This window comes from Kogia breviceps, chromosome 3, assembly GCF_026419965.1.
Source record: "Kogia breviceps isolate mKogBre1 chromosome 3, mKogBre1 haplotype 1, whole genome shotgun sequence".
Taxonomy (NCBI): Eukaryota; Metazoa; Chordata; class Mammalia; order Artiodactyla; family Physeteridae; genus Kogia; species Kogia breviceps.
Genome location: NC_081312.1, coordinates 154,356,299 through 154,500,477, shown reverse-complemented (window position 1 = coordinate 154,500,477; position 144,179 = coordinate 154,356,299). Strand labels below are relative to the sequence as shown.

The window sequence follows — 144,179 nt, the reverse complement described above, 5'->3', positions numbered from 1 at the left end:
ATCCGTCCGCATATACAGAGACTGCTGGAATTAGGAATCCTGGTGAGATGCCAATCAGCATGGAACACACCTCTCCTGCCTGTTAAGAAGCCAGGGACTAATGATTACAGGCCAGTACAGGATCTACGAGAGGTAAACAAGCAGGTAACAGACTTACACCCCACTGTGCCAAATCCTTATAACCTCTTGAGTACTCTCCCACCTCAACATACTTGGTACACTGTCTTGGATCTTAAGGATGCTTTCTTTTGTTTGAGACTTTCCTCCCTCAGCCAGCCCTACTTTGCTTTCGAATGGAAGGACCCTGCCTCAGGAATGGCAGGCCAGCTGACTTGGACACGCCTGCCTCAAGGATTTAAAAATTCTCCTACCATCTTCGATGAAGCGCTGCATCAGGACCTGGCATCGTACAGAGAATCTAACCCCCAGGTAACTCTGCTTCAATATGTTGATGATATTCTTTTAGCTGCGGAAACCCGAGAGGACTGCATCAAGGGGACTGAAAGACTGCTGACGGAACTTGAAACATTGGGATACCGGCCATCAGCGAAGAAAGCCCAAATCTGTCAGCGACAGGTCAGTTACCTGGGGTATTTGCTAAAAGGAGGACAGAGATGGCTCTCAGAAAGCAGAAAAGACACTGTGGCCCGAATACCTGCCCCTAAGAGTCCCAAACAGGTTAGAGAATTCTTGGGAACGGCTGGATTCTGCAGGCTATGGATTCCGGGGTTTGCTGAACTGGCAGCCCCTCTGTACCCCCTAACCAAGAGCGGCACCCCATTCACATGGGGTGACAAGGAACAACGGGCTTTTGACCAAATTAAGAGAGCCTTGCTATCAGCCCCGGCCCTAGGGCTACCCGATGTAACTAAACCTTTTCATCTATATGTGGCAGAAAACAAAGGTATTGCAAAGGGAATACTGACTCAAAAGCTGGGCCCTTGGAATCGCCCTGTTGCATACCTATCAAAGAAATTAGACCCTGTGGCAGCTGGCTGGCCTGCCTATCTGAAAATAATTGCTGCCGTGGCCACACTGGTAAAAGATGCAGATAAACTGACTTTGGGACAAAATCTGACAATAACTGCACCTCATGCACTAGAAAGTGTAATTCGCCAACCGCCTGATAGATGGCTCACCAACGCCAGAATGACACATTATCAGACTCTGCTCCTGAATTCGGACCGCATTAAATTTACTTCAGCCACCGGGCTGAACCCTGCTACACTGTTACCGGACCCTGACATAGAAGGCACCACCATCATTCATGACTGTCAAGAGGTGCTAGCGGCAGCGCACAGAACCAGACCAGACCTGACAGACCAGCCCCTCCCGGACGCTACCCTTACCTGGTTTACGGATGGGAGCAGCTTCCTAGAAGAAGGTAAGCGACGGGCGGGGGCTACAGTGGTAGACGGGAAAGAAATTATATGGGCTGCCGCAGGGAACCTCCGCTCAGCGGGCTGAACTAATAGCCATGACTAAAGCTTTGGAGTTGGCTGAAAATAAAAAGGTTAACATCTATACGGACAGTAGGTATGCCTTCGCTACCGCTCATGTCCATGGGGCCATCTATCAACAGAGAGGGTTACTAACTTCGGCGGGAAAAGAAATTAAGAATAAAGAAGAAATAGTAGCCCTACTGGCAGCCCTGATGCTCCCAACAAAAGTTAGCATCATCCATTGTCCCGGACACCAAAGAGGGAATTCACCAATAATAACTGGCAATAATATGGCTGATCGAATGGCACGAGAAGTAGCTCTGGGGGAAATCATCCTAGAATTAACAGGCTCAGAAACACCAAAGGGTAAAGAGGTAACACCCCCAGCCATAACTAAAGAAACTTTGTCCCCCCAGCAAGCCAAATCTATGCTACAGCAAATTCATAGATGGACTCATTTGAGAACTAAGAAAATGGTATCTCTGATGCAGAAAACAGGATATGATGTCCCGGGACTAACTAAATTAGCCGAGCACATTGCTCGGGAATGTATTCCATGCCAGCAGGTGAACACAAACAAAGGAAATGTGGCCAGCGGTAAGAGGCTCCGAGGAGACCGACCTGGAGCTTACTGGGAAGTCGACTTCACTGAAATCCGTCCAGGAAGATAAGGTAACAGATATCTCTTAGTTTTTATAGATACTTTCTCAGGATGGATAGAAGCCTTCCCCACCAAAAAGGAGACAGCGAATGTGGTAGCCAAGAAGATATTAGAAGAAATTTTCCCCAGGTTTGGAGCTCCTAAGGTAATAGGATCTGATAATGGACCCGCCTTCGTCGCCCAGGTAAGTCAGGGTATGGCCAAATACCTGGGGACTGATTGGAAATTACATTGTGCCTATAGACCCCAAAGTTCAGGACAGGTAGAAAGGATGAATAGGACTCTAAAAGAGACCTTGACTAAATTGTCCATAGAGACTGGCGGTACTGATTGGACGGTGCTCCTTCCCCTGGCCCTGTTTCGGGCCAGAAACACTCCTTCTCGCTATCACCTCACTCCTTTCGAAATTCTGTACGGGGCACCTCCCCCTCTGCTCACACTGGGGGAAGGTATCAGCCCCGACTGTCAAAATAACACTGATTTATATGCCAGGCTGTTGGGGCTCCAGCTGGTTCAGAAGGAAGTGTGGTCTCAGTTGGCAGAGGCATACCGGCCGGGGACCCCTGCAGAAGCCCATCCCTTCCAAGTCGGAGACTCTGTGTACGTCCGCCGGCATCGGACCCAGACGCTGGAACCCCGCTGGAAGGGCCCCTACATCGTACTGCTCACCACTCCAACTGCAGTCAAGGTAGACGGCATAACGGCCTGGATCCACGCCTCGCACGTTAAGGCGGCCCCAACATCCACCGGAGGCTTGACCCCATTCCCAACTTCAGCAACACCAGAATGGAAAGTCCAGAAAACCAGCAACCCGCTCAAGCTCAAGCTCCTGCGATCATCCGGCTCATAATCCTGACTCTGCTGCCTCAGCTAATCGTGAGTGACTTTAGCCCTCACATGCCCCAGCGGCTGACCTGGCAAGTCATCTCCCAGACTGGAGATGTGATCTGGTCGGTTAGTCACACCGCACCCCCTTGGACTTGGTGGCCTGATCTGTTTCCTGATGTATGTAAGTTGGCAATTGGGATGTCAGCATGGGGCATGTCTGATCATTATGACCTAGCTAACACCCCACATGATAACTCGGATAAAAATTTCCTCAAATTTGGGCCGGAACCTGTGACTCTTACCCTGGCTGTGCTTTTAGGGTTGGGAATGGCGGCTGGAATAGGGACAGGTGCAACAGCCCTTATCCAGCAACCTCACTATTATGATAGCCTGAGACAGGCTGTGGATGTTGAACTCCGGGCATTAGAAAGCTCTATAACTCAGTTAAAGGAGTCACTTACTTCACTCTCTGAGGTAGTGATGCAAAACCGGAGGGGATTAGATCTACTATTTCTTAAAGAAGGAGGACTCTGTGCCACATTAAAAGAGGAATGTTGTTTTTATATTGATCATTCTGGGGCTATCACCGAAACTATGGACAGGCTTAGGGAGCGCCTGGACAAAAGGCAACAAGAAAGGGAAAATCAAAAAGGATGGTTCCAATCATGGTTTGACAAATCACCCTGGCTTACTACTTTAATTTCCACCTTGTTAGGACCCCTCATTATTTTGTTGCTGCTCTTAACTTTTGGACCATGCATTTTAAATCGCTTGATAGCCTTTATCAGACAACGTGTCAGTGCAGTACAAGTGTTAATGCTAAGACAACAATATCAAAGCTTGCAGAGAGAGACTGAAATTTCATGATTGAAATTAGTTGCAAAAAGAAAAGGGGGGAATGTAGGGCCTTAACTATGCTTACACCCCTACTTCCCTATCGATACTTTTGAGCTTTAAGCTTTTTCGCTGGCAATAAGATAATGGAATGTCCCCGCCCTGGGCAGAAACCGCTCTGAGCAAACAAGTATGGCGGGGGATGAAACCTCAGCAAACCAGTATGGCGGGTGATAAGAATGATTAAGCCAGAGTTTAAAGGTCGCCCTAGCCAACCATAACTCACGTGACTCAACCCCCACTCCGGTAAATGTAAAGTAGGCATCCAACAGCTAACCAATCAAGGAACTAGAGCCAAGACCCCCACTCCGGTAAATGCAAAGCAGGCATCCAACAGCTAACCAATCAAGGAACTAGAGCCAAGTCCCCACTCCGGTCCAGGAACAAACAAACCAATGAGAAAAAAACCCTTGATATATCCACACTTTGCATAATGAAAACTATAAAATGTATGTAATTCCGCTTGGGGGGGGTTCCTCTTCGGCCTCCTGCGTGAGGACAAGGAACCCCGGTGCACCGGCTCCTAATAAACCTCTTGCGTGTTGCAGCAACTCTCGACTCTTGGCGGTTCTTGGGCGAGCTGGGACCCCTCAGAGACCGTTCAGGTCTAACAAGCGCAAGCAGTTTATTTGGTGTGATTCTATTTGAGATGATGTGAAACAAGGAGGAGAAGAAAGTCAGTAAAAGGCGCTTTATTAAGCACTTATCGTTGGGGGCACCTGGGACTCCATCCCACTGAGGAACCTGAAAGACAGCCTCATTCCCCCACCTGGGAGGTGGCCACGTGGGGAGATTTCTTCTTCACCTCCCCTCTGCTGTCTGGAGAGCGGCCCCCGAGGGCATCAGCCTCCTGACTTTTCTGCCTGCGGCAGGGAGTGGGCTGAGGGCAAGCCTGCAGGTGCAGAGGCCGCGGTGCTTGCAGCCGGAAGCCACGGGGGAGGGGGGGGAGGGGCAGGGCACGGAGGGTCCCTCCCACCAAGGGAGAGGGAAGGTCAAGGACGAGGCTAGTTGGGCATTGACGGAGTGGTTGTTCCTCTTCTCTCTCTCTTCTTTTTCGTTCTCACTCTCTCTACCCCTTTCACTGTGAGTTGCCCACCCTCTCTGCCTCTCTCCTGCTCTCTCCTGTGGTCCTCTCCCTCTCCCTCTCTCTGTCATGTCTCTTACTCTCTCCTTTTCCATTTGTACCTGCCTCTCCTCTCTGTTTTCCTTATGTAGCCCTGAACAAGGAAGAGATGGAATCATAAAGGAACTTCATTCTATCTCCCAAGGAAGGGCCCTTCCTCCTGTTCTATGGGACTAGGTAGTTCCTCCCGGTCCCCTGGATGAACAAGTCCCCTCAGTGGTGAAGTGTCCTTTAACTACTTTAGGTTGCTAAACACTTAAACATGGACTGCGGTTAGCAATTAAAACGTCATTTTCCCGTGTAATAATCAAATTCTGGACTTGATGGAAAATTGAGCGTTCCTTCCTCCTCCACCTCGGCCCCCTGCTGGCAGGAGGTTCCCTGGGTGGGTCTTCTCCCCCATCTTACCCGCTGCACTTTCTGACCCTTTGGGGGTTGGAGCTTGGGGGAAGAAAAAGAGATCAGGACATCAGGAAAGTTCTTTGCTGACAGGTAGCGCTGGGAGACCCAGCTTCTGCATTCTCCCAAGGTGCTGCTGAGTCCTCTGGGCATATCTCCCACTCCTGGGATCTTATCTAGAGTTTCCTGTGGAAGACAAATGCTCTTCTTCCTTGTTGCTTGCTCTCGGCCCCTGGGCATCCCCCTATGTTTCTGGGTTCTTCCTCCGGAGGTCTGTTTACTCTTCCAGGACACCTTCTGGACGGAACCTAAGATGCCCACATTCAATCTCTCTTATGTGATTCACATCTAGCTTACAGGAACAGTCATGGATTCTTGGAGTCCCAGCAAATTCTAGGTGTGCAGATCCATCCCAGGGCAACCACCTGTTTAGTCACCGGAACAGCATCCCTTGATCTCCTGGGCAGAGGTGGTCCCTTTGCCTTCCCGGCTCCACGACAGGCCAGCTCCCTGGGAAGCCTCACTCTCCCTGTCCGTGGCCCCTGCAGGGATCTGGTGGGGATGCACCACCGGGCCGCTCACTTCGGTGCCCCTAACCGGCACGGCAGAGCCTGGCATTCAGCTAGTGTGGAGTTGGTGTTTGTGAAGTGGCTGAGCGAGTCCTTCGGCTTTGGGTTGGGCGGGGGGCTCTGGGTGTGCTGGCTGGGCAGGCTCCTGGCACAAGCGCCTTCGAGGAGTCTCTTACTGAGGCTGGTGTTCAAGGTCAGATCCAGCTCCCATCTGCTCTGTGACGTTAGATGCTGTCTTTAGCAGAGAGGGGGAGCCTTAAGGGCTGGACCAGGAGACCCGAGTCTGGAACAACGGGAATGCCCATGACAGCTTTGCCTCCTTTTGGCTTGCTTTGTACCAGATGAGCCATTGAGAGAGCCGGAAGAGCTGAAGGAGAGAATGAAGGCTCAGACAGTCTTTTGCTTCGGTGCTTTGTACAGCACCCTCAGGAACGGGGACGGCTGGCTTCTCTCAGTACTGCTGTTCATCTTTCACTTGACACAGCGTTGGTATTGACACCCTTGTGCAAATTCTGCTTCTCAGAAAGCGGAGGTTTCCTCCTGTCATGGCCTCTTTGCCCCCTCACTGTCTCCAAGTCTTCTCAGTCCCCTGAGCCTTCTCGCACCTGTTTCTATCGTTTTCCAAGAAAGTTGATTTTCAAGGAAAAACCTTTGGCTAGAAGTTGTTGGTTCAATAGAGTCCAGCACTGTGACTTCTATTGCTTCCCCCTTTGCAGGGAGCAAGGTGGTAAAGAGAAGATTCTTTTTTTTTTTTGCGGTACGCAGGCCTCTCACTGTTGTGGCCTCTCCCGTTGCGGAGCACAGGCTCCGGACGCGCAGGCCCAGCGGCCATGGCTCACGGGCCCAGCTGCTCCGTGGCATGTGGGATCTTCCCGGACCGGGGCACGATCCCGTGACCCTTGCATCGGCAGGCGGACTCTCAACCACTGCGCCACCAGGGAAGCCCGAAGAGAAGATTCTTAAAATGAAGTGTGGTAGGAACCTGACTGATACCAATATGTTTAAAAAACATCGGGGCAATTTCCACAAAGGGATATTATATACTGGGTCGAACCTATTTTTTTACAGGCAACCATGGCTCAAAATTGGTAATTTTCTATAGCTCAATCTAATATTTTGGTGCAAATATGAGTTGGACATCATGGACTCTTGTCATACTTCAGAGACGAAGGTGTTGTTAAACTTGATCGAGCCACGTAACTTTTCTGGATCTCAGTTTCTTTGTCTCTTTGATGTTGATACTGAAATAAACTATTGATTCCAAAAAAAAAAAAAAAAGATAGGGGCAAAACAGCTGTTTCAATCAAATGCTTCATTATGAGGTGTGTTCATTTTACTCATTCATTCATTCATCAAGCCCCTGGTTGTGGCCCAGGTGTTGGGGTTAGATATTCCTTGGCTGGCCCAATCCTAAAAAAAGGTTTCATATAGTCATCGCCACGTGTCTGCACGCCACGCATGAAAAGAGAGCTTTTGGTCCGCATCCTCTCTTGCGGACTCCTTCATTCCATGTCCCTGCTCGCACCTTGCTTCACACCCTCAGGCCATTGCCTGCGTGGCTGGCTCTGTTGCTCTTCTCGTCTCTTCTCCGTGCCTGCCTTTACTCTTGGTTCCTAGCCACAAAGAACCTTCTCAACCTTCCTTTCTTCTTGCCCCTCCCCGGGGTCTCCCAGGACTCATCACTTCTGGTACTTGAGGCTGAAGAGTTCAGTTTTGTGAAACAAAGAAGTAAATGTGACAGGGTTGGGACATGACTTCACAGTGCAATTTGAATGTGCAAAACAAAGGACTCTTTTTTTTTTTAACAAATAAAACTTTTCCTTTAAAAATATTTCATTACTTATAAAATGCAGCAGAGGTAGTAGTGGTATATGAGTAACAATATTACTTACAAAGTGCAAAAAATATTTTTGGTGCCGTACTTTTATATAATACAATAAATAATAAGGCTTTTTCAGTGTGGTATCTTGATTAAGCATGATTTTGTGTCTTTCTTTTATGCAAATTCATTTAAAAAGTCATTAAAATGTATACCTTTAGCAATTTTGTTTTATTTAACTTTATATTTTATATTGGAGTATAGTTGATTAACAATGTTGTGATGGAACAAAGGACTCTTATACTCTGCATGATTTTCTTCACAAAGCCCTACCTTTGGGTAAGGGGATGATGGGAAGGGACCTCATTAGATCTAGGGCAACCCTGGGATCTTATTCCAGTGCAATAACTCAAACAGACCCTTTAGGTAAAATTTTTGATCTCTTAAGTTTGTCATCATTGTCTTTCTCTACCCCTACATGGCATGTGGGGTGTGCAGAGGGCTTACCAGGTGTGCATGGCAGCAGGCGAGAAGGCAGGTCCTCCAGTCCACGGTCTGTCCTGTTGGATCCTCACTGAGCTCTGCCCTGGGACACCTGGACTGGTAACTGTTGAGGGGTGACCAGTTCCCTCCCCTGGTATTTGTGGACCCTGATGATAGGAGTCTGTGGTTGGAATGATTAGTGATCAGGCCTCTCCTTTGGCCTGGTCAGGACTTCTTGGTCTTTCCTGGTTGGCCTAGCATCACCTCAGTTCTCAGTGCACTGTGGCTGTCTTTTTTTTTTTTTTTTTTTTTTTTAACACTTTTAATTTTATATTGGAGTATAGCCGGTTAACAATGTTGTGATAGTTTCAGGTGCACAGCAAAGCGACTCAGCCGTACGTATACATGTGTCCATTCTTCCCCAGGCTCCCTTCCCATCCAGGCTGCCACATCACATTGAGCAGAGTTCTCTGTGCTATATAGTAGGTCCTTGTTGGTCATCTATGTTAAATATAGCAGTGTGTACATGTCAATCCCAGACTCCCTATCTCTTTTCCCACCCTTTCCCTCCGGTAACCATAAGTTCATTCTCTAAGCATCACCTCAGCATCACCTGAGTTCTCAGTGTGCTGTGGCTGTCTTGATGCCTTCAGGTATGGGCTGCTTTGTCCCTGCAGCAGGGACCTGTCTGGTAAGCTCTCCAGCAAAACCCTCAGCTAACTTCTATGTATCCTTTTTGACAAATTGGAACTTCTCGGTCACGTGCACAGCACAAGGGAATGGGAAGCAGCTCGTTAGTGCTAAACTTAAGGGCCTCCCTCCCTAGTCCCACCGTATCTCAAGTTCAGTTTGATGTGATTTCCCTCCAGGTCGTTTGGGTTGTAATTACCTGAGAGGTGAGTCCAGCTTGAATTGGGCAAAAGTATATTCCTCAACTTCCCTAAGTCATCAGGATCAAGGTATCAAGAAGGGATGTATCCCCTCTCCCTTCTTTTACCAATCTCTCCTCCTGTCCGTTATCCTTCAGGACAGAGGTGAGGCTCCAGTTTCTCTACTTCCTCTGTATCGTACCTGCTCCCTCTTGGTCAGCATCTAGACCACAGTCTCCCTCAGAGGCCAGAGGAATTTTCTCTCTATTATGGAAAAAACGAAGAAATTTTGTAACCAGACCTGCTTCCTGATAATCTGGGGGGAATGGGGATGAAAAACCTATTGGGAAGTCCTTTTCTTGCAACAAATCTAGCTTATAGAACCACTGTGTGACTGGAGATCCCCAAATCCCATGTGATGCATCAGAAGCTGAATCAGTAGCTTTGCTTTCCTGCTTTACAGGTCCCTATGTGTTTGCCTTTCCTTCCATCTCCAAGCACAGGTGTGTGCCTTAGGCTGTCTAGGAAAAGCACGGAAACAAATATGAAAGAGAAAAGCCCATTAGTACATTTAAAACATTACTACCATATCTAAATGCTACCATTAAATACATAGGACTGTGGGAGAACAGAAGAGGGAAGGACTCTAGGATGCTTTATGGGATTAGAAAGACTTCCCAAAGGAAAGGCTAACTCAGGAGAAGGAAGGGCCTGTACACTAGTGCATCATCTTGAAAGAGATTCTTCTTCTTTTTTTTTTTTTTTTTTGCTCACCTACTGCAGTGGAAGTGTGGAGTCTTAACCACTGGACCTCCAGGGAAGTCCCTAATCATTTCACACTTGACATTGTCTGACTTTGTGTATTTTTGCCTAAACAGTGTATGTGAAATATTACATCCCCGATTATGCATGGGAATGAGCAACTTTTCAAAAACACACAGGCCATTTGTACGTTCTTTCATGTGAAATGTCTGTGTGTGACTCTGGCCCACTTTTCTGATAGGGTACTCTCTTTTTCAGGTGATTATATATTCTTTTTTTTTTTTTTTTTGCGATACGCGGGCCTCTCACTGTTGTGGCCTCTCCCGTTGCGGAGCACAGGCTCCGGACACGCAGGCTCAGCGGCCATGGCTCACGGGCCCAGCCGCTCCGCGGCATGTGGGATCCTCCCAGACCGGGGCACGAACCCACGTCCCCTGCATCGGCAAGCGGACTCTCAACCACTGCGCCACCAGGCAAACCCCTGAAAGAGATTCTTGAAAGACCTATACAGAGAATGCAGATTTCAAATGATCAAGTCAGGTGAACTGTTAAGAACTGTTACCTCCCAAGCAACCGAATTGCCTGTTGATTTAAGTATTTGTAGTTTTCTTCTGATTACAAAGTAATAAATACTCATTGTGGAAAACTGAGGAAAATAAAATAAGTATCCCTGATTTTTAGTGTGTTCCCTTAACATATATTTTGTATGTCATAGATATGCTGCCAGACTCATCTCAGTCTTTATGTGAGCAAGCAAGTGATGTGTTAAACCACTGAATTTGGGGGTTAATTTATGACCATAATATACCCTAGCTTATTCTGACTTATTTAGAAATTGATAGTAGAAGTAAGGTGCTGCAGTAACAAAAACCTATAATACCTGGCATCGATATATTGGTTAGGTAACCAGCAGTGAGGAAACAGGCGTGGAGGAGACCACCAGCCCCTCTCATGCAGTGGTGAAATATTTGACTAGTCTCCTGTTATTCCTTGGAAGGCACATGTGGTTCCTAATGAACTTGTAGCTCCAGGAAAAGTGATTGGAACATAGAATGTTGGTAGTTGTGTTGGCTGTTACTGTCTCTGTTTAACAAGGTATTACAAGGCAGAGATGTACACAGAAAAGAATCAACTCGTTTCCAAGAGTAATAAGAGGGAATGGAGCAAGGTCAGAAACGAAGGTTGGAAAAATTAACTGCCTCTAGATGACACAGTCAGAAATGGGATTCAGAAAGACTTCTGAGTGGCCAAAGGCAAATTTAGATTAAGGGTGTGGTACCCAATGTGGTGTCCAGTTGGAATCAGGGCAGAAATCAGATTAAAGGTGTGGGTCTGACACCTATTATGAAAATTTCGCTCTGGTTATTATGTCTCAGAGTAAATAGAAGAAGGATGTGAACTTCACACTTGCTGCTGTAGGTTGCCTTAAGGCAGCCACTGTTGTATGGAGTGAAAGGGGCTTGAGGATGTGAAATAAAGAAATAAAGCAGATCTAGGAACCAAGTCTTGAAAAAACAATGGGTGTGGTTCCTGGAAGATGAAACTGGAAACTGACTACTGAGTTTGAGAGTCATACTGCCAAAAAGAGAAACCCTAGCCTTAAAAATCCTGTGATTGTCTGAGACCTTTAACCCTTAAGCCACCCTGAAGCTCCAGCCAGCTCCAGCCATCTGAGAAAGCTATGCAGCCCCCAAGGAGGACATACTTTCCAAAGTCTACTTTAGATGTGGCCAAGGAGGCAATGGAAAATGAAGAATTTTCCAAAAGGGGTCCTTCAAGAGCAGTAAATAATTGCAGTGCCCTCCTGAGCGCAGAATAGAGGGCTAGTCAGGGCTTCCATCCTCAGGCTGGAAGTCTTCTCAATGGCTGTCCAGTAGGATTTCAGAATGTCTGTGGGCCAATGAGTACTGGGTTCCTCCCATTTTTCTCCTCTTTGAATGCGAATGCTAAGGCAATTGAATGCTAGGTGTGTAGAGGGCAGCTAAATTGACTTTTTAAATCAGCATTTGGCAAATGTTACTGGTGAGATCCAACCTGCTGCTTGATTTTGTAAATAAAATGCGATTGGAACACAGCCATGCCCATTCATTTACAGATGTCAGTGACCGCTTTTGGGCTACAACGGCAGAGTTGAAGACTTGCAACAGAGACCTTATGGCCCACAAGCCTAACATATTTACTCTCTGGCCCTTAAGAAAAAGTTTGCTGACCCCTGCTCTAGAAGGATGCTTCTCTGGACCGAGGGCAGCCACATCTGGCTCGATACAAGGACCACTGTGCATCTGCTGGAGATTCTGATCTTTTGAGCTGGGGGCTGTGACTCAATGGGTCTGTGGGTCATCGTCCATGGATTGGGAGTGTTTTCTTGTGGGGGAAGGAGGGAGAAAAAGGATATTGGTGACCAGACTGTAGCTGAGACACTGAATGCTCACTGAATATCCTTGTGCTTTTTCTAGCTGCCTGCTGGTTGGGCATGGTCAGAGGGTAAGTTCTAGGCAATAGATCATGAATTAAAATGACGTGTCACATCTGGCCTGAGGCATTGAAAAGCCCACGTGAAACAGGAGGGAAGGGGGCAGGGCACAACCTTTAAAAAAAATGGCATAGCCATAGTACATGACGAAACTAGTGAGAACCAACTAGGTCCAAGAAGTTGGAAGATTTGACTTCCAGTGGACCTTGAGCCTCATTATATGCTCATTGTAATATATTAGCATAAGTGACATACCCACCAGCGCCATGACAATTCTGAGGCCAACAATACAAGGCCAAAAAGTGGGTGGTGGCCCAATTCCTGGGAATCCCTGCCTCTTCCCCCCAATAATTGGAATAATCCTCCCACTCATTGGCCTACGAAATTACCCAGCCCATAAAAATTAACCACGCTGTATTTTGAAGCCTCTTGCCTTTTGCCTCTTGCCTTCCAAAATGGCCCACCCTCTGTCTGTGGAGTGTTTCTCTCTAAATAAATCTGATTCTCACCTATCGCTTCGTCTCCGAATTCCTTCACGATGAGGAAAGAACCTTGAAATCACTAGGAACCCATGTATAAATCTTTATGCCCTCTTTTAAAAAAATTTTTAATTTTTTTAACATCTTTATTGGAGTATAATTGCTTTACAATGGTGTGTTATTTTCTGCTGTATAACAAGGTGAATCAGCTATATGTATACATATATCCCCATATCTCCTCCCTCTTGCATCTCCCTCCCACCCTCCCTATCCCACCCCCTAGGTGGTCACAAAGCACCGAGGTGATCTCCCTATGCTATTCGGTTGCTTCCCACTATCTGTTTTACATTTAGTAGTGTATATATATGTCAATGCTACTCTCTCACTTCGTCCCAGCTTCCCCTTACCCCCTCCCCGTATCCTCAAGTCCATTCTCTATGGTTGTGTCTTTATTCCTGTCCTGCCCCTAGATTCACCAGAACCATTTTTTTTAGATTCCATATATATGTCTCTGTCAGCATACGGTATTTGTTTTTCTCTTTCTGACTTACTTCGTTCTGTATATAACTCAGCAATCCCACTCCTGGGCATACACCTTGAGAAAACTATAATTCAAAAAGAATCATGTACCACAATGTTCATTGCAGCTTTATTTACAATAGCCAGGATATGGAAGCAACCTGAGTGTCCATCGACGGATGAATGGATAAAGAGGTGGCACATCTGTGCCCTCTGGTCCTCTGTTCTGGAACTCTGCACACATCATGTTGAGATGGTGGAGATGAAGGAGACAGCCAGGGTCCCCCCCCGAGTCACAACTTGGAAAGTACTACCTGGAGAGGGGCCTGAGTTGCATCAGATTTTGTGTTGATGAGAAATAAACTTCCGCTGGAGTTAAGATACTGAGAGTTGAGGACTGATTTTGCTATTGCAGCTGAAACTGCTATTCTTTAAAAAAATTTCTTTTTAATGAGGTACAGTTGAAGTACAACATTAGTTTCAGGTGCACAACATAAGGATTAAGTATTTGCATATATTGTGAAACGATCACCACAATAAGTCTAGTTAACATCCAACATCAGACATAGTTACAGAATTGTTTTTCTTGTGTTGAGAACTTTTTTTTTTTTTTTTTTTTCCGGTACGCGGGCCTCTCACCGCTGTGGCCTCTCCCGTTGCGGAGCACAGGCTCCGGACGCACAGGTTCAGCGGCTGTGGCTCACGGGCCCAGCCGCTCCGCGGCATGTGGGATCTTCCCGGACCGGGGCACGAACCCGTGTCCCCTGCATCGGCAGGCGGACTCTCAACCACTGCACCACCAGGGAAGCCCTGTTGAGAACTTTTGAAATCTAGTCTTCGTAACTTTCAAATGTGCAATACAGTGTTATTAACCTTAACCACCACGCTGTACACTACATCCCCATGACTTATTTATAACTAGAATTTATACCTCTTTTCTCCCTTCACTCATTTGCTCCTCCTCCCTGCACTGCCCTGGCTGCCCACCTCTAGCAACCACTAATCTGTTCTCTGTAACTACGAGCTTGGGGGTTCTTTTGTGTTGTTGCTGTTTTTTCAGATTCTGCATATAAGTGAAATCATACACTATTTGTCTTTCTCTGTCTGACTTATTTCACTTAGTATAATGCTCTCAAGGACCATCCATGTTGTTACAGATGGCAAGATTTCATTCTTTTTCATGGCTGAATAATATTCCAGTGTGTGTGTGTGTGTGTGTGTGTCTGTGTGTGTGTGTGTCTGTGTGTCTGTGTGTCTGTGTGTGTATCTCAATGAAATGAACTACATATGTGTGTATAATATATATAAAAACATAGCATTTTCTTTTCTTTATCCATTCATCCATTGATGGGCACTTAGGTTGTTTCCATATCTTGGCTATTGTGAATAATGCTGCAGTGAACATAGGGGTGCATATATCTTTTCAGCTCAGTGTTTAGTGTTTCTGTTTTCTTTGGGTAAATACCCAGGAGTGGAATTGCTGGATCATATGGTAGTTCTATTTTTGATTTTTTGAGGAATCTCCATACTGTTTTCTACAGTGGCTGTACCAATTTACATTCTCACACACAGTGCACAAGTGTTCCCTTTTCTCCATATTCTCACCAACACTTGTTGCTTCTTGCCTTGTTGATACTAGCCATGCTAACAGGTGTGAGGTGATATCCTGTTGTGGTTTTGATTTGCATTTCCCTGACGATTAGTGATGTTGAACACCTTTTCATATACTGAAACTGCTATTCTGTCTGATATAATATACATCACACCTATGTAATATTGATAATTTAAATAAAATTGAGTTGATGTTTGTATTTATCATTCAATTATACAATTTTATATTTATATAATTAATAGATTTCCATACTATGTAAAATAATCTTTGAAACATGACTTTTAATAACTTCCTAATATTTCATTGTATTATTTCATTGCTAATGCACAATGCTTAGGAAAGTATGGTGAGAAAGACAAGTTGCTGCGTTGCGTGTAAAGGCGTAACTTCGTGCAATCTTTCTGAAATGCAATTTAACAACATGTTTATCTCCTGTGATCCATTAATTCTGTATCTGGAAACTTATCAGGAAATAATAAGAGAGGTGGACGAAAACGGATAAACAAAGATTTTTGTTTTAGCTCTATAATATCAAAGTTGGAAATGACCTAAACATTCAACAGTAACCAAAGAGTTACATAAATGACAGTGCCTCTCCAGGCGTTGCCTGTTTGTTGATGTGGCTTGTTTAGCATCAGATGCTTTCAGCTTGAGACACGACATAGATCTGATCTAATAACTGGCAGGTTGGATGCCGCTGCCTTTCACACTGTACCTATTCATTCCCTGCCGACTGCCTTGGATCAGGGACGGGGCTGGCCAAGGCTTGTCTCCTTTTCATTTCTTTGGCAACTCATGACTTCTGGCTGCAAAGATTCTTCAGATGGTCTCCTGGACATCAAACAGCGACAGCCCAACATTTGGTTACATAAAGTGCAAATGAATCATGAACACGTGGATTATATTTCCGTTCAAAGACACAGGGATTTCAATTTATGGGAAATGGACTGTGGGCTGCACAGATTAGCACTAGGTTTGGGAAATTGGTCAGATCCCTGACCAGATACTCAGTTTAGTTATGTCCATCTGTTCCCCCCACCAACTCCCCTCCTTAGCACCCTAGAAAGGACAGCTGTTTCATTCCAGGGGATGCTAAAGCTAGTCTTTCCTCCAAGAAAGATGGGAGGCCAGCTTAATTTGCCAAAGGTTCCTGAAGTTTATTTCTTTTGTCCCAAAGCCAGCGAAGACTAAACAAAATACAAAATGGACCCTCCTTTCCCCTTGACTTCTGTGTTGGAACTTTCTTAATTTTTATCTCTCTTTAGTTTCTTCTCGGCCTTGATGTTGCATGTCTCTTCCACTGCTGATCTCTTAAATGTTGGAATTTCCCAAGGCTTCCTCCTGAGCTCATTGTTCTTATTGTATTTTCCACCGTTATTTTAAACCTGAATCCTTGGCTTTGACTACTTTCTCTACACCTATGGTGCTGGGATTTCTATCCCCAGCCCAGATCTCTCTCCTGACCCCTGATTCCTGCATCCATAATACCCACCAGGAATCTCTACTCTCTGTAGCCAACAGATATCCAAATTGCACTCATCCTTTTCCGCCTCATTCCAGCCATTCTCCCTGTATTCACTATTTTAGTAACCGGAAGGGCTATTCAGTCACCAATGCTGCGATATGATTAGTGCAGAAAACTTTGAATCCTCACTGTATGTCAGCCACTGAGTTAGATAAGGGGACACAAAGATGATTAAGACCTAGTTCTTGCCCTCAACGTACTCATAACCTCGTGGGGTAGGTGGACGTATAAATGAATACTTATAGGACACTGGAAAGCACAGAGTTAGAAATATTCAGAGGCTCTTCCACAGCATGAGAAAGGGGAACCATCACATTGATGCCTGAGCTGAGAATCAAAGGAGGAGTTAGGCGAAGTCGGAGAAGGGGAGAAACAGCACGGTGGGAGCAGACAACGAGAGCAGTTTCAGTACCGTTGGAGTTTGGAGTCTGATGCAGGTAAGGGCTTGGCTGAGGTTGCAGAGGTGCACAGGGGCCAGATAATGGAGGTCTTACATCTCTTGTTCATAGGTTTGGATTTTATCAGCTAGTTTATGTGGAATCTCAGAGGAGTGTTTTTTTTTTTTTAATCTTTTTATTTTACATTGGAGTGTAGTTGATTAACAATGTTTCAGGTGTACAACAAAGTGATTCAGTTATACATACACATGTATCTATTCTTTTTCAAATTCTTTTCCCAATTAGGTTGTTAACAGAATTTTGAGCAGAGTGCCCTGTGCTATACAGGAGGTCTTGTTGGTTATCTGTTTTATATATAGCAGTGTGTACCTGTCAATTCCAAACTCCCTATCTATCCCACCCCCGCACCCTTGCCCCCTGGTAACCATAAGTTCATTCTCAGAGGAGCGTTAAGTAGAGAGTATAACAGTTTGATTTCCGCGACTGTGGGAGAGTATGAATTTGAGGAGAGTAAGACAGAGGAAGGTGGAGAAGTTGAGATGCTAGAATTATCCTGGCTACGTGTATGAGAGTCCAATCCAGGGAGCGTTTGAGAGATGTTTGGAATGTACACTGGCCGGACTTGAATAGAGAGTAGAGATAAAGAAAAGGAGTCAGGGATGGCTTGTGGATCTGGCTTGGGCGATGGGGAATCTGCTAATGGTGCCAGGAGAGAAAACACAGACGGTTTCACAAACATTCTCCATAGGCTGGATCATAATTCCTGAACCTCTCCTGTTTCATGTCTCCGTACCACGGTGCGTGCCGGATCCGCTGGTGCAGACGGTCTCAGCATCCTGACTCATCTGAACTCACCTGATGAGAGTCAGCTCATTGGTCCAGAGCCTCTCCAACCTGGCTCTGCGTGGTCTGTGCCCTATTCTGTGGCCCCACGTCTCCCAGGACTAGGCTTTATCCCCGAACCCACCCCACGGCAGTGTACCTGTCTCGGTCCCTGCCATGACTCTCCATCAGACAGCCCCTGAGGACGGCAGCTTGGCACCCATCCAGTGGCTGCTTGCCGGATGCTGACTGCATCTTGGGGAGATATGAAAGCCGCTCTTTCTGCTTATCAGGCTAAAACTCAACGCATCAGCAAGATGAAAACAGTATAGAGGGCATCTGAGCTTTGATTTTATGACTGTTGCTCTGGCGTGGGCTCAGGGAGGTTTGCAACATGGTGGTGACGATCTGATGATGTGACCCGGGGCTGTAGCTACTTCTTTGGGCCCTACCTGCCTATTCGGTGAATAGGAAGTTTCACCTGTGCAAGTGGCTGGCCGACCCTTTGGAGGCAGAGTCCACTGACCATGGGGTGTGGGCTCAGGCCGTTCAGAGCCCCACGTGGGAGGAAGGAGAAGGGCTGGTGGAAGCGAGGAGCACAGCTATATTAACACTACGGCAACAAGAGACCACAGAGAGGGGAGCCCAGATATGGGCCCTTCCCCTGGCTCCTTAGCTGCAAATGGAATCCTCGCAGAGGACGAGCACAGCAAATGCTTAAGGGGTTGGGGACACAGGGTGGGGTAGTCAGGCTAGAGCAGTGGAAGGAAGAGGAGAGGGGACAGTTGGCCCTAGTGGAGCAGTGTGCTGTGTCCACCGCGGGCAGCGCAGGCTTGGAGACAACCACCGAGAGGCAGGGGGACTGATGGCCTCCCTGGTAGTTCTCCTGACTGTGTGGCCAGTGTAGGGGGAAGGTGGTATGAAGTGGCCTGAGTTGGAAGGGCACCTTAGAGGGACTGAGACTGCCTTTGAGGTGACGTTTTTTATTTTTTTATTTTTTATTTTATTTTTTTTGCGGTACGCGGGCCTCTCACTGTTGTGGCCTCTCCCGTTGCAGAGCACAGGATCCGGACGCGCAGGCTCAGCGGCCATGGCTCACGGGCCCAGCCGCTCCGCGGCACGTGGGATCTTCCCGGACCGGGGCACGAACCCGTGTCCCCTGCATCGGCAGGCGGACTCTCAACCACTGCGCCACCAGGGAAGCCCGAGGTGACGCTTAATGCCACCTCCTCCATGAAGTCTAGTCTAGAATGTTATTATCACTGGGGCTCCTGTCCCCCCTTGAGCTCACTCCAGACCCTTAAGCCAGTCCAGTCTGCCCCCCCCCCCACTGTGTCCTCAGCTCCCAATGTCCTCCCACTCTGCCCTTTGGACACTGGCCTGGGGTCTGGTCTTGGCAACTTGGCTCTTGGGCTTCGCTTGAAAATAAGCTCCAGCCTTTGGTGCCAACTCTCTGTACTTCAGACTGCCTTGGAGGGGACCCCTGGCCTTGGGTGGAGGCTGGGGCTCTTTTGGGTTGGAGTCCATCCAAGCACATCCAGCTCCCCCCGCCCCCCGGAGAGGTGGGATTCAGACAGTGGTCCTTTGTCTCCCTGGCTTAGCACTCTGTCAGCCTTCATCTCAGCATCCCCACTGAGCCACGGCCTCCCCCGGGTCTCCCCAGCTGGACCACTGAGTAATTTCTCCACTGCAAGACTCAACTCGCTCGACCTTCCAAACGGTGGGCTTATTACCTATCTACCCCCTCAAGGGAGAGCAAAGATATGACACCTCTGGGCTTACCATGGGGCTTTCATGTTGGTTCTGGTTCCCAAGTCATTCCTATGTCCCCCTCCTCCCCACTCACTGGGTCCCCTATTGCTTCCTGCGTCCCTGCCTGGGCTGGTACTGGAGTGACTATCCTTCTTGCTCCCTGTGCTACAGCAGACCACCTGGCCGAAGCTCACGGGTCAGTCAGCCAGCCAGAGAGTGGCTGCTAGTATCTGTGGATAACTTGTTAATTTCTTCCCTACCTTCTTGTCTAGGTTGGAGGAGATAATCAAGCTCCGATGAAGCATTCTGCAATGTGATGCTGACCACGCCTGCCTTAAGGACCTACTGTACAGCACAGGCAACTCTGCTCAATATTACGTTAACAACCTCAATGGGAAAAGAATTTGAAAAAGAATAGATACATGTATACATATAACTGAATCCCTTTGTTGTACACCTGAAACTAACACAACATTGTTAATCAACTATACTCCAATATAAAATAAGAAAAGAAAATATAATATAAAATAAAATATGAAATATTTTTATTTTATTATATAAATAATAAAATATAAATATTATATTTATATAATAATTTATATAAATATAATATTTATATAAATTATAGAAATATAATTATTTATATTTATATAAATATAATTTATATATTATAAATGATAAAATATAAAATAAAATATATAAAAATATAAAAGAAAAAAAGAAAAAGAGCTTTAACAAACAGAAAAGGGAAAAAAAAAGAGGTCACCAATGTAACGTGACTAGTACAGTGCCTGACACAGAGTGAAGACTCAGGAAGTGGTCACCGTCATCATCACCACCATCACCTTCCTCACCATCATCATCTCTGTCATCACCACCATCCTCCTCCTCCTCCTCGTTGTTCATTACAATTACTTGCATATAATCTCTCCATTTCCCACTGTCCAGGCCCAGTCTAGGTGATCATACCGTCATATGGAACTCAATCAGGGCAGCTGGCAGCCAGTGTCTTGAAGTGAAGGGTCTGCTCCCAGAGCAGAGTAAGAATGCTTTATACCCAGAGAGAGAGAGAGAGAGAAGACAAGCTGTAGCCCAGGGAGTGAAGCCAGGGGCCCTGAAGCTTGGGGGTCACTGAGTTCAGTCCATCCATGGTCAGTCTTGAGTTGGGGAGGGACTACAAAGAAAGAGCAGGATGGAAACCACAGGGAGCAGAGCTTGTGGGGAGGGAGACAGCAGGAGCAGGTGGAGGGTGGAGGGTGGCCTCATGAATGCTGGTGCCCGCTGAGAAGATGATGATGTCCTAACAAGAGGTGGCTTGGGTCAGACCTGTGAGCATGGAAGAGGGTGTTGCTGAGAGCAGGCATATGAGTCACCTGTGCTGGTACCCCCGCAGCCTGGTGTCTGGATCAGCACAGGTGCCTTGGAAATCCTGGCTGCCTTGAACTGACTACCTGATGCCAGGTATCATTGTGAGTTTCTTCCCTGTGGCCTGTGCTTGTTTTGCAGTTGCTCTTGGGGACTCATATAGAGTCAACTTAATATTTGTGGAATTTTGTGTATCGGCTGTGGGTAAACATTGATACATATGTATGTGTGCGTGTGTATATGTAACACACACACACACACACGCACACACACACACACACTGCAAAACCTTTGTAACAAGATAGGAAAAGTCTTCCAGAATAAAGCCTTTATACCTCTGGGTCTGCAGCAAATATTTTATGATAAATTAAAAATATAAGACGAGATAAGATATTTACAGATGTGTTTTCACAAGGACCAAGTGTGTGAAAGATTGCCAAAGCAAGTTCTATCCATCTCCGTGATTGCTGGGATGTCTCCCTGCTTGGGGAACTCCTGTGGACAAAGGAGGCTGACCAGGGCATCAATGGGCTTCTCTAGATCATCTTAGTGTGAAGCAGACTGGTCACTAAGGGGTGGTTGAATGGGATTCTGGGGGCAGAGGAGTGGTGGGAATGGGTGGCTTGAGGACTCTCACATTTCTGTGATCCTCTGTCCTTGAGTCAGTCCTTTCTGCTCTAGGTCTCAGTATCTCCACGTGTGTGATGGGGGGGGTTTCTTCAGGACTGCTGTTTTCCAGATGTGCTCATCAGAGCTCTAGCGGGCTGCTGCAGAGCAGTAAAGGGGGATGCTGGGGGCCAGGATCACCCTGCCTTCAACCAGAACAACTGATGTTGCTCTGATCTGTTTTATCTACTGATGTTCCATGTAAGATGTTTGAAAAAAGGGATCTGGTCTTCCTAAAATGTGGATTAGCTCATCCTCAAGCCCTTCCACCTCCGACTTTCATGGTTCCACGACTATCCCAGCCAAGGCTTGGAGTGGGTACTAAAGATCACTGCCTTCCCATCTGGGGACATGAGGGATTGGTCCTTTTCACTGATGCAGTTATCTATTTAGTTCTTGACTGAGAAACTGTAGTAGGTGTATTTCTTTAAAAAAATATTTTATTGAAGTATAGGTGATTTGCAATGTTGTGTTAATTTCTGCTGTACAGCAAAGCGATTCAGTTATACATATATATGTATTCTTCTTTATGTTCTTTTCCATTATGGTTTATCACAGGATATTGAATATAGTTCCCTGTGCTATGCAGTAGGACCTTGTTTTTTATCCATCCTATATATATTAGTTTGCATCTGCTAATCTCAAACTCCCAATCCTTCCCTCTCCCATCCCATCTCCCTCTTGGTAACCACAAGTCTGTTCTCTGTGTCTGTGAGTCTGTTTGTTTCTCGTAGATGTGTTCATTTGCCTTGTGTTTTAGATTCCACATATAAGTGATATCATATGGTATTTTGTCTTTCTCTTTCTGACTTGCTTCAGTTAGTATGATAAACTCTAGGTCCATCCATGTTGCTGCAGATAGCATGATTTCATTCTTCTCTATGGCTGAGTAATATTCCATTGTATATGTATATACCACATCTTCTTTATCCATGTAGTAGGCACATTTCGGACCTTTACATGAGAATACCGGGCACCTCACCTCCATTGTTTCTTAGTTCTGTGCAAGCCTCTCAACTTCTCTGAGCACCCACTTCCACCTCTGTAAAAGGTGGGGGAGCAATGAGGATTAAAGGATGCTATATGCGATAGGGTAGTTCTTTCTAATCTGAGAATGAGTGTGGACTGGCATGGTTAGGGGTTTAATAGTTAAGCAGGCTCTGTGGTTTCCAGCTCTGTTACAGGTGACCTGAAGGAATTTCAGCACTTTTTTCCTGAAATTTTTGATCACCCAATCTCCCAGTTTAGTCTGTATGTTTGCTCTTCTTTGAATGTTGTAGGAGGTTCAGTTTGCCCTTAAAATGAATGTTTAAAAATTATAAAGCATTGTAAATATCAGAAATTGTCACAATAAGTCATCTTTATAATTTTCTGAGTACAAAAGTAAAATTTAAAGGCAGTAAATGTTTTAAAGTGAATGGGTTGTTTGAAGAAGAAAATTGATTTTTAGGTGCATTTACCATCCACAGGGAGAAAGGCATTTGGATTAATGATTACACATGAGATTGAAAAACAGTTTACTGGCTTTCACTGAGCCACCCCAAGCTCCCTTGGGGTCACTGTCATGCAGGCTGTCACATGTCCCTCCATGCAGTGTGGCAGCCTCATCTGTGGGCACGTGTGGAGACAGTGCTGACCTCATCTGAGGATAGAACAGGCCACTTGCTGCTCTGGCCCTGGTGGAGAATGAAGAGGCAAAGCCTTAGAGGTTTGTGACCTTGGGGTGATGCAGGCAGACAATGGCTCAGCTCGTCCTTCGGTGTGAAATGTGACTTGACAATATCAGCAGGGAACCCAGATGCCCTGGCAAAGGCGAACAGGAGGATGGGGGCTGTGGAAGTTGGTCCCTGGGCTGCTGCAGACCACGAATCCATTACGTAATAGGGCTTGGGGGAGCTGGACTTGGTTTGGGCTGTTCCCCTTTGGGAAGGGGCCCACGCTGGAACCTGGTGGCGGCAGTAGCGTGTGGCTTGGAAGAATGGAACAGGGACAGGCCACGGGCCAGTCTTCCTAAATTTGATGGCATATACGGTCAAGGGGAGGCTCCAGGTCCAGCAGGGAGTGGACAGGCCTGCCAACAGAAGCAAGAGGAAGGCTTGACAGACCTGACAAATGCATGGGGTCTGGGAAGGCTCAGGGCTCATCCAGGCATAGCAGATCCTGCATCCACAGCAGTGAGTATCCCCGTGGGCTCACCAGCCCAGCTCTCTGAGCCTCCAACAACCTGGCTGCCTGGTCAGAATTGGCTCAGGATGGGATAGGGTTCACTTTGTAACTGGAGGTGTCTTTCTCTATAACCCTGAGGGGCTGGGGACCCAAGAACCAGACAGGGAAGGCGACTCTAGCCTCTGAAGTAAGCATGATCCAGAGGGCTTATTGAAAGTGTGTGTTGTGGTGGAGGTAGAGGGCAAAGGGCAAAGGCCTAAGGTCCTTGTACAGGGTCACTGCAGGTGGAGGCAGAGGCAGAGACCAAGAGGAGGACAGAGAGCTGGAACGTGGGGGTGAGGTGCCATCTATCCCCAGGTGATTTGACCAGTAGGCGATCGGACCCCCCCATTCTTTGGTGCAGACCCTGGGCAACAAAAAGATATCCTCTCAGTCACCTTATGCGGGGAAGGATACCAAGGACAAGGCTTTATTTGTGGGAAGAGGCCTCCACGAATGTGAGACCCCTCCATTATATTCCCTTATACTTTGTGGTTATATCTGAGATTGTGCCATTTGACCCCCTCTTCATTCACTTGGGTTGGGGGTATCTTCTGAGAATAAAGAGCTGTAAATATATATATATATATATATATATATATATATATATATATATATATATATATACACACACACATATATATATATGTATATATATATATATGTTCCTTTTGGAAAAATAAATTAGAAAAGAAATGAAAAGCACTCATAATTGTTCTCACTAGCCAGAGATAACCTCTATTTACATCTTGGCGTCTACTAATAGACTATTTTCAGACAAAACTCATGTATAAACATGCAGTCTTCCTTATTTCTCTGTTGTTGAACTTAACCCTTAACCCCCCATGTCTGTGGATGATTGATTTTGCCAATCCAAAGTAAATTTATTCATTCCTGGTTTACTCCTGATTTGACTCAGGTCTCCTCTGGGTACCTACTCATCCAGTTGAGGGTCTCCCTGCCTGGTTTCTAGGTGATATGGTGGTGCTGGGGAAGGTGCACAGTCCTTGGTCCCCTCGCTGAGACATTTACGGTAGAGGGAACCGGCCAGCCACTCCTTTGTCCAAGAGGTTCCATCCCCGCCATGTTGGCTGCCGAGGTCTCTGTTTCTCTCATCACAGAGGTCACCATGCTTCCTCCACACCCAACTGTCCAGAGCTCCTGGGTCAGCTGGGGCATTCAGGCATTCTGGGTACCTCTTCAAGGCACAGGGAACTTTCAGCTACACTCTCTCCTATCCAACCCTCCACCCTCCCATGGGAGACTCAGGGGATTGTCCCAGGATTTTGGTCTAACTCTCCCAGGTGGACATTTCCACTCCGAATTGGCTCAGGACACTCGAAGGAGGCTCTTTCCTCCCAGTATTTCAGGTAGAAAGTGGGACACAGGTCTCTGTGCTAGGTCTTGTCCCCAGTGTGTTCTACCTGTGTGTCTCAGTGCCAACCAGGAAGGGGCAGAAGTGAGGGGCTCCTTCTCAGGCCCCAACCTGCAGTCTTTGAAACTCATCCTCTCTTCAGTTGGGCAGACTTTTATCTTCTTTTAAATAAGAAAATAGCTTCTCTTATATCTTCACACATTTTCCCCAAATCTGTGGGTTTATGGTATGAATTTTGTGCTTTGTATCCTCCAGGCTTTGCTCTTTGTAATAAAAGCCAAGCTTCTGGCACTGAAGAAACAAACAAAATAAAAACAAATCCAAATGTGTTAGCGTCCTATTGCTGCTGTAAACAATCACCACAAAATTAAGAGCTTAAAACAATACAAGGTATCTTATGTAGTTCTGGAGGTCAAAAGTCCAAAATGGGTCTCCCTGGGCTAAAATCAAAAGTGTTGGCAGACTTAACATTCCTTTCTGGAGACTGGAGGGAAGAATCCTTTCCCTTGCCTTTTCTAGCTTCTGGAGGCCGCCTACATCCTTGGCTTGTAGCCCCCTTCTCCATCATCAAAGACAGCAGTGTAGCTTCTTCAAGACTCTCTCTAACTCTGACCTCCTCCTCTGCCTCCCTCTCCTACTTTTAAGGACACTTGTGATTTTATTGGGCCCACCTGGACAATCCGGGATAATCCCTTTATTTTAAACTCATCTGATTAGTAACCTTAATTCCATCTGCAACCTTAATTCCCCCTTGCATGTAACATAACAAGTTCACAGGTCCATGAGAACGGCATGTGGACACCTTTGGAGGGACAATTATTCTGCTTACCAGTCAAATAATAACTCCTTTGTCAAAGGCTTAATTCATATGATCAAAAGCTATGACTTTCAAAAGTATAGTTTTTGTTATTGATTTAACAAAGTCTACTTAGGAGTTCCAAAGCCAATGACTTGACTTAAAAAACAATTTTTAAAAAAAATTTTAAAATGTTTCTATCTTCCCATAGGTGATAAAGATTGGAAGCTATTGCTGTTCATTGACCTGTGGGGATAACATAATGGATATTGGAAAGCTCAATGGATGTTGGGAATCTCGTGAGGAAAAAAGAAATCCCTCAATTTTAGGTCTCCAAATTTAATCTTGTTTCATGTATATGGATCATACTACACAACCTGTGTTTGTAACCTGATTTCATTCACTTGAAAATGTAAAGCAGATCTCTTTCTATGACAATAAATCTTAACTTTATTACATCATTTTAATTTCTGCAAAGTATTCCCCTATTTATCTCGTCAGCTTCCCATTGTTGCTGCAACTGGGTATCACTAGAATGCAAGGCCCGTTTCTGGCCCTCACAGTTCTGCATGCATAGTATAGCTGCAGCATCCTGCAGGTTCATGACCTAGGCAGTTAGGTGGTTATTCACAGCAAAGTAGAGCAGGCAGCAGAGAAGTGCCAGCTCTGGATCCCAAGCCTTATCCTGGGGTAAGGATGACTCTCGGGGAGCTGTTCTGACTCCAGGTGCTGATAGCAGAGGTTTCTCTGGCACCCTGCAGCACTGCCCTGAGAAATGATTATTTAAGGGATGTGAGGGGTGAGGAGGTGGGGGAGGGGTAGAGTGGTCACAGTGACCTGGAGGTGCTTTGATCAAGCGACGGTGATTCGAGACTATGAATGGTGAGAGTGACATTGGTCGGGGGGCCAGAGGCAGCCACGGCAGGGGCCCATCCCTGGAAGACATGGGCCACTTGGCAGGGGACAGGTAACCCAGGAACTGGACCAGGCTCTGTCACGCTTGCCTCCCTGGTGACTTTTCCCCTCTCTATCAAACAGAGCAGCCTTTCCCTTCAGCCTGCTCTCACAAGGATTTATTTAACCCAGCAATCAAACTGGTCATGTAAAATAATAGTACATCTTGTCCAAGTCTAAAAATAAATCCCCCTGGTATGGGAAGGCTAGCAAGGGGAAGTTGGGTAGAGCAGGCTGCAAACGTTTTACAGCCCACTTACCCAGGGCTTGAGCCCACTTTTCTTTCATCCCTCCTTGTCCTGACATGGGCAGGAGTCAGAGCGTCTTCTGTTTGTCTTGATTAGAGTCAGCCTCCACCTTCCCCCAAGCCCAACTGCCCTTCTCAGGACACAGGCTGCATTCACCATGCCTCTCTCTGCCCCAGCCCTTTGCAGATTTTATGAAAGGCGTTTTCACTTGGATTGAACAGGCACTGTGTTTGTGTGCGGCGTGTGTAAAGGAGAAAATGAATCACTTCGACTTTGGGCAAAAGGACTGGAGGTGTTGTGTTTGTCCTTCGCAATTACATAAACACACCAGAACCCATTAAAAAGAAAAAAGGATGTAGGGTGGGGAGGGGGAAAGCCGCGTGGAGGGCTTGGGATGATCTAACAACTTTAGCACATTTCCCATGCGTTCGATCTCTGAAAGCGTTGTGTTCTGCCCGCTCACGACAGGCTCCGAGGCCAAGGGAAAGTTTGAGGTTTTATATTTCTGTTTGTGGTACCGGAAAAGGCTTAGGATCTGAGGGCTTGATTCAGTGAAATAACATCGCCTTCTACACATTTGCTTCGCAAGGAGGGCAGGAGTTGGAAGCGACCGTTTTGAGATGTTCAAGATTTGCTGGCAGAGGGAAAGGGATTTTTTTCCCTCCCTCCCTGCCGAGGAAAAACAGTTCTAACGAGGAGTTACTTTGTAATTTTAACTCCCATTCAAATACTCCCAGCCCTAGAAGCTGCTGTTGATCGCCCGCGACTTCTTCTTTCTTTCTTTTTTCTTTTTTAACATCTTTATTGGAGTATAATTGCTTTACAGTCGTGTGTTAGTTTCTGCCTTATAACAAAGTGAATCAATTATACTCAGAAGGGACCGGTCACGGCGCTCTCTCTCATCCCTGGAGCCCCCGTCATGAGTTTGCAGAAGAGACTCTTCCCTGGAAGGGAGAATGGTGAGTGAGGCTGCTTCTCAGGGGCTTCACGGGGAGGTGCGGATGGAGGGTTTGACATTTTTTTTTTTGGACACGCTCTCCGAGGGGTGGAAACCTAGGGAAGCCTAATTTTGGTTATGCCGTGTGGTGTGGTGTGTGTGCACGTGTGTGGTGCCGCGGGACACAGACCCTCCCAGTCTGTCTGCGTTGTCCTCACAGGGGCTGGCTGAACGCTCACCAGGCTGCTTGGCGGAGGGGTGAGAGGTGGGTGTATCACAGGACCCCCCCAAGGGGGATGAGGGTGAGCCCTGGCCAGGGCAGCTGCGTTCTATCTGCCTATTCTTCCTCTGTGAATGGTCCTGGCAGCGCTCAGGGGTAGGGATATCAATATCTAAATGCCCAAAGCTGTCAGGGTCCCCATGGCTGGGCTCCACTTCTAGCAGGAGGCAAAACAGAAGGGAGAGCTGCTCAGCACGTGGGGGAGACCGGGGAGCAGGTCTCTGGAGCTGGGGGCCCCCTGAGCCTCATGGATCTGAGCCCTGGGAGGGGCGCCAGGTACCCTGGCCGGACTCCCCGCCTTGCTGCAGGTACAGTCCCGTGGATCAGATCGTTTCTTATGACAACCTCCTTCTTTTGCTCCAGAAGCATAAACAAACAGGCATCAGGGAAAAGGCTTTTAACCCCTCAGCCCAGCTTTTAAAGTCAACACTTGGCAAAACTTCAGCTCTGTCGTAACTTTGGCATAAGAGAAGAAACACGTGGTTTGCTTTAAAAAGGAGAGCAAAGCAAGTCAAAGGCACATTCTGACGTTTTCTGCTCCAGGAAGATATGATAGAGATGGCTAGAACCCTGGCACCCATTTGGTGAGGTTCTATGAAAGAATTCTCTGAATTCGGAAGAAAGGCAGTGGAGCACAGGGGCCAAGAACCCGGGCTGTGGGGTCTGGCTACCGGGGACGGAATCTTGGCTCTGAGATGAACAGGCTAGTTGGTGTGAGGAAAGGTATTTAACCTCGCTATGGCTCAGTTTCCTCCTCTGCAAAACAGGGGTCATAAATTCCTACCACACAGGACTATAGAAGCAGTAAATGAGATGAAGCTGGTGAAATGGCCCGAGCGGCAACTGTACGATACAGAGAACGTTTCAACCCCCAAAGCAGCTGCTCCCCTGTTCCCCTGTTGTGACACAGGAACCCTCACAGAGCACCCAGGCCTTGGGGATGAAAGAAGGAGTTCTCGAGGGTCCCAAGTGGCCATGGCCTCCCTCTCTTGCAGAAGGTGGGCCAAGCTTCAGAGATAAAGTACAGGATGCATTTTCTTACACTGGGGAATCTTTGAGGACTGGACTTGACCTGGTATTTAGTAGGTGCTTGATGTTTGCTGAACCCATTTTATTCATTTTTGTTTCCATGGGGTCCTGCCACTTCCTGTCCCTGGGTGCATCACCATCTTTAGTTGGGTTTCCCTGGTGTGTGTAGGAAGTTCACTGGAGAGTGTCCCTGGGCACCTGGGAGGGGTGAGGGAAGCAGAACTGGACAAAGGGAGGAGCTGGGCTGTGATCCTGCTCCAACACAAGCCTCAGCCAATCCAGCCGATCCCATGGGGCTTGGTACCCTTGCAATGACCCATCACTGCATGCAGGCTGCCGTGGGGGGAGGCCGCTGCCTTCAGCTGAGGGTAAGTCCTGGAGAGAGGTTCCTCTCTGAGCTGTCCCAGGCAACCTGTGTGCCAGCTGTGGGAATGAGGACTCAGTCCTGGGGCAACAACCCACAGCATCACTCCTCGACGGTGATCAAGTCCCTTCTTTCCTCTGAGTTCAGCAGCTGGAAGGTTGGGGGTTCACTGCACGGACACCTGTTCAGTTACATTCTCACACAGTATTCTGACCTTGGATAAGCCCCTTCCTGTATCCAGGACTCACTGTCACTGTCTGTAAGGTGGATAGAAGGTGTTAAGGAGAGACGGTCTCTAAGAACCCTTCCAGCGCTGCCTTTCCCCACGTGCAGATTCTGAGCATGTGACAGGGTGGTTGGTTGTAGCCCCAGCAACAGTCGGGTCACGTGATCTCCTCCACAGGTGCCTCCGTTCCTTCTGGCAGAAATTGGAATCAAGATACCGGGGTCGGGGGGGGCTTCCCTGGTGGCGCAGTGATTGAGAATCCGCCTGCCGATGCAGGGGACACGGGTTCGTGCCCCGGTCCGGGAAGATCCCACATGCCGCGGAGTGGCTGGGTCCATGAGCCATGGCCGCTGAGCCTGCGCGTCCGGAGCCTGTGCTCCGCAACGGGAGAGGCCACAACAGTGAGAGGCCCGTGTAACGCAAAAAAAAAAAAAAAAAAAAAGATACCTGGGGGGTCTTGTGAGTCCCCATGGCCAGCTGTCAGCAGGGAGGGGCCGGGCCTGTGAGATGCAGAGGGACGGTCTGTGTAGGGCTGGAGGGCAGGGGTGGGGTTTGAGGAGAATTCTGCTGTATGCTTTCTCCCGCCTCACCCCTGCTCTCCTCTCCCCGAAACAAAGTAAAACCACATCGGACGCTGCCATCCATCTTTAATGGTAAAGAGGTATATATAATGTTGCCTGGGACAGGCATGGATGTAGCTGGCTTTATTTTGTTGCCTTTCCCACCCCACCACAAATTTTCTATTTATTTTTCAATCTACAAAGAGTGAAGTCACTATAACACTTGGAATTCATTCTCAACAGATTATTTATTTAGAGTAGTCTGTGCTTCAGGCATCGTGCTGGGCTCTGATGATCTGATGGGAGACTTGAGATAAACAATCATACAAACATCAATATAATGACAAGAGGGTTAGTTTTTTTTTTTTTTTTTTTTTGGAGTATAGTTGCTTTACAATGTTGTGTTAGTTTCTGCTGTACAGCAAAGCGAATCAGCCACACATATACATATATCCCCTCTTTTGTGGATTTCCTTCCCATTTAGGTCACCACAGAGCACTGAGTAGAGATCCCTGTGCTATACAGCAGGTTCTCATTAGTTATCTATTTTATACATAGTAGTGTATGTATGTCAGTCCCAATCTCCCAATCCATCCCACCCCCACTTTCCCCCCTTGGCGTCCATACGTTTGTTCTCTACGTCTGTGTCTCTATTTCTGCTTTGCAAATAAGTTCATCTGTACCATTTTTTCTAGATTCCACACACATATGCGTTAATTTACAATATTTGTTTTTCTCTTTCTGACTGACTTCACTCTGTATGACAGACCAAAGAGGGTTTGTTGCAATGAGAGGCTCTAACCAGGGAACCGGCCTAGCCTAGTGGTCAGGGCGGCCCTCCCTGAGGAGGTGCCCTTTGAGCTGTGTGCAGGTATGTGGGAGTGAGGTCAGGTGCAGAGGTAGGGAAGCAAGCTCTAGGTAACGAGAACAGCACGCCGAAGAATAAGGATGAGAAAAGAGAACTGTCTCAAATCTTACGAGCTTAACTTTGTCACTGGGAGCTTTGTAAGCATCCTTCCATCCAGTCTGTTTTCCTTGCAGGATCTTTAAAAAAAATCATCCTGGTGACTTGTTAGCTCAGGGGAAAAGAGATTTTGCTGGTGAGGCCAGGTCTCAACAGCCCTCTCTCCGTGTGTCAGCCGGTTCTCTCTGTTTCCCACATCTGGTGGCCAACCCCCGAGGGTGCCTCCTGGAAATCTCTCTGGCCCCTCCCTCCACCTGGGAGCTTTCAGCACCAGGCGCTGATTTAGGACCCTGATGGGCACTGACTCACTGCATCTTCCCCCCACAACCCTATGAGGCCAATGCCTTGTCTTTATCGTACAGGTAAGCAAAAATGAGGCCCGGGAAGCTTATCCAAACGGTGAGTGGCAGGACTGAGATTTGAACCCAGGGCAGGTTTGTTTCATTCTAAAGCTTGAGTTCTTAGCATGTGGCTGAAAAATAACAATAGTGATCCTGAGGTACATACAGACTGATTCCCGGGCTGACGTTTCCACTCGGGGTTCTCAGTTCCTGCAAAGTCTTCAGAACCATCACCATTACGGCCCCCACATTATTGACTCTTTAGCTTGCTTTCAGTTGTATTTTTTCCAAAATCTTATTATTAAAAACGTTCAGACATACAGAAAGGTGGAAAGAACTGTAGTCAACGAGCACATACCCACTCTCTAGCTTCTACAAGTAACACTTCATTTGCCTTCTCACATGACCATCCACCCCTCTATCCATCCACCCATGCATCCATCTTATTTTCTGAATACATTTCCAAATAAGTTTCAGGCACCACTGCACTTCACTTCTAAACAGTTCAGCATGTATGTAATTAAATCAAGTTCAGGATTTGACCACGACTCTTCTTTTAGGTAAAATTTACACACAGTGAAATGTACATATCTTATGTGTACCATCCGATTAATTTTGACAAAGAGAGACACCTGTGTAAGACAAACTCTTAGCATGGTGGGAACATTATTCTCACCCCAGAAAGCTCTTCCATGCCCCTTCTCAGTTGCTTTCAGTTTTTCCTAATAATATATAGCATGTCACTAGATTTAAGGGCCTGGTTTAATAAAGTACAGAACCTGCTTTGTCCTGTCTTGGCCCTGAGGGCAGACCCCTTGGTGGTAAAGGCCCCCAAGTCTGCTGGGGAGGCCTCACAATGGGTTCAAAATGCAGATTTGGGCTGGGGTTTTGGGAGAAGGGAACAACACCAAGCAGAAGGTTTGGGGGGGCTGAGAGGAAGCAGATATAGTTAGTGGTGCAGACTGGGCATGGGCTTAGGTTGGGGCTCCGGGGTCTGTCAGGGGGTTTAGGCACAGGCCAGGATGGAGGAGATGGAGCAGGTGCCCTTTCGTGGGAAATGGACCCTTGGGTGGTGGGGAGAACCATGCCAAGGCTCTGTATATACTCGTGTGTCCTAGGGCCTCACGGGGGGTCCCCACGGGGTCAGGGTGATAGGGACCAAGCTGTTTTCACTGGGGCTGCCTTATATTTCCTGATGCAGTCCAGACAGGTCCAGGAATTGGAGCCAGTACGTGCATCTGTCACTGGGAAAATGGACACAGAAGCAACCAAAATGGGTACCACGCAGTGTAGGGCGGATACCATTCGAGTGTCTGAACAGCTGTGATGGAAGGAGATGGACATGGAGAGGGTCCAGACAAAGGACTTCTGGCTCCTGCACCCTGCATTCTGTCCTTCCCACTGTGGATGGTGTCTGGGGCATCGCGGGCGGAGTGCTTGCTGTTGAAGGAAGGCGGCGCTGATACTTGTGGAAACGCCACCACACGTCAGGCAGTGACAGCATTCTTATTTAAGTCTTATAATTGCACATGTTACAAAGGAGACATCTGCAGCTCAGAAGGGGGCGTGGCTTATCCCAGGTCACACAGCCAGTCAGCAGCAGCCTTGTGGTAAGAGCTCAGGCCTCTGGACTCCTGGACCAGTGCTCTTCCTGCACATACCCTGCGGTGGTGCGCATATGCATACCTGGGCATGCAGTCAGTTATATCCGTCTGTCTCTACATCTATATTATATCTGCAGCTATGCATCTGACCACAGAGATCCCTGTCTCCCTCCTTCCTCCTGCCTTTTTGCCCTGTTTCTTTTCTTCTTCTCATCTCTTCCTCTAACAGGTATTTAACATCCACTTTGTGCCAGGAACTGTGTAGGGAGAGAGAGAGAGAGAGAGAGAGAGAGGAGACACAGTCCCTGGCATCAAGGATCTCACAGTTACCAGGTCAGACCCAGATGAGAGAGCTTTGAGTGTACAGAAGGCCAGCTCCTTTATCCATTCATCTGTTGATGGACATTTAGGTTGCTTCCATGTCCTGGCTATATGTGGTACATATATACAATGGAATATTACTCAGCCATAAAAAAGAACGAAATTGGGTCATTGGTAGAGATGTAAATGGACCTAGAGAGTGTCATACAGAGTGAAGTAAGTCAGAAAGAGAAAATATTAACGCATATATGTGGAATCTAGAAAAATGGTACAGATGATCTTATTTGCAAAGCAGAAATAGAGACGTAGAGAATAAACATATGGATACCAAGGAGGAAACATGGGGTGTGGGAGGAATTGGGAGATTGGGATCGACACATATACTCTCTTGATACCATGTATAAAATAAATAACTAATGAGGACCTACTGCATAGCACCGGGAACTCTACTCAATGCACCGTGGTGACCTAAATGGGAAGGAAATCAAAAAAGAGGGGATATGTATATGTATGGCTGATTCACTTTGCTGTACAGCAGAAACTAACACAACACTGTGAAGCAGCTAAACTCCAATAAAATTAATTTTAAAAAAAAGAAATTGCATTCTCCTCTCCACCGCACCCCCCCCCCTCCCCGCAAAAGAAGGGCAGCTCCTAATTCCATCAGTGAGTTGGGAGGGAGGTGTCAGGGAAGACTTCCTGGAGGAGATGACTTTGAGCCAAACCTTGAAAAACACGGGAGAGCTGGCCGGGAAGCAGGGGCTCTGGGAGTTAGAAAGCGCAGTGTGCCGCCGGGGCGCGGAGGTGGGAGAAGGCACGAAGAGTCTGGAGGAACTTCAAGCCAAGGGAGACGAGTCTGCGACCTCGGGCAGGGACTGCAAATTTTTACTTATTGAGTCAGTCATGTCACGACAATAACAAAGGAAGAAAAGAAAGCAGGGATTTCTTCAGATTTAAAAATGCTGCTTTCCGATGCAAGGCAGGAAGCGGCGTTCCTCAGATAACTGCAGGAGGGGGACTGGCAGCCTTGCCCCACCTCGGCCCGCCCCTTGTCCCGCGTGAACACGCTCTGCTGGGGCGGGGGGGGGGGAAGGGCGCCCCCCCACCCCGGCTTGGGGAGCTCGGCATCCCGTAAGAACCAGAAAATACGGGGCACTTGACTGTCTCTACACCCTTGGACCGAACACACGGCTCCTGCCAAAAACTTACCGAGTGGAAACTATCCCCAGCGCCCTCTCCTCGCCCTGGGTGTGTCATTCATTAATACCTGGTCTTTTTTTTTTTTTTTTTTTTTTTTTTTTTTTTTTTTTTTTGCGGTATGCGGGCCTCTCACTGTTGTGGCCTCTCCCGCTGCGGAGCACAGGCTCCGGACGCGCAGGCTCAGCGGCCATGGCTCACGGGCTCAGCCGCTCCGCGGCATGCGGGATCCTCCCGGACCAGGGCACGAACCCGTGTCTCCTGCATCGGCAGGCGGATTCTCAACCACTGCGCCACCAGGGAAGCCCAATACCTGGTCTTTTCTTGTGGCCTGCGCAAACCATCCCGATCTTGGCCTTGAAAAAGCACCACCCAGACACCAATCCTTCCCTCCTGGTTTGGTGTTTAACCTTTTCTCAACCCCCCCACCCATGTGACTGCACTGCCGGGGATGGGTAGGGATCTACAGATTGCTCAACTTGGCACGGTTTATTTATTCAACGTTTATTCCAAGGGCCATGGTTGACTGGACTTTGTTGTCAGATAACCTTGGGTTCAAAGGCTGGCTCCGTGCCTTGGGAAAGCCGTTTTTTCTTTTTTTTTTTTCGGTATACGGGCCTCTCACTGTTGTGGCCTCTCCCATTGCGGAGCGCAGGCTCGGGACACGCAGGCTCAGTGGCCATGGCTCACGGGCCCAGCCGCTCCGTGGCATGTGGGATCTTCCCGGACCGGGGCACGAACCCGTATCCCCTGCATCGGCAGGCGGATTCTCAACCACTGCGCCACCAGGGAAGCCCGGGAAAGCCGTTTTAAGGGCCTGTGCTTCCTCTTTCTCCCTTCCTCTTCTGGAAAATAGGGATAAGGAAAGGCACCAACCCTACGATTAGAGTTGGGAGACAGATGCTGTGTTGTCAGTACTTAGTGCAGTGTCTGGCTCACAGCAAGTGCTGCACAAATGACGGTTGTTACTGCTATTATTATTATTACTATTTTTGTCCGCACCACACGGCATGAGGCAGTTTAGTTCCCCGGCCAGGGTTCGAACCTGTGCCCCCTGCAGTGGAAGCTCAGAGTCTCACCAGTGGACTGCCAGGGAAGTTGTTACTATTATTCATCAGTTAAGGTTCTGTATCTCCAAGTGTTTTTCTTCATCCCACAGCTATGAATTCAACCAAGTGACTCTGCTTGTCCAATCCAAAGGACTATTGGTGCTCTCAGAAACAAACTCTTGGGCTTCCCTGGTGGCGCAGTGGTTGAGAGTCCGCCTGCCGATGCAGGGGACACGGGTTCGTGCCCCGGTCCGGGAAGATCCCACATTCCGCGGAGCAACTAAGCCCGTGAGCCATGGCCGCTGAGCCTGTGCGTCCGGAGCCTGTGCTCCGCAACGGGAGAGGCCACAGCAGTGAGAGGCCCGCCTAGCACAAAAACAAGACAAAACAAAAAAACTCTTTTCCCTTGCAAAGAACACTCTCACTCTGTCCCCATCAGTGACCTTGAGAAACTAGGAGAGAGGGTGTGAATACGTTTTTTAAGTTCCATCTAAATCTGGGCCTCATCATGTAAATTAGATGAAGAAAATGTCTGCCAGAGCTCTCTGTAAACGCTAAAATACAAATGAGTGTAGAAGCTCATTACGTGGCATTAGTCATTTATTTATTCATTCGGTTTGGGGTTGATTCATTCAGTAAGTGTTTACTGAGCCCTTCTGGACCAGGCATGTCCTAGGGCTGGAGACCCTGCCGTGAATAAAGCTGGTGAATTCCTGTTTGGGGTGCTTGACTGTAGATGGGGCACAGAGGTACAGACTAGAGACCGAATAGACTACAAGACACCTTCAGATGGAGACGAATTCTATGAAGAAAAGGAGACGTGATGGGGAGTAGCTGGGGCCTAGTGTAGACTGGGTGGAGAGGAAAGGCCACGTTTAGGATATCAAGGCCGGAAGGAGACAGCCATAGGAAGATCTGGAAGTGGGACATTCCTGGAAGAGGAAACTGCTTGGACAAAAGCCTTAGAGTGACATGGGCTTGGCTTGTTCAGGAAAAGGAAGACTAAAAGAGGCAAGATAATGTAAGTCTTTCCGGATGCGGTAACGAATTTGGACTTTATTTTGAAAAAGCAATGCAAAGCCTTGGGGAGGAGTAATGGGTGGGCCCCGGGGCTTTTAAGGGCAATGGCACATTGCTCTGCATGACACCATAATGGTAGATACATGATGTTATGCATTTGTCAAAGCCCATAGATAGAATATACAACCCAGAGAGCGAACCCTGATGTAACCTGTGGAATTTAGTTAATCACAATGTCTCAGTATTGATTTATCAATTGTAAGAATGTGCCACATTAATGCAGGATGTTAATAACAGGAGAGACCACGAGTAGAGCATACAGGAACACTCTGTACTTTCTGTGCAATTTTTCTGTAAACTTAACACTGCTCTAAAAAAAAAAATCCTATTTTTTTAAATCAAAAGAAATTGTTTCAAAAAGCAGTGCAAAGTCCTAGGAGGGTATTATGTAGGTGAGTGCCACGATCCATTTTATATTTTCAAAAAACCTACCTGGTTATTGTGTGGAAATGGATTATGGAGGCCCAGTGAGAAAGGTAAGTGTGGTAATCGGGCAAGAGGGAAAGGTGGTCACATCAGGACGGTGGCAGTGAAGATGAAGAGAAGACGATGAATCGGGGATATTTTCTGGTAGGGCCAATGGGAATTGCTGATAAATTGGATGTGATGTGAGAAGAGAGAAGGAGGAGAGAGAAGGGGAGAATCACGAGAGAATCAGAGAGAAGGAGGAATCCAGATCGGAGGGCTTATCCTGGCGGCACTTTCCTGAGAGCTTTACAGTCATTACCACATTTAGTCTTACAGCAACCCTGTGAGGGAGGTGCTAGCGCAATAACCATCCAATGGACGGGGTAAACCAGTTCACAGGGAGGTGCCCCTTCTTTCCCATAATTACACACCTGACCAGGGACAGACGCGAGACATGAATCCAGGAATGCTGGCTTCAGAGCCCGTGTTCCTAACTCCTTGATATGGTTTTGTTTTGTTTGTTTTTGTTTGTTTTGCTTGTGCAAATGAGTGGGTGATGATAACAGCTACCAAAATATGGAAGCCTGGGAGGAATAGATTTTACTGGGGGAAATCAAGAGTACTGTTTGATGGCATAAATTCTGAAATACCTGTTAAACTGTCAGAGGACATGTTAAGCAGATGGTAGGAAAAAAAGAGTTTAGAACCCAGAGGAAAGTCCAAGGCTGGGATGGGAATTTGGGAGTTGTTAGCACATGGGCTGCTCGTACACGCCAATGGGACTGGCTGAAGTGGCTTGTTAGAATCGTAGAGTGTATTAGTGATGAAATATTACTTTGAAAGGATACAAGCCCAGAATGGACGCAGTGAGAGACAGGGAGGCCAGAGGAAGAGCAACCTGGTCTATAAGGAAGTCAACTAGACTTGTCATATAAAGCAGAACCTTCGGTTTGAATCTGCATGTAGTGTAGGGTGGCGGGAAGAAAGGAAGAGCTCTGGAGGAACGGTCAGGAGACCAGCAGTTCCTGACTGCCTGACCTTGGCCGTGGCCACGCAACTTCCCTGGGCCTCAGTGTCTGCATCCATAAACCAGGGTGGATGATGAAACGGTAGAGTCCTGCCCTCAACCTTGTGTGATGTAAGCTGAAAGTGCTAAATAGGTCGAGGATATATTATCATTACATTATGGTGTTCCATTTCTAGTCGGAACTGTTCAATTGTATTCTGCATCATGACAGTACAGTTCTCATGACTTGAAGTTCACAGCATAAGGAAAACCTGAGGATTTTCAAAGAATGCTAGATACTCCTGCTCAGAACTCGGAGCAGGCCGGTCAGTTTGTTGGATTATTGTTCCCATTTTATGGATGAGGAAAATGAGGCTCAGAAAGGTAAAGGGACCTGCCTCAGTTGGCAGAGCTGGCTTGTGCAGGAGCTGGGGTCTCAACCCTGCTCTGACTCCGATCCCTGCCCTCTTTAGATTGCTGCTATTTGATCAGAATAGATGACCCCGTTGTGGTGTTTTAAAAAGAAAGCACTTTTCCTTTTGTCTTCTGACTATTCTGACTTGCTACAGCAAACATGTATTACTTTTGTACTTGAAAAAAAAAGGTGGGGGGAAATGTATCAGAAGAAAGTATAGACATACTTAAAAAAAAATGAAAACATCACCATATAAATAGAACTCTTGGTATAATCCCATAATATGCTGGCTCACCAGGGGGACACGATGCAGGAAATGTCTCCTGATCACATGGCACTAATCCAATCCTGATGGGACATGCAGAAGTGTCTTGTCACTTTATGCCATGATTTCCAACACGCTCTATGTATTCTAGTTTAGGTCATTGGTTATGAAACTTTAGCAAGCCTCAGAATCCCTTGGTAAAAAGATTTCTGGGCTCCATGAGCTGGAAGGACCAACACAGTGAGTGGCCTTTCCCCTGGAATGTCCACTTCCTCCCAGACCTCGCAGGCAGCTTGGCCTGTGGCTACGTCCAGGGGCTGTGAGGCTGCTCTCACACCAGCAGCTGTGTGTCCCAGAAAGGCAAGCAGCTTGTCCTAGTTGCTTCACCTCTAAAATGGGTATAAAAATAGTACCTACTTCATGGAGTTGGTGAGAGGATAAAACCAAATAAAGCACTCATCAGAATGTCTAGTACACAAAAAGTTATCTGCATGTGATAGCCCTTCTTTATATAATTGAGAATGGAGATGCGTGTGCGTGTGTGTGTGCACACGTGTGTGAGTACGTGGGGAGATCACATGGAGGTGAATTTTGATTGATTTTCATGCAAAGGCAAAACAGATAATGCTGCAAAGAGCACATGGTTATTTCTTTTTTATGTTTTTACTGTTTGATAATTTATGAAACATTTTTAGATACTTTATTACATTTTTACAATATCTGTGTTGAAAACAACATTAATGAAGAAATCCATGGATAATCGAAATTATGTTGATGGAAACTTGAACCATTTTCCTAAAGAAGTAGATACAAGAATAAGTATCAGAGAGTGATGTTTTAATTCATTTAAAGCACACATTGAGCTGTGACAGATGCATGAAAGTGCCAAGGTGAGGGAGACGTTTGCCCAAACTCTCAATCTCCTTGGTGTCTTGTATTCCAAAAACAAAACAAAAGCACATGGTTACTTCTAACAGCAAGAATTTGCAGAGCTGTTCTCAGGGCCTCCCTCTCCTGTTGTCTCCTTCCCTCTAACACCCTGCGGTGGGAGTTTTTTATTTTTTACATTTTATTTTTTTGGCTGCATTGGGTCTTTGTTGCTGCACGCGGGCTTTCTCTAGTTGTGGCGAGCCGGGGCTACTCTTCGTTGCGGTGTGCAGGCTTCTCATTGCAGTGGCTTCTCTTGTTGCGGAGCACGGGCTCTAGGTGCGCGGGCTTCAGTAGCTGCGGCATGCGGTCTCTAGAGCGCAGGCTCAGTAGTTGTGTCTCACGGGCATAGTTGCTCCGCGGCATGCGGGATCTTCCCGGACCAGGGATGGAGCCTGTGTCCCCTGCATTGGCAGGAGGATCCTTAACCACTATGCCACCAGGAAAGTCCCGTGGTGGGAGTTTTAAATTCCATTTGTCAGATGAGTAAACCAAAGCTGAGACATGACCAGATCCCATAGGAAGACCTTGGCCGAGCTTGGCATGTAGCTCTGGCGGGCCCCATTACTCACCCAGGTGGGGCTCTCCCAGCTGCATCTTCCCCCCTTTCTTCAGGCACGAAAAGAGCTCGCCTATGAAGACTGTCAGGGCCCAGAGAGAAGACTCCTTCTTCTGGAAGAGGTCCTGGAGGGCACTGATATGATACAATCTCCACCACGTGGGAAACCACCCTGTGTCGGTAAAGGTCTGGGTAGGAATGAATTCACCTTTGGAGAGTGAGCAAGCATGTATCATCTGAAAATGGAGAGGCAGGGGACTTCCCGGTGGTCCAGTGGTTGAGACTTCACCTTCCAACGCAGGGGGTGTGGGTTCGATCCCTGGTCAGGGAGCTGATATCCCACATGCTTCAGGGCCAAAAAAACAAAACATAAAACAGAAGCAATATTGTAACAAATTCAATAAAGACTTAAAAAAAATGGAGAGTACTATTCCATTGTATATGTGGTACATATATACACTGGAATATTACTCAGCCATAAAAAGAAACAAAACTGAGTTATTTGTAGTGAGGTGGATGGACCTAGAGTCTGTCATACAGAGTGAAGTCAATCAGAAAGAGAAAAACAAATACCGTATGCTAACACATATATATGGAATCTAAAAAAAAAAAGGTCATGAAGAACCTAGGGGTTAGACAGGAATAAAGACAACTGACCTACTAGAGAATGGACCTGAGGATATGGGGAGGGGGAAGGGTAAGCTGGGACGAAGTGAGAGAGTGGCATGGACATATATACACTACCAAATGTAAAATAGATAGCTAGTGGGAAGCAGCCGCATAGCACAGGGAGATCAGCTCGGTGCTTTGTGACCACCTAGAGGTTTGGGATACGGAGGGTGGGAGGGAGGGAGATGCAAGAGGGAAGAAATATGGAGACATATGTATTTGTATAACTGATTCACTTTGTTATACAGCAGAAACTAACACACCAGTGTAAAGCAATTCTACTCCAATAAAGATGTTAAAAAAAAAATGGAGAGGCGGGGAGTGGATTCAGGTACAGGTGACAAGGTGTAGCAGGGAGGCTGTGGGATCTGGGAAGGGCAAGGCTGGCCTCCTCACACCTGGGCTCCCAGATCGCCCCCCCGCCTTTCTGACAGTGAAACAGCCTGGGCAGTTGATCCCCGGGCCCCAGCCTTGACTACACTGCGGCTGTGAGCAGAGCAGGCCCAGGCTTCCTGCACTTTAGAAGTTACTCCACCATGCCCCAGGCTCAGCCCTGCCGTGTGGAACTGCCTCCCACACCCACTGACAAAGGCAGCTTTATCCCCAAAGGGCCTCCCTTGTGACCGTGGGCCTTGTTCCCACAGTAGCGGCTGGATCTCCAAAGCCTGGCATGGAATTCCAGGGGCTTCCTACGAGTTGCACCTACACCCTCATCAAAGCCCCCGGTCAGCCCTGAAACATTTTCTGGTGATCAGAGGAAAGTGTTCCATCTGTTAGAAGAGAGGGCGGCACAGAAGTCCCAGCCCGGCGCGTACAAACAGCTCACAGAGACCGCGTTTAGGAGAGATGTGTGGGCTGGTCATCACGGGGCAGACGGGTTAAATGTCACCCTTAGATCAGGCTCTCCAAGGGGACATGCGGGGGAAAAGCACTCTGGTCATGCAATGAGAATCCTGATAGGACACACAGAGTGCCTTGTCCCTTTGTGTCGTGGTTCTCAACATGCTCTATGTAAGTGAAGTCCTCGGTTCTCAAACTTGAGCAGGCACCAGATGATTCTGGAGGGCTTGCAGAAGCAGAGTGCCAGGCCCGACCCCCAGAGTTTCTGATTCCGGAGGACTAGGTGCCGCCTGAGAATTTGCATTTCTAGCAGAAGTTTCTATGGGCTCAAACTTGTTACAGAACTTATTTTTTCCAGTGATTTCCTGGAGGCGTCCCTTTTGATGCCCACAACTGGCTTGGGGGCCAGACTGGCTCCTGAGAGCCAGTTTCTTATTTTAAGGACAGCCTGGCATAGAGAGGCAGCATGATGCCATGAAAAGAGCCTGGGCTTTGGAGTCGGGTGGATCTTTATTACACTCCTGACGTGATACCTTGCTAGCTAGGTGACCTCTGGGAAGGTGCTGGATTTTGCTGAACCAGTAGTGGGCTATGACCCAGGGTCACCAGGTCTGGCACATAGTAGGTGCTCAGTGAATCTCTGTGCAGTGACCTTTTCACCTGTAAAACGAGTGTGGTAATATTTACAAGATCGACAGTGAGATAGTGTAAGCTGACGTCATGCCAGGCCCTTTGGAGGCACTGAGTAGTGTTTGTTACCTTCCTGCCCTCCCAGCCACTTCCAGGTTATCCAAGGAAGGCAGGGGTCAACTGGGACCCCAACGAGGAGCCTCGCTGGGCTCTGGAGTTCTGGGCGGCACTGGCCTCCTGGGTGTTCTCTGCCAGCCCAGCAGATGGTGGACTTTGTTCTGAGCCGAGCTTCCCAGCGCTGGCAGCCCGGCGTTTTTGGACCCAGCCCCTTCACACAGAGAAGTCAGATGGCTCAGGTCGGGAGTCTCCAAGTGAGCCGGCTGGACACATTTGCCCTGAGTCACCTGTCCAGAGCAGGTTGTGAGAGCATTGTCTGACTCACAGCATCCTAGCCATCGGCTCCTGAGATCCGATTTGAGATCAGCCTCTGAGTGAGAAAGGAGCATCCATTTCTCATTCTTTGCCAGCTCTGACCCAGGCCCGGGCCCTGGCTTTCTCGGGATAAATGGTTCCGTGGTCCCGGCCGGGCAGTTGGAGAGCAAAGCCAAGGAGGGGGCAGCCCCAGGGGCTGTGAGCGGAGAGGTAGGTGGGCCCGGGTGAGAGAAGGTCCCTCAGGCAGCGGTTCTGACCAGGTGGCAGTTAACGGACGCAGGAGGCTGGCTTCTCTGACCTGCATGGGGACGGGGCTGGGTTGCTGGAACTTGGGCTCCTGTTTGGAGGCTGTGCTGGGTTGGGCAGGAGGGGAAGCGGGTAGGAATCTGGTGCCACCTTTGGTTGCAGAGGGAGGGGGGGAGGAAGCCGTTTGGGAGGTTGGCGTGGGGAGAGGGCTATCACTTGTCCTCGCTTTGTAGCCCTGGGAGCTTCCGGTTCTAGGATTTCCGCCTGAACAGCCAAGACCTCATCCTTGGGACTGGGCATATGGAAGGCGGCGGAAGGAAGGATGGAGAGGAGGGAGGCCTCCCCCGCTGCTCACCAGGCTTCCCCTCTCCCAGGCGGGCACGGCGCGTGGGCAGCTCTGCCACTGACCTTGGGAAGATTGTCAGTCATTCCACTTGCTTTAGATGAGGGTCCACTTGCTTTAGACTAATTCCGCGTGGTTTCAGTCCCATGGTTGGCGCTCTTTTGGTTGATAAACCTGCTTGCTTTCTGTTGTCAGAGGACTCAGCAGATTCCTTGCTCCTTGAGGACACAGGGCAGCATCCACTTCCTTCTCTTTTTTAAAAATTTGAATTAATTAATTAGGCCACGCAGCTCGGCAGGCGGGATCTCCCCAGACCAGGGGTGGAACCCGCTCCCCCGGCAGTGGAAGTGCGGAGTCTTAACCGCTGGACCACCAAGGAAGTCCCAACCACTTCCTTCTCTTGCCACGTGAAATCCTCCCGTTTCAGGCAGAGCCCGTCAAAGGAGCCGTGCACCCAGCCTTCCTTAGTTCCCCAAGCAACCCAGGATGCTGCCCTGTGGCTTCTTTCCCTTTCTCCAGGCTGCTGGGAAGGACAGGAGGGCTCCATTCCTTTCCTCTCCTCTGTCCTCCTTTTTGTCCTGCAGTGAAGTGGCGGTCAACATTTATGACCACAGTTGAGGGTCCCCCCTGTATTCCACGCATGACGAGGGCATGAGCTATCAGGGTGTGCCAGCCCCTTCCTTGAAGCCCCGGCTATTCATTTATTCACCTCCACTGATGCTTATTAATCAAACTTAATACCCAATCATTTCCTGTGCACTCTTCCTGCCTCAGGCTCTGTGCTAAAATCTTTTCCTGCATCATCTCATTTAAGTCTTACAGCAACCCTGAGTTAGGTAGTGTATCTCCGCAAACTGCGAGACCAGGTGACTCACCCAGGGTCACTCAGCTAGAAAGTGGCACTGAACCCCAGCCTGTCTGACTCCAAAATCTGCAATTTTAACTGCTCTGCTACATGCCTCAACAAATATTGCTATTTCGTAAACACAAAGATGGTCATATATCCACAGGGTAAAAAAAAAAAAAATCTGAGTTGGATTATAATTACCTGCAGTGGATGTTTTCTAGTTCTTTTTATCCACGGAAACATTTTTAGAATTGAAATTTTTTGTAAAAATTCATGTGTAAACAGTTTGGAGAAGAATTATTCAGACTGAAGGCAGGCTAGGAGTCTGAAACCTGTCCTCTTGCCAAACTCCCCACTCCCCTTTCTGGGCCCCAGCCGGGGTACGCCCAGGGTTTGGAGGTGAAGTGGGGAGGGTGCACTTTGAAATGAAAGCCACTCACGAGCAGGATAGTGTCTTCATTCCTTAAGCACGACTGCTCAGCTACCTGAATTGGCGATTTGACCCTTTCCCCCCTCCTCCCACCTAGACTCCAGTGTTGCCAAGAGATCTGCTCTGATCTGAATACAGGGGGGTCTTTTAGAGCTTTGTGCCTTTGCTTGTTGTTCTGTCTGCTGGAAAGGCTCACTCTTCTGTCTTTCCTGCCCACGTGGAAAACCCTCATTCAGCTTTCAAGCCTCAGCTCAGGGGCCGATTCCTTGGTGACATAATCCATAAAGTCACTTCAGACGATGGCACTTGATTCAGACCATTATTATGAAACTTCCCACACTAGGAATATTATCCGTGTACACATCTGTCTTCTCTCACTGGCCGTAAAGGACCATGTCTTCATCCTTTACATCATCATCGCCCGGCACACGACGAATCTCAGAATATAGCTGTTGCAAAAATGAGCGAATAGTATCAACATAACAACAACGCCAACTCTGACAATAGCACCTTATATTTGCATTGTCCATTTGGGCTGGCAACCCATTTTCGTATATAAGATGCTTTTGATACTAAGACACAAATCAGTGTGAATAGCAACATACTGTTACATGCAGGGACAAAAGTACCCCCCAAAGCAAAATAAACAAACTAAGAGCTTGGACTTCGGCTAGGAAGGCAGCCTGAATTTAGGAGTTTACTTCAAGTTCTTCCCTTGGATCCCAATTTATATAAGGACAAATCTATGTTGGTCCTGTAAGCTAGGCAGGTTATGGAAGAAGGATTAAGGGGGTCCGCATGAAAGAATGCAGAGCAGGGTGCTGAGGAAGGCTTGTGGAGGAGCAGGATGCCTGGGTGGAAGGACAGAGCCCATCGAGAGCTGTTATGCTTGCACACTTGGAGATGCTGGAAGAGAGGGTGTGCCTTTCGCGGGAGCAGCTCATAAGTCTGGCAGTGCCTCTGTGCAGTGTCCCGGATGCTGAGGACCACCCAGAGTGGGGATCTCCACTGGTCTTGCTTCTGGCTGAGACTTGGCATGCACATCTGGGCCAGAAATGTTTCTCAGGTAGACAGCTACAGCAGCTAGGACAGGGCTGCCCTACCTGGTCGACGGGAGGTGCCCTCCACCACCTCCCGCAAACGTGTTCTCCAAATGATCCAGAAGCTCTCCTCACTCCTGGGACGGCTGGTACTAGGGCTTCCTCCCTGCTGCTCACAGCAGCTCTCATCTGGCAAGGGAAAGCTCCAGTCAACCTGAGCCCTTCCTTAGTCTTCCATCTGCATAGGAAAGATTTGAGCAGAAAATTTCAGGGTCGATTCCACCTCTCAGATCTGGAGAAGCACAGGTCTCGGAGTAAGGACGAGCAAATGCACCCAAATCAACGTACATGTGAAAAGATTCAGAGGCTCAGAAGGGACCTAAGTGAGGAACCAAAGCAAATACCCTCGAATGAAAGTACTATAGGAAATCAGAGAGAACGTTAGAGTAGTGGTTTTCAAACATGACCCATTAGTGGGCTGAAAATCAATGGAGTGGGTTGAGACTAGCTTTTTTTTTTTTATCAGTAAAAGAAGAATAGAGTTTATCAAAATGCATCAGGTTCTTAGCAAAATCATTTAAAAATAATTTTTATTGAAGACTAGTTGATTTATAATGTTGTGTTAATTTCTGCTATACAGCAGTGTGACTCAGTTATTATTCTTTTTCATATTCTTTTCCATTATGGTTTATCACAGGATATAGTTCCCTGTGCTATATAGTAGGACCTTGTTGTTCATCCATCCTATATGTAATAGTTTACATCTGCTAATCCCAAACTCCCAATCCATCCCTTCCCCCACCCCCTCCTTGGCAACCACAAGTCTGTTCTCTATGTCTGTGAGTCTGTTTCTGTTTCGTAGATATGTTCGTTTTTGTTGTATTTTAGATTCCACGTATAAGTGATATCATCTTTGTATTTTTCCTTCTGACCTACTTTGCTTAGTATGATCATCTTCAGTCCATCCATGTCACTGCAAATGGCATTATTTCGTTGTTTTTTATGGCTGAGTAATATACCATTGTATATATGTGCACACCTTCTTTATCCATTCATCTGTTGATGGACATTTATGTTGTTTCCTATATGCCTTGGTTACAGTAAATAGTGCTGCTATGAACATTGGGGTGCATGTATCTTTTCGAATTGTCCTTTTGTCTGGGTATATGTCCAGAAGCGGGATTGCTGGGTCATATGCCCACTCTATTTTTAGTTTTTTGAGGAACCTCCATACTGTTCTCCATAGTGGCTGCACCAATTTAAGAAAAATCATTTTTATATTATGTTTGTCATGTTTTCACCTTATTATACCATAGTAAGTGTGTTGTTTCATAAACCTTTTGTTTTGACTCTTTGTATGTATTTATATATTTATAACTATTTATATACATAGACATCTTATGGGTTTATGTGGTACATACTATGATGTAACATGTAAATTCTTACTGTAAGTCAAGATTTACAAGGTTTCAAGAACAGTACCGTAGAAAGAACACTGGGTGGGATTTGGAACGGCAGAGTTGTGTTAGGAGAGCATTTTCAGCCCCAAATATTCCTGATCTTGTCTTTCAACAAGATGGTCTTGTCCCCGTCATCCAAGGCAGGGATTCCAGACCTAAATCAGCTATGAGGTGATCTTTCCTTTTTCCTATCCTCACATGTCCTTAAATCGATTAGAGGGGTTTAAGCAAGGGAAAGAATTGGAAAAAGTGGGAGGCAGTCTGGGCTCATGTGCCTTCCCTCTTCTCCTTGCTTCTTCTCATCCTCCAAGGGTGTTCAGAGTCAATTCCAGCCACACTGAAGTAGTTCGAGCACCTGGGGCAGCTGCGGACAGAGAGAGGAGGCCCATGGCCTTGACTAAGTAATGTCTGGGCACACACTTCCCTGCACTGAGCTCTTTGTCAAAAGCAAACAGTAAAAGTGTGTGTGTGTGTATGTGTGTGTGTGTGTGTTGTGTGTTGAGAGAAATAGAAAATAACATTGAAAGAGATGATACAGGGCTTCCCTGGTGGCGCAGTGATTGAGAATCCGCCTGCCGATGCAGGGGACACGGGTTCATGCCCCGGTCCGGGAAGATCCCACATGCCGCAGAGCGGCTGGGCCCGTGAGCCATGGCCACTGAGCCTGCGCGTCCGGAGCCTCTGCTCCGCAACGGGAGAGGCCACAACAGTGAGAGGTCCGCACACCACAAAAAAAAAAAAAGAAAGAGATGATACATAATCTCTTACCAAAACCCCAACCCCAAACAATCGTACACACACACACACTCAATGGCAGCAGTTGGACCACAAAATCCAACAGTTCTTTTAGGCCAAAGACTCTATGAGGATTTGTAGCTGTTATTTTGTTTTTCTTTGAATCTCCTCTCAGTTCGACTTAGAGATCATTGGATATCAGTTTAATGCCCCTGCAGTTCCTTCCCTAGGAAGGGATCTTTGTTACTTATCCAGGGGTATGTCTTGAGCATCTTTCTCAATCCAGGTCTTTTAGCAAGTAGGTCATATTTTCAGTTTGTTTGTTTTAAATTTGCTTTTTTTTTGTTTTGATCTTTTTTCTTTTCTAGCTTGTAATTAAGTGATGTATACAAATTTATTACCAATTTATGATATTGCCACTTTGCACACAGAAGGGCACCTGGGACAGCCCTAGGTCTGGATAAGGGTGTGGTTTTAATTCAAAGAAGTGTTATCTAAAAATGGGATCTGAAGAGTGATGAAAATTTAGTGTCACCTAGGGTTATAGAGAGCAGGTGAGGCATTGGGAGGTGTCTGCGCCTTGGCCGGCAGGTTAGAGAAAGCCAGGGCTGCTCCGGAGGCTAAAGAGTTTAGTTGTGCAGTGGACGGAGTTCAGGAAAGAAGCAGAGCGAGAGCTGAAGAGGGTGGTCGGGGCAGACCCTGCTGATGGAAGAGCAATTTGGGCCACAAAAGGAGGCTAACTCTAAGTTAAACCTCAATCATTGATGGTTCTCAACAGGATTTTGAAGTAATGATAAAAATGATTTTGAAAGAGATAATATATAACGTCCCCCAAACAACCATTTGCTCTGAACGGAGAGGCTGGAATCAGGAGGAAGTGAGAGGATTCCCAGCACCTGTTGGGAGAGGCATCACGTAGAGTGTCTTTCTTGGAATGGATGAAGAGGAAATATCTATGCTCAAACATCACTTTCAAAAATTCTTTATGGAGTCATCCATAATATAAAAATAGAACGTGAAACCTGTAATTCATTAAGGACAAGAAGGAGTGAATGACTTGCCTGGAAAGTAAGAAAAGGAGGCAGTAAGAAGCTACATAAAGAGAGCAAAACAAAGCATATCAGAAGGAAGACGTCTCAATTAAGATATGATATAAGGTTGTATATTAAATGTGTATAAGATATACAAAATATAGTATAAGATATAAGGTTATATATTAAAAAAAGAAGTCTCGCAGATTCAGCTTAAAAAAGGGAAAGTAAAAATCCCAAAGAAACAAACTCTCCCTCCCACCCCTATTGTATCCCACTTGTAAGAGACACGTTTAAAACTAAATCACATGAAGTTAAAAATAAAGTGATGGGCAAAAACCATGCAAATGTAGATTAAAAGAAAGTGGGGTAGTAATGGTAATTCTGTCAGACAAAATAAAAACTGAGGCAACTGTTAAATAGATCAAGAAGTACTTTTTACAAAATGATAAAAACACACAATGGAGATATGAAAATCAGAGAACTTTTTTTAAAATATTTTTTTTGTTTTTTTTTTACATCTTTATTGGAGTATAATTGCTTTACAATGGTGTGTTAGTTTCTGCTTTACAACAAAGTGAATCAGTTATACATATACATATGTTCCCATATCTCTTCCCTCTTGCGTCTCCCTGCCTCCCACCCTCCCTATCCCACCCCTCTAGGTGGTCACAAACCACCTAGCAGATCTCGCTGTGCCATGCGGCTGCTTTCTACTAGCTATCCACCAAAAATCAGAGAACTGTATACACCTAAGAAAGGCATTGAATAATGTAAAATAAAAATTTTTTGAAATATATTACAAATATGGTACCAGATTTCAATGCACACGACTCTAAGCTTTTTCAGATTAATTAGACAAAAATATAAATAGTTGATGACTTATAAGATTGAATATACACACATATTTTAATATCACATTTGAGTATATACATATTTGAAACTCCAAACAGAGGAGAATCATTCTTTACAAATGTGCACTGAACATTTAAAACATTTAGTTACATCACTTACTGGCTTACAAAATAAACCTCAATAAATTCCAACAAATAAAAAGTGTCCAGGGCACATCCTGTGGCCATGATGCAATTAAATTGGAATTTTCTAGTAAAAAAATTACAAGAACAAGGCTAAACCTTGGAAATTTAACCATAAGAAATTAACAATAGCAATAGCAGTCTTCTAAAAAACTGAGTTTAAATTAGACATCAAAGCTGCAATTACAGGCCATTTCTAAAATAACAAGTAGAGCATCATGTTTCAAAATTCATGGGTTGTGGCCAAAGGGATATTCAGAAGAAAATTTCTAGCTTTTTATAATAATGGTGATTATGACAATGGTGGCTATAATAACTAGCCAACAAACTGTGCTAAGGGATTTACATCCAGTATCTCAATTTATTATCTTTCACAAAGTTGCTGTGAGGCAGCTCCTACAATCATCCCCATTTTGCAGATAACAAAACTTGAGTCACAGAAAAGTTAAGTAGATTTTCAAGTTCGGACACTTATTGGACTGGGATTTAAACTAAGACCTAGTTGGGCTCCATGCCAGACCAGGTAATCACTGCGTGATATGCTGTTATTTCTAAAATAGAAAGAATGGATTTGGGGGAACTAAATATTAAACTCTAGAAGATGGAGAAAGGAATAAAACAAATATCGGAAAAACAGGAAGGAAAAAGGAATAAAACTTAAGCCGAAATAAATACGTTTGCAAGCAAACTGAAAAGAGTAGATGTTTTTACTAATTCTAAGAATGAGTCCTTTGAGAGGACCAATAGAATAGCTCTCTTCAATCAGGTAACTCAAAGCAGAGAGGAAGGAGGACCAGAGGACCAGCTGAAATGTACAACACTGTCCATGAGAGACAAAGCATATGTATATAAGAGTTTCAGAGAAAAAAATTTAAATTGTGAATACGTAATGGGCAACTCTATACTAATAAATTTGAAAATCTTGATGAAAGGGTCATTTTATGAACAAGGTTAAGTGATCAAAATTGACAACGGAAAAGATTTTTGAAAAATTGAATAGACCAATACAATGGAAAGTTTCAAAAGTGATGCCAGGACCAAAAGATTTTATGGAAAACTATTTCAAACTTTTACTGGATATATTTTAAATTAGTAAACTATTTCAGACCTGGGCCCTCGGCAGTGAAAACGCAGAGCCCTAACCACTGGACCTCCAGGGAATTCCCCCAATTCCTTTTATAATAACCTAAGACAGCCCGAAGTGGGATGATAGGCCATTTCTTTTTGTGAGCGTAGATACAAAATTCCTAAACAAAATGTTAGCAAACTGAACTCAGTTCTCTATGAAAAGAATTGCACACTGAGATCCAATAGGATCAAAATATTGGGGACTCAGTCTTAAGAATGCCAGTAATATGTTTCTTCACACTGAGAACGCAAAAGAATGACACACAACATGGCCAAGGAGCTGAAAAAGCATTTAATAAGCAACACTGTTCTTGGAGAAAATACTTCCCAAATTAAAACTAGTAGAATATTTCCTTAATATAATAAAAAATAATTTTATCTCAATATAGCCATCAATATTCTACTTAACTAGAGAATTTCCATTAATATCTAGAAAAACACATGGAACCCCTCTATTGTAGCCATTATTTACTAAAATTCTGGAAACTTTAGTCAGTAGACTTAGAAAACAAAATGAAATAAGTGGTATAAATATTTTAAAATGAAGCGAGCTTATTAATATTCAGAGATTACATGATTGGAAATGCAAGAGAAACTATTGAATAGTTTCTAGATAAGAGAGATCTGTAAGGTTGCTGGTGATGAAATAAATGTGTGAAAGCCATAACTTACATATAAGCAATAACCAATTAGAAAAAATACTTTACGAATGGTCCATTCAAAATAAAAACAAAAGTGCTGACGAATAAATGTTATTAGAGGTATTTAAAGCGTATATGAAGAAGAATATAAAAGAGGATTGAAGGTCTGAAAAGAAAAGTGTGGTCCTGGATGGGAAGACTTTCTCCTCAAATTCATCTGTAAATATGAGGTGGTCTCAATAAAAATTTCAACCAGATATTTTCAAATCTGAGAAAATTATTATAAAGTTAATCAGAACTACTAGTTAGCAAACATTAGCCATAAATTTCAATTTTATTCTTCGGAACAGAAACCTTTATTTTTCTGGTTATAATTGTGATACATGATTGTTGTCCAAAGAAAGCAGGAATAGGAAATTATTAAGTAGAAAGGAAAAGCTCCTTGTAAATTCCATCTCCCAACATCTTACTTCACCTTCCAGAAAAAATTATTAACAGTTGGGTTTTTATTCATACAAGTACACTTTTATAACCCAAACTAGTCGATACGTCTACTTTATGGTGTTACTTACAATATACTGTGGACCTCTCTCCATAGCCATATATTTTATTCTTGATATTGGTCACATAATGTTCCATTGTGTGAATGTTCCATAATATATTTAATAAAATCTCCCATTGATGTACATTTAGATTGTTCCTACTATTTTACTTTTTTCTTTTTCTTTTTTAGTCCATCTGTGTGTCAGGCACTCAGCTGAGTCCTTTGCAGAACTATCCTTTTTCGTTCCCACTGGGGTTAGCATTGTCATTGCCCATTTATGGGTGATCAGCAAGTCATAAGAGAGTTCAACACTTGGCTTGAAGTTGCACAGGTAAGGGGCAGACCTGGCATACAAACTAAGGTCACCTCCAGAGTCTAAGCCCTTGGCCCCAGGACATTTGTGTACCTGCTTGTCACTCCTCCCAATTACAAGCATCCTTGGGGTAGCTCTGGGCAGCTGACTGCTATTTCATGGCAACAACATTTCTTTTTACCTTTTTTTGCAAACATTTTATTTATAGGTAGATAGCATATGGTGGTTTTTAAAATTGAAGTATAGTTGATTTCCAATGCTGTGCCAATCTCTGCTGTACAGCAAAGTGACTCAGTTATACACATACATTCTTCTTTAATATTCTTTTCCATTATGGTTTATCACAGGATACTGAATATAGTTCCCCGTGCTATACATTAGGACCTTGTTGTTTATTCATTCTAAATGTAATAGTTTACATCTACCAACCCCAAACTCCCGGTCCTTCCCTTTCCCTCCCCCTCCCCCACCTTGGCAACCACAAGTCTGTTCTCTATGTCTGTGAGTCTGTTCCTATTTTGTAGATAGGTTCATTTGTGCCATATTTTAGATTCCACATATAAGTGATATCATATGATATTTGTCTTTCTCTTTCTGACTTACTTCACTTAGTATGATAATCTCTAGTTGCATCCATGTTTCTGCAAATAGCATTATTTCATTCTTTTTTATGGCTGAGTAGTATTCCATTGTATATATGTACCACATCTTCTTTATCCATTCATCTGTTGATGGACATTTAGGTTGTTTACGTGTTTTGGCTATTGTGAACAGTGCTGCTATGAACATAGGGGTGCATGTATCTTTTTGAATTATCGTTTTGTCCTGGTATATTCCCAGGAGTGGGATTGCTGGATCATATGGTAATTCTATTTTTAGTTTTCTGACATACCTCCATATTGTTTTCCATAGTGGCTGCACCAACTTGCATTCCCACCAACAGTGTAGTAGGGTAACCTTTTCTCCACACCCTCTCCGGCATTTGTTATTTGTAGACTTTTTTTTTTTTTTTTTGTGGTACACAGGCCTCTCACCGTTGTGGCCTCTCCCGTTGCGGAGCACAGGCTCCGGACGTGCAGACTCAGCGGCCATGGCTCACAGGCCCAGCCGCTCCGCGTCATGTGGGATCTTCCCACACCGGGGCACGAACCCACGTCCCCTGCATCGGCAGGAGGACCCCCAACCACTGTGCCACCAGGGAAGCCCATTGTAGACTTTTAAATGATGACCATTCTCACCAGTGTGAGGTGGTACCTCATTGTAGTTTTGATTTGCATTTCTCTAATAATTAGCAATGATGAGCATCTTTTCATGTGCCTGTTGACCATCTGTAGGCAACAACATTTATTGAGTGTCTCCTATATGTGAAGCCCTCTTCCGAGTACTGGGATTTAATGAAGAATCTGCCTCAGCCAGTCCCTCCAGAACAGTGGTGGGTGGATGTGCCTTTCTTGAATTTGTCTAGGTTCTTTTGAGGTTAATTATATTTTCAGCCTTTTCCAGCTTGGAGGGAATGCATGCTGAGGGGGAAGGGTCCTGTCCATCTTCATCCTTTGTCTCAGAGGCCTGGGTTTTTGGGGGGGCATCCTGGTGATCTGACTCGTGCCTGCACGTTGATGGATTTGATCACCTTCCAGGATGCTGAAAGTGCCCAGGCCCCTGTGAGGGCCTCCTCTTAGGATCTTACACATGCCTTTAGGATTTTCCCGAGGAGCAGATTCCAGAATGTCTTTCCAATGGCTCTGACTTGTCATCTACGCTCAGGTGCAAAACCCACTAAGACTCCTTATCGCTCTGACGTCAGTCGGTTACCTGGAATCCTTCCTTCTGTGGTCCTAGAGGGGATGTTTTCCCTGGTGTTTAGTCATAGTTCTGCTGAGAAGCAGACCAATAGGAGGTAGATAGATACGTGGATGGATAGATAGATAACAGATAGATATAAGGAAGGAGATTTATTATGAGGGATTGGCTCATGTGCATATGTAGGCTGAGAAGTCCTAAGATCTGCTGTCTGCAAGTTGGGGGCACAGGAAAGTGGGTGGTGTAGTCCAGTCCAAACCCAAAGGCCTGAGAACAAGGGGAGCCAGTGGTATAAGTCCTGGTCCAAGTCCAAAGGCCCAAGAACTTGGACCACCGATATCCAAGAGCAGAAGATGGCTGTCCCAGTTCCAGCAGAGAGAGTGATTTTGCTCTCCCTGCATCTTCTTCTTCTAGTCAGACCCTCAAAAGACTGGATGATGCCCACCCACTTCGATGAGGGGAGATCTTCTTTACTCAGTCTACCGGTTCAAATGCTAATCTCTCCTGGAAAACCCTGACTGACACAGCCAGAAATACTGAAAACCCTTAGCCCAGTGGAGTTGACACAGAAAATTAACCATCACACCTGGGATCATTTCACCTTATATTGGTGTGGGAAAGGTCAACTGAAGGCAAAGGAACTTTTGAGATGTTCATCCACCATTCCTTCCTTCCTTCCTTCCTTCCTTCCTTCCTTCCTTCCTTCCTTCCTTCCTCCCTCCCTCCCTCCCTCCCTCCCTTCCTTCCTCTCTTCCTTCCTCCCTTCCTTCCTCTCTTCCTTCCCTCCTTCCTTCTTTCCTGCCTTCCTTCCTTCCTTCATTCACTGGACATGCAATTGTCCCTACTCTGTGCTAAGCCCTGTCAAAGGTCTGCAGACATAAAAATAGTGAGATATGCTCAGTGCAGAGGAAGAAAGACCAAGGGTATAAAACTAACTTCAACACCACCTTCTCACTTTACCAGTGGGAAAGAGGCTATGAGGTGCTGTGCCATTTGTCTTGTCCTGTGACCAATGTATACAGACATACGCACCACCAGTCCCAGCCACATGTCCCAAGGAATCCTATTAAAGATACTCTTTTAGAAAGAAAAGGAGCCATAAATTTCCTCCCTTCATTTCTTATCTCTGAGTCACTCTTTAGCTGAAGACAAAAAATACCCCCTGGGCAAGAGTGGCCAAACTTTAAAAATTGCCTTTGATATAGAGCACTGTTGGAGAATTCAAAAATTTGAAACACATTTTATCAACGAGTTCCCCATTCTCCATATGGTTATTTACCGTCTCAGAGTTCTCCAGTGAAGTGAGTGTATTCTAACCAGATGGAAGTACCTTTCCTCCAGTGGGTTAGCTTTGCCCAACAGATAACAGGCACATAACAGTTTTTCTCAACAAGTGCTTTCTGAGTGAACAAATGAAAAGGAAGGAAGGAAAGAAGAAAAGAAAGGAGGAGAGAAGGAAGGACTTCACTCATCCTGCTCCCCTGACCCCAGTCTGGAAGTTTTTCAAGCCCCTTGAAAGGAAGAACCATCCATTTCTTGGCACTTCAGCTTTATGCTTTTGTCTCTGCATTTTCTATACAGATGACAGCTAAGCCAAGGTGCGTCTGAACATACATTGGGATCTATAATGGTGAATTGGTTCATATCCCCTCTGGCCACACAATCTCCTCATATGTGTGATGGGGAGACCCCTTCTGGCCAGAGCATTCTGTGGAAGCTCTAACTAAAGAGAATGCTATCATGGTTTTGGGGGGGGAAAGGCCCCTCCCAAGGAGCTGGTTCCTGGGTGAAGTGGATCCTTTGGATTTTTCTGCTGGGAAGGGGAAGCAGCTGGTCCTTTTAGCTTAGCTATGTTGGAAACCTCAGCTGTGTGTGCCTGGGAAGCCCCTGGAAGAGACCCACGAGACAGCCTCATGGAGGACCCACGGGGGGCAGAGCACATCTGACAAGAGTTTGGCAAATGCTCCTGAAGCCCAGGGTAAAATCAGAGAGAGCTCATTAGCTCCGACCTTTTGAAGATGGCTGGAATCAGGGAATGGCACGGGCTTGCCCCCCCACCCCGCTCCCCTCTGCTGACATTTGGTGCCATTAGGGAGCAAGTGGTGGTTCCAATGTCCTGAGAGCAATTACCAAAGCTAAGCTGAACACGGTGCTGTGTTTTCAATTATTGTCTTTCTCTCTCTCTCCTCTCTCTTTCTCTCTCTCTATGCCAGGCCTAGAGGTAACACAGTCTCCCACAGAAGTCCAATCCTGGCTTCTCCTCTACAATCCTTTTGCAATCGCTCCCTTTCTTTTTTACATTTTCCATAATAGCAAGGCTCATTTTGAAAACCCTCTTTGCTCTGGACCGAAGGGTTAACCCCTCATCCCCTGTGCATGTCCCATCCCGCGGCTTCTGCTATCCTACACGACAGCCAAGGCCTCGGAAGTTGCGGTCCTCTCTGGAAAAGCTTACTTTAGAAAACTGACAGTCCTCATCAGACACTCCTGCAATGGTCCCCTGGGATGAGCCTAGTTTCCACCAAGGAATATTATCCCTCTGCTTTCCTAAATCTGACATGCAGCCAACTTTGCCACCACTGAGTGAAGCACACAGCCTTGTACCTTGTCCCAAAGGCCCCCAAAGGTTTGTGCCCTGGAAAATGCCCAGGGAGTGAGCTCGCCTTTGCTGGGACGGCTATTGTGGGTTAGGAGAGGACATGGGGGAGAAAGGGAATTGGGTTTGCAGTCTAAGAATCCATGCAGACGGTAGCAATGCTTGGTGAAAAAAGAAGGCAACAGGCCTTTATACCAGAGCCAGGAACTGAAGGGGAAAAGAACTGGGGCCTTGGATGGGGGTGCCTGGCACCTCTCCGAGGCTTGGGATGGGATAAAAGACAGTTTCAAAAAGCCCCTTGGCCCTTGAATGTCACTGTTTTCTGTAACTTATGCCAGTGGCATCAGAGAGAAGAACAACTGTGACAGCAGGATTTTTTTAAGCAAAAAAGTAGTTTTATTCATTTGTCTAAGTGAATAGATAGTGTGGCTTCAGGCATGGCTGAATCTAGGTGTTCATATGGCATTATCTAGGCTCGTCCTTCTCACTCTTTCTCTCTGTCCTCCTTCCTTTCTTTCTTTTTCTTCCCCTGTGGGTTCTGTACCTTCTGTGTTGGCTTCGCTCTCGGGCAGCCCTGTCCATGTGGTGGCATCAGCAACTCTGGATTTATATCCCCTCTGTATAGCACCAGCAAAAGTCCAGAAGGATTTTAAACTTTGATTGTCTTTCAATATTTCAAATACCTAATGGACCAGTGCTGGCTGTGACCAACACACACACACACACACACACACACACACACACACACACACTTCCTTCTCCATGAGCCTCAGGTGAACGATGGGGAACCCTCATGAAGCTGAACAAAATGCAAAGAAGTTTGGATATATTAATCCCTACGGTGGTGCTGGTGTTGAGAGCTACAAGTTCTGGGATGTTGAATTGGCAGGATGCAAAGGAACGCCGGTGCTGGGGAATGGTGGCAGGAAGGAGAACATTTACAATTTGGATTTGAAAGATGACATCTGGAAGTAAAGACTAGTGGTGAGAAGAACGAAAACAATTTAAAAAAGAACTACTCTAAAAGCTTGAATTCTCTGTGTTCTTCAGCCAATAGATCTGAGCATTGATATTCAGGTTAATGAATCCTCTAGAAATGAAGCAGGTTTCGAGCAAGCAGACCATGCCCTCTGGACTTGGGTTCATGACTTTGGTAAAATGCAGAACTGATTTTTAAAAAAAAGAGTTTCAGTGGTTTTCAGGGAAGGAAGCAGACTCTGTGGGCTGTGGCTCAAAGAGGAGGTGAGCCTGCGAGTAGAAAGTACAGTGTAAAACGTTTGTTCAAGAAGATAGGAAGGACAAAAGAATGATCCATTGTCAACATTGTGCCTGTTGATAACAGCATTGGGTTGTACACTTAAACATCTGTTAAGATGGTAGATCTCATGTTAAGTGTTCTTATCATAATAAAGAAAAAGGAAGAAAAAGATATGAAAGGGATAAAAGAGAGGCAGGTAACAAGAGGAAGGTAGGGATTCAACACATAGTTTTTTAAGACAGACAATTTGAGTATGTTTACACGCTGATGATAAAACCCAGAACAGAGGGAGAGAATGAGGTGACAGAAAGATGCTAATAAATGGTGGTGTGGAGCCGTGGTAAAGATGCAGGCTCCAGAGTCAGACTGCCTGTTTGAACTCCTGCTTTCACTGCGTTCTAGCTGTGTGATCTTGGAGAAGTGGCCTAACCTCTCTGTGCCTCAGTTATCTTTTTTTGTAAAATGAGGATATTGATGGAACCTACAGTGGATTTTGTGAAAACGAAATGGTAAAGCAATTAGAACAGTACATCAGAAGCACTAAATACATGTTAGCAATTGTCATTTTTATTGTTGTTAAGTCTAAAGAAGCTGAGTGGGATCCCGAGAACGGAGGGGTGGGTTGACCTCAATAGGAGGGCAAACGTTTCACTACGAAGGGTATGGACAGGTATGGATGGATGGCAAATGGATTTGTACATTCCATGGTGGAAATTTGGGAGGGATTGCTATCTGAAAACTTCTGTGTTTCTATGAAGCAGAAGGTGAACATTACCTGTTTATGATGAGGAGAGAGGTAAATCTAGTTTTGAAGACAGTGAAGTCTTGAAATAGTCATTATTGAGAATGGATGATCAACGTAACCATGGAAACACAGTACAGTTGTTGGCCAGAATGTTTCATGGCACCAATCTGCGCAGGAGTGGGAGTGTCCCCTGCAGGGCTCAGAAACCTGCAAGCAGCCATGGAACTTAGTGGAGGATTGGATTCATCTGTGCTTGGGATTTTGCTATTACAGTAAGTCCCCTACAAACAAATGAGTTCCGTTCCGAGAACGTGGTCATAAGTCCAATTTGTTCTTTAAGTCCAACAAAGTTAGCTTAGGTACCCAACTAACACAATCGGCTCTGTAGTACTGTACTGTAATAGGTTTATCATACTTTTCCCACAAATAATACATAAAAAACAAACAAAAACAAAATAACACAGTTTTAATCTTGCAGTACAGCACCTTGAAAAGTACAGTAGTACCAGCTACATCACCACGGCTTTTACGCTTGCTTCCAGACATCCTGGCCTTGAGATAAAAATACTGTACCATATACAGCACTGGACAGTAAAGTACACAAGAGCACAACGACTTGTAGAGGATGCACGCATGTGACAGTGCACGCCAGACACGTGAACTCACTTATGTGATTGGACAGGCGAACACATGTTCGCATCTTTGAAAGTTCGCAACTTGAAGGTTTGTATGTATGTAGCGGGCTTACTGTGTTCGAGATGGTAGGACACAGAGTACAGGACTTTGGGATATTGGCCAGTGGGTGCCTGATGAAATGGACAAACATTGAGTTAATTTATACTAAAGCATCAAGAAGAGTGCCTGATGTATAGAGTAGGTTCTCAAATAGTTATCCATTCATTCATTTTAATTCATTGCGATTGGCTGCTATAGATGATTGGTGGATAAATTGATAAAATTCAAAGGCTAATACAGAAAACAATAAAATGGTGCAACTGGGTATTGAAAAACACTGTCTCCTTTTCAAAAGAAGTTCTCTTTGGGGGGATTATATAATGTGAAGGGGCTCCTACTTCATGAAATGCTGGAAGGCCTCTGCTTTTTCTTATTCAATACTAGTTGTGAACAAACAGCATCCCACAATTTGTTATTCTGCCAACAGGCTTGTTTTGTGGCTTGGGCCTGAGTCAGAACTTCTTTGGATGCAGCCTCAGGGCCCCTTTCACCACCTGCCTCACGGAGACTGAATCCGTGGCAGGCCCCTCAAGGGGAAGCGGAGCTGAGCTGGGCTGGGCTGAAAGCAATGCCGTTGACCTGATGGGTGAAGCCACTCTTTGATCCATCAGCCTGTGAGAGTTTGATCCCATGGCAATAGGTGACAGAGCCAGAGACCCTCGGCCTGGCTGCGACACCGGCCAGGTGTGACCTTGGTCCCAGGGAAGGACACACAGGTTTGCCAGACACCTGTTGTGTGCTAAGCCCTTTGGCACGAACTGTCCCTGATTCACCTTGTTTTACACTCAAAACAACACTGACGGGTCAGCGTTTGGTGAGACGCCCCACCTTCCTAGTTTGTAGGCTCTTCATCTGAGAATTGAACGCATAGACATATCAGTGGTCTTCAGCCTGGGCTCTGTGAATTCTCAGGTTTCTGTGGAGAAGATACAGACGTCACCAGGGGTAGCAAAAAGGGACTGGCAGGTGCAGCTTAGTCTTCCTCTTTGCCCTGACCTGCTCTGGAGTCTGGAGTTCCCTGTACACTTTTTTTTTCGCAGTACGCGGACCTCTCACCGCTGTGGCCTCTCCCGTTGCGGAGCACAGGCTCCGGACGCGCAGTCTCAGCGGCCACCGCTCACGGGCCCGGCCGCTCTGCGGCACGTGGGATCTTCCCGGACCGGGGCACGAACCCGCGTCCCCTGCATCGGCAGGCGGACTCTCAACCACTGCGCCACCAGGAAAGCCCCCTGTACACTTTTGACTGAAGAACAGCTTTTACATTTAAAAATCTCACAGAGCACAGGTCTCTGTGATCTCTAAAATTCTTCCTGGGATCTGATCACTGCCTCTCCTGCAAATGCTCTTTGTGGCTTTACATTTGAGCCTCCTTCTCTGTGCCTTGGCGTCCCTGCGTGCAGAAGGAGGGTTTGGGTGAGAGAAGCTCTGGCCTCTGTGATCCTGGGAGTGGAGGGCATGGTAAACGCTTGGGCTCACTAAACCCCGTGTGGCCGGCACCCTGGAAGGGCCAGTGATACTGAAGGATGATCTCTCCATCTGTCCTGTCTCACGGGCACTGCACCCCGCACCCGCGGCTCAGTTCCAGGACTCAGGTCTCTCTCCACTTGTCCCCATAAAGTCACATTGCCTCTTCCCATTTTCTCTTTCCTCCAGGGACCCATGAAGTGATGGCTAAACCCAGTCTGGTCACCACCCGTCCACTGAGGGCCAGAGATCTGGAAAGGAAGAAGGGCAGCTTTACTTCCTCCCTCAGGATGGAGCCTCACAGCCATTCTGGAAAGAGCAGAAAATCCACAAAATTCTGGTCCATCTCCCGGTCCCTGATCCTGTGTAATGCCAAGACCACTGACGATGGCTCAAGCCCCGATGAGAGATATCCTGATCCTTTTGAGATTTCCCTGGGCCAGGGCAAGGAGGGACTTTTCCTTTCATCTGTGCAGCTGGCAGACACGTCAGAGGCCGGGCCCGGCAGCGTTCCTGATCTCACGCTGTCCTCCAAGGCTGCTCAACTGCAGGCAGCTGGGAGTGATGGAGGCCAGAACTGTAGGAGGATGTTCTTCATGAAGGTACGCCCAGGATTTGTGGGGCTGGAGGAGCCTGCGGTTGCCTTCCGGTGCTGTGGATGAAAGTCTTCGCTTCTTTTTATTCCAAAGTCAGGAGGGCACAGAGTTCTCATTCTGAACAAGAGCAGGGAAGAAGTTGAGGCAGGGCCCACTAGAATGATGACAAGGAGCACGGCAGTGAATCAGGCTCAGCTGACCTTCCGGCTTGAGACAGTCTTTGAGATACTGTGTCGGCCCCCAGGTAAACTGAGCCTGGGTCCCTGCTGGAAAATGCCAGGTGTAATACACCGGAAAGGGCTCATCTCCAGACAGACAGTATCCAGCACACCACAGGCAGCTCAAATCAAATCCAGTCGAGAACCTGATAGAAGCTGACTTATAGGGCCCGGACTGAGAAGGAGCCAGAAGGTCGAGCAGGGCAAGGAGTACAGCCTGAGTGAGTTTGCACTTGAATGCTGACCGAGAACGTTCCCCAGGTGCCCCTTGCCAGTTCCAACACGGGTGTGAGTGAGGGCTGGCAGGCAGAGCCGTCAGGGAAGGGGGAGAGGGAAAACTAAGTAGGGTTTGGAGACTTGCCCAAACTCAGAATGTTTTCTCTTCTGTTAGACCGTATGTCAGTTTTTGTTATTATAGCAAGGTGGAAATTGCAGGGTACTGTGAGATAGAGGCTGATTAAAGAATTTCACTCTCGAATTAGTCTCTATAAGTCCTGTGCCCTCAGCCTTCCATCAAAGGCAGGCTTTCTCAAGGGTCCAAACAGCCCTGAACCTTGGAGCCAGTGCGGCTCACTCCTTACTGCCAAGACCCACTGGGCACAGTCACGTGACTGTCAACAGCAAATAGGGAAGGTGTTCCGGTACCTTTGGAGGAGATGCAGTGCTTTTGCATCCTTCCTTGAGGAAGAAAATCATTGCTTAACCCATGAATAGTAAACACCATCATGTAACATTATATAACAGGTTAGCAGGTCAGGCCCAATAATCTCCAGACACAAGCAGCTACCTCAAGGGACCCACCCAGCCTAAGCTGCTCCATCACCCACAAGGTGGCTTCTGTTGATGTGACCTGAACTCACCCGATAGGGTAGAAGGAGGGAACAGCAGCTCAGTGGGTTTGGGGGAGGCTGGCCAGGCTCCTGGTTTGCCACCAATGATGGGCAGTGTACAATCCACCAAATGAGAGTCAAGTTTATTAATGACGGTACCAATTTATCCAGGTTCGAGGTCACCTAAATGAAATTTACAAATCATTTGGAGATTCCAGCGGACTCCAGAACGAACTTTTCACTTGCTTCTATTTAACTGAACAAGCGTTTCCTGAGCCCCTGTTACATGCCAGGCATGGTAGGGATCCAGCCCCTGCCTTCAAGGAACTTGTCCCAAGTGGAGGAAAAAAAATACACTCCAACGGGGTTGTAGGAGGCTCAAAAGGAGGCGGCACATCTCTAGGGGTGGGTATCAGTACATTTAGCCAATGTTTACAGAGTACCAACCCGTGTCAGGCAGTGTTCTAGGGAGTAAGCCAGACTCAGTCCCTGCCCTCGGGCAGCTTGTATTCTTGTGGGAGGGTACAGATGTTAACAACTTAGTATATGCTATAATATTAAAGAGTGAAGGGCTCTGAAGAAATACTAAGCAGGATAAAGGGATAGAGAGTGATGAGGAGGGGTCGCCACCCCTTTTGAAAAGGTGATCACGAAGACTTCTCTGAAGAAGTGACATTGGAGCCATGACCTGAACGAATGAAGCAGAGAAGGGAGTCAGATGAACATCGGGGGCAAGAGTGTTTCAGGCGGAGGGAACAGCATGTGCGAAGACAGGAAGAGAAGAGTGTGCTTGTGGAATGCTGGAGGAGAGGAGGGTGCACGGGCTGTTCAGGGAAGGGGAGAGCAGGGGAGGATGGAGTCGGGGCGGCAGCCAGGCACCCTACGTGGAGTTTTACTCTCAGAAGGATGGGGAAGCCTTGGAAGATGGAGCAGGGGAGCGACCCGATCCTTTGAAGGAACATTCTGGCTGCTGAGCAGAGAATGGAGCTTAGGGAGGCCAGTTAGCAGAGCTACGAGGCCAGAAGTGATGCGGCTGGACTGAAAGCGTCGTGGGAAAGGCACTGAGGATGCTCAGGATAGGCCTTTATTTTCAAGGCAAAGCCAACGGGATTTGTTGATGGAAGGATGGAGGGGGGCGAGAGGCAGCAAGTTTAACTGCAAGTTCTGACCTGCCCTGCCCCAGGGAAAGGAGGTGGCCTGTTCTAATAGGGGAACTACTCAGGGCTGCAATAATGATCAGGAAAAGGTGAGATGTTGCCAGAAGGACGCAGGATTTGACAAAGCAGAGGTGGGGGGAAGAGAATCCTAGGTGTTAGGAACCGTGTGAGCGAAGATGTGGAGGGGAGGAGGCACCGAGTGCTTTTGCGTGGGCCACCGTGCACAGGAGAGCGTGTCTGGAGCTGCGTTTTGGGCGCCCGTCCAGTGACGGGAGGCTGGAGACCCGGGGAAGCTAGATGAACAGGCATAGCACGGGAAACTGGCAAGGGGTCGAGGATAAGCTCCACCTTTTCGTCTCTCTGTGATTCACATGTGCACCATAATTTGGTTTAAAAAATGTTTTCACAGCTCTATCTCATTGTCTCCTTCCCGGGAGGAAGGAAGTCACAGCAGCGTTTGTATTTCCGGGGGCCAGGGTGGGCAGTACGGCACAGGGTCTGGCGGTGTCATTAGTCATTAGTCTGACTGCTTGGGCTCAAGTCCAGCTTTCCCAGTTGTGTGATCCTGGACAATTCACTTTAACTTTTTATTTTATATTGGAGTATAGTTGATTAACAGTATTGTGATATTGATAGTTTCAGCTGTACAGCAAAGTGATTCAGTTATACGGATGCATGTGTCTATTCTTTTTCAAGTTCTTTTCCCATTTAAGTTGTTATGTAATATTGAGCAGAGTTCCCTGTGCGCTATACAGTAGGTCCTTGTTGGTCACTTTACCTTTTTTTTTTTTTTTTTTTTTTTTGCGGTACACGGGCCTCTCACTGTTGTGGCCTCTCCCGTTGCAGAGCACAGGCTCCGGACGCGCAGGCTCAGCGGCCATGGCTCACGGGCCCAGCCGCTCCGCGGCATGTGGGATCTTCCCGGACCGGGGCACGAACCCGCGTCCCCTGCATCGGCAGGCGGACTCTCAACCACTGCGCCACCAGGGAAGCCCCACTTTACGTTTTTGAGTGCCCATTTTCTCATCTATGAAATGGAGAATGTTAATAATGACATATGAGTTTTCTTAGGATAAAGTTATAAGTATTTACATAAGAAAATCCCAATGCAGTGCACATAATAATTGCTTAATAAATACTATTATTTCTGTTTTAGGATGGGGATACGGACTGGCACTAATTAAGTAATTAATGAATTCAATAGCATATATTAAATGTGCCAGGTTGTGGGCAAGACTTGTAGCTTTGCGATGCTCATAGGCTAATGAGGAAGGCAGGAATGTAACAGGCGATTCCTGTTTCGGGGCGTGGCTACAGATCTGTAAGGGAAATCGTGGGGTTGCTGAGGAGGAATGTGCAGTTCTATCTGGGGAAGGGCATCCCGGAGAGGGTGAAAGCAGGATCTCCAAGTAGACAAGTCCAGATCATAGCAGTGCGAACAGGCAGAGGGACAGGAAGGAGTCCCAGAGGCTGGAAAGTGGTTTGTTTGCTGAGGTGGGGGGAAGAGTGGTGTGCATTTGAGTCAAATTCGAGGCAGGGATGAACTGGGAAGGCAGAGAGGGGTATTGGCCAGCTCAGAACCCAAGATTGTTTTTTTTCTTTTTAAGGAGCACAGGTGATCTTTAACTATCCATTAATGAGTTCTAAGCAAGTAAGTGTTTCGGTTGTCTGAGCAGGTCCTGTATCAAAAGTGCCAGGGCAGAAAGATCAAAGGTGACAGCTTGTCCCAATATCCTTTTCTGGAGGAGCCTCTGTGTACTCAGTAACATCCCCCTCCGTCTCCCTTCTCGCAGGGACACTCTAGCCCCCACCCGGCTCCTGCCCTGCACCCAGGCATGACTCAGTTGGCCCAGATGGACTCCTCAGCTTCCAGCAATGCCATGGTTACACTGATTTCAAAACAACATCTGGAAAGAGGCCCTGTGACATCAGCCTTTTCTCTAGAAACGCCTAATATGAAAATTTAAAAAGAAATGAAACAGTTATTTGTAATGAGGTGGATAGACCTGGAGTCTGTCATACAGAGTGAAGTAAGTCAGAAGGAGAAAAACAAATACCGTATGCTAACACATATATATGGAATCTAAGAAAAAAAAAATGTCATGAAGAGATTAGTGGTAGGACGGGAATAAAACACAGACCTACTAGAGCATGGACTTGAGGATTTGGGGGGGGGGAAGGGTAAGCTGGGACGAAGTGAGAGAGTGGCACGGACATATATACACTACCAAACGTAAAATAGATAGCTAGTGGGAAGCAGCCGCATAGCACAGGGAGATCACCTCTGTGCTTTGTGACCACCTAGAGGGGTGGGATAGGGAGGGTGGGAGGGAGGGTGATGCAAGAGGGAAGAGATATGGGAACATATGTATATGTATAACTGATTCACTTTGTTGTAAAGGAGAAACTAAGACACCATTGTAAAACAGTTATACTCAAATAAAGATGTTAAAAAAAAAGAGGAAGTTAGATAACTGAAAAAAAAAAAAAAAAGCCTTATTGGATGTGTTGTGTTTAGCACAATTAGGACTAAGTAAATCATCACCCAGGGACGTGTCAAAGCTGGGCAGGGATGTGCAGAATCTGGAATAAGCATCTGGATCTGTGTTGTGCATTAAGGGACTGGCAGGGTCCTTTTTCAGGAGGAGCTTCCAGACCCCTGGGGAAGAATGTTCAAAGCCAGATTCCCCAACCTAATAAACAAAAACGCAATGTATCAGACCTAGACTTTTCAAAGGAGGGAATGCACAGACTCCTTGGCTACTCCAGACCCACTGTCTTTTTCCAAATGGCAAGAGTATTTTAAAATGCCCTGTAAGTAGGACGTTGAGGCAAAGGGAAAGGGAGCCCACTCTGGTGGGACTGAAGCTTACCTAAACCACCCTCTTTCCTCTCTCTTCTCCTTTTTCCTTCATTCCTTTCTTTCTGTTTCTCAAACATTGGCAAAGCACCTGCTACGAGCTCTCCTCTGCGGATAGAGAAACACATTTGATACTATTCCTTCCCTCAGATTGCTTGCAGGGGTGAACGTAATTAATCCTGTTCCTTGTGCCCTCCCCTAAGCTATGGCTTTGCTGGTTCAGTTTTCTTATGGAAAGGATCCCAAGTAGGGGATGAGTAGTTGGGGAATTACATCCTCGAAGGAGCCTTCAAGGTTACCTTTCATTTTCTCAGAGCGTTCTACAGTCATAGGATTGATGTCCTTCATTATGGAACCTCCCTAGAGGAGAATGGGCCCAGGTCAATCACTGTGACACCTAAGCAATCTCAAAACAAGAGAATGGCTTAGGTCAAGCTGACCTAAGGGACCTGCTTGTCCCTCCAGGAGGCTCCGCATGTGTGGACAAATGCTGTAGGTAGTGCTTCCTTGGAGGGAGCCAGAGCGGTAGGGTGTGCGGGTAGGATTGGGGCAAAAAATGCAGAGGGGGACAGTGGAGGGAGGGGAGAGAGAGGAAGTGGTGGAAATGGGAGGGAGATACCACTTCTGCATCCCACAAGTCGAGCTTGACTCCAGATTTACTAGGGGTCCTTTTAAAGAAATTTTTGTCTATTGCAAGGTCATAAAGATATTCCCCCGTGATGCTTCTAGAGGCTTTGTTGTTTTATCTTTCATATTTAGATCTTTAATTCATATGAAGCCGAGTTTTGTATACCTTGTGTACACATTAAAAAGTTTTTTCCCTACATGGATATCCAATTGATCCAGCACTATTTTTTGAAAAGCCCCTCCTTTCCCCACAACAATGTCATTTTTTTTTTTTTTTTTTTTTTTTTTTTTGCTGTACGCGGGCCTCTCACTGTTGCGGCCTCTCGCGTTGCGGAACACAGGCTCCGGACGCGCAGGCGCAGCGGCCATGGCTCACCGGCCCAGCCGCTCCGCGGCATGTGGGATCTTCCCAGACCGGGGCACGAACCACTGTGCCCTGCATCGGCAGGCGGACTCTCAACCACTGCGGCACCAGGGAAGCCCACTAGAATTCTTTAACTTTCATATTTCCAGATTCTAAAAGTGCTTTTTTACTTATTTTTTTTGCGGTACGTGGGCCTCTCACTGTTGCAGCCTCTCACTGTTGCGGCCTCTCGCGTTGCGGAACACAGGCTCCGGACGCGCAGGCGCAGCGGCCATGGCTCACCGGCCCAGCCGCTCCGCGGCATGTGGGATCTTCCCGGACCGGGGCATGAACCCGTGTGCCCTGCATCGGCAGGCGGACTCTCAACCACTGCGCCACCAGGGAAGCCCCCAATGTCATCTTTTTTATAAGTCAAGAACTATATCTATTTATCTATTTCTGGCCTCTCCATTCTAAGTATTTTTTCCTTTTCTTTTCACTGATATCACACAATTTTAATGATGATAGTTTTAGAACAAGTGTTTTGATATCTGGTAATACAAGTCCTCTAGCTTTGTTCTCCAAACTAGAGTTGATAATTCTGGTGGGCTTTTTACCCTAATCCTCCTATAGATTTATTTGAAAAGAACTGACATCTTTACAATATTGAATTTTCCAATCTGCTGACATGATGTATTTCTTCAAAGTTTGGCTGCAGTTTTTTTGGTTTTCAGCATACACAATTTCTTTTGGCCATTTTTGAATAACCATAGCTCTTTCTTCCTTCTAATTTTTATACATTTTCCCCCTTTATTTCACTGGGCTAGGGCCTACAGTATAATGTAAAATAGAAATGGTGATAGCAGTCATCCTTATCTCATTCCTGAGCTTAAGGTAGAAGTTTCATTGTTTTGCAAATAAATATGTTTGCTGTAGGGTTTTTTTTTGTTTTGTTTTTGGGGGTTTTTTTTGGTAGATACTCTTTATTGGGTTGAGGAAGTTTCCTTCTATTTGCAGCTGGAAAAAAAGTTTTATTTTTCCCCTCATGAATTGTTGAGTTTTATCAAATGCCTTTTTTTCTGCATTAATCATATGGATTTTTCTATTTTATTCTTGTTAATGTGGTGAATTACATTGATTCACCTTTTTGAATGTTAAGACAATGTTGCATTCCTGGAATAAACTCAATTTAGTTCTGGTATATTATCCTTTTAATATAACTGTGGATTTGATATGTTAATGTTTTGTTTGTGATTTTTGCCATTTGTGTTGTGATAGAGATTAACCTAAAATCTTCTTTTCTTGTAATGTCCTTGTCTGATTTTCATATTATGAGTATGTTGGCCTCATGAAATGAGTTAGGAAATATTTTGTCTTTTCCATCCTCTGGAATAGTTTGACTAATATTGGTGCTATACTTTTTTATTTTTAAATTTAATTTTATTTATTATTTATTATTTATTTATTTATTTTCAGCTGGGTTGGGTCTTAGTGGCGACACATGGGGTCTTTCCTTGCGGCACACAGGCTTCTCTCTAGCTGTGGCGCGCAGGCTCCAGAGCGCGTGGGGTGTGTAGTTTGCGGCACGTGGGCTCTCTAGTTGAGGCCAACTAAGCTAAGCGTGGGCTTGGTTGCCCTGTGGCATGTGAGATCTTAGTTCCTGACCAGGGATCGAAACCGTGTCCCCTGCATTGTAAGGCAAATTCTTTACCACTGGACCACCAGGGAAGTCCTGGTGCTATACTTTTTTAAATGCTTGGATGATTCACCCATGAGCCATCTGGGCCTGGAGATTTCTTTGTGGAAAGGCTTTAAACTACCATTGAATCTATTTAATAGATACAGGAATGTTCTGAATTTTAATTTCTTCCTGTATCAGTTTTGATAAGATGAATTTTTGTTCTAGGATTTTTTAATCTGAATTTCTGAATTTATTAGCATAAAGTTGTTCATAAACTATTAGTACATTTTAATTGAAATTTTTATTGAGATAATTGTGGATTTACATGATGTTGTAGAGAATAATACAGAGAGATGCTGTGTAGCCTCTCGCAGTTTCCCCCATAGGTAATATTTGTAAACTGTAGTACAATATCACAGTCAGCATTTTGACATTGATAAACCTATTCATCTCATCCAGATTTCCCCAGTTTTATTTATACTTGTGTGTGTGTGTGTGGACATGGATGTGTGTTTGTACTGTAGTAACGGCCATTTTTCATTCCTGATATTAATGCTTTGTCTTCTCTCTCTCTTTTTAAAAATGCATCTATCATTCCAGTGATACATCTATTTTATGTCTTTTCAAAGCTTTTGATTTTGTTGAATTTCTCTGTCCTATGTTTTCTATTTAATTAATCTCTACTCTCATCCTTATTATTCCTTTCTTTTACATTCTTTAGGTCTAATTTTTTGTTTTTATTTTTCTAGCTTTTTGGAGGAAGCTTGGATAATCGATTTGCAGCTTTTTTCCTTATCCAATGCTATAAATTTCCCTCTAAGTTTAGTAGTTTCATCCATAAATTTTGATATTCTATACTTTCATTACTTTAGATAAGTAGGTAAATAGATAAAGATGTGTATATTTTTCTCTTGTGATTTCTTGTGTGACTCATGGTTTATTTAGAAATGTACTGTTTCATTTCCAAGTAGTTGAGGACATTCTAATTTTTCTCTTTCAATCTCTATTCCTAGGTTGATTATTCTGTAGTCAGAGAAGAGAACATATTGTGGATAACTTTACTCAGGGGAATCTGCTGAGACAGAATATATATATCGTTATTGTTGGATGCAGTGTTCCGTATATGTCAGTTAGGTCAAGTCTGATAATCACATTTTCCAGATCAGTTTTATCTTTATGGATTCCATTCCTTTATTAGCTACTGAGAGAAGTGTGTTAAAGTCTCCAGTTATGATTGTAGATTTACTTCTCCTTTTAGTTTTGTCAATTTTTGCTTTATGTATTTTGAAGTTATATTTTTACTGTGCATACACATTTAGCATTTAAAAATATTTTCCCGGTGGATTAACACCTTTATAATTTTGGAATAGTCCTCTTCAGTCTATCAATTACTTCTGCAGAAAAATGATCTGATATTAGTATAGCTTAGCCTACTGTCTTGTGGTTAGTGTTTGCATTGCATATCTTTTTTCCTCTTTTGATCTACAACCTGTGTTCACCTATATAAGGAATATTTCATGTAAACAGCATGTAATTAGGTTATTTTTCTTCCATCTTACAATCTTTATCTTATAATAGTGAGTATTGATACCATTTACATTTAATGTCATTGCAGATGAGTTTGGGCCTATATCTTCTCTCTTAATTTTTGGTTTCTAGTTGTCCCCAAAATTTTACATTTTTTTTTATTCACCTCTTCTTGCCCTCTTTTAGATTAATACATTTGTTTTTACTACTCCATTTGCCCTTCTATTAGCTTCTTAGTTATATATTTTTTACTATTTTTTAACCATTAAAATATACAACCTATGTTCTTAATGATTTAGAGTCTCCTAGAAATTTGTACTCTTATCAGTTCTCAGACAACACTTAGACCTTGGACACACAGCTCCATTTATATGTCCCACTTTTTTTTGGATATTATCGTCATGCATTTCAAGTCTACAAATATTTGAAACTCAAGACTAGATGATTATTATTGCTCTGTAGAGTCAGTATTCATTTCCATTAATTCACATGTTTACCGGTTCCATCATTCTTCATTCATTCCTGCATTTCTGTGCCTCTCATTGCGATCACTTTCCTTCTGCCTGAAGTAGGCCTTCCTCTAACACAGGCAGGATCTGGGACAAGAGAACCAATGGAGATCTACATGCCAAATATCTCCATGTTTAAAAGTTATAAATCAATGTGAAAATATGTTTTAAAATATATGTTCTGTCCTCCTCCCTTGACAAACATACCTTCATAAGTACTTGGACAGCCAAGTTCAAGTAAGTTCTTGGATTTCTCAGCATTTTGCACTGGAATGTGGTGGCACAGGGAGAGCCTTTTCTTGGCTCTTGGCCACCAGCCATGCTCCCCTTCTTCTACTACCCACAGCACAGTCCAGTACCACAAGAGGTCTTACCTGCAAGAATGTGGACACCTGCAATTCTCTAATCATCACCCCCCTCCCCCACTCCAGCAAACAGCCACCCTGCCCGCCCCCCCAGCCTAGGGCTGTACACGAGTGGTGTGATTTGCTCTTGATCGGATAGACCCAGGGGAGAGAGACAGATTGCGGGGGGCAAGGTCCTTTGATGCAATCTGATGCCTCCCACCTCATTTGTTTCTCAGTTTCTCTCTAGCTAAATATTAACAGATCACCAAAAAGGCCTGAAGCCAGTATTATCTACCCTGGAGCTGGCACTCTTTTTATGGCACTGGATGAGATTGGGTACTGGCACACAGTAGTGGCTCTATAAATATTTGTGAGAAGAACGGTTGTTGTATAAATGAGTATAATGAGGCCACCCTTAAGGCCTAGAGTCTATTGACATAGCCTGAGCTGGCATTGGTTTTTTTGAGCCAACACATGGGTTTACATTGGACATTGCTTCGGGCATTCCCATTGGAGTCACTGGACACTCGATCTGGGAATAGGAGAGCAGCAGATGAGGCCAGGCGTGTGGGAGGGCCTCCCTCTGGGGCTGCCTTCCTAAAAGGATACAGAATGCTTTGATCCACATGGGAATGGCCTCTGTAGTATGGAAAACCCTGCTTTTCTTTACAAATTCAAATTATCGGTTAGGCAAAGTCACCACTCATGCAGAGTGACTCAAGATATGATGAGGTCAGATCAACCACCTGAATCTGGCATGTGCTGTTGCGGGGAGAGAGGGTGGTCAAGGCCCTCTGTGAGCAGACAAGTTTCTTCGTCTTGCTGCCTGCGAGCAGCTCAGCCTGTGGCTTTGAGGCCCAGCCTTCCTTGGCAAGTGGGAAACCCAATCCTTTGGCCGCTTGCCTCTTCCTGCCACAGAAGAACAGCTTGTGGAGGCTGAGAGCAGCCCCTGGGAGGGAAGCTTGGGATTCCAGGACTCCCACGGAGTAGCCACATCCCCTGTGTGTGGGGAGGGAGCCTAGGGTGGTCCACGTGCAGGGAACGGGAGGGCCGGCCCACAGGTACGATTAAGGAGCACTTGCTGTCTTCCAGACATCACATGATTTCTAGTTGCTCTTTCCATAGTCAAAGACATTTGGAGCTATTTGCTTGGAAGCTGATCTTCTGAACCTCATTGGTTCTGACAGGACACCATTTGGTTAGGGAAAGGGGGGTCGGTGGAAAGATGCAGGAGGAGAAGGGAAATTGGGAAGAAGTAGTAAACCATCTACCTTTCCTACTCTTGTTTCTCAGTATGGCCCTTCATGTGTACGTTACAGGCCACCTAAGGCTTCTCGCTATTCTTTGCATCCATCCCACTAGCTACTATCTCCAGGCCTCTGCCCCTGATGCCCCCGCTGCTTGGCATACCTTCTGCTTGGAATACCTTCTTGACTCTTGTCTTCATGAATCCATGTCTTAGTCATCCTTTAAGGCTCAGCATCAATAGAATATCGGTCACGAAGCTTTTCCCGATCCTTCCTTTATTCTTTAGTTTCCACTATCCCTACTTGAAACAACCTTCTCCCTCTGGATGTCTAGGCCGTGCTGTGCCTCCTTATTTTACTACAGGAACTTGTGCCAGAAACACAAATGTATGTGTTCCCATTGAAGAATGAATTCTGGGTAGTAGTCACAGGAGAATGTCTGAAAAAATGTTAAAACCTGTGTGAGTTTCCATCACATGGATGTATCATAATTTATTATTTTAGGATCTTAAAAATATTTTGTTAAATACTGAGAATATAAAAATGAAGTTATAAAGTGTATATGCACTCTAAAAACTAAAGTTGCCCTAAATACCTCTCTATCAATCATCAAGTTGAAGGAACAAAACTTACCATGAACTTTGTGGTCCCTTGAGTGTCCCTACCTGTTGCCATCTCATTCCCACTCCTCAAAGAGGTAACCACTATCCTTAATTGTGGGGCTCTCATTCCCTGGCTTTTCTTTAGAGTGTACCATATCTGTTTATATTCCTGAATGATGTATTCTCTAGTTCTAGCTACTTTTGATTAATCTTTTCATATCTTTTTAAAATCCTTTTACTTTTGACCTTCCTATGTCATTATTTTCAAGTGGACAGCGTATAGTTGGGTCATTTTAAATTTTTATCTACTCTGTCAATCTCTCTATTTTGGATGTATTTAGATTGTTTACATTTAAAGAAAAATCAGTGTGTTTAAATCATTTACATTTCAAATAATGATTAATATGTTAAGGCTTAAGTCTGCCACCTTATTATTTGTTTTCTGTTTGTTTCCTCTAGTTCTTGTTCCTTTGTTGCTTTTCTCTTGCCTTCCTGTGGATTATTATATGGAACATTTTTCAGAGTTCTGTTTTGATTTATTTACAATATTCTTGAGTATATCACTAGTTATAGTTTTCATAGTAATTGCTATGTTATCATATTGTTATCATATTGCTATGTATTGCCATATTGGTACAAGTGTTTTGCTATTTTGAGTGAAAACTGACTTCATTTAGGCCCCTTTACTTTCTTCGTGTCTTAAATATTTCCTCTATATCCATTGAGTACCATATCAGATGACTTTACAACTTTTCCTTCAACCACAAATATGATTAAAGAAACTCATGAAGGGAAAAATAATCTATTATGTTTACTCCTGTTTTTACCAATTCTGCTGTTCTTTCCTTCCTGAAGTTTCCAGCTGTTTTATCATTTTCTTTTCATTTGGAGAGCTCCTTTGAGACATTCTTTAAGGGTAGATCTTCTAGCAACACATTCTTTGAGTTTTTCCTACATCTGAGAATATCTTTATTTCCTCTTCGTTTCTGAAGGGTATTTTCGATGAATATGGGATTTATAGTTGGCATGAATTTTTCTTCACTTGAAAAATATTGTCTTCCTTCCTCCTGCCTTCCATGTTTTCCGATGTGAAATCTGTCTTTTGACTTGTTTTTGTAGGGAGGTAATGTATCATCTCTCTCTGGTTGTTTTTTAGAATTTTTTTCTCTGTCTATAGGTTTTCAGAAGTTTAATTATGAGGTATCTTGGTGCTAATTTCTTTGGGTTTCTTGAATTCAGTTCTCTAATCTCCATTTGCTTCTTTTAAAAAAGCTTCTATTTCTTGGTTGATGTCTCTTAATTTTTCATTTGTGTCAAGAGAATTTGTCAATGATTGTTGAAGCATTTCAATGATGACTGCTTTCTAATCCTTGTAAGATAATTCTGACATCTGATTCATCTTTGTAGTGGCGTCAGTGGTTGTCTTTTCTTATTCAAATCATGTATTCCTGGTTCTTGATGTTAGAAGTGACCTTTAATTGTATCTTGGACATTTACATTATTATGTTGGAGTCTCTTGATCTGGTTTAAATCTGCCGTTTCAGCAGGCAGCCACCTGCTTACGTTTAACATATAGTTCTGGACTACTTTTGCGGGCTCTTGTAATGACATTTTAGTTTTAAGAGCCCTTGCTATGCTATTCTGGTCTGCTGCATTTTTCTGGCATGGCTAGAGCTCTGGCTTACTCCCTGCAGTTCTGCCTGCTGGGATGGAGAGAGCTTCTCTGGCCTGCCGGTACCACTGGTGACCATCTGCCGCTCAGGGCGAGGATGAGTAGAAGCTTCTGGCCCTGGCTCTCCTTTGCCGCTAGCTGGATGGCAGGAATACTGATCCTGCCCACACAGGTGGAGCGACCCCCTGCTTGTGCCCCAGTTCTAGACTGGGGGCTGGGTCGGCCTGGGGCTTTGCTGCTGCCGCTGCTGCAGGTAGATTGGACCACCTGCTGGTGCTCTAGTTGTGGAACAGGGGCTGGGACACCCGCCAGGGTTCGCTGCTGCCAAGACAGACATGTCACACCTCCTGTTGGTACCCTGGTTGTGGGGCAGGGGCTGGGGATCCCGCTAGGTCTTTGTTGGTGTTTCCCATTTCCTGGTCTTTTGGCCAGGCCAGAGAGAGCATTGTTGTTTGTTTGCTTGTTTCTTGTCATTGCCTATTGGCTGTTCTGGGTTGCAGGCCTTTCCAGTGCTTGGATTTGGGTGTATAGTGCTTTATAAGAAACAGAAAGAATTCACCAGGCTGTCATTCAGAATCTTTTTATTGTCATCTGTTGAATAATTTCCAGGGTATTTAGTTGCATTTAGCAGAGAGGAGGAAAGTGAGTCGACACCATCTTGTTCTGGAACCAGAAGTCTCAGTTCTACTTATTTTTGAAGATGATATGATCGCAATTGCATAGACTTACTTCTGTTACTCCGTGTTATGTTCCAGAAATTTATTCCTGTTATTCCATTTTGCTGTGGTTCATTGATCTTCACTGCTTTATGGTATTCTATTTTGTGAACACACGATTGATTTATCCATCCTACTATGGACGGGCTTTGGGGATATTTCCTTTTACTCCTCTTCAGGGACTGTACTGCAACGGTTACTCTTGTACATTTCTCCATGTGCATATCTGCAAGTTTCACTAGGGCATAAAAATAGATGAGGAAGCAGTGAGTCTTAGGGTATGAATATCTTCATTTGTACCAGATATGCCAAATTATTTTCTAAAGTGATTGTGGCATCTACGCTTCCATCAACAGGTGTAAGTTTCTTGATTGCTCTGCACCTTCATCAGTTTTCTTTTTAAAGACTTTTTTTGATGTGGACCATTTTTTAAAGTCTTTATCGAATCTGTTTCAATATTGCTTCTGTTTTATGTTTTGGTTTTTTGGCCGTGAGCCTTGTGGGATCTTAGCTCCCTGACCAGGGATCCAACCTGCACCCCCTGCATTGGGAGGCGCAATCTTAACCACTGGACCACCAGGGAAGTTCCCATCAATTCTCGATATTATCAGGCTTTTAAACTTTCCAGTCTGGGGCCTATTAAATTGTCTTTCATATTGATTGTAATTTGCATTTCCCTAAATACTAGTAAGGTTGCACATACTTCCACGTGTTTATGGAACTTTTGAATTTCCTCTTATGTGATAGATCCTTCCAAGCTTTTTCTGTTTTTCTTTTGAGTTGTTGGTCTTTCTCTTTTCCTAATTTTTAGAGGGTCCTTTTACTCCTTTAGGTGATGAGCAGAAGTTCTTCATTTTAATGTGGGAGTTGTGAATCATGTCCTTCGTACTTTGCGCTTTTTGTATCTTATTGGAAAATTTCATCCTTTTCTAAAGTAAACACATTCTCCTATAATGTCTGTTCTCGTCTACTGTCTTCTGAGCATCTTATAATTTTGTCTTTTGTCGTTATGCTTTTAATCCACCTGGAATTGATATTTGTGAGGTGTAGGGGTACATTATCATTTTTTCCACATGGTTAATCTGTTTTCCCAGCAGGCCTATTGAAGTGTCCCTCTTTCCCCACAGATATAAGTATAGTATTAGTTCTCTCACAGATCAAGTTTCCTCATATGAACATGAAGCTGTTTCTAGGCTCTCTGTCCTGTTCTATTGGTCAGTTTGCTACTGTTATGCCAAAACTCTATTGTCTTGATCATTATGTTTTTAAAATAAGTATTGTTCTCTTGTATTGAAATGTCTCTCTCTTCGTGCATATTAAGGTCTGTGTCTTTCTTTGAGGCCCTTGGCTTCTTGATAAAAATTTAAGGATCAGTTTGTGATGTTTTAAAAAACACTTGAAATTTTGGTTAGTACTGCATTAAATCTTTAAATGAATTTGGGGGAGAACTTACATTTGTAGAATAGTAAGCCTCCCATTTTCATGAAATTCAGGCCTTAGTTAATGATTTTCAGTAAGTTCTGTAATTTTTTTCAGGAAGGGCTTACATTCCTTTCATTGGATTAGTTCCTAGGCATTCTTTATTTTCTGGTGCAATTGTAAATGTCATCTTTTAAATAATCCTATTTTCTAACTGCTGTTTCCTGGAATATAGAAATGCATCTTAAAATAATTTTTGAAATTAAATTGTTTCCAGATTATTGTAGATTCATATGAAGATATGAGAAAATAATACAAAGAGATCCATATATCTTAGTTTCCCCCAATGGTAACATCTTGTAAAATTATAGTACACAGTCACAGTCAGATTATTGGTATTGAAGTAGTCAGTATACAGAACAATTTCTGTTACTGCAAGGTTTCCTTATGTTGCTTTCTTATAGCCACACTCAGTTGTCTCCCACCTGTACCTCCACCTTCGCCTATGGCAACCATTTCTATACTTTTGTCATTTGAAGAGCTTTGTGTAAATGGTACCACACAGTATGTAACCTTTGGGGACTGGCTTTTTTTCACTCGGCATAATTCTCTGGAGGTTCATCCAGGTTTTTGCGTGTATCAGTGGTTAGTTCCTTTTTACTACTGAGTAGTAAGCATGGCACGGCAGGGGTGTGCAGTCATCATATGCAGGTTCTGCCTCCACAATCGCCAGCTGGTTGCACCAGCAAATGCGGAACCCGCAGATAGGGAGGGCAGACTGGACCTAAGGGACTTGAGCATCTGTAGATTTGGTATCCTCAGGAATCCTTGAACCAATCCTTCCCTAGAACAAATGTAACACAGTTTGCTTAACCATTCACCATCGAAGGACATCTTTGGTGTTTTCACTTTGGGGCGATTATGAACAGTGATGATGTTAACATTCCTGTATAGGTTTGGTGTGAACATAAATTTTCTGTTCGCTGGGATAAGTGCCCAGGAGTGCAATTTTGGGGTTGTGCCATAGTTTTATGTTTTAGTTTTAAAGAAACTGCTGAACAGTTTTCCAGAGTGGCTGTACCATTCTACATTCATGTAAACAAAGTATATGTGATCCAGTTTCTCTGTATCCTCCTTAGTATTTGATGTCACTATTTTAAATTTTAGCCATTCTGATAGGTGTGTAGTGATATCTCATTGTGGTTTTGTGTTTCACTAATGGCTGATAATGTTAAATGTATTTTCATGTGCTTATTTACCATCTGTATATCCTCTTCAGTGAAATGCCTGCTCCTATCTTTTCCTCATTTTCATTTTTTGAATTTTAGTTTATTTTTTTATATAGCAGGTTCTTATTAGTTATCTATTTTATACATATTAGTGTATACATGTCAATCCCAATCTCCCAATTCATCCCACCACCACCACCCCTGCCCCCCGCTTTCCCTCCTTGGTGTCCATACTTTTGTTCTCTACATCTGTCTGTATTCCTGCCTTGCAAACCGGTTCATCTGTACCATTTTTCTAGATTCCACATATATGCATTAATATACGATATTTGTTTTACTCTTTCTGACTTAACTTCACTCTGTATGACAGTCTCTAGGTCCATCCATGTCTCCACAAATGACCCAGTTTCATTCCTTTTTATGGCTGAGTAATATTCCATTGTATATATGTACCACATCTTCTTTATCCATTCGTCTGTTAATGGGCATTTAGGTTGCTTCCATGACCTGGCTATTGTAAATAGTGCTGCAGTTGGGGTGCATGTGTCTTTTTGAATTTTGGTTTTCTCTGGGTATGCCCAGTAGTGGGAGTGCTGGGTCATAGGGTAATTCTATCTTTAGTTTTTTAAGGAACCTCCATACTGTTCTCCATAATGGCTGTATCAATTTACATTCCCACCAGCAGTGGAGGAGTGTTCCTTTTTCTCCACACTCTCTCCAGCATTTGTTGTTTGCAGATTTTCTGATGATGCCCATTCTAAATGGTGCAAGGTGATGCCTCATTGTACTTTTGATTTGCATTTCTCTAATAATTAGTGATGTTGAGCAGCTTTTCATGTGCCTCTTGGCCATCTGTATGTCCTCATTGAGAGAAATGTCTATGTAGATCTTCCACCCATTTTTTGATTGGGTTGTTTTTTTTTTAATATTGAGCTGCAGGAGCTGTTTATATATTTTGGATATTAATACTTTGTCCATTGATTCGTTTGCAAATATTTTCTCCCATTCTGAGGGTTGCCTTTTCATCTTGTTTGTAGTTTCCTTTGCTGTTCAAAAGCTTTTAAGTTTCATTAGGTCCCATTTGTTTACTTCTGTTTTTATTTCCATTACTCTAGGAGGTGGGTCAAAAAAGATCTTGCTGTGGTTTATGTCAAAGAGGGTTCTTCCTATGTTTTCTTCTAAGAGTTTTATAATGTCCGGTCTTACATTTAGGTCTTTAATCCATTTTGAGTTTACTTTTGTGTATGATATTAGGGAGTGTTCTAATTTCATTCTTTCACATGTAGCTGTCCAGTTTTCCCAGCACCACTTATTGAAGAGACTGTCTTTTCTCCATTGTATATCCTTGCCTCCTTTGTCATAGATTAGTTGACCATAGGTGCATGGGTTAATCTCTGGGCTTTCTATTTTGCTGCATTTATCTATATTTCTGTTTTTGTGGCAGTACCATATTTTCTTGATTACTGTAGCTTTGTAGTATAGTCTGAAGTCAGGGAGTCTGATTCCTCCAGCTCCTTTTTTTCCCCTCAAGATGGATTTGGCTCTTTGGGGTCTTTTGTGTCTCCATACAAACTTTAAGATTTTTTGTTTTAGTTCTGTAAAAAATGCCATTGGTAATTTGATAAGGATTGCATTGAATCTGTAGATTGCTTTGTGTAGTATAGTCATTTTCACAATATTGATTCTTCCAATCCAAGAACATGGTATATCTCTCCATCTGTTTGTGTCATCTTTGATTTCTTTCATCAGTATCTTATAGTTTTCTGAATACAGGTCTTTTACCTCCTTAGGTAGGCTTATTCCTAGGTATTTTATTCTTTTTGTTGCAGTGGTGAATGGGATTATTTCCTTAATTTCTCTTTCTGATCTTTTGTTGTTAGTGTATAGGAATGCAAGAGATTTCTGTGCATTAATTTTGAATTCTGCAACTTTACCGAATTTATTGATTAGCTCTAGTAGTTTTCTGGTGGCGTCTTTAGGATTCTCTATGTATAGTATCATGTCACCTACAAATAGTGATAGTTTTACTTCTTCTTTTCCAATCTGTATTCCTTTTATTTCTTTTTCTTCTCTGAGTTCCATGGCTAGGACTTCCAAATCTATGTTGAATAATAGTGGTGAGAGTGGACATTCTTGTCTCATTCCTGATCTTAGAGGAAATGCTTTCCGTTTTTCACCATTGAGAATGATGTTTGCTGTGGGTTTGTCGTATATGGTATATGTCGTTTATCATGTTGCAGTAGGTTCCCTCTATGCCCACTTTCTGGAGAGTTTTTATCATCATGCATGTTGAATTTTGTCAAAAGCTTTTTCTGCATCTATTGAGATGATCATATGGTTTTTATTCTTCAGTTTATTAATATGGTGATCACACTGATTCTTTTGTGTGTATTGAAGAATCCTTGCATCACTGGGATAAACCCCACTTGATCATGGTATAGGATCCATTTAATGTGTTGTTGGATTCTGTTTGCTGGTATTTTGTTGAGGAGTTTGCATCTATATTCATCAGCGATATTGGTTTGTAATTTTCTTTTTTTGTAGTATCTCTGTCTTGTTTTGGTATCAGGGTGATGGAGGCCATGTAGAATGAGTTTGGGAGTGTTCATTCCTCTGCAATTTTTTGGAAGAGTTGGAGAAGGATGGGTGTTAGCTCTTCTCTGAGTGTTTGATAGAATTCACCTGTGAAGCCATTTGGTCCTGGACTTTTGTTTGTTGGAAGAATTTTTGTCACAGTTTCAATTTCATTACTTGTGATTGGTCTGCTCTTATTTTCTGTTTCTTCCTGGTTCAGTCTTGGAAGGTTATACCTTTCTAAGAATTTGTCCATTTCTTCCAGGTTGTCCATTTTATTGTCATAGAGTTGCTTGTAGCAGTCTCTTATGATACTCTGCATTTCTGCGGTGTCTGTTGTAACTTCTTTCATTTCTAATTTTATTGATTTGAGTCCTCTCCCTCTTTTTCTTGATGAGTCTGGCTAAAGGTTTATCAATTTTGTTTATCTTCTCAAAGAACCAGCTTTTAGTTTTATTGATCTTTGCTATTGTTTTCTTTGTTTCTGTTTCATTTATTTCTGCTCAGATCTTTATAATTTCTTTCCTTCTACTAACTTTGGGTTTTGTTTGTTCTTTTTTCTCTAGTTCCTTTAGGTGTAAGGTTAGATTGTTTGAGATTTTTCTTGTTTCCTGAGGTAGGATTGTGTTGCTATGAACTTCCCTCTTAGAACTGCTTTTGCTGCATCCTATAGGTTTTGGATGGTCGTGTTTTCATTGTCATTTGTCTTTAGGTAGTTCTAAATTTCCTCTTTGATGATTTTTTCAGTGATCTCTTGGTTATTTAGTAACATATGGTTTACCCTCCATGTGATTGTATTTTTTACGGTTTTTTCCCGTGACTTATTTCTAATCTCATAGCATTGTTTTCGGAAAGGACGCTAGATATGATTTTAATTTTCTTAAATTTATCAAGGCTTGATTTGTGACCCAAGATGAGATCTATCTTGGAGAATGTTCCATGTGCGCTTGAGAAGAAAGTGTAATCTGCTGCTTTCAAATGGAATGTCTTATAAATATCAATTAAATCTATCTGGTCTATGGTGTCTTTTTTTTTTTTTTTTTTGTGGTACGCGGGCCTCTCACTGTTGTGGCCTCTCCCATTGCGGAGCGCAGGCTCCAGACGCGCAGGCTCAGCGGCCATGGCTCACGGGCCCAGCCGCTCTGCGGCATGTGGGATCTTCCCGGACCGGGGCACGAACCCGCGTCCCCTGCATCGGCAGGCGGACTCTCAACCACTGCGCCACCAGGGAAGCCCTATGGTGTCATTTAAAGCTTGTGTTTCCTTATTAATTTTCTGTCTGGATGATCTGTCACTTGGTGTGAGTGATGTGTTAAAGTCCCACACTCTTATTGTGTTGCTGTCGATTTCCTCTTTTATAGCTGTTAGCATTTGCCTTATGTATTGAGGTGCTCCTTATGTTGGGTGCATATATATTTATAATTGTTATATCTTCTTCTTGGATTGATCCCTTGATCATTATGTAGTGTCCTTCCTTGTCTCTTGTAACAGTATTTATTTTAAAGCCTATTTTATTGGACATGAGTATTGCTACTCCAGCTTTGATTCCCATTTGCATGGAATATCTTTTTCCATCCCCTCATGTTCAGTCTGTATGTGTCCCTAGGTCTGAAGTGGGTCTCTTGTAGATAGAATGTATATGGGTCTTGTTTTTGTATCTATTCAGTGAACCTGTGTCTTTTGGATGGAGCATTTAATCCATTCACATTTAAGGTAATTATTGATTTGCATGTTCCTATTACCATTTTCTTAATAGTTTTGGGTTTGTTTTTATAAGTCTTTTTCTTCTCTTGTGTTTCCCACTTAGAGAAGTTCCTTTAGCATTTGTTGTAGAGCTGGTTTGGTGGTGCTGAATTTGCTTAGCTTTTGCTTGTCTGTAAAACTTTTGAATTCTCCGTCAAACCTGAATGAGATCCTTGACGGGTAGAGTAATCTTGGTTGTATGTTCTTCCCTTTCATCACTCTAAATATATTGTGCCACTTCCTTCTAGCCTGTAAAGTTTCTGCTGAGAAATCAACTGTTAACCTTATGGGAGTTCCCTTGTATGTTACTTGTCATTTTTCCCCTGTGGCTTTTAATAATTTTCTTTGTCTTTAATTTTTGTCAATTTGATTACTATGTGTCTCGGTGTGTTTCTCCTTGGATTTATCCTGCCTGGGACTCTCTGCACTTCCTGGACTTGGGTAGCTATTTCCTTTCCCATGTTAGGGAAGTTTTTGAGTATAATCTCTTCAAATATTTTCTTGGGTACTTTCTCTCTCTCTTCTCCTTCTGGGATCTCTATAATGTGAATGTTGGTGCATTTAATGTTGTCCCAGAGGTCTCTTAGGCTGTCTTCATTTCTTTTCATTCTTTTTTCTTTATTCTGTTCCATGGCAGTGGATTCCACCATTCTGTCTTCCAGGTCACTTATCCATTCTTCTGCCTCAGTTATTCTGCTATTGATTCCTTCTAGTGTATTTTTCATTTCAGTTATTGTATTTCTTATCCCTGTTTGTTTGTTTTTTAATTTTTCTAGGTGTTTGTTCTTTAATTCTTCTAGGTCTTTATTAAACATTTCTTGCATCTTGTCAATGTTTGCCTCCATTCTTTTTCTGAGGTTCTGGATCATCTTCATTATCATTATTCTGAATTCTTTTTCTGGAAGGTTGCCTATCTCCACTTCATTTAATTGTTTTTCTGGGCTTTTATCTTGTTCCTTCATCTGGTATATAGTCCTTGGCCTTTTCATCTTGTCTATCTTTCTGTGAATGTGGTTTCCCTTCCACAGGCTGCAGAACTGTAGTTCTTGCTTCTGCTATCTTCCCTATGGTGGATGAGGCTATCTAAGAGGTTTGTGTAAGCTTCCTGATGGGAGGGACTGGTGGTGGGTAGAGCTGGGTGTTGCTCTGGTGAGTAGAGCTCAGTAAAACTTTAATCTGCTTGTCTGCTGATGGGTGTGGCTGGGTTCCCTCCCTGTTGGTTGTTTGACCTGAGGCGATCCACAACTGGAGACCACAGGCTCTCTGGTGGGGCTAGTAGCAGACTCCAGGAAGGCTTATGCCAAGGAGCACTTCCCAGAACCTCTGCCACCAGTGTCCCTGTCCCTGCGGTGAGCCACAGCCAGCCCCTGCCTCCACAGGAGTCCCTCCAACACCAGCAGGTAGGTCTTGTTTAGTATCCTATGGGGTCACTGCTCCTTCCCCCTGGGTCCTGATGTGCACACTACTTTGTGTGTGCCCTCCAAGAGTGGAGTCTCTGTTTCCCCCAGTCCTGTCAAAGTCCTGCAATCAAATTCTGCTAGCCTTCAAAGTCTGATTCTCTAGGAATTCCTCCTCCCCTTGACGGACCCCCAGGTTGGGAAGCCTGAGGTGGGACTCAGAACCTTCACTCCAGTGGGTGGACTTGTGTCATGTAAGTGTTCTCCAGTTTGTGAGTCACCCACCCAGCAGTTATGGGATTTGATTTTATTGTGATTGTGCCCCTCCTACCACTCATTGAGGCTTCTCCTTTGTCTTTGGATGTGGGGTATCTCTTTTGGTGAGTTCCAGTGTCTTCTGTCAATGCTTGTTTAGCAGTTAGTTGTGATTCAGGTGCTTTTGCATGAGGGAGTCCATCCTTGGCTGTTATTGGCAAAGAGAGCCCATGCTTTTTGAGGGGGCAGCTATTTTGCATGGAAACATCACTACAAAGGTAGTGACATCTAAATTGATTCCTGAAGAATGAAGGGGAGCCAGGGTGGGTAACTACACAGATAGGACAGGACACATAGGGTCTACTGATAGGACGTGTAACTAACTGGGTGCAATGGAGGCTTGAGTCAGTTTGAGTAGTTTTTTATTTTTTTTTCTTAATTTTTATTGGAGTAAAGTTGCTTTACAATGTTGTGTTAGTTTCAGGTATACAGCAAAGTGAATCTGCTACACAGATACATAAATCTGCTCTCTTTTATTTTTCTTTTAGATTCTTTTCCCATGTAGGCCATTACAGAGTATTGAGTAGAGTTCCCTGTGCTATACAGCAGGTTATTATTAGTTATCTATTTTATATATAGTAGTGTGTATATGTCAGTTCCAATCTCCCAATTTATCCCTCCCCCTCACCTTATCCCCTGATAACCACAAGTTTGTTTTCTACATCTGTGACTCTACTTCTGTTTTGTAAATAAGTTCATTTGTACCCTTTTTAAAAGATTCCACATATAAGCAATATCATATGATATTTGTCTTTCTGTGTCTGACTTACTTCACTCAGTATGACAATCTCTAGGTCCATCCATGTTGCTGCAAATGGCATTATTTTGCTCTTTTTTATGGCTGAGTAATATTCTACTGTATATATGTACCACATCTTCTTTATCCATTCCTCTGTTGATGTATATTTAGGTTGCTTCCATGTCCTAGCTATTGTAAATAGTGCTGCAATGAATATTGCGGTGCATGTATCCTCTTGAATTATGGTTTTCTCTGGGTATATGCCTAGGAGTGGGATTGCTGGTTCATATGGTAGTTCTATTTTTAGTTTTTTAAGGAACCTCCGTAGTGTTCTCCATAGTGGCTGTACCAATTTACATTGCCACCAACAGTGTAGGAGTGTTCGCTTTTCTCCACACCCCCTCTCCAGCACTTATTTTTTGTAGATTTTTTGATGATAGCCATTCTGACCGGCATGAGGTGATACCTCATTGTGGTTTTGATTTGCATTTCTCTAATAATTAGTGATTTTGAGCATCTTTTCATGTGCATTTTGGCCATCTGTATGTCTTCTTTGGAGAAATGTCTATTTAGGTCTTCTTCCCATTTTTTGATTGGGTTATTTTATTTATTTATTTTTTTGGTAGTGTTAGAGAAGGAAGGACCTTCAATGACATGCCAGGAGTTTGGATTTGATCTTGAATATGTCATAGATTTAATTAGGAAGTCTCATGCATACCATCTGCATTTTTGTAAAATCATACTGTCAGCAGACTGTAGAGGGGTTGAAGTGAGAAAAGACTGGGAATTCACAATTTCACAGGGAAATTGTGAATCAATGAATGAATGGATGAATATTCCATTTTAAGTGGTTTTATTAAGGTATAACTCACACACTGTACAATTCACTTATTTAAAGTATACTATTGAGTGATTTTTAGTGTATTTACAGAGTGGTGCAACCTTTACCACTATCTGATTTTCGAACGTTTTCATTACCCACAAAAGCAATCTAATACCCATTAGCAGTCATTCCTCATTACCCCCTCCCCACCACACTATTGCTCCATCCTTAATCATCTACTAATCTACTTTCTGTCTCTATAGGTTTGCCTATTCTGGACATTTACTATGAATGGAATCATACAGTGTATGGTCTTTTGTCACTGGCTTTTTTCACTTGAGTAATGGTTTCAGGGGTCATTATGTTATATCATATATTAGTACTTCATTCCTTTTTATTGCCAAATCATATTCCATTGTATAGATATACCATACTTTATTCACCTGTCCATCAGCAGATGGACACTTGGGTTGTTTCTGCTTTGGGGCTATAATGTATAATGCTGCTTTGAACATTTGTGCACAAGTTTTTGTGTGGCTGTATATTTTCATTTCTCTTGAGTATATACCTAAGAAAGGGATTGCTGAATCATCTGGTAACTGTATATTTAACTTTTAGAAGAACTGCCAAGCTGTTTCCAAAGCATCTGCATCATTTTTTATTTCTACCAGCAATATATGAGGGTTCTATTTTTTCCAAATCCTCCATATATTAGTGGATGTTAAGTGGGTGTGATGATAGCCATCCTAGTTGGTGTAAAGTGGTATCTCATTGTGGTTTTGATTTGCATGTCCTTGATGGCTAATGATGTTGAATCTGTTTTCATGTGCCTCTTGGCTTCTTGTGTATCTTCTTCGGGAAGATATCTAATGAGATCCTTTGTCCATTTTAAAAATTGGATTATTTGTCTTTCTATAATTGAATTTTAAAAGTTCTTTATATATTCTTTTTAAAAAATATTTAATTTATTTATTTGGTTACATTTTATTTATTTATTTGGTTGCGCCGGCTCCTTAGTTGTGGCATGTGGACTCTTAATTGCGGCATGCATATGGGAACTAGTTCCCTGACCAGGGATTGAACCCGTGTCCCCTGAATTGGGACCATGGAGTCTTAACCACTTAGCCACCAGGGAAGTCCCTCTTTATGTATTCTTGATACAAGTCCCTTATCAGATATATGAGTTGAGAATATTTTCTTCAATTCTGCGGGTTGTCTTTTCACTGTCTTGATGGTGTCCTTTAGAACACAAAAGGTTTTAATTTTGAAGAAATCCATTTATCTGTATTTTCTTTTGTCACTCGTGCTTTTGATGTCATATCTACCAAGTCTTTCTCTAATCCAAGTTCATGAATATTTAGTCCTATATATTTTTTTCTAAGAGTTTTATAGTTGTAGCTCTTACTTGTAGGTCTATGATTTATTTTGAATTAATTTTTGTGTATGGTGTGAGGAAGGGGTCCAACTTCATTCTTTTACATATGGATATCCAGTTGTCCCAGACCATTTTTAAAAAATATTCTTAAAAATACTTTTCTTAGATCCCATAGGCCATTGTAATAGCCTAATCTAAAAGGTATACTATGAACTAGAACATAGCCAGCAAGAATGGATGTGTTGGGGAATTTTGAGAAGGTAGAATTACAAGGACTTTGTGGCTGTGGTCATGTAGGGACCACGGGAGGAGAAGCAGGACTTTTGGAGGACTCCTAGGTTTCTGGTTTCCACCCTTCCTCTCCATATCAGGAGGTATGTGGCCTCAGCATCCCACATGACAATGTGACCATCGCAGAAGCAATCTGTGGGGCCAGTTATTTATCCTTGTGACTTAAAGATCAAGTCTGCTGCTGCATGATCAACCCAACCACAGGAAACAAGCCTTGATCAGGAGGGCAGTTGGATTCCATTTTGTGGCTCCCTTAGACTGGAGTAGCTATAGCATCTCAGTTCAAAGAGAAAATGGAAAGGCTTGTATGTAAGAGGAATGCAGTCACCAAGCTCCAGAAGCATCAAGCTGTGTCAGCAATGTTAAGGGTCTGTATACAAAATGAACCCTTCTAACAGAGTAATAGAGCCTTGTAACCTTTGGGGAACAGTTTAGACTCCAGAATAATGTTGCTTGTAGAAAAAAATGCCCCAGAATTCTACATCTTCATTCCAGGTTTTTTCCTTGGCTACATGCGGATGATGGGTTTTTTCCATTTCTTGGGGTTGGCTGTTAAGTCCTAGCAGTTACATGACTGGTCCTTACTTTGGGAGGCCTCTCTGGACAGTCTACCTCCTTCCCCACTCAGGCACCAGTGGGACTGATACATGTAGAGACTGCCACCCAGGTAATGATGGGGCATACCACCCACAGAACTGCTGCTCTGGGTTGCAGTCTCTGAGGAGAACAAGGGGAAATGTGTCTGGAAAAGACTTTGGCAGCCTCTGACCTCAGTGACAAATCCTTGGCCTAAAGAGCAGCCCCACCTTGGGAGCAAGAATAGAAGAGTTCTGTTCTGTGGGCTGGCGGGGGAGCTGTTCTGTGCAAATGTTCGTAGGGGCTCCTACAGAGACTCCTTTGTTGAGAAACCACTCCACCCAGGACATCCTTGCCAGACGGAGAGGGGCCAGGGAACCAAGGGAGGATGTTTTGTCCTTGTGAATGATCTTCTGACATGTGATCATTTCAGAGAGGACAGTAACCCCTTTGCTCTTTAAACATAATCATCAGTTACATTCAAAAGTATGGAGCCAAAAGTGGTTAGAGAAGTTGTTTAGTCCACCCCTTCCCCCTGCAAAAGAGGATACCGAGACCAATCAACTGACCAGTCCAGGGTCATAAGAGGCTTAATGCTGCTGGCCTCATGACCCTTTATCTGCTCTATCCCACTGGGCATATGTCATGGAGAAACATTATGCTCAGGATTTTATGATTAAAAAGAATGAATAATACCTTGAGATGATCTCAGAGCCTGGATGAGAACTGGATCCTTGTTGACGTCCAGGAAATAGAAGGTCCTTAGAACTTGTGCATTGCCTCTATTTTTGGAGTTTTTAGGGGCCATATAGTTTTTTACATACATGTCTGATAGAAAATTACTACTTAGATCTCATCTTCTGTTTATGGTAGTACATTTCCATTCTTCCCTGTAGTAGCTGTCCAGTGAACAGATTCATACCACAGCCGTGTCAAAGCGAAGCACCTCCGTTTTTCACAACTATCCAAGAGCTTGACAGTAGCCTGGTTAGATGCAACTCATTGAAACCTTCAGCTAGTTCAGAGACTGGCTACATGGCAGAGGTTACATGTCTCATGTCTGAGACAGCTTTGGCTGGAGGACATAGAGTTGTGAAGAAGAAGGCCTCGTCCATAAACTTTGTGCAGGCAGCAGAGGATCTATGGTCGACATGTCCACAGTGAGATTACTGTTCCTGGAGCCATGGCCAGAAAAGGCTGAGCCGCTGAAATGTAGAGAACAGGGTGGCCTAGTGGTTGATCCGGCTGGTTCAATTTCTTTTGGATAAGGTCTAAAGTCTTTTAAGATTCCCTGTTCTGAATGTGGCATTAACAATTTTCAGGTAATCTGGACAGAAAAAAAAAAAAAAAAGACTCCACTTCTATGATTCTTCTGCCATCAATTGGCTTTATATGTCAAGCAATTTCCAAATCATCTTTTGGACAGGGAGCTTTATAAAGAGGATTAAAAGAAAGAAATTTAACATTAAATATACTTTGTCATAAGTCTTCTAATGCGACAACTGAAATAAATGTAAAATTAATCACTTGTTTCTGGTCTGAAGTAATACATGCTTATTATAGAATATACGAAAAATACAGCAAGTTGTAAAAGAGAAAATAAGTAGCTATAATCCCATCACCCAAACACAATCCTGCTAATTCATGAGAGCAAGACCTTGATTTTCTCGAGTACTGCCATAGCCTCATCCTTGGAATAATGCCTCGTACGTAGTAAAGGCTTAGTAAAATATGGTGAATGAAAGAGTGTTACTATTTTGGTGTATTTATTTACAGTCCTTTTTCTAGGCCTATTTTACACGTTTGTAGTCAGACTCTATTCAGATCATAATATCTTTTTTTTCTAATTTACCATGATGATACAAGTATATCTATATCCCCAAAGCTCTTTATAAACATTATTTTAAAAGATACTTAGTATTCTATGTTTTGTGTTTACCTCATTTACTTATTTATCTTCATCTTACTAGATATTTGGGGGGAAATACATTTCAATTGTACTTTGCAAATAAGGCTTCACTTCAAACAAGTAGACATACTGGCTGTTTTATCAGTCAATCCAAAAGAGCTACTGAAATAACATGTTATTATTTACTTTCATAGTCTCACTGGAGAACATGAAGAGGTGGGAATAATGCCAGAGGGCAGTCTTGATATTAGAATTAGGACAAGACCCTGAGAAACTATTGGAGCTAAGAAATATCTTTTGACTACCATATCATATGAAACAGCTAATTCAAAGAACCAGTCATTTTGCTAAATCCTAGACATATGGAGTCTCAAGAATTCAACGGAACTAAACCACCTTCCATATAATCCCTATTCTCTCCTTTAAAACATTTCCTGGGCTACCCTGGTTAGAGAAGATAATTTTGTTCAGGTTAATATAGCGCCATCTGCTGGTGAAAAGGAAAATGAATGTCTAGGAAGATGAGTTCTCTGATTTTAACATTGATGTGTACAAGAAATAAAAGGGAATTGATATGTGGTTTCTTGCAGGATCCCCTTGTGTCAGAACTGGATACAGTTTTAAAAAGAAAAAAAGGCTGTGAGTGGACTTCTGGCTCCAGATGGTTACAGAGTACACTTTATTAACTCCCCCACCTCTTAGAAATTTCTATTAAAAAAAAAAAAAAAACTACCAATAGGGAGAAAAGCATGTCAGAACAGGAAGCCACGGAAAGGGGCCAACCACATTCTGGAACCCATGAGAACTTTCTGCATGACCTAGTGCAGGTGAGACTGGATTGAGGGAAGGGCTTGTTAGCCTGCCGTTGACCACACGGGAGGGAAAGGCCTGGGGAATGAGTGGGACAGGGGCCAGCAGACCCCTCAACCCCAATACCTACCAGCTCACAATGCCGGGGGCTGGAGGGTAGGATGGGTTACTTGGTGCATAGTGAGGGGCAGCGGTAGATCCTCCCTCCTTCCGCTCCGGGAAATGTACCAGGTGCTGGAAGTCGGCAGGCACTTGGCACACGAAATTAACCAGCACTGCCAAGCCTGGCTTTGAACAAGACAGACCTGTCAGAAGAGGGTGGCAGGTACCCCTAGCAAACCTCTATGCTAAAACACTAAATCCCAGGTAGCATTTGAGCCAACTAGAGTTTCTAGATAGGATAACCAATACCCCTAAATTCTATACTCCGCAAATCATTCAAGTGTGACAACCACAGGAAGATAGTGTCAGACACGCAAATATTCAGAGCTTTCCATCTGCACAGCTTTCCTGAGAACACACACACCACATACACACACTCTCTCTTTCTCTCCTAAGGATTATGGTCATAAGGAATAAAACCAACATAACTCAAGAATTAAGTCAAGATCATTGTGGCTAATAAAGTTATGCAATAAAAAAGATGCTAAAAGTAGTTCTGGGAAGAGAAGTAAAATAATTAATACCATTAATCTCATTGTTAACCTCTAGCCTTCTGTCCGTCTGTCCTCTGTTTCTAAAATACCAGGGTGAGGAGAGGGAAGTGTGTGAAAGTTGTTGCAGATTCTCATCTTACCTGAGGAAGGGTCATATGTTTTCTATTTCATCACTGACCCTGAAAGAGAGATGAGTTCAAGTGTGTGGTTTAATACATACTGCTTATAGACTCAGTACAATGAGTTCCCAAATTATTAGTATGAAAAAGAAGCAGGGAAAATTGGATCAATATGGCAAGGTAGAAAAAGAATAACAGAATGATAAACAAATTTAACTTAAGAATATTGATTTTTCAAGTCCTAAATGAAATCTTCACGGAGAGAAATCAGCAGTATAAGAAAATTGTAATACACTCAAGAATGCATGGATGGTTCAATATTAAGAAATCTCTTTATATAATATTCTTTCAATGCCTATTATGTGCCAGAACGATGGAACTTACTTGACCATCTTCTCTAACACATTCCTCCCAGCCTCCCATTCACGTCAGTCTCTAGTTCTTTTCTCGGTAGCACTTATTATTCTCTGTCGTTATCTTTCACCTTTATCTGTTTGCTTGTTTGCTGTTGGTCTTCCGTCACGAAAATGCCTTTTCTCAGTGCCCTTCTCTGTCTTGTTCACGGCTAAATCCCTAATGCCTAACAAAGAACCTGACATGTAATAGCTGACATAATCATTCAACATTTATTGCATTAGTTCAACATTTATGCAATCTCTATTCATTCTTTATAATAATTTGTATTCTTTGTCACATAAAGATATTATATTTTCATATTCTTCATTAACTGAATTAATATATCTATGAGTTAATGGATGACAGTAATTCTAAATCCCTGCCCTCATAGAGCCTGTAATTTAGTGGAGGAGACAGACAATCTGACAAGTACTTCCATGGTCAGTGTCGAAATCTCAGTTTTTCTGTTCTAACTAAGTTGCTGAATAAAAGATGGAAATTGTTTTGCAGGAAGCTTCTACACCTTCCTCTGGAGAAAAGTCTGGAAAATTGGATGCACAAAGTAGTAACTTCCTGTTTCCCAAAGCCTGTCACCAAAGGACACGCAGCAACTCAACCAGTAAGTGTGTCATCGAACCATCTGCAGGAGCAGGGCTTAGATGTTGCTGAATATCGAGAATATCAGTGATGTTGGAGATTTGGGGGAGGGTGGGTCTCTGTTTGTCCAGCCGGACTAACCCTAGATGGTGGTCTGCTTGCCCCTCTGAGAGCACCCTTCATTGCGTGTGCATGTCCCGCACAGCTAGAGCACCTCTGCCCTTGCTGATAGAGCTCTTTGTGGTTCAGTCAACGTCTCTTCCAAATGGACTTCAAGTGCCAAGTTGGGAAGACCTGACACAGAAGATAAAAGATGAGGGCTTTACACCTGCTCTGTCATCTAAGATGCTCCTTGGTCTTAGGAAGGCCACTGTCTCTCTCAGGGCTTCTGTCACCTCATCTGGTATAGGATGGGAGCTGGGGCTGGAAGATGTAGTGATTCTTGGTTGTTCCAAAGAGAATGGTGCTAATGCAAAGTCAGGAAAATGTGAAGAATGCAGAAAAGCATGAAGAAATTAAAACAATGCCAAATCGTAATTAGAGATAATCTATGTTAACATTGTCAATTATTTCCCTCCTATGCCTATATATGCCTATAGAAAACACGCACACACACACACACACACACACACACACACACGCATACCCTTGACCTCATGTCATTGGGAATTCTTTTGTAAACACTATTTTTAGTGGATAGATAGTGTTTCATTATGTACATAATCTAGTTAGCCTGCTCCCTATTATTAGATAGTTAAGTTATTCTCAGCTTTTTACTAACATAATCAACATTGCTGAGGTTGTCCATGAAATTTTGTTCGAGTTTACAGTGATTTTCTTAGGTGAAATATGCAAGGCAGTGGACTGGTGTGTGGTTAGGAGCTCACATTTGGGAGCCAAGGCACTTGGATTTAGATCCTGCTTCCAGAAATAATTATCTCTGTGACCTTGGGCACATCCCTTAAACTCTCTAAGCCTCGTGTTATTCTGTTGTAGGATGGACCATCATGATATTAATCATTTCCTATTTTTGGACTGCTAGTTGCCTGTTTTCATCACTTTTTTTCCTTTAGCGTAATATCCTAGAAATGGAGTTTCAAAAGGTAAATATACCTTAGATTTTTATCTGTGCTTCCAAATTTCCAGAGCTAATACTCTAATAATGTATACAAATACCAATTTCTTCAATCATAGCCCACACTGGATGATAATTAAAAAAATATTTGCCATGCAGGTATTTCTCTATTTCCCTCTTTCCCTTACCCATGGTCCGCTTTTTTGGTGGGGTGGGGGTGGGGCTTGTTTTGCACCCAGTAGCAGCTTCACAATTGGTGGGGATCATTGATAAGATGAAAATGTGGGACTCCTGTTCAAATATTAGGAAGAATTTCAAAATGGCAACAGCAGAGCATGAAACCAAGCTGAATACCTTCTAAGTTTGGGGCTCTGTGTGAATTTACAGGTCGCATGCCCGTGAAGCACCCCTGCTTACATCCCAGGCACTGACTCTTTCAGATGGCGTCATCCAGGTGCCCTGGCCCTCTGGTTTCTAGTTGAGTTCAGTCAATGAGAGGATCAACGGGAGACTGGAGGGTGGAAGAGAGAAGCGCTGGGGTGTTTCTCCCCCTCCTGCCTCTGCCTTGGTGGCTCTGGCAGTGCCCCGGTCCCAGCACTCCCTGGCCTGGTGATGCTGTTTCCTCTCTGCGCCCCTTCAGGTCTGGGATGGTAACAGCTTCCAGCTCTTGGCAATTCCTAGGTACCTCAACAGGCCTTGTTATTTTCTTAAGCCCCATCTACTCTTTGTAAACGGCCCCTTTATTCACTTTCTCAAAGTCCTACCTGAGTGTGCCTTTTGCTTCCGTCAAACCCTGACTGGTTCATGTGCCTATGAAATCAGTGGAAAGAACACCTCTCTACACAGGTGCAGTTCAACATTCCTTCATTTGTTTATTTCCCTTCTTTTGAGTGCACCGATTTTTCTTTTGAGATGATCATTATTTTATTTTATCACTAATTTATGAAAAGTCTCTTGGTAAAATTAATATTGGGTTGTTGTATTTGCTGAACATACTTTCCTCAGTTGGTTATTTTTCTTTTAACTTAATTTTTTAGCATGAAGATGTTCTCATCTTTATCTAATCAAATTCATCAAATTTTCCTGTGTCATGTTAAAAGTTTCTTCCACGTCCAGAGAACTATTAAATATCTGGCTGTGTTTTCTTCTAGTTTTTTTCTCATGTATACTTATTTAATTATTACACTATGACACCTTTGAGTTGCTTCCAGTTTATCAACATTTACAAAATAATTATAGATACATGCTGTACACATTTCTTTTATCATATTTGGTTACATATTTAGGAGAGAATCACTGAGTTATATAATATGAAGATTATTAACTATACAACCACATCGATTAAATTATTTCTACATAGTGTTGTTTTTTCTAGTTTTTGAAATGATTTGCCTTTTTTTTTTTCAAACTTACTCTATCTGTAATTTATTTTTGGTATTTGCTATGAAGCAAGAATCAAGATAGATTTTTTTTCTAAGTGGCCGATTACAGCATTACTCATTGGTAGTCTCTGCCCATCCTTTTATTTTACACTTTTTGGTAAAATTAATGTTTTTGTTTATTTTGTTTTATTTTGTTTATTCTGTTTATCTCTTGCAAATGATATGCACTTAGATCTCGAAAGCAAATCTGGCAATCTTTTTAAAGAGAGACGCTTAAGCCATTGACATTAGTATTATAATTAATATTTGCTTTTACTCATGTTCTTTTTATACTTTCTGTTTTTATGGTTACTTGTCATTTGTTTTCTGCCTCCTGCTCTGTGTGTGTGTGTGTGTGTGTGTGTGTGTAGTTTTTGCAGTGATTTGTAAGGTTTATTTAATTTTCATCACCACTTCCAGTTTCCTTTAAGTTTAATCAATTAGGTTTAATTAATTCATAATACTTGAGACTATATTTTCCAAATTGTCCCCCTAATGGAAGATGGTGTTATTTACCTCTAGTCCCATTCCCATTTATTTTTCCATTTCATAATTCAATGTAAACTTAAATTAGAAACTCACGTTATTATTATATAATCTTCAAAATATATAGTTTCCCTGTCAAAAATTATTTTGGTTTTGCATTAGATTTTATGACCACATTTTCAGTGAACTCACATGTTAACTGATTTCAACTTCCCCCACTCAAGGTGATAATTTTGATGTATTTCCTTGCTGTTGGAGCACATCCAGTAATTTTTTGAAAGAGTAGGAGAGGGCTCAGACCAGTTAATGCTTTCGAGAGACTGCTCATCCTGACTCTGGGCCTGTGTCCTTGCTGATTGGAACTCACAGTGGGTGCAGGAACCACAGAAAGTCCGTGTTTTTTTTTGTCTGGAACAGTGAGGGTAGAAGCGGTGTTAGCCTGGCCTGTTCCCCTTGTGCTTGCCCGTGGCTCTAGGTGCTTCTGTCCTGTGGACCGATCCAAGTTGGCCACGTGTTTGCTTGTCCTTATTCCCTCTGAACCCAAACGGTACACCGCTGCCCCTCTTCCGATGGCAGTCACCTTGCCCTGCCGTGGGCAGAGAGAATGGGAGACTCGTTTTGGTTGCCTCACGATGAAGTAAGGAGCTGAGCTCCCTCAAGTTTCCTCAAAAGCTGGACGCATCGCCTGGGGAGCCTGATAAACACACAGACCACCCCCCAACCCCAGACCCCACCTATGCAGACGTGGATTCAATAGGTCTGGGTGGGGCATTGAAATTTGCCCCACTTATGCTACACACCCAGATAAACATGATACACAGACAGATTTGGGACCATCTGTAGCCCCTCCTCCCAACCCTGCTCCAGGATTCTTCGTCCCCTCTTTCTTGGGCGTGGTTTTCTGAACCTCCTGGCTTCCTCTCTCTCCTGGCCCCTCTGGGGTCAGAGGGTCTCTGTGAGTCAGGGAGAACCACCTCGTTGTGTGGAGACGGCTGCTGGGCGCAGCTGTCCTGGCAGGGAAACATTGCCACAGCCACTTGGAGTGCCAATGGACCAGGACATCTCCTTTCTCCCCCAGACCTTTGTCCCTTCCTCCTCTTCCCTTGGGGCTCTCACATCTCCAGGCATGCCCATATTCTCAGCGCACCCTGGGCAGTGGCGTCCTTTCTTCAACCTAAGTCTTTCCCAGCCTAAGAATGAAAGCAAACCAAATGCTCTGCTGCAACCTCCCTTCTTCCCTCTGAAGCACCACCCATCTCGTGTCTTTCTCTTGGGGAATTTCCCACCAAAGCCTTGTCCACTCACCTGAGTGGAGGGACACTAGGAAAATCGGCCCCTCTCTGGGTGCTTGCTTCCCAGTACCGTGGCCACTGTTCACATCTCGAGCACTTGGAGTGTGGCTCATCCAAATGCTCAGAGTGTAAAAGAAGTGCCCAATTCAAAGACTAAGCACAAAACCAAAAATAGGATGCAAAATACCTCATTAATAACTTTATGTATTATATGTTCAAATGACAGGGTTTAGGTGTATTGGACTAAATACAATACATGATTAATATTAACCTCACTTTTTCTTTTGACTTTTTTTTTAAATGTGGCTACTAGAAAATTTCAAATTACATATGTGACTTGTATTATATTTCAATTGAGAAGCACTGATCTAGACAATGAGGGGTCATAGCAGAGAATCTCTGCAGATTTTTCCAGCTGGAAGAGGTAGAGTTCCAGGTTGGGTGAAAGGAAGTCTGGGGTTCCCCCCAAAGAAAAAGAAGATGATGGCTTTGCATTTTCTTAGATCCCCAAAGAATCAAGGGTCGACTCTGCCTGCCTGTGTTAGGGGTGTGTATGTGCCTGTGTGTGAATGTGCGTGTGCGTGTGCATGTGTGTAAGAAGCAGTCAGGTGCTGTCGGGAGGTTGGATGTTGCCATGGCAGATCCCCCAGGCTCCTGCCCGGTCTCTCCTCTGGCTCTACCTGTCTGGGGGCATTCCTCCCCTCCCTCCTCTCCCTCCTGGGTTGAGATTGAAAACCCCCTGGCAGCAGGGACTGGAGTTGACAGAGCGTTGTGGTTTCCTGAGAGCCCAGCATCCGGCTTGACATGTAGGAGATGCCTTGCCAACTGTCTCGAGTTGAGCTGAGGCGAAATGGAAGTGACAGTCCCACCTGCACCCTGCGGTGCAGACGGGCATGAATGGAGCCAATGCTGCCTACGTCTTCATTGCCCACTCTGCATCCTGCACCCAGCACTGGGCGCTCCATGCTTCAAGTTCACTCTGGCCGCTGGCTCATGAGCGCTGGCCGTTGGCCGGGACTGATGTTGTTCTCCCTTGAGCTTTGCTTTCGGACAGCACAAATGATTTCCTTTTTTTCCTCTCTTGGGTTAGGTGTTAATCCCTACTGCACAGGAGAGATTGATTTTCCAATGACCAAGAAATCGGCGGCTTCCACAGACAGGCAGCCTTATGCCCTCTGTAGCAACAGGAAGTCTCTCTCTCAACAACTGGACTGTGCAGCAGGAAAGGCTGTGGTAAGAACGAAGGCAGGGGACCCTGGAGAGCAGGGAGAGAGGGGAGGGGTCCAGACTCAGCGGTGGCTGAAGAGACCTTCCTAATGGTTTGACGTCCACGGAATTACAGAGGGGGAGGGGCTGGCTTCGTGAGTGTGGGCACCTCCAGGCAAAGAACCACATTAGGAATGGTCACCTATGAGTGCCCACGGGTGCCAGGCACTTGTGACCGCGGCTGCTTCGATGCTATGAGGAGCTGATGTGCAGAGAACATTCCACCCATGCAGACCCTGAACTGGCACTTTCTGTGGATCCCTTTATTTCATCTGCACAGCGACCCTAGGAGGTGGGCGAGGGAAGCGAGGACAAGTTAAGGAAGGCATGTGAATTCACGATGCTAATAAGAGTCCGCGCTGGGACTCGAAGTCAGAGCTTTAGGATTCCAAAACCTGTGCTTTTAGCCCCTGTGATATCGTGACTTGCTTTACACATTTTGCCTCTACAGTAAGTCCCCTACACACGAACGAGTTCCGTTCCGAGAGCGCGTTCGTAAGTCCAATTTGTTCATAAGTCCAAAAGAGTTAGCCTAGGTCCCCAGCTAACACAATCGGCTCTCTAGTACTGCACTGGAATAGGTTTATCATACTTTTCACACAAACAATACATTAAAAAAAGCCCACAAAAAACAAAGGAAACATTTTTAATCTTACTGTACTGTACCTTGAAAAGTGCAGTAGTACAGCACAACAGCTGGCATCCAGGGGCTGGCATCGAGTGAACAGGCAAGAAGAGTTACTGGCTGGAGGAGAGAGAGGAGGGGGGAGATGGTAGAGCTGAAGGGTCGCCAGCAACAGGAGACGGAGGGCGAGCGGCGATGTCACTCACGCCTGACGTGGATGGCACACACATTTGCATCTTGGAAAGTTTGCAACTTGAAAGTTCGTATGTAGGGGACTTACTGTAATTCCTGAGCTTAGAAAGGAGGGTAACGTTAGCCCCATCGTACAGCGAGGAAGCAGAGGCTCGGCAAGGGGAGTAGCGGTCTGAGTTCACGCATCTTGAAAACCTAAAGGGTCCAGAATTGAAACCAAGCCCTGTGTGGCTTACCAGTCCGTGCCCTTCCCTCTATGGGGCACCAGGTTGCAGTCTGGGAGCCAGGCAGGTGTGAAGCACAGGGTCCCCTCACTTGTCACCCCAGCCAGCCTGTTGTGTCCCTGAGCCCTGGCCGAGGCACAAGGCACCCACAGTGCCTCCTGCTGCCACCTGTGAGCATACAGCGCCCTCCGTCTGCAGCACCCTGTCCCCTTCCCTCACCTCTAGCCTGCAAACCCTACCCCATCCTTCAAAACCCTTCCTAGCACTACTTCCGCTGGGAGCTCTCCTGACTCCTCCAAGTGCTTGACCCTTACACGTTTCCTGATGCCCATCGTAACGTGTCTGGGCTTCTCTTACAGACTCACCCAACGTGCCTTGTTGGTGTCATTACTTATGTTAGGGTCTTAGCTCCCCTGTAGGGTCCATAGTCAAGCGATGTTTGATTCTCCCCACACGGTACACGTCAGATGCTTGAAGATTTCATTTCTCTCTTCCATTCCCTTCCTTGAGCTATTATACTTTTCGCTCGCCAGCGGGAAGCATCGGTGTTCCAGTGTTAGAAAAAGACAGCTTCCGAAGTGACAGGTGACTTTACAGATAAGGAACCCGAGGCACAGAGGGGTTAAGTCAGTTCCCCAAGGTCACCAGCTGATAGTTGGAGAGCCAGGCAGCCGGGCTCAGACCGAACCACCATGCTCCTTTGCTCCTCCCTGCGGCACTTCCTGCGGGGAGCAGGGCGTGTGTCTATTTGGCGCCCCTGCTCCTATGCAAGTGGGTAATCCCCTGTCAGCCTCCCCCTGGAACTTACAATCTGAGTTTTCACATCTTTGGGTTCCTGACCCTTTGCCCACCACCCTGTGCCTGGCACAAAATGGGGTCTCTGTAAATGTGGCTTGGATTCTGTTGAGGGTGTCCTTGGCCGTTGGCTTCCCAGCCTGGGCTGGGGACTCCGGTTATGGGACTCGTTGTCCTGGGGCAGCGTGGTCTGTGTTGTGACCCGCGACCCACTCCCGTGACAAGCTTTAGTGAGCCTCTGGCTGCTGGTTCACAGGGAGATCAGGCTCCTGGGGCCACCAAAATAGCCCCCTGCCACCAGACGCCCACCCACCCCCCATTCACCATGCTCTGGCTGCTATGCTGTGGACCCTCAGGAGAGAGGGGATCGGGGTCCTCTCCTCGGCTGGGCCTTCCCTGTCCCCATTCCCAGCAAGGTGTGTGCTGCCGTCCTGTTGACTCATCCTCTCCCCACCCTGGTCCCTTGTTCCAGGGCCCGTCAAGGCCAATGCGGTCGCTCAGCACGGCTCAGCTCATGCAGCCCTTGGGGGGCCTCCAGGCGTCCGTCATCTCCAACATCGTGCTGATGAAGGGCCAGGCCAAGGTGAGCAAGGACTGTGGCCAACAGAAGTTACTGGGTCGACATGGGCTCCTGAGGAGCTGCCATGTCACAGGAAGGGTGGAGAGAGGGACTGGTGATTCTGGCTCAGAACATGAGTATTTGGACACTCTCATGCCAGCACAGGGAGGGGCAGTCAGGGTTGCTCTGCACTGTGCAGGTCACAGGAAGACAAATGTTCCCCAGTTTTTCCCGGCGTAGTATTTTCCAGAAGTTAGTTTTACCTGATGATTGAATTCAAAACATCATCATAGTCAGTTCAGGCTGCTATAACAAAAATACCATAGACTGGGCGGCTTAAACAGCAGGCATTTATTTCTCACTGTTCTGGAGGCTGAGGGTCCAAGTTGAAGGTGCCGGCAGATGCCACATATGTTGAGGACTCCTCTCCTGATTCACGGATGCCTCGTTCTCTCTGTGTCCACACATGGTGGAAGGGCAAGGGAGTTCTCTGGGGTCTCTTTTACAAAAACACTAATCCCACTCATGAGGGCTCTCTTTTTTCTTTTGGACCAAGGCAGTGTTTTTCTTTAGAATAAATATATTTTGTAAACAAAGCAAGTACATATATAAACAAATTAGCCTTTCTTTTCTTTTGTTTTGGCCTTTATTTTATTTTACTTATTTTTTTATTGAAGTATAGTTTATGTACAATATTATATAAGTTTCAGGTGTACAACATAGTGATTCACAATTTTGAAAGGTTATATTCCATTTATAGTTATTGTAAAATATTGGCTATATTCCCTGTGCTGTACAATATTTCCTTGTAGCTTATTTATTTTATACATAGTAGTTTGTACCTCTTCATCTTCTACCCCTACCTGCCCCTACCCCCTTCAGGAGTGCTCCCCCTTTATGGCCTAGTTACTTCCCAAAGGCTCCCCCTAACGTATTAATTTGGGATGGGGACATAGACATTCAGTCCGTGTGTCTTCCCCAAATTCAGATATTCAGACTGATTTTTGCCCCACAATTGAGAAATATCGAAAGGGGGGCACAAAAGCAGTGGTAATGGTGGGACACCCCAAATGCTCCTTGGCATTGCTTCCAGGACATGCCATCCCATACATGGAGTTGACATGGGCACTGAAGAACTTCTGAAATAGACATGGCAGCTGCTGCAAAGTTCTCAGGCCAGCCCAGGGAACCGAGATGCTTAAATTATGGAAGGGTAGGTTTCTACCCACCTCCTATGATTTCGGTGTGTGGTGTGAGGGAGGATCTGTTCACTGATGTGGTCTTCCTGGAGGAGGGCCCCATATGTCTGGAGTCCTCCCCTCCACCCCTATCTCTCCTGTCTCCTGGGAGCTCAGCAGAGATAAATGAGGAGACACAAGTGGGAAGTACTGAGATGATTGTTCCTCTAATCACAAGGGGGTCACTCTCGCCAGGGCTGATTTTCTCCAAACAGCCCCTCTTTCTGGTTTGTAAATCACAATGCTTGTCCCCCCTTGAATTTAGGTAGAAGCATTTTTAACGTGGTTGACTTTTAGACGGTTTGCAATGCTCAAAAGGAGGCAGAATGGAAAAGAGCACCAACACTCACGCAAAGATGATCCACAATGGTGTCAGTCATCTCGGTGTGCATAGGTTGTACAGTCAGTAAATAGATTTCACGGGCAGATGTAGCACTGGGTGGATTGAACTGGCCTTAATGGAGAGCCATAAGGTGTTTGGTGTCGGAAGCCTAGAGTACAGAGCAGGGGCGATGGGTTAGAAATACGGTGGGTCTCCCACTGTCCTCCTGATACACCTCCACACAGAAGACCTCATCATTAACAGGAATAAGTAGGAAGAGGAAGAAGCAGAGCTAGAAGGATCCACCAGTGCTTGACGTAGTCAAAAACAATAAAACCAGAGACCCAAACCCAGGCATTGTGCTAAGGGCTTTGCAAGGATCATTCCTTTAATTCTCACAAAACCCTATTCTTATCTCCTGTTAATAGGTGAGGAGACTGAGGATCTGGGACTTACAGGACTAGCCCAAGGTTACTTGGTTAGCGAGCAGATGAACCAAGACAATGACCCATGACTTTCTGACCCATGGATCTTGTTCTTTTTTTTTTTTTTTTTTTTTTTTGCGGTACACGGGCCTCTCACTGTTGTGGCCTCTCCTGCTGCGGAGCACAGGCTCCGGACACTCCGGACACGCAGGCTCAGCGGCCATGGCTCACGGGCCCAGCCGCTCGATGGCACGTGGGATCTTCCCAGACCGGGGCACGAACCCGTGTCCCCTGCATCGGCAGGCGGACTCTCAACCACTGCGCCACCAGGGAAGCCCTGGATCTTGTTCTTAACCACTACACCATCTGGCCTCACCAGGGTGGGTGAAAGTTTGGGTCTAGAGCAATTATTTCAGTGGAAGAAGTTGGGAACCCATACAGGGAGCCCGGAAGCTGCCCTACCTCTCATTTTCCTACCCCCATGGTACTCCTGGACACCGTTGCTCTTTCCCGTCCTGGAACACCCACACCTTCACCAGAAGCTCACACCAGCACTTTGTCCACACAGCTTTCCTGTCTGACCCCTGCTCGCCAGGTTCCCTTAGGGTCTTGAAGGTGGCTGCCTGGCCTGCCACCTCTGTGATGCTGGGGTGATGCACCCACTCGGCTCCGAGCAGCTGCTGGCCTCAGAGAAATTGCCCAGGAGCAGCGATGCTGTTACTTGGCAGCCCTCACTTGGAGGGGTCTTCCTGGGAGCCAAGTTGCTTACTGCTTCCTGGCACGCTTGCAAGCTGAATCCAAAGGCCCGGCTTCCAGCTGGCTTTCGTGCCTTCAGTCTATAACGTATGTTTCCCGAGCACCTGCATCCAGAGGGCAGACACTGACAAATAAGGTGCGTTCACCACCTCCGGGGAGCTCACAGTCTCCAGAGGAATTCATTGCGACCCAAGCTAAGCCTTCTTGAGAAGAAGGGTGCTCTCAGTCATGAACCAAATAAAGCAGGCTGTGTGTGCGCCTCCTTCGCTGCTCTCTGGGTCTGCCTAGGTGGTTGTCCTAACTCACTGCAGGTCTACAGGCAAAGCTGGACCCGCCCGCCTTCCTCTTCCTGCTGTCTGTCACATCTTCCTCTTGCTTCCCCGGCCTCTGGCCTCCTCTCCGCTGCCACCTGGCAGCTCCTGACGTCGTGGTACTGCAGGGGCAGGAGGGAGAGCACAGGATTGTAGTAAATTCCTAGAGAAGGGGAGGGGGTGGGAGGCAGAACAGAAGGGGAGTGAACAGCTTTTGGTAGGAGAAGAGAAGCTTCTTCCATTGTCAGCTACTGCTTTTATGATTATTGGTGTTGGTGTGTTAGCTGTGGTTGTTGGATGTCTCAGTTAATATTCAAACACAATCCTATGAGTTTGGTGATGTCAGCATCATTTTCCAAGGGGGTAAATTGAAGCTCAGAGACAGGAAGTGATCTGCCCAGAGTTGCTAGTCAGAGGGGCAGAGCCAGAGTGCCTGCTCGTCTCCATTCAGACTCCCTCTGTGTGGGGAACATCAGACTCTTGAGAAAGCTCCAGACACGGCACAGCCCAGCGTGGCCTTGAAGTTACCACTTTTCCCATTCCTCTGTTAGGTCCCGAGACCTCTAAGACCAAGGGCACCCCTCTCCTCCCTGAGTCCTTTGTTCAGGGCTGGGGCAGGGCCTCGGGACATGGCAGCCCAGTGAATGGCATGGAACACTCCGAAATCTGACCTTCTCCTCTTCTTTCCCAGGGCCTGGGCTTCAGCATCGTTGGAGGAAAGGACAGCATTTATGGCCCCATTGGAATTTACGTTAAAACCATCTTTGCAGGGGGAGCAGCGGCAGCTGATGGGAGGCTACAAGAAGGTAGATGTCCCGGCCTTTCCTAGGTGATGCTGGTGGAATCAGAAGCAGAATCGCTAGGCTACCGGTAGAAGCTACTGGGAAAATGAAATGTGTCTTGAGCCTTCAGAATCCAGCTTGCATGGATTCGGGGGTCTGCGGTCCCCGATGGCTCCATCAGGCCTGGTACGCTGGCTGGGTGTGTTAGCTCACTCAGTCTCGGTCCTGTTACTGGCCTGGGGCAGAAGACCCCTTCCATCCCTCTTGCGCCTTTGCTTGTCAAGGCCCCTCTGCGTTGCTGGCAGCCATCGACATCCCCTTTGTTTCGTTTTCTCTGCCCTCCCCAGTCCACAGACACGGGGAAACGGGGAACCAGGACCGGGGCTTCCAGTGAGTCCTCGTGAGCCTGCCCCGTTCTGGGCTCTAGGATTACAGAGGATTATCAGACAGGTTCCCTCTATTGAGGAGCTCAGGATCTGCCCAGCAGCCTCCCCGAAGCTACTCCCATCCGCTACCTCCCTCCAGCTTTTTCATCTCTTTCAGGGAGGGAAGCCCGTGGCCATCCTGAGAGGAAGGGACCCAGGGCACTGAGGTGTCCCCTGAGTGCCCCCTCCCTGTCCCCTTGTCCTGGAGGGGAGGGTTTTCTCCCCACCCCCGAGCCTACCCCCACAGTCACGTGTAGGCTTGGCCCCAGGAGATCTCCAGGTTCTAACTGGGAGGCAAAATTCCGGGGCAGGTAGTCAGGGGGCAGAAGGGAAGATGCTGCAGGCCCGACACTGGGCTACACGTGGATCTTTAAAGAGAAGGGATTTCACAACCTTCTCACCTTCTCTGTCAGCCCAGTTTCTGTAAACTCCGCTGCGAGCCAAACCACCTTTAATAACCTAACTTGCTCAGGGCAGGGTTGACCAGCTACAGCCCGCAGGCCACATCTGGCCCACTGCCTCTTTTTATAAGGCTCCCGAACGAAGAAGAGTTTTCATGTCTCTTAAACGGCTGAAAAAAAGTCAAAAGAAGTTTGGATTCTTTTGTGAAAATTAAATTCAAATTTCAGCCTCCGTAGAAAAGCTTTATTGGTACACAGCCATGCTCCCTCATTGACCTCTCATCTATGGCGGCTTTTGTGCAGTGTTGAGTAGTTTCGACAGAGAGCATGTGGCCTGCAAAGCTTAAAATATTTACTATCTGGCTCTTTATAGAGAAAGTTTGCCAACTCTAACTTATGCTAGATTTTGCGTATGGATTTTATTGTATGGGCAGTGGGGAGCATTTGAAGCTTTTTATAATTTGGGAGGGACCAGCTAGGACCAGGGTTTTTAGATGATTCAGGAAGCTGAGTGTAAGATGAAGTGGGCTGACTAGATACCAGAAGCAGTAAAACCAGTTCAGAGGCTATTGTAAGATCCAGGCTCCAGCTCTTAAGGGTCTGCCCTGAGGCTGTAACCCTGGGAGGAGAAAGATGCCGATGGGGGAAACCACGGCTTCTGGGGAGGTGGCAAATGAGGTCAGAGAACACGTGAAGGCGTCTGATCTTAGTAAACTAGAGAACGATGATGAATTATATATAACAAGAAGTGGAGGAAGAGGAGTAAATGAAGGCAAATGAGGGTATTTAGGTTTGAGCGGCGGAGCGGAGCGAGGTCTCCAGGTGAGCACTAGGTGGCGCTGTCCAGCAGGCGAATGAAAATTTGGGTTCCAGTCCAGGAAGGGAATAAGGGTTGAACGCAGATTCTTAGGGTCATTTGGAAAATAGCTGAAGTTATAGAGTGGATGCAGGAAGCAGGGAAGAGAGGAGAGAGCAGAGGGCTGAGGTAAGGCTTGAGGGGGATAGCTAAATCAAGAGGCACGCAGAGGAGTTATTGAGAGAAAGGAAAGAAAGTGGGATCAGAATCTTGAGACGGGCCCGCCTGCTTCATTATCTTCTGTACTTTTCAGTGTTTGACTAAAAGGTGGAGGAGGAATTGAAGTGGCCAGAAGAGAGAAGCCTGCCCAAGCCAAGCTTCTTTCTTTTTCTTTCTGGGTATTTGTCTCGCTTAGTTAATAGTGATCGTAAGAATTCGGTGAAAAAGACACTGAGCTAGTCTGCAGCGCTTGATTCTAGCCTCAAATAATTGACCAAATTGCCTTTTGTAACTTCTTTCAAAAGTGAAGTTTTAGAATACGCCCTTGAATTCCCAGGGGATATGTCAGTTGCAACAAAAGTTTGGCGTCCAGATCAAGGCTGAGAATGTTTTATTTGTATTCCCTTTGCAAAAAAAAATGATTGTGTAAGATTTATACGGCAAAACCGAGGCTATTCACCTTCCACCAGATATGGCCAAATAAGGCTAAGGACTCTCTGGAAGGCCCAGATTATGTGGCCCCCTTGGGATGGACAGTCTAATAATCTGAAGACAAGTTCAGCCTCTTGTGTCATAAAGAATGGATGTTTCTGAAGTGTGTTCTTTGTAGATCCTGCCTTCAGCACGTACTTAGTTATATTTTGATTATTTAAAATTTGTCAGTTGTTACACCTCAACTTGGAATCTTATAAGGACAAGGACGGAGCCTTTTATTTTTCTTGTCTAGTTTTAGCAACTTAACAGATTAAGCTGATTTGAATATGCTTCCCACCCCTTTATTGTCATAGACACCAGGTTGGCTAAAACAGCACATCCGAACTCTAAAGAAAGAAATGGAAATACCCATCTTCTAAGAAACAAAGAAACCACTTTAAATCTAAGCGTGACTTTCCCAGGAGTTGATGACATGATAGCACAGGGAGCTGCTTAGGCCCAGGGGCTGGGATTCGATGCCCACACAGGGGCAGAAGAGGTGTGTTCTTGGGCCCTGGGAACCTCTGAGAACCTGCAGAAAGCCTTCATACAAAAGAGCTGCCCTCCTGAAAGGCCAGCAAGCCCAGGGAAGCAACAAGGAAACGTAATTTTGTCCTTGGCCCTTAGGTGGGGAAAAGACATCTCGCTCGAGAAAATGAAGAGCCAAACCCGTGTCAGGGTCAGTGTGCAACCTCAGCTGTCATCCCTTGCAGCTCAGGACTCCCAAGCTGAGGAGCTAATGTTACTACTGGTCCTGAACCAGTCCTGAGACCCCGGGGGTGCCTGCTGGAAATAAAGGAAAAAAAATAAAAGTAGCCACCTGAGGGGTGTGGGAATTCCACAGAAAAACAAGCTCCCCTTAAAAATGAGTTGAAAATAAAGATTACAATTGTTCAGCCAGAATAAGGAATGAAATCCTGCCATTTGGGACAACATGGATGGACCTTGAAGGCATCATACTGAGTGAAATAAGTCAGAAGAGAAAGACAAACACCATACAATCACACATACATGGAATCTAAAAAAACCAAAACAAACCAAAACAAAACAAAAAACCTAACTCATAGCTATAGAGAACACATTGGTGGTTGCCAGAGTTGGGGGTGAATTGTGTGAAGGCGGTCAAATGGTATAAATGTCCAGTTATAAAATAAATAAATCTTGGGTGACTCTAGTTAGTAATACTGTATTGTATGGTTGAAAGTCGCTAAGAGGGTAGAGCTTTTCTTTTTTTAAAATTTTGTTGAAGTGTAGTTGATTTACAGTGTTGTGCTAATTTCTGCTGTACAGAAAAGTGACTCAGTTCTACACATATATATTCTTTTTCATATTCTTTTCCATTCTGGTTTATCACAGGATATTGAATATAGTTCCCTGTGCTATACAGGAGGACCTGGCTGTTTATCCATCCTATATATACTAGTTTGCATCGGCTAATCCAAAGTTCCCAATCCACGTGGGCAACGACAAGTCTGTTAAAAGAGTAGCTCTTGAAAATTCTCATCACAAGGAAAAAACACTTGTAACCAGGTGTGGTGACTAATATTAACTAGACTTATTGTGGTGATCATTTCTCAACATATAAGATCTTTAAAAAGATAAGACAAGGAATAGAAAAACAATAAGGAAAGAACAGAACACAATGAAAAAACAGATTGATGTGAAAAAAATAACTTTTAGAAATTAAAAAAAAGCAAAGTCATTGAAATAAAAAAAAAACAACCCTCAACGGATGGGTTAAACAGTAGATAAATGCAGCTGTAAGGAGAACTTGTGATCTGGAGATTATCCAGTAGGCCACACAGAACAATAGAGAAGAAAAAGATGAGCACTAGAGAAACATGCAGAATAAGCTGAGACAGTCCAAAATAATCTAACGGGAATTCTAGAAAGAAAGAATAGAGTGAAAGAGGGAAAGCGATAGGCGATGAGATCGTGGTTAAGAATTTTCCAGAATTATGCAAACTTCAGTATGAGGTAGCACCCTAATACATCCCAGTGAAACTTCAGACTATCAAAGACAAAATATATATATATATATATAAAAATTAAAATCAACCAGAGAAAAAAGATGGATTCTCTACAATGGGACCATAATTAAGTGACAGCAGATTGACCCAGTAGCACGCAGGCCAGAAACCCGTGTAAAAAATAATGTTTGCATCTGAATTTCCAGGCACAGTGTTGAGTACAGAGACAGTGCTCTTTGTTTATGTATTGAATAGATGGAACGAATGGGTGAAAGTGGTTTTCCATCCCCATAAAAATGGATCTCTGGATACAGAAAAAATTCTTCTCTTAGGTGTATAGGAGGAAAAAGCTCTTGATTCCTAACTCTTTTTACTGTATGAACTTAGGACTTCTCCGAGCTCACTTTCCTCTTCTGTAACATGGGACCCACACTGCATTCTGGAAACATCACATCCAACCCACATTTACTGGGCACTGTGGAGGCCTCGCCCAGAATTGGCCCTGGCGATACAGCATCTGATGTGACAAAGCCCCATCCCCAGGGAGACACTTTCACAGTTCATCGATGACCACCGGGGTGACAAGGGCTGTGAGAGTGGTAGGTTCTGGGTGCCACGAGAGCTCAAAGTCAGCCGAGACCAAGAGATTAAGAAGTGGTAGGCGAAGAAGGTAGGAGATGTACATTTTAGTTAAGAAGACGGCACGGAAACCAGCATGGAACTGCACAGACCACTGTGGGAAAGGCAGGTGTGTGGCATCAGGAAATGGACCAGGGAGGCGAGTGGCTGAGAGGGGCTGAGACGCAGGAGGGAAAGAGGTGAAACCCAGAGGTGGGCAGGGAGCCGACTGGGCCAGGCCTTGTGTGCCTGGCTAAGGACCCTGGATCTCACCCTGGAAAGTAAGTAGTGCCAGAGAAGGCCCAGCACTGCTGCCTTGCCCACCTCCCAGGGGGAGAGCCCTGAATGAGGAGATGTTCTTTGTGATGCTTTCTTTGTACATCTCACAGAAACCTGGACGGGGGGTGGGGGCACTAAAGTTTAAGGGATAACGCCTCCTGATGGGGCAAAACTCTTCTCAGCTACAATTTCTCCCTCTCCCAACAGGTGATGAAATTCTGGAACTCAACGGGGAATCGATGGCTGGACTCACACATCAGGATGCTTTGCAGAAGTTCAAGGTGACCATTTATTATCAGTATATGGCCAAACTCTGAGGCCTTCAGACAAAGGAAACAAGCTCCCAGCATCACCCTCCTTCCTTCAAACCTACAAATTCCAAATGTGGGCTCCTTTACGTGGGGCACCTTGCTGACGCTGATCTAGGCACATTGTTCAAAAAGGGCCTTACTCTGAAAATAATAGTGTAATCAGGACTGTTGTCGGGAGGTGCATCAACGATTTGAGGTTTATAGAACGGTTTTATTTTATTTTATTTTTTTATTGGAGTATAATTGCTTTACAATGGTGTGTTGGTTTCTGCTGTACAATGAAGTGAATCAGCTATGCGTATACATGTATCCCCTCCCTCTTGGACCTCCCTCCCACCCTCCCCCCCATCCCACCCATCTAGGCCATCACAGAGCACCGAGCTGAGCTCCCTGTGCTCTACAGCAGGTTCCCACTAGCTCTCTATTTTACGCATAGTAGTGTATATATGTCAATCCTAATCTTCCAGTTGGTCCCACATTCCCCTTCCCCACCTGTGTCCACATGTTTGTTCTCCACATCTCTATTCCTGTCCCACAAATAGGTTCATCTGTACCATCTTTCTAGCTTCCACATATATGTGTTAGCATACCATATTTTTTTTTTCTCTTTCTGGCTTACTTCTCTCTGTATGACAGACTCTAGGTCCATCCACATCTCTACACATGACCCAGTTTTGTTCCTTTTTATGGCTGAGTAGTATTCCATTGTATATATGTACCACATCATTATCCATTCCTCTGTCGTTGGACATTTAGGTCGCTTCCATGTCCTGGCTATTCTAAATAGTGCTGCAGTGAACGCTGGGGTACACATGTCCTTTTGAATTACGGTTTTCTCAGGGTATAACGTTCTATGTATTTGTATTCCAATCTTTAAAGTTTTGAAGACAGTCACTGAAAGGTATTTTTTGAGTCTCCATCTAGTTAGTTCAATTCAAGACTCTATCTCTTTGGCATATATATGTATATACTTCGTATATAAGATGTCATGTCCATATCCAGACATACAAATATATGTCATGTATATGTATACACACATTTCTGTATCTCTCACACACACACCCCTGCATGTGGCCACATTTCTTTAGAAAGCATTCTACTATTGTTCCCCACAAAGGCCCGGGCTCCTCCCCTCGCCCCGAGCTGCCGCTGGAAGCCGTGGCCCTCTCTCTTTCCTTCCAGCAAGCCAAAAAGGGGCTCCTCACCGTGACGGTGAGGACCCGCCTGACGGCCCCCCACTCCCTGAGCAGCCGCCTGTCCCCTGCACTGTGCTGCTCCCTGAGCTCCAGCACCTGTGTCACCAAGGACTGCAACTCCTTCATGCTGGAGAGCCCTGAAGCGCCCGCCAGCCGCACCAAGCCCAACTACAGGATCCTGGTGGAGGTGTCCCTGAAGAAAGGTAGGCTGGGCTCCTGGGGGCCCCCCTGTCCTCCTCCGCCCTCTGCCTGGGCCTCCCTCCTCTGAGCTATCTCCCAGACTTTCTTTGGCTGGAAACAGGCCCAGGTATTGTCCTTTAGCAGATTTTACGGCTGCTGTTTAGCCCCAAGGTCTAGGGCTCTGTTTGTTAACAGAAGCCCGGGACACACCATCCAAATTCAGTCAACATGTCCCAGATGTCCCAGTGCAGTGGATAAAATAAAACAAAAGGAAGCAACACAAATTTCTCTCTCTCTCGCTTTCTCTCTTACACACACACACAAGCAGGAGTTGTAGCTCTACAGCTAATCTGCTAAGAGACCTTGGGCAGGTCACTTGCCCTCTCTGGGACTCTCTTTTTCTCACTTGTGCCAGAAAATTGAGATCCTCTCAAGCTCAGATATTTGGGGATTGGCATCTAGTCCCTTCACCCCACCCCCCACCAAAGGTGGATGCTAACTGCAGGGGGCTCAGCAGGCACCCCCTGCCAGATTACAGTTAGGCTGAGACCTGGAGAATGAAGAAGAGGCGGCTCCCGCAAAGGGGCCAGCTCAGATTGTAGGGACAGAGGGAAAGCCAGTGTGGCTGCAGCGAGGTGGGCAGAAGTGGTGTTGGAGCACCTGGAGGAGGCAAAGAGACAGACCCTGTGGGACTTTGCCGCTAGATTCTCGTCTAATTGCAACTAGGAGTCCTTGAGGGATTTCTAAGCACAGACATAATCAGCTTATGCTTTAAAAGAAACATCTCCTCCGCGTCTCTGTAGAGAATGGCCTACAATGTGACAAAAATGGAGGCTTGGGAACCAGTTGCAGCCATTGGGTCAGAGAGGATCACTGGCATCAGAAATACCATAGGCAGGGTTTTTGCTTGATTGCTGTATGTATATGACACAGCTTCTGAATCTCTACCCCCAGAGATTTCGCTTCCACAGTATTAGAAGAGAGGCCCAGGGATCTATAACTTTTGTATAAGTACCCCAGGCAATTCTGATACCCGCAAGGCTTAAGAACTCTCACTCTGGTCAGGAAACCTGATCTCGGCAGAGGGCTCTGACCTTTGTTTGTGGGCCATATCACAGCCCAAATTCGTCATCCATCAAACAGGGTTGCTAACGGTTGCCCATGGCAACCCTCATGGGACGTCGGGAGGACCAGCATCACAGGTGAAAATACAACCGTGCTTTGTAAATCACAGGTGCCAGGAGCAAACCATAAGAAGGTCTTTCTCCTACTCCCTGGTCACTCCATCTGGTCCTTCTTACCGGCTACCCCTCATTCTCCAGTCCTTTTGATGCTGGTCAGCCCCAGGCCCTCCTCTCCCACACACTCTGGGGGACCCATCCAGCCCCGTGGTCCTAACACCACCACCTCCACGTTGATACTTCCAAACTTCAAACTTCCACCCTGCCTTCTCTGCTGGGTTCCAGATTCATCTACCCAACTATCTACTCCCCGTGTCTACTTGGCTACTTCATAGGCATCTCAAGAGTGACTGGGGCAAAACTGCACGCCTGGTCGCCATCCTCATGATTCTGGTCCTCCGTAGGCATCCTGTTTTGGTAAACCGAATCATCACCCACCCAGTTACTCAAGCCAAAAAGTCTCAGAGTTCTTCAAGCTGAAAGAATCTCTACGAGTTATCTTCATTTTAATGTATGAAATCCTCATATTGACTCCATCAGCAAGTCTGTCTTCAAGATGAGTTCTGTGTGTATCCATCTCTCTCCAATTTCACTAGCGGTAAAATCCAAGTCACCACTGCTGGGTGAAGAGTAGCCTCTTAACTGCTCTCCTTGTTCCCATTCTTGCTTGACCCTTCATAGCTCTTTCTTTTCCCAGCAGCCAGTCATATATGGGAAAATAGAAATTGGACCATGTCACTTCCTGCTCATAAGTTTCCGATGGCATGCCTTCTCAGTGGAGAACAGCGTCCTTTCACTGACACATCCTTGTTGACAAGGTTCCATTTAAGCTGGCCCTTGCCTCCCTGTCCTGAATCCTCTCAATACCACTATCCCCATGATGGGCTACGTTCCAGCCACACTGGCCTCCTCTTTGGTCCTGCGGCATGGCCTGCTTCCTTTCACCTTGGGCCTTTGCATTAGCTGTTACCTCTTTGGGGAATGATCTGCCCCCATCACCACATCCCTGGTTCCTTCTTGTCATTCGTATTTTAGCCTAAATGTTGCCCTCTCTGAGCCCTAAAGTGGTCATCCTTTTGTGTTCTAGTGCATTCCCTATTAATTCTCTGCATAATACTTATCACTCCCTGACATCTTCCTCCCTCCTTCCTTTTTTCCCTCCCTCCCTCCCTCTCTCTCTCCCTTCCTTCCTTCTTTCCTTCCCTTTCCTTACTTGACCTTAGCATCCTCACCTGCCTTGGCCGCTAGTTGCTGACCCTGGAGCAGTGCCCACTCACAATGACACTCCATAAGCATGGGTGCGATGAATGCATTCATGAATACGAGACACCAACTAACCCAGGACAGGTTTGGCACCTAATAGACTAGTGCAACCCTGGGAAAGCTCAGTCACCAGTCCCCCCACCCCCATCCCATTCTGCCTTCCAGAGGCTGGCGTTGGGCTGGGAATCGGCCTGTGCAGCGTCCCCTATTTCCAGTGCATCTCAGGCATTTTCATTCACACGCTCTCTCCGGGATCCGTGGCGCATCTGGATGGACGACTCCGGTATGTCCTGATTTCTGTTTTTGAAAAGACCCCTGATTTATAAAGGAGGGAAGGAATTCCTTAGTGCATCAGGAGGCTGACTGGGAGATGAGATATTTAGAATGATCCAGGGATAGCTCAGAGCCTTTGTCCTCAAAGTATGGTCCCTGGACCAGCGGCATTGAAATCACTTGGGAGTTCCTTAGAAATGCAGAGTCCCAGGGCCCTCCCCAACCCACTGAATCAGAACCTGCATTTTCACTAGATCCCCGGGAATTTGTATGCACGTTGCCGTGTAAGAGGCATTGTCTCAGAGAATATCAGTCCGAAACAGAAAACATGAAGTTAAACATACTTTAATTCAGATGTAAATAATACAGACTGTAGAATGACATAAATAGGAGTTTCAAGGAGGTTTAGCTGTGGAGTCTGTATGGAAAAAGAAGCTTACTAAGCAGTAAGTATTAACTCCATTTCTTGGTAGCATAAACAGAATATTTTCGGGCATTCCACATACATCTTTTTACGAATAACTTCTAAGAGAAGCAAAAATCGAAATTTTCCTTTCAACAAGGGATCTGAGTTTGGTAATTACATTTTATTCCAGTTTAACTTATTACAGTACTTTATACTCAGTCCAACACTCATGTGTGGTATAGCTTCTCTCCTATAGCGTAAGAAGATATATGCTATATATTTATATGTATCCCAGATCGTATAGCTTCATGTATATCTTCTCTACTGGGCTTAGGTTTTGCTGAATCAGGAGTTTTGCCATATGTTAAAATGTTTTCCTATCATTGTAGTATTGGGGTTGGCTAAAATGTTCGTTGGAGTCCTTCCATAAGATGTTATGGAAGAACCCGAACCAACTTTTCGGCCGAGCCAATATATGCACACCCTGCTTAGGGTGGTATCTTGATGGAGCTTCTGAATTAGAGGTGGGCTTGCTGCTGTCATGGGCAGGAGGGTGACAGCTGATTTGCTGAGCTGCTGTGCTGTTACCTGGGACCGAGGGGCTCAGTCAGAGTGATGGCCTTAGTCCTAATATCTTTAGACAGAGTCTTTCCTCCTGGACCTGCAGCTGAATAGGGACTGTTTTGGAAGCTTCCTCTTTCTTTGGCATCAGGTGCTGTATGGTCTTCAGTTCCCTCAGTGAAAATGTGTACTTTCTTAGCAAGAAGGAGAAGCGGAACTAACTCAGTGACAGAAATGTAGAAGGAAGGGGCAGCCAACCACAGCAGGAGGAAGTGTGAAATCAGCCACAGGAGACCTGAGTTCCAATCCTGGCCCTGCTGATAAACAGCTAAGGCAGAAGAGGGCAAATGGGGGCCCACCATCTGTTGTTTTTGTTAAATAAAGTTTTATTGAAACAAAACTGTGCTCATTCATTTACATATTGTCTAAGGCTGCTATCTTTGGGCTATGACATCAGAGTTGCACCATTGCCACAGAGATGGCATGGTCTGCAAAGCCTAAAATATTTACTATCTGGCACTTTCCAGAAAAAGTTTTTTTTAATCCCTAAGTGACGTCTTATTGAGGAGATAATGTCACCCTCTCTGCCTCATTTTCCTCATGTATGAAGCAAGAGGATTGGATTGTACAAAATCCTCTGTGCATCGATGTAACCTTATTTTTTCTACCTCATTTTCCCCCCCATTTCCCACCTTACAAGAATGAACTCCATTGCCTTCCCTCTTTATTTCTTTTTGCAAGAACCTTGGCTGCTCCCCCGTCCAGTTATTTCTTCTTTACCTCTTAGCATGTCCCACTGCTCTTCCTGTTAACCATTCTGCATATGGGAACATTGAAGCCCCAAGAGAGGATGTGAGCAGTTAAATTGTGGTTAATCGGTTAATCCATTACATTGGTTAAACGACGCCCTCCATCTTGATCGAGCTTAAGTTAAATGGAAAGGGCAAAAAAAAGTTACAAACTTCCGTGAATGTGGCCCCACACTCGGTATGCACTGTCTCCCACTTTGTGGTCATGCATGAAGGGGGTGTGCGATATGTTGCTTTGGTTGGCCCTGTACTGAGTTTCAGTCGGGAGGCGAAGGAGGTCTACTTATTGCTGTGAATTTGAGGTCTCATCACACAGCCCAGGCAGGACTGGGACCTCGGGGAAGCACAAGTCCTGCTGATGAGCTTGCTGATGGTTTCCTGTTGATGCCTCTTCAGGTGTGGCGATGAACTTGTGGAAATCAACGACTCCTCCGTGCACTGCATGACGCTCAATGAAGTCTACGCCATCCTGAGTCACTGTAACCCGGGTCCAGTCCCCATCATGGTTAGCCGACATCCGGACCCACAGGTGACACCCTGCTGGCCATCCTCTTCTTGCCAGGCCTGCTCTCTCAGGACTCAAATGAACCAAGTGTCTGTCGTAACAAGCATCTGCAGAGAGGTCCTCTGACAAACTCCTAGACACAGAGGCGATTGGCGTTAGATCAGGGAAGCTCTTGCAGCTGGGTTACAGGCTCTAGGGCAGGAAAATATAGACCCAGGGTTCCTGCTAGTAGATAGAAGAGATGCACTCATGCATGCATCCAGTGGGTCCCCACTATGTGATTGTCTGCACCTGGGCACTGAGCACACAGGAAGAAGTGGGCTCGCAGCACGCAGACCTGCCCTCCAGGAGCTTACATTCTCGCTAGAGAGACTGACAGAGAAATCGTTGTGCTACAGCGTGGTAAGGACTATGAGAATACAGGGATACAGAAGGGAAGGTGAGAGAAAGCAAGAAATACCAGAAGTTGGTTTTCTCCAGGCAAAGAATTTGCGCCAGATCATTCCAGGCAGTGGGAACACAAAGTTAAGCTGCAGAGTCGTGAAGGGACCTGTCGTGGAAGGAGACGGGTAGGTTCTCGGCGCTGGGATGTAGGGACTGGAGGAGGGCATCGAGAATGGAGTTTGGCGAGGCATTGGGGTCACGTGGCAAAGGGCTTTCCACAGGACGCTAAGGTGTTTGCATTTCATTCCGTGAGTGGTGAGGAGCCAGGGGAGGTCTCTAGCTCTATATGTAACATGTTCAGGTTTCTTTTTTTTACGCTTCGATAGCACGGCAGAGGACAGGATGGAGTAGGTGGAACTCGGAGTTTTTCAGAGGAGGGAAACGGATGGTGAGGGCCTGAACTAAACAGCAGGTGTGGGAAGAGAATAGAGAAGAAGGGGCAACAAGAGGCAACCTGGGAAGAATTAATAAGATCTGTTGTCTGATTAGCTCTGGGGCAAGAAAAGGGGGGGAGCCTAAGAGGACTGGAGTATTTTTAGATTAGAAGACCGCGTGATGACAACACCACCACCGGAGTAGAGAATCAGAGAAGGGAGGTGGGCTTGGACGGGAAGAGAAAGATCTCAGCGTGGGATACAGAGAGATGGAGGTGCCAGGGGGAGGTTTAGTCAGAGATGCCCATAGGCAATTCGATTTAGGATTGACAGTGACTGGTAAGTGAGATCCAGGTGGGAGCAAGACTTGAGAAGGGCAGCCATGGGCGTGGGTGAGATGACTTTGGGGACCCTGGTGATAATCACCGTCACTATTTATTTCATGCTTAGTGTGTACCAGCTGGATTTGCCAGACTTGACATATACAATTGCATTGAGTCGCTATACATCCCTCAGAAGTTGGTATGATTTTCCCCTCCAATTCCTAGATGAGGAAACTGAGGCTTAGAAAGGCAAAGGAACTTGCCCAGTGCTGGAGCCACGAAGTGGAGAAACACCTATTTAAATCCACAATAGCCTGTGTCCTTAACTAGTGGGCTCCCAAACTCCCAGCAGAGACAGGACAGAGAACGGAATGATGGGTGGGACCCACACGTGCCTGTGCGGTGGGATTCAAACGCAGCCCTGCTCAGTTATTAAGCACTGACAATAAGCACACTGGAGGATAGCGAACTTCTCACTTAAGGTAAACAAGTAACTCGTTCTAAACCTCTGGGCAGTAGAAGAGAAGAGAAAAAACAGGGGTCTCGATTCTTTGATCCGTGCCTCTTGCTGCCCTGGAGTACCATGGCGAGAGAGCAGCGGAGGAGGACGCAGGGTAGGGGGGGCGAAGCTGTGGCCCCTGGACTTGAGGGGCTTGCATTCTGGCTGGAGGGGTGAGGCGTCCACAGAGAGTCCGCGGGAGGTGAGCGCCCTGGGCGTGAGGGGGTCAGGGGCCCAGCTGCTCAGCCAGGGGAGCCAGGTCGTGAAGGGCAGGCAGATCTTGGGGCCGCAGAAGGGCTAAGGCACTGCAGGCAGGGGACACACACGGGCAGCAGGATGCCTCGCTCATGCCCAGCTTTGCTACTTACTTTGACTGACCTTGGACATTCATCTAACCTCTCAGAGGCTCTGGTTCCTGAACTCTGAAATGGCGGTGTGGTCTTCACCTTACAGGACTGCTGTTGAGGGTAAATCTCTTCTACTGAGAGTCTACCACTTGGCAGGAATTGTGCCAAGCACTTTAAATGATTTATTTAGTATTATTTTTTTGCGGGGGGTGGGGGTAAAATGATCTAACAGGAAGTTTATCATCTTAGCCTTTTTTTTTTTTTTTTTTTTTTGGCCGCGGCCAGAGACTGAACCCGCGCCCCCTGCAGTGAAGCGCGGAGTTTTAACCACTGGACTGCCAGGGAAGCCCCCCATCTTAGCCATTTTGAAGCGTGGAGTTCAAAATGAAGCATGGCACAAAGGACATTCACATTGTTTTGCAGCCATGACCACCAGCCATCTCCAGGACTCTTTATCTTGCCAAAGTGACACTCTCTACCCCTTAAACAACTCTCATCCCCCCACCTCCCAGCCCCTGGAGATGATCATTTTACTTTCTGTCTCCATGATTTTACTACTCTGCATACTTCATACAAGTGATGTCATACAGTATTTGTCCTTTCGTGACTGGCTTATTTCACGTAGCATAATGTCCTTTCGGCTTATCCATGCTGTGGCATGTGTCAGCACCTCCTTCCTTTTTAAGGCTGAATAAGATTCCATTGTGTGCATAGACCATGTTTTGTATATCCATTCATTTGTTGATGGACACTTGGGTTGCTTCCGCCTTTTGGCTATTGTGGATAATGCTGCTATGAACATAGGTGTACGAATATCTGAGTCCCTGCTTTCCATCCTTTCTGGGTATATATCCAGAAGTAGAATTGCTGGATCATATGGTAATTCTATTTTGAATTTTTTTGAGGAACTGTCATACTGTTTTCCACAGTGGCTGCACCATTCTACATTCTCGCCAGCAGTGTACAAGTGTTTCAATTTCTTCATATCCTAGTCAACACTTTTCATTTTTATTTTTCTGATAGTAGCCATCCTCGTGGGTGTAAAGTGGCATCTCATGGTGGTTTTGATTTGCATTACCTTAACGATTAGTGATGTTGAGCATCTTTTCACGTGCTTATTGGCCGTTTGTATATCTTCTTTGGAAAATGGCTATTCAAATCCTTTGCCCATGTTTTACTTGGATTGTTTGATTTTTTTTTTTTTTTTTTTTTTGCGCTACGCAGGCCTCTCAGTGCTGTGGCCTCTCCCGTTATGGAGCACAGGCTCCGGACGCGCAGGCCCAGCGTCCATGGCTCACGGGCCCAGCCGCTGCACGGCATGTGGGATCTTCCCGGACCGGGGCACGAACCCACGTCCCCCGCATCGGCAGGCGGACTCTCAACCACCTCGCCACCAGGGAAGCCCTGTTTGATTGTTTTTGACTTTGAGTTGCGGGAGTCTGACTTGCAAATGTCATCTCCCACTTCCTGAGTTGCCTTTTCACTCTATTGATTGTGCCTGTTGTTGATTGATACACAGAATATTTTCATTTTGACATTGTCCGATGTATCTATTTTTTTTCTTTTGTTGCCTGTGCTTTTGGTGTCAAACAACATATTTCTTAAAACCCTCTGTTCTTACTGTGAAGTAGGTTCTATTGTTGTCATCGTTTTACAGAAAAATAATTGAGGTTTAGAAGGTTAAGTGCCCTGAGCAAGTGTGTGCAGTTAGAGAATGGGGACGTTGGGACTTGAACACAAGTCTGTTTGCCTCCAGGACTCATACCTTTAACTATTACTCTAAGATGATTACCTGTGACAATTAGATGGTTAGGGTGATGGTTATGACGTCTTCGCTGTTGGTAATGATGACGATGATGATGTCATGACAGCCTTAAGAATGGAATAGCTCCCAGAGGTAAACTCTGAAATGGTAACTTTGCCTAGTTTTGCAGCAAGTAGTGAAGAGAAGGTTGGAGAGTTGAGAGGGGCCCTCTTGGGAACCCTATTATTGACAGAGTTTGGACTTTACCTAGAAGATACTAGGGAACCATTGATGCCCCGGGTGTTTTTGGAAATGGAATTTGTCGGCTCTTTGTAGGGTGGGTGTGAAGGAAAGAAACTAGAATCCAGGGGCTCAGCTTGGGAGCTGGTACAGGACTCAGATCCTGATGCAAGAGTTTCCACTGTTTGCTTGAGGAGGTGATGGATATTTTCTAGGTCTCTGAACAGCAACTCAGAGAAGCTGTGGCCCAGGCTGTGGAGAATGTCAAGTTTGGAAAGGAGAGGCATCAGTGGAGTCTGGAAGGTAAGGAAACAATGAACTTGCGTTTGCAGTATCTTTGTCTTCTTAGAAAGCTTTGAGTTTAGCCATTAACTCACCCTCTCCAGTGGATCTCCATTTTACAGATGAGGAAATGGAGTGTGGGAGCCTGGGTTCCCCCGGAAGCCGACTCTGACATGGTGTTTGGCCTGCAGGATGTTTATTCAGAAGCATCCTGGGCTCCACACCTGTGGAAGGGAGGGGAGTCACAGGGCCGAGTAGAGGGACAAGCTGAGCTGAGATGACACCAGACGGCTTCCGCCAACCCCCAGAGCTCAAATGGCCCATCAGAATTGTCCTGTTGGCAGAAATGGCTGGGCCTTTCTAGCCCCATCTCCATCAGGCTTTGGGGATGGGCTGCCCCTCGGGCGAGGTAGCTCTCTGTATAGCCAAGGCGGTCCCTGGAGGGGCTGACAGCTACAGGCCATCTGCTCTCAGCACTCGGCACAGCTAGGACATCAAGCCCTTCCTTGAAGGGCCATCTAGGGGCTGCATCTCAGTCTCCATCACATGGAGACTCAGAGAGTTTGAATGATTTTCCCAACCTAAAGTCACTGGTGCTGGGCACCGGACCCAAGACTGCCGAGCTCCAAACCAAAGTGACCTCGGAGGAGAATCGGACAGCCTGGGCAGGCAGCGTGCCACCCGCGGCTCACCTTGTGAGCAAGGCCAGGGGTGGAGGTTCCCTTGTGCTTCCAATGCAGGTGTCAAAAGGCTGGAGAGCAGCTGGCACGGGCGGCCGACCTTGGAGAAGAACTCAGCTCCCCCGCATCGCAGGGCTCCGAAGGTCATGATCCGCTCCAGCAGTGACAGCAGCTACATGTCGGGGTCCCCCGGGGGCAGTCCCAGCAGTGGCGGAGAGCAGCCGCCCTCCGACTTGGAAGTCAGCACGCGCAGCCCCAGCCTGCCCCTGGGGCCGGAGCCAGGGGTGCCTCCGGGGGCATCATCCGGGCCGCCGCCCCAGGAGAGCCCGGGCGGCCACCCGCCACTGAGACTGAAGAAATCCTTCGAGATTTTGGTGAGAAAGCCTACGTCCTCCAAGCCCAAGCCTCCACCCAGAAAATACTTTAAAAGTGACAGTGACCCTCAGAAGAGTCTAGAAGAGAGAGAGGACTCCCTGTACCCTTCTGGACACACCTTGCCCACCTGTGGCCAGGTAAGAGTGGTGTCCGATGGGTTGAGCTTTCTCCCACGCCAGGCAGGGTTGATCTCGAGCGTTTGAGATGTGAAGGAGGATTCTTCTCCATCAGAGAGAAGAGGCTGGGCTCAAGCTTAGGGCCGACTGCGGAAAGAGAGGTTTGAAGCCCGGCAGGTCTCAACTGAAGCCCCAGTCTTGTTGATTGGCTTCTGTGTTCCCATCCATTACACACTGGAATTCGGGGTTGTTTTCACAGCTCTCTAAGCCTCAGTTTCCTTATCTGTTAATTGGGGCCAAGTTTAGAGGCTCCCTCCAGGGGCTAGCACGAGGATTAGATGGAACCAACCAAACGGATGCCTAACCGACTCCGGCATAATGGTGTTCATTGCTGTATTGGCTCTTCCACCAGACCCCTAAAGCCTCCATGTCCTCCCATCCCACTCCCCTACGGGAAGGCAGGCTGACGGCCAGGCAGCTTCTATATCTTGGGCCATTTTTTTTTTTTTTTTTTTTTTTTTTGTGGTACGCGGACCTCTCACTGCCGTGGCCCCTCCCGTTGCGGAGCACAGGCTCTGGACGCACAGGCCCAGCGGCCATGGCTCACGGGCCCAGCCGCTCCGCGGCACGCGGGATCCTCCCGGACCGGGGCACGAACCCGGGCCCCCTGCATCGGCAGGCGGACTCCCAACCACTGCGCCACCAGGGAAGCCCTCTTGGGCCATTTTTATGCCCAGGCGCTGTGCTTTGTCTCAGTTAGGTCTGACAACCACGTGGGGGTGACGGTGCCCTTCATGCAAAGAGGAAACCGAGGGACTTGCTCAAGGCCACATTGCCGGTCGGTCACTTTATCACTAGGCTATGCTGTCTTTCATTCCTTCCCCAACAGCTGCCTTCTCTGAGCAGGTGGAACTGGGCATCCCCTCTACCAATCTGTAAAGGAGGGTTGGTAAAGTTCAGCAGGAGTAAGAAACCCCAGGGAGGAAGCTATTGAGTAGGAGGGGTGAGAGTGAAGAAGGGAGAGGAAGCCAGGTTACTGAAGAGGAAGCGCAGTTTTGCAGAGCCGGCAGGATGTGGCTGGTTAGTAATTCATGATGGAGTTGACGACGTGGATCTGTTCCCCTGCTCCTCCTTTCTAAGCAACTATTTCATTTTCCTTCGAGCCTGAGACCTATAAGTCCAGGAGGGCAAATTAGGAACAGAGAGGCTGAGAAGCCAGGTTTTTTACTTTGTCCCTGGAGACCCAGAAAAGGAGCAGATTTGCCAGAGCAGATCTGCCCCAGTGATGCCCTTGGGCCACCTGGCCGGGTTGGACCAGATACGGGGCAGGGGAGTCTCCCCAAGTGAGGCTGCTGGAGGAGGAATCAGGGTTTCTGCTTCAAACCTGCTTCTTCTTCTTCTTCTTCTGCGGAAGAAGGAGATCTGCTGCAAGCAAAAGTCCCTTGTCTTTGCCATGCTGTGCTGCCTCTTCAGCATCCGTCGCTCCTGCCTGCGCCCTCCCACCTTCTGCTGTGTCCCACGTGGCCCACAGACCCTTCTACGGCCTTTTACAAAAGCACAACCAACACCACATTATTTTCCCGGGCGTTGGGGGTACAGAGAAAGGATTATAGCACAGCAAAAACAGGGGGCTGTTGGCTGCGCGTCATTCTTAAAAATCTCCACCACCATGCCTGGGGATTTCTCACTGGATGTTTGTCTCCTTGGTCCCAGTGTATAACATCTCTCCATCCTTCTCTCCCTCCCTCCACCTCCTCCTCCTCCTCCTCCTCCTCCTGTTTCTCTCTCTGTCTCTCTCTCTGTTCCCCCCTCCCCCTCCCCCAGTCTTTTCTCTTCCGGGTCCCAAGACCCTTCTCAAGCTTTTATTACAACCGCCAAATCTTTTTCATCTACTGTAACTCAAGGGGACTTAAATTTCACTACCAAAATGACTTTCAGGGTATTCCCTTCAACAAAAGACCAATCCTCTCCCTTCTAGAAAGTCAGCTTGAACTATCACTTGTGGTTAAACGTCACTTTCTCCCGTAAGTCCACATCTCTGTCTTCTTTCCCTTCTCTCTCCCTCTTCCACTAAGCACTGTGCCAGGAAATACTATTTAGAGCAAAATTCAAGTAAAATCAAATTTATTTCAGGAGCTAATTAAAAAAAAAAACAACTCCCATGAAGAGGGTGCAACATCAGGTGTGCTGATGAAAAGACAAAGCACATCTGTGTCTGTTCCAAGATGCAAAGTTGCTTTGACGACTGTGTTTGGTACCCAGAGCATCAGCCTATGAAAGTGTCAACCAATCGTGGATATAGACAAGCGTCACCTCATCTTTCAGAGTTCCAACTGGGTGAAATTAAATTTCAGCCACATATCATTTTTTCCTGCTGATGAGTGTCTTAGATATTGTCAGACCGATATTTTAAGCTTCTAATGCCATGGCCAAGCCTTGCTTTTACGAAGGACTAGTTCAAGAAACGCAATAATTCCTTTGAGTTAGTTAGCCTCTCAGTGTTTCCAAAATGCCCCCCCCCCCAGACTCAGTTCTACACTAGGGACCTTGGACTGGGGCAAGGCTTTGTGAACATATTTCTAACTTCTGTAGAATTTTCATTCCTGAAGAATGTTTATTGACAAAGTAGGTATTAAATCTCAGGCTACAGACATTTTCAATGTCTTTTTTAGTCCCAAAGGGTGCATTTGTTCCTCCTTCCTTCCTTCTTTTTGGGAGGAAGCCTGCAGCCTTGTCAAATAGCCATCCCATCATTCCACCTGACCCTAGAATGAGCAGAACACAGATGCCATCCACAGCAGCATGGCAGAGTATTTCCCTCACAGAAAGATTTAGGCAGCATCATTTTGATGATGTCTGCCCCCCCCGTGTTTTTTTTCTGGGTTGGTATTTTGCTTATTCCTTCTACTGTGTATGTCTATGTCTCTGGAATACTCTTCCTCAGCTTCTCTGCCTAGAAAATTCTTACCCTTTGCTCAAGAACCAGACAAAAAGCACTTCTCTTGGGAAGCCTTCAGTTCTCCGGGACAGAACTGGTGCTGGCCGCTTCCTCTGGGCCCTGACGGCATCTCTTTCACGCTGTATGAAAACCCAAACTCCAGTCAAGCATTGGATGGTTACTTGGTGCTTGGGTCATCTCATCCCTGGGCTGGTTTGTGAAGGAGCCTGAGTCCACATTCAGGCTCAGTGGGGAAAACGATTCTGCCCTAGAATGATACTATCACTCTGGGGGCTGCAAAGGGAAGTGATGGCACAGGTCCTGTGTATCTGTCATCCTTTGCAGCATGCTTTCTAAATAACTGAATAATGAATCACAATGTAGAAAGCGACAGACACATTTTCCTCCAAGTGTTCTAACCTAACGTAGTGAAGACTAGAGGGCAGTTCTTCGCCTGGTTCTCTTCCTTCCTGGGACGGGGCGGGGGGGGTAGTTTGGCAGAATGCAGTGGTAAATGAAGCAGTGACAGTACCCCGTCCCCACTCCCAAGCCTCTTTTCCCTGTCACAGAGAGCCCAGGATCTTCACCTATGTCAATAGGATGAGCCCGTGTTCTGGACACCGGCTCGTGGGAAGCAAAGGGATGCTCTGGGCCTCCAGGAGGTGCTGGCTCCCTGGGTCAGCCATGCAGGCACCACAGTGGAGGAAAGGCCCTTGACTGACAGGGCCGCTGAGCTTCTCATTAAAGCATCTCAACGTCAGCTCTCCAGTGCCAATCAAAGGGCGCCTTGCCTTCTCACAGCTGGGGGCTACCGTCTTGACACGGCCTTGCTTCCTGTTTACACCACAGGAAGCCAGCGAAGTACTGCCACCACTGCCCGTGCAGGAAGGCGCAGCAGGGAGAAGCCCACACGCCACTGCCTGCAGCCCAGGACCTGCAGTCGGCCCGCAGACGACGTCCTCCTCAGAGGCCCAGCCTCGGGGGAGAGGAGCCTGCCCAGGTAGGTTTTCGGTGAGACCTGCCAGGAGGAAGGAACTTCCGGATCAAGGTCCAGTGCTAAGGGAAGAACGCGAGTTTGCCCAGAGCATTGGAAGGTTCTGCACAACTCGACAGCCGGACTTGGGCCGGTGGACGGTCAGGAGTCCCCTGAGGCCGTGGGACTGCAGGACCGTCGGGTGGCTGTCCAGGGTGGGAACCTCCTGGGTAGATCTGTGATGTGGGACGGGGGTGGTGGTGGTGGATGCAGGGGCAACTCGGGCCAATCCAGACAGTCAGCTGGAGAAAGGGGCCCTCGGGCAAAGGTCCAGGACACGCCCACCCAACCACAGTGAGTAGCTGCTCCCTCTAGGGTGACAGCATTCTAGTAAGCTGCATTCAGCATTTCCAAGTCTGGGAACACGGGGTCAGAGAGGGAGGAATAAACAGCATGTCGCTGGTGGTCACCGCCTCCTGCGGGGGGAGGGGGGAACGTGGATGGAAGGGGTGTGTCCACAGGGTGCCCCTGGCAATGCTGAGACATGAGCTGAATATGCAGTGCTTTGTTAGAAAGAGCATCGGACTTGGGGTCAGGGAGACCAGGGTAGGAAACCTGGCTCTGTCCTTCATGAATGTGATTCTGGGCAACTTTCTGTACTTTTCTGAGCCTCAATTCACTCATCAGCAAGCGGGAAATCACACAGCAGGCCGACATGTGATTCAATTCAGCAAGCGTGTACTGAGTGCTGGCTTCGTGAGGCCCTGTGCTAGCTTCTCGGGAGGGAGGGAGAGGAAGAGATAGAGATAGAGGTAGAGACAGAGACGGAGACGGTGAGGGGGGGGGGGCGGGGAGAGAGAGAGAGAGAGAAGATATGAGAATGAATAAGAAAGAGAATGAGAGAAAGAAGAAAGACCAGTTCCTGACATCAAGGAGCTCCCAGCAGTGGCAAGGTAATAACTATGTAGGTTACAAACCTACACAGTTATTATTCGACCTGTTTAAGAAACACTACGTGAAAAGCACACGGAAGGCTCTCAGAGGTTAAGGGACATTATGATTGGAGATAGCTGGCACGGCTCACCCAGAGCAGCGGCCCTACCACTGGAGGCTCCTCCTCCTCCCCGTCCTTCCCCTGAGTCACCCCAATTGAGGAACTTGCCAGGGAATGCCTCGGTGTTCTACTGGTAAGAGCCCCTCACCCCAGTTTGCAGAGGGCTCTCCTGTAGAACGTCTGACTACTGAGTCTTACGACAGCCCCTGCAGTAGAGCAATATGTAAATGCAGAACCAGGCTGAGGGGGCTGGACTCACTTGGTAAAGCCCCCGGAGTCAGTAATAACCACCCTGGCTTTGAGGATGATGCAGAAGGTCTCTCGGGCATCTTCAAGGCTCAGCGCTCTGCATGGTTTGCATACCTGGAGGGCTGGCGTTGAGACCAGGGGCAGGAGGAATCAGCCCTCCTTAAACTGGGTTGCATTCTGACGCCAAGCATCCCCCAGAGCACGGAACCAGAGAAGCATACTCCTAACCAGGGAGAGATCAGACCTGGGGTGACCCAAGGGCCGCGCATCTACTTGGCTTCTTGGCTGCGCAGGACTTGGGGGCCGGCCTCCCTCTGTTCCTGGGAAAGAGTCCGGGCAGACTCCCCTGTTCTGGCTTGTTCAAGACTGGCTTCCAAGAAAGACTTCCATGTGCTCCCCCTCCCCACCAGTGGTGAGGGGCTGCACTTGACTAGGCGTGCCTGATAGGGCAGGTTGGAATGACCTGTGGGGCTGCTCCAACATCAGTGCCCAGGCTGCATCCCAGGTGTATTAAATCAGAACCCAGGGCTGGACATCAGCATTCTTTAGGTCCTCCAGATTCCAATGTGCCAGCCAAATTTGGGAATCGTTGTCACAGAGCTTCTTTCTACCTGGAATCCTCTCATCAGCTCTTTAGGTAGGGGGAATGCTCCTTTGCTGAGCAAGCTGGTTAATTCTTTTGAGTAGGGACACTAGCAAACTCACATGACTGCAGGGACCCGATGGATGCTTTAATGTGCGAAATGCTGACCTGGTGAGGGTGAGGGCTGTAACTGCGTAGAGCTGGGCTGTGCCCCATCGGAAGGCGTGCACGCCCACTTTTGCTTTTTAATGACATGGTAGTCCAAACCAAATATGGCTGCCAATCTGTGACCCTTGGCTTAAAAGTTTAAAAGGTAAGAGAATTGGCTTTGGCCTTTAAAGTTTTCATGAGTTATCTAAGAGGCTATTTAGTACCGTGGAAAGAACACGGAAGTGGGGAATCAGGAGACAGGGGTTCTCACCCTGGCTCTGCCAACAGATGACCCCTTACTCTCATGAATGTTGGGTTCCTCAATCATACAATGTCAGAGATCAGACTAGGTGTTCTATGGGAACCCTTCTAGCTCTAAAATGCTGGGACGCTGTGGAGATAACTCACACCTCTGGTCCTCTGGTTCTGTGTCCCTGCCTGTTCACACTTAGCCAGGTAATAGCACCTGGGGTAGCAGCTCACCCAACAAGGGATCCACCACTTCTGCTTATCGCCTCCTCTAGCATCCTTGCTATTCATCTTTGAAACTAGAACTTAGGAAGAAAACTCACGATCAGGTGTAACGCACAGCTTTGGCCTTCTTTCTGCTCCTCAGTGACGCCAACGTCTCCGATAAAACACCCACTGCTTAAGAGGCAGGCTCGGATGGACTATACCCTTGATATCACCGCCGAAGACCCTTGGGTTAGAATTTCTGACTGCATCAAAAATCTCTTTAGCCCCATCATGAGTGAGAATCATAGCCACACGCCACTGCAGCCCGTTGTCACGCTGGGTGAGGAAGATGGGACTCGGGGCCACCCAGATGGGACTGTGCCCAAGCTGGACACCACCAGTGGCGGTCCCACAGTTTACAAGTCGGCAGACGGCAGCACCGTGAAGAAGGGTCCTCCAGTGGCCCCCAAGCCCGCCTGGTTTCGCCAAAGCTTGAAAGATTTGAGGAATCGTGCCCCAAGGCAGCCTCCAGAGGCAGCCTCCCCCAGCCAGCCGACACCCACCTCCAGGGAGCGCCCCGGGCCACCCCTACGGGCCTCCTCTTCCATCAAGCAAAGGATCAGCTCCTTTGAAACCTTTGGCTCTTCTCACCAGCCTGACAAAGGAGCCCAGAGACTAAGCCTCCAGCCCTCCAGCTCCTCCGGGGAGGCAGCAAAACCTCCTGGGAAGGAAGAGGGAGGATGGGCTTCTCGGCCTCCGGGTGTCTCAGGGCAAGAGGCTCCCCCCGCCGTGGAGCAACAGCGGCCAGAGCCACAGCAGCTGCCCCCAGCCTCCCTCGCAGCCCTGGATGCCAGCGACCCCGGGGCGCCGGAGTCCCCTCCCCCCGGCCAGCAGCCCAGTCAGAAAACCCTCTCCTCGGACCCCGACCCTCTCTCCAGGCTTCTGGCGACGCAGATGGAGGGATCTCAAGGCCCAGGGGTCAAGATACCAAGCCAGCGGGCACGGAGCTTCCCCCTGAGCAGGACCCAGTCCTGTGAGATGAAGCTACTGGATGAAAAGACCAGTAAACTCTACTCCATCAGCAGCCAGGTGTCATCGGCTGTCATGAAGTCCCTGCTGTGCCTTCCGACTTCCGTCTCCTGTGGCCAGACCTCCTGCAGCCCCAAGGAAGGGGCGTCGCTCCCCATGGCGTCCAGCGAAGATCCTGCTGCAGATAGTTCTGCTGAAGCTCCTGCCCCAGACATGGGCTTCTCGCTCAAGTGAGTGTCTCTGCCCAGTGTTGAACTTTCTTGTCTTTCTTCCTCTTATAATCCCCTATGTCTTGTAAAAAATCGCTCAGGTTTGCTAAAGGATTGTTCCACCTGTTCTTTTATGCGTGCATGTGTGTGTTTGTGTGTGTGTGTGTGTGTGTGTGTGTGTGTCACCCCTCTGCCTTCTGTGTTAAGGAGTTTTCACAACACCCAGCCTTGGGAGGGGTGGGAGGTGGGGGACAGAACTGGTGCCCTGGTGAATTACACGTGCATATTTGGAACGAATGCACCTTGGACACATCCGGCCATTGTTCAGGAAGACCAGAACGAGGCCAGGAGATGATCCCTTGGGGGTTCTTGCTACCTCCCTCTCTCCAAAGAAATCCACCTGTACTCTGCACAAGGGTTCAGCCCCCTGGACTGGGAGTTCGGACATCTGAGTCCCAGTCCCATCTCCCCCACTGACGCCCTGACCACGAGCTGGTTCCTTCCACACTCCGTCTCGGTTTCCTCTTCAGCTGAAATTAGGAGCTGGGCAAGACCTGCTCCACAGAACCGGGGGCGCGGGGGGCTCCCAGCAGTGCCCCAGAGCTCCTGCTACAGGGCTGGGGTTTAGTTTTCCCTCTTGAATCGGAACAGCTGTGCATTGATCAGTATTATGTATTGTTCTTATATTGCTGAGAAATGTTTGAGACTCACTGACCCAGATGTTCCATCAGGTTCCAGCTACTGTGATGTTCTATCAGGTGCCAACTACTGTGAGGGAATAGGAGCGATCCTCCAAAACAGCGGTCCCCAACCATTTTGGCACCAGGGACCGGTTCCGTGCAAGACAATTTTTCCACGGACCCGGGGGGGTGGGGTTCAGGCGGTAATGCCATCAATGGGGAGCGATGGGGAGAGAGGCAGGTGAAGCTTCGCTGGCTCGCCCACCACTCACCTCCTGCTGTGCGGCAGGACAGGTTGGGGACCCCTGCACCAAGACACACCCGGATCAGGGGCTGAAGAGCCAGACCAACTCAAGCATTAGAGTTGGTCAGTGGTAGAATCGTAGCCTTTAATATTTAGGCTTCTCAGGAGCTTGCTCTTTCTGGCTGAGAGTCTGTTCTTCTTCTGGAACTGCAAGGCTCACCATTAGAATTTACTGCTGTGAGACGCCCTCCACCTTTTAGCAGTAAAGATCTGTCAATCAGAGGAAGGAATAATCCCTATCACCCAAACCACAGTTTCATGCAAAATATGAAGTGTCCTTGCAAAAAACAGCTACAGGTACCAAAATGAGTTCAAAAGAAAAAGGAAGGCCAGCTGCTAGCTAAGTGGGCACCATTTGTAGTGATTAGATGCTAAGGTAGGATAGGCAGGTGCTGACAACATCTGTGAAGGAGGCCAAGGTGAGTGTGTGTGTGAAGGGACATCAGTCTTGGTGGCCGTCTAGGTGCAGATTTGTCCAAAGCACCAGTTATACTCTGGGGTGAGGTGTTGAGGTTCTGAACACAGACTTTGGAGTCAGACACACCATGACCTGTGATTTCGAATCCCAGATCTCGGCCTTTCATAACCATGTGACCACAGACAAGTTATTTCCCCCTCCCTAAGCCCCAACTTCCTCATCTCTATAGTGGAGGGATGCTGGCATCTATTTGTGCATTTGTTGCACCAAATAACAGAATGAACATTAGCACCGTCTTGGAATAGAGTAATTATGCTCAGGATGTTAGCTCTTATTAATATCATGATTCCTACTGTGTGCGGGTCCTCCCTATGAAAGCCTTTCGGAGCTGAGAGAATACACAGAGGGTCTCGGTGAGCCCACGGAAGCCGACGACTCAGAACACTGCACTCCTCCTTCTGGCCAATCGGTTATCTCCCTGCTGAGCTCCGAGGAATTAAAGAAGCTCATAGAGGAAGTGAAGGTTCTGGATGAAGCAACATTAAAGGTAGGTTTCTTTTATAAGCACTTACAGAGATGAAGGCCTTGCTACGAGCAGCGTGGTCACCTCCGGTGGGCCGGAGGGGAAGCAGCGCACGCTGCCCTGGGCTCCTTGAGGTCGAGGAGGGAGTTCCCAGGGGCTGACCCCAGACTCGGGTTGTATCCTGCCCGGGGCAGAGGGGCGGTGTATCACTGGACCACAGTAAGACTTTCCGGTGTAGGGAGCTTTGTAGCTCCTGAAGTGCTTTCAGTCATAGACTTATTGTATCTTTTTGACCCTTTCATAAATGAGAACGGCGAGGTTCAAGGTCGCAGGGCCTAGGTTTTCTATCTCCATGTTCCATGCTCTTTCCACGTCCCACGGGCTGCCTGCCCAGCGTGCGTCTCCAGGGAGATGCTGCGTGGGAGTGAGCCATCCATCGCAAGTTCTGATCTCTTGTCTGAAGACTTGCCCTGCACACCGAGAGATGGCTGATCCCGGGGCTCGTAAGGGTTCCCACACTTCAGTCAAGTCATCCTGAAAGTCCCATCTCCCCTGTGCCTTCTGAGCACGACCCAAAGGCGCATGGAGAGGAAGTGGTCAGGCAGAGCTGAGGCCCGTTCAGCTCAGATGAGCACGGGCTCACGGGCCTTGCACCCACCTGGGCTGCCCTAGTCCACGCAGGCTTTTTGTGCTGGAATCATCCAGACTGGGAGGAGAGGATAAGGAGGCACCATAGCTGGTGTTCCCTAGATCCAGGGTATGGGTGAGTCTGACAAGTTTCCCTGGGCCGGGATTCATCCTCTGGGGCTCTCACTCATTACCTGTGCACTGGGACCATCATCCTCAGGGCCTAATTCAAATGAAATAACAGAGGCAAAATTGTTGCGTAAAATACAAAGAGCGGTCCTGCCTGGGGTGTTCCTGGGACAGTATTTGCTTTCCAATTTGACAAAGGGCTCTTATAGGACAAGTAAGCTGACACTTGGGTAAAAGCTGGGAGATTTGGGCCAGTGCTGGCGTAGAGGCAGGACAGTGAGGTCCATTCATCCCTTCATCCTTCCTGGGTCTTGGGGACTCCAGATCAAATGATCGTAGAGCCAGCTGCGCAGCAGATGCTCTGGTGGTGCCAGAGCAAGCGAATTCTTTGACATAAGGTTATTCCCTTGCGCTAAGGCACGAACTGGTGGCCCGAGAGCCTGCAGGTATATTTTATGTGGTCTGCATGCATGGTGCTTTTAAAAAAAGTATTATATTCCAAATATTATCAAACCTGAATCAAAACCTGGATTTCTGGCTGCTCTCTTTTTATAAAAGGAACGAATGATCTTGTAGCACTGGGTCTGCATTCCTATGTAGCCGTGGGTCCTCTTAAGCAGATGTGCTCTCAGGTCTCTGCAGTTCCTTTCGCTCACATCTGCCCATTTTGCTCTGTTAAGTGATCTGCCTGGGTCCTGTACGCAGTTGAGTTTGAGATGCCTCCACCATCGAGACCGGAATGAGGGTCTCTGACTTTAGACACTGCAGAGCGATTGTTCTGGTTCCAGGTTCCAGCTGAGCCCAGGAGCAGGCCGGGAAGTACTGTGTCTGCCTGGGTGGGCGTGTGTGCGTGTGTGTGTGTGTGTGTTCTAGGGCAAGGAATCAGCTGGGCTCCTTAATGCAGCTGCTGTGCCACATGAAACAGCAGGTGTGAAGATGGAGCAGCCAAATTCTGCCAAACAGTGCTACCCGCAGCATTGTTGACCCAAAGTCCCACAGGCTGACCTCATCTCATCCCACGCCAAGGTGCCAGAGCTGCATTATCTCACACGCTGGGATTTCCAGCTGACTTAGTAGCACCCAGCCCTGTCTCCATACAAATGTGGATGTGGATTGCATCAATAAGAGAGGAAAAGAACTCTATTGGTTGCCTTATGCACAATTTTTTTTTCTTCTGAGCTTCCCGTGACTCCAGAAAATATAGTCTTCTCTTTACAAATGATGAAATGGGTCTGCCATAACTGGGAGCGTGGCCAAGCTGGGGTTTGAGAACGAATCAGCCTGATGTTGGAACACTTGTTAAACTGTTCACGCTGTTGCAATAAAATGTTTTAAAATATATATATTTCCTTCTGCAGCAATTAGACAACATCCATGTTACCATCTTGCACAAGGAGGAAGGGGCTGGCCTTGGGTTCAGCTTGGCAGGAGGAGCAGATCTAGAAAACAAGGCGATCACGGTGAGTGGCCCAGGCATGGGCACACGTCAGAGCCAGAGGTGATGGCCCTGGGACGGGGTAGCATTTACTAGGAGAGATCAGAGGAATGCGTGACCCCAGGCCACCGCGTGTGAGGTTAGGGCAGGAGCTTAAGATCCTTTCCAAGAAGCTTTACAGCCAGGATTGAAGACCTGGCTGTGATATGTAGCATAGCACACCTAGATGGAAAGAGGCCTCACCTGGACAGAAAGAGCCCTTGGGAAGGCAGGTCCTGTACAGGAGGCTGTTGTCCTGGGTTTGCCCCCTGGGAGATTGGGGATGTTAACATGGACGATTGCAAAGCAGATCTGATGGTTGGTTGAGGGCAGTGGGGCCCAGCTGGAAAGATCAGGAACTGCACAGCGCCACCCAGGATGCACACGAGGCTTCAGATCTCACGGTCGAGCCCCCTCGTTCTCTCAGGACCGACGAGAGCCCGGGGTCAGGCTGGGGAGGGCAGCGGTCGTGGATCATCTGCATCTTTCCCTGTGGACCCTGTTTTCTTGGTCCACACAGTCTGATCGGCATCGGCCGCTGCCCTCTACCCACTATTTAGGCTACTTGCACCTGACCCAGATGGTTTCTGGTCATCCTGTCTTCATGGACCCAGCTGTGACGTGGCCCCTTCACCTCTCCAAAGCTGAGTGCACTGGTGTCACCCCCACGGCCATGTTGTCTCAGCATATCCTTTGTGTGCACTCATCTGAACTCCCTCGCTCAGCTGAAGACAAGCCCTCCAGCTCACAGGAGCAGCCAGCGTTAAACACACCACACCCCCTGGCGGTGGTAACTTGGCCCGTTCCTATTGGTCACTTCAGAGTCAGCTGTGTGTGAGCAGCAACTTCCTTCTTTGTAAGCAAGCTCTCTACCGCATAAAAGCACGTAAAACCAATGAGGACCTATTTCTGACACTAAGCACGTAGCAGAGCATCATAAAGCCATTCCTGATGGTGCAGTTTGCTTTCGATTTGAAGAGAAGAAAAGAGAGCTTGCCTGTGGGAAGAGTACTTTGGATCTGTGGACCTTTCCTTGAGTCGGGACTTCTCTGCATCCCATTTGCTCGCCATCCCTGAGACACTGCCTCAAAACCCAGCAGCAATACACACCAGCTGATCATATGCACCAGACTTCCCCTTTCTCCTTCCGTGTTTGAGCGCTTCCCTTCCTTTCCAGATTCATTAAAAGAGAACTAACGTTGAGCGCCGTCCATGACCACAGGCAAGCCGGGCTCTCACTGGCATGTTCAAGTCATCTTCCTCACACCGCAGGATGGGGGATTGGTGGCATGTATGCTTCATTTATAGAGGACAGACTGAGACGCAGAGCAGAGATTCTGCTTCCTACTTGGGTCTTATAACCAAGGGATTCTGACCACATCTGACCCCATAACAGACTTTTTCTAACACGGAAACAGTTTAGAGAAACAAAGAACCTTGTTCAGATGATAACAGCAAAACAACACGTAGCACAGTTTAGTGACTGCCCACCCATGCTGTCATTCAATCCTCTTAATTAAGCACATTAGAATTTACATCATTAAAAAAGCTGAGGCAAAGACATGAGAATCTTTGAATCCCACCTATTTCTCAGAAAGGGAATGGGGGTGGGCGATGGTCCCTTTTAACTGGAGTTAAAGGATCAGAATTTCTAGGGTAGGAGTTTAAAAAATGTCTAGACTTCCTAGGATAGGAATTCTGCATTCTGCAGAAGATGGGGCCTGAGAATTTCTCTGAAACTTTTTGCTGAAACTTTTGGGGATCACTGTATTATACGGCCTGTTCTCAGAGAATTATCATGACAAATAGCACTGTAGAGTCTCTAGTATTTTTTTTTAACCTGTAGGCATGTTCAGAGCTCGTGTTTTATCCAATGTTCTTAATTTTCTTAGAGTTCAGAAACTTTTCTTACACAATACCTATTAATATGGCACAGAATCAGTGCTTGAAGAAAATTACTCTGGGAAATGCTGATGTAGAGCACATAAGGCAAAAGATTTCAACTGAATGTTAGCTAAGATTGTAGTGATATAGTCTCGGACATTGTGTTGGGAAGGATTCTGAGGGCCAATCTGGCCATTTTTGCTAATGATCTCTGGTCTGGGTCGAGGAGGGAATGCTGGCTAGCAGCCCTAATCTAGGACACATTTCGTCTTATTTTTTTGGCCTAAGGATCTGCTGGGTTTGACTAACTGGTTCAGATCCTCCTGCAGCAAGAATCCAGATCCGATATGGTGATTCCTGGCTCCTGACTTCCTTTGGTTTGCTCAGGTTCACAGGGTGTTCCCCAACGGGTTGGCCTCCCAGGAAGGGACTATTCAGAAGGGCAACGAAGTTCTCTCCATCAACGGCAAGTCTCTCAAAGGGGCCACACACAGTGATGCTCTGGCCATCCTTCGCCAAGCTCGGGATCCCAGGCAAGCCGTGATTGTCACAAGGAAGCCAACTGTGGAGACCACGCCCGACCTCAGCTCTTCCACAGATTCTGCAGCCTCAGCCTCTGTGGCCGGTGACGTTTCCATAGATCCCTGTAAGTTCTCCCCACGTGGTGGAAGCCCCGTGGGACACATCACCTTTGCACAGGTGAGGCCCATGCCGGCAGGGCTGCGCAGTCATCTGTGGCCCCCAGAACACGTGGCCTGCCTTGTATGCCGCCCGGCACGCATGCCTGGGTTTATCCGTACACATGCACAAGTTCTCCGGAAGCATCAGCCAGGCTCACTTGAGAGCATCCCTAACAGTCGCCCTGTGTTTTCTCAGCAGCAGAGGCCACAGTCTGCACAGTGACCCTGGAGAAGACCTCTGCAGGCCTGGGCTTCAGTCTGGAAGGAGGGAAGGGCTCCCTGCAAGGGGACAAGCCTCTGACTGTTAACAGGATCTTCAAAGGTGCGGTGTGCGTCTGCCCCTCAGCCTTCGCTCCAGTTGCGGGTGTCCGGCCAGGCCCCCAAAGGCTTCTGAGCACCTTCTAGGCCATGTCGGTTTCCCACAACCCCAGGCCCTTTTGGGAGGCAGGCAACCTGTTAAGGACTCCACTTTGCTTTTTTTTTTTTTTTTTTTTTGCGGTACGCGGGCCTCTCACTGCTGTGGCCTCTCCCATTGCGGAGCACAGGCCCTGGACGCGCAGGCCCAGGACGCGCAGGCCCAGTGGCCATGGCTCACGGGACCAGCCGCTCCGCGGCACGTGGGATCTTCCCGGACCGGGGCATGAACAAGTGTCCCCTGCATCGGCAGGCAGACTCTCAAACACTGCGCCACCAGGGAAGCCCCCCACTTTGCTTTTTCTCCCTGTTCTCCTTGGCTCAGACATCCCCTTAATCCCCGTTTTACTGGGTCCTTGTACATGACCCAGCCCTGGGCTTGGTTCAGCTTGGCAGGGCCGGGGCTAGGGTGAGGCAAGTGAAGCACTGCCCTGGGTGCAAAACTGAAGGCGGCACCAAAACATTCAGTAATCAAGATACATACTGTTGGGCTTCCCTGGTGGCGCAGTGGTTGAGAATCCGCCTGCCGATGCAGGAGACACGGGTTCGTGCCCTGGTCCGGGAAGATCCCACATGCCGCGGAGCAACTAAGCCCGTGAGCCATGGCCGCTGAGCCTGCGCGTCCGGAGCCTGTGCTCCGCAATGGGAGAGGCCACAACAGTGAGAGGCCCGCATAACGCAAAAAAAAAAAAAAAAAAAAAAAAAAGATACATACTGTTTCAGTGCAATATTTTCAAAACTCGAAATTAATTCAAAAAGTCCACAATGAACAAAATATCAAGTTGTAAAACAAAGACAGAGTCTGACTTGCCAGGTGCACAACTCTGCCTTACTCACCTCACCCTAATCCTGGACCTGTCAGCTCCTACCTTTATTCAGAATTTTGAGATTTTCTTCCTCATGGATTGGGGAAGCAAGCCAGCCTCTAGTGGGGGGTCACTTGGGTTTTCCTGTGAACATCATGAATGGCCTGCAGCTGTCACATGCAATCACCCTGATTCTTCACTGCCTCTCACGCTGGACCCCCCTGAGCTACAGAGCAAGGAGCTGTGGACAGGGGGTCACGTGGCCTGTGTTCCGGTCTAGCTCTGCTTCTAACTTGTTGAGTGACTGTTGCCTTCTGGGCCCGAGGCTCCTTACCTATAAGAAGACGTGTGGGTGTGTGCCTGAGGGCTCTTAGTACTGGGACCAGAGGCCCTCCCAGATCTGTTCCCCGTCCCCCAGGCGTCCCCACTGCAGACTGGTTTTGTTAGCAGGAAATCTGTTACAGCTGCTGAAACCCAGGGGGCGGGCCAAGGCTCACGTGGAGCTTCCCCAGAAATCCATGTTGACTCCAGTTCTGCGAAAGATTTTTTTTTTAACTTTGAAGGTCAACTTGGAATGAGCATAGGGCTCAAAGTTGAGAGATCTGGATTCCACTGTTAATTCTGCCCCTCACAGCAGCGTGACCCTGGGCAAGTCCCTTCACCAACTTGGCCCCATTTGCTTACATGGGGACGTAAGGGACCAAGGGAGGTGGATTCTACAGCTGTACCACTCAGCAGCTTTGGAGCTTGTGTGAGCTACTTGAGTCCTTGGTTTCCTCCCACGTGAAAAGGGAATACTGACAGAGCATAGATACCTCATAGGACGATTGCCATAAATACCAAGTGTTAACACATGCCTGTTACATATAATTGCCCAATATATTTTAGCTAATTTTTTTTTTTTTTTTTTTTGGTACGCGAGCCTCTCACTGTTGTGGCCTCTCCCGTTGCGGAGCACAGGCTCCGGACACGCAGGCCCAGCGGCCATGGCTCACGGGCCCAGCCGCTCCGCGGCATGTGGGATCCTCCCGGACTGGGGCACGAACCCGCGTTCCCGGCGTTGGCAGGCGGACTCTCAACCACTGCGCCACCAGGGAAGCCCTAATTTTTTTTTTTTTTTTTTTTTTTGAGTAATGTCTGCTTAGATACTTGGCCCATTTTATTTATTTATTTATTTATTTATTTCTTGGCCGCGCCGCACAGCATGCGGGATGTTAGTTCCCCGACCAGGGATCAAACCCACGCCTCCCCGCAATGGAAGTGCGGAGTCCTAACCACTGGACAGCCAGGGAAGTCCCTAGCTATGTTTTTATTACGATCATCATTATTATTATCTTTTACTCTTATTAAATATTTGCAGATATCATTGTGTCAAACAGATGGGAAATTTTCTTTCAACATCAGCAGTAAAAGAGCACTCTTTCCCTACGTAACTCTGAAAGAGCGGGAGCCGTATGTGATTATGTCCTCTTTACGTGGACCCAGGGGTCTTCTCCAGGCCATTCAGAGCCAAAAGTACTGTGAAGATTGTTTCGTGAACACCCCACCAGCTTCATTCCCACACCACCCAATGCCCGGCCACCTCATTAGGAGAAGAGAGACCACATGTGCAGGGGAGGGGTACTGGGTATTGGGATGGATTCCAAGGAGGACCCGGTTCCCCGGGGAGGTCTCCCCAGCCAGGCTCTGGCTTGGAGCTGCCCGAAATCCCCCTTCTCTGGGGACAGCATGGGCCTCACCTCTCCCAAGGGCCACGGAGAGCTGGAGCCTCGTGTGCCAGCCTTGAAGTCACCATTTTATGAGATGTCTCATTTCAGAACGGCCACCGAGTTCCGGAGGGATGGGTGCCAGTTGCCTTCTGAGCTGTCCCGGCTCCTCAGAGACCAAGGGTAGGAAGTAACTGCTTGTTCCACTGTCACTTGTGGGACCCATTCTGTTCTCTCTCATCCCAGGGGCGGCCTCAGAACAAAGTGAGACGGTCCAGCCAGGAGATGAAATCTTACACTTGGCCAGCACTGCCGTGCAGGGCCTCACACGGTTTGAAGCCTGGAACATCATCAAGGCGCTGCCTGATGGACCTGTCACGATCGTCCTCAGGAGGAAGAGCCTGCAGTCCAAGGGGACCACAGCTTCTGGAGACCCCTAGGCCCAGCGCCAGAGCTGACGCCAGAGCCAGCTGCGTGCAGCTCTCCACAACCGCTAATTCTCAGGGTCACTGCTAACCCCACCCCGATGGGGGAAAGCACAGGCGTGCCTCCTGGTGGCTGCTTGCCCACGTCCGGATGGACCTTCTGGAACATCGGCCAACAAGCGGGTTGTCCCAGAAAGTTAGGGCAGAGTCACGCTGGGGTGGCTGATACAAACTACAGACTATGTCTAGAGAGAGCTTACTGATAATATTGTGGTGCTGTAAATAAAATGGATATATGACAGTTGGACATGAAATCCATGTTTTGCTTTGCAGATTTTCTAAGGACTATCACTGTGTCTTGATCCACCCCAAACAGCACCCTTCGTTTTTCTCATGATTCTGCAATGGTGGCAGATTTGGAGGGGGACAGCTCATCCTTCTCCACTTGACATCAGCTGGCCCAACTCAAAGGCCGGAGGCTGGAACCACCCGAAGGGTCACTCACTCACTCACTCACACATCGGGCCGCTGACGTTGGCTGCTGGCTGGGAACTCAGCTGGAGCTGTGGGCCTATACATTGCAGGAGGCCTCTCCCTGTGGCCTGGGCGTCCTCACAACATGGTAGCTGGGTGTCCCCCGGAGAGTGTGAGAGCCACGTAGGAGCTGCATCCTTTTTAAGACCTTGCCTCTGACATCAAATAGCATCACTTCTCCTATGCTGTATCAGTCAGAGCTGGCACAAACCTGCCCCGGTTTAGGGGAAGGGAAGGATTGCTGGGGCTGTTTCTGGGAAACACAACCTAGCACACAAAACATCTGCAAAACTGGATTTGGTTGCGTTGGAGAAGTGCTCCTAGCCAGGGTGGTACCCGGTGGCAGAGCGAGTAAACAAACAACGGAAACGCCACGTGTGCTCAGCTGCGCCAACAGAATGGACTAGAGCATGAGTCTGAGCGAGTAGGGCACGATGGCCGCCGTTTCACTCCCACGAGCCAAGCACCGTGTTGGGTTAAGTCGACACTGTCCTTAGTAATCACAGCAGTGTCTACAGAGCGTGGTATTGTCCCACTGTATAGATGAGGGTACTGAGACCCAGAGATAAGAGGCAACTTGTCCAGCTGGTAAATGATGTGGAGAGGGAGTCCTTTCTTCTGTGGTCTGGGAGAGACTAACAGGCCAAGGTGCTTTTTAAAAATTTTTTAAAATTTTTTTTAAAGAAGATGTTGGGGGTAGGAGTTTTTATTTATTTATTTATTTATTTTTGGCTGTGTTGGGTCTTCATTTCTGTGCGTGGGCTTTCTCTAGTCGTGGCAAGCGGGGACCACTCTTCATCGCGGTGCGCGGGCCTCTCACCGTCGCGGCCTCTCTTGTTGCGGAGCACAGGCTCCGGACGCGCAGGGCTCAGCAGTTGTGGCTCACGGGCCCAGTTGCTCTGCGGCATATGGGATCCTCCCGGACCGGGGCTCGAACCCGTGTCCCCTGCATCGGCAGGCGGACTCTCAACCACTGCGCCACCAGGGAAGCCCCAAGGTGCTTTTAAGTTTGGTCATCGCTTAATGCCTGATTGTCGAGCTGGGGACAAGGAAATGCATTAGCAACACCCAGCACCCCCTGGCGAGGCCTGGACGGCGTGTCAGCCCTGCTCCTGCCTCTGCTCCCGTGAATAAGGGTGTGAGGGAGGACCTGGCGAGGACCACAGACACGACCCCAAAAGTCCTTTTACTCCCAGGCCAGTATCACAGGGGCCATCTTAATGTCATCCAGGGGCTTCTCCAAGGTCCACAGGAAGCTAAGAATCTGCTTCCTGGCAGTGAACTCTTAGAAAAGTCTCCTGGGGAATCATACCTTCATGCAGGCCCCTTTAGTGACTTCACCACAGTGGGTTCCAGCTCCGTGCCCTATTCTTCCTGAGAAATAATGTGCTCAGAATCATCTGTGTCAAGCTCTAGAGGAGACGAGAACTTGGAGATAACCATTTGTGTCAGCTCCTTAGATTGAAGAGAAATGCTGAATTTGAACATGGTCTGACCATGAAAGGTATGACCCCATTCAACACCCACCCTACCGGATCTTACTGTGTGTACTGTGTGCCTGTCCAGGGCTGGGCACCCAGGCAATGGGATTCAGTGGGCACACCCCTCACCCCTGCAACCTCATGTCTGCACACAGTGATGTTTCCTATAATCGGGTTATTGTTTTGAGTCTTATCAAGCAGCCAGGTGAGGAAGATGGACCAGCCAGGTGAGGAAGGTGGACCAGCCTGGGGAAGGAGAAAGAGTCTTTCCATCAGGACTGGGAGGTGGTGACATGGATGACAGTGCCAGCCATGGGCCTGGGACATGGAGAAAGCTTCCCTGGGAGCTCAGATGAATCAAGTGAGTGAGTGGGGCTGTATGAGGATTCACATGCAGCCAGGGTGCGCCCAGGCCCTCCCAGGAACCCCTTCTGTCTCTGAAGACCCCCCTTCTCCCCCAGCTCAAACAGAACCACTGAGGACGCTGCCACTGCCAGCTTTCCAGTTTCAAATCAAAAATCAACCAGAAAGGGACTTCCCTGGTGGCGCAGTGGTTAAGAATCCGCCTGCCAATGCAGGGGACACGGGTTGGAGCCCTGGTCCAGGAAGATCCCACATGCCTGGAGCAACTAAGCCCGTGCGCCACAACTACTGAAGCCCGCGCGCTGCAACTACTGAAGCCCGTGCGCCTAGAGCCCGTGCTCCGCAACAAGACAAGCCACCGCAATGAGAAGCCCGCGCACAGCAACGCTCGCCACAACTAGAGAAAGCCTGGGTGCAGCAACAAAGACCTGACACAGCCAATAAATAAATAAATAAATATATTTAAAAAAAAAAAAAAAAGAATCAGCAAGAAGGTCTTAAAACCAAAGCTCATCCAATTGAGCGTCGTGATGCTGCAGTTTACAGGTGAGGTTTAATGCACCCTGGCCACCTTCTTCAGAGCTGACAACAGGCAGAGAAAACAGTGCCTTTGCAAACAATGATTCCAGTCATCCCCAACACCGCAAACACACAAACAACAATCCCGGATCTACTTTAACTCTCCAGGGAAATGAGTCCATCCGAGAGTCTCTCCCAGGCAGCCCTCGTTCCTGGCTTTGTACAGCATCTCACTGATTCACCATCATCATCTCACGTGCATGGACTCTTAAGCAGGCTACCCCAGGACTGGTATTCATGCCCCCAGATTTTCTTTAAAGACAGGAAGCCAAAGCACAGGAGTGTTAAGGGACTGTCCGAGGGCATCATTTCTAACTGGAAAGGATGGGGGACCACTTGCACGTTTTCTGGCTCTTGGTCCGGTGCTCAAAGCAGTTTAACCCACTGCCAGCAGATGCACGTAGGAGCAGTGCAGGTGCAGTCCATGCAGTGGGCCCAGTGAGACGTGTTCTTGGGAGGCTGACCTCCCCTCCTGGCCAGATGGGGCTGCACAGGTGGCTCCATCTTGGTGAGACCACCGCCTTCCTGGGTCTCCTGGGCTGGCGTGCCCAGAATTGGCCGGGTTGGGAGATTAAATTGCGATGAGTTGATACAGAACAACGTCTGGCACAAGGTAAGGACCCATTAAGTACCTGGCGAGTGAATGAATGAAATCTAAGCACATATGAGAGTCCTGTGAAGATTTCTTGATGAGAAGAGGCAGTTAGCTGGGTGATCTTCACGGCATGACTGTGCGATCTGCAGCTGCATTACAGCCCAGAAAGGCGGCTTGCTAACCCCCTGACACTGAGCTTTCACGTTTTAAAGCTCGCTCAGACCTCGGCACATTCAGAAGACAGGCACCCCAGGACTCAAAGGTGGGGAAGCAAGATACTCTGATACAAGGGGAATGTTTTCTATCTGGAGGTGCAAAGGCTGAGGACTCTGGAAATTTTCTGCACAGGGTGCTAGTAACCTGAGAAACTGCAATACGAGTGCACTCTGGTCAAACACACGCGGGGCCTCCCTCACCAGCAG

At 46.4% G+C, this 144,179-nt stretch overlaps 1 protein-coding gene across 6 annotated transcripts; it reads left to right on the top strand.

Moving 5' to 3' along the window:
- Positions 1–27,527: 27,527 nt before the first annotated feature.
- On the top strand, positions 27,528–140,509 carry IL16 (interleukin 16). Of its 6 annotated transcripts, none has more exons than XM_067030035.1 (19): positions 27,528–27,997; positions 61,724–62,136; positions 93,348–93,456; positions 98,799–98,941; positions 101,283–101,393; positions 105,113–105,227; positions 110,593–110,666; positions 111,879–112,095; positions 114,682–114,799; positions 116,962–117,094; positions 121,257–121,344; positions 122,064–122,515; positions 126,282–126,432; positions 129,058–130,156; positions 131,916–132,084; positions 134,175–134,276; positions 136,562–136,820; positions 137,054–137,176; positions 140,027–140,509. In XM_067030035.1, exons 1-19 carry the CDS (start codon positions 27,958–27,960, stop codon positions 140,218–140,220), a joined length of 4,110 nt encoding a protein of 1,369 aa, XP_066886136.1. In that variant the 5' UTR covers positions 27,528–27,957; the 3' UTR covers positions 140,221–140,509. The 6 variants fall into 6 exon arrangements, with proteins under 6 accessions (XP_066886136.1, XP_058915123.1, XP_066886137.1 ...); XM_059059140.2 differs by having other exon boundaries at positions 137,051–137,176; XM_067030036.1 differs by lacking the exon at positions 101,283–101,393 and having other exon boundaries at positions 137,051–137,176.
- The last annotated feature ends 3,670 nt before the right edge of the window (positions 140,510–144,179 follow it).

Excerpts from the sequence above, each read along its gene's own strand:
- IL16 (XM_059059140.2), top strand. The coding sequence starts at position 27,958 with ATGAGTTTGCAGAAGAGACTCTTCCCTGGAAGGGAGAATG. Across the intron at positions 62,137-93,347 it reads GGAGGATGTTCTTCATGAAG|GAAGCTTCTACACCTTCCTC; the intron begins GTACGCCCAGGA and ends ATTGTTTTGCAG. Across the intron at positions 136,821-137,050 it reads TGACGTTTCCATAGATCCCT|CAGCAGAGGCCACAGTCTGC; the intron begins GTAAGTTCTCCC and ends GTGTTTTCTCAG.